This window comes from Xiphias gladius, chromosome 19 (genome assembly GCF_016859285.1).
Source record: "Xiphias gladius isolate SHS-SW01 ecotype Sanya breed wild chromosome 19, ASM1685928v1, whole genome shotgun sequence".
Taxonomy (NCBI): Eukaryota; Metazoa; Chordata; class Actinopteri; order Istiophoriformes; family Xiphiidae; genus Xiphias; species Xiphias gladius.
In genome coordinates this window covers 13,680,195-13,824,373 of record NC_053418.1, presented here as the reverse complement: position 1 = coordinate 13,824,373, position 144,179 = coordinate 13,680,195, and the positions used below count along the sequence as shown (strand labels likewise).

General features: G+C 39.5%; 7 protein-coding genes across 9 annotated transcripts; 1 reads left to right on the top strand and 6 right to left on the bottom strand.

Annotated features, from left to right (window-relative positions):
• Positions 1 to 10,112: 10,112 nt before the first annotated feature.
• On the bottom strand, positions 10,113 to 19,736 carry opn4xb (opsin 4xb). Its single transcript, XM_040155568.1, has 9 exons — positions 19,570 to 19,736; positions 15,895 to 16,028; positions 14,778 to 14,981; positions 14,260 to 14,431; positions 13,489 to 13,650; positions 12,063 to 12,170; positions 11,699 to 11,870; positions 10,743 to 10,889; positions 10,113 to 10,520 (listed from the first exon to the last, which is right to left on the bottom strand). The coding sequence occupies exons 1-9, from the start codon at positions 19,734 to 19,736 to the stop codon at positions 10,113 to 10,115; spliced, it is 1,674 nt and encodes a 557-aa protein (XP_040011502.1).
• A 5,890-nt stretch (positions 19,737 to 25,626) lies between these two features.
• si:dkey-251i10.2 (uncharacterized protein LOC562682 homolog) lies at positions 25,627 to 27,757 on the bottom strand. Its single transcript, XM_040156444.1, has 5 exons — positions 27,565 to 27,757; positions 26,764 to 26,876; positions 26,323 to 26,432; positions 25,822 to 25,886; positions 25,627 to 25,736 (listed from the first exon to the last, which is right to left on the bottom strand). The coding sequence occupies exons 1-5, from the start codon at positions 27,755 to 27,757 to the stop codon at positions 25,627 to 25,629; spliced, it is 591 nt and encodes a 196-aa protein (XP_040012378.1).
• A 6,641-nt stretch (positions 27,758 to 34,398) lies between these two features.
• On the bottom strand, positions 34,399 to 59,590 carry LOC120805512 (pikachurin). The gene is made up of 26 exons (XM_040155803.1): positions 59,485 to 59,590; positions 57,738 to 57,749; positions 53,397 to 53,506; positions 51,642 to 51,728; positions 50,782 to 50,808; positions 50,438 to 50,555; positions 50,195 to 50,330; positions 47,803 to 47,969; positions 44,189 to 44,301; positions 43,749 to 43,990; positions 42,894 to 43,081; positions 42,675 to 42,775; positions 42,488 to 42,588; positions 41,232 to 41,376; positions 40,630 to 40,819; positions 39,731 to 39,856; positions 39,027 to 39,270; positions 38,806 to 38,917; positions 37,911 to 38,027; positions 37,478 to 37,658; positions 36,962 to 36,985; positions 36,665 to 36,743; positions 36,293 to 36,436; positions 35,836 to 35,919; positions 35,076 to 35,179; positions 34,399 to 34,943 (listed from the first exon to the last, which is right to left on the bottom strand). The coding sequence occupies exons 1-26, from the start codon at positions 59,588 to 59,590 to the stop codon at positions 34,792 to 34,794; spliced, it is 3,210 nt and encodes a 1,069-aa protein (XP_040011737.1). The 3' UTR covers positions 34,399 to 34,791.
• An 8,127-nt stretch (positions 59,591 to 67,717) lies between these two features.
• Positions 67,718 to 69,661, top strand: LOC120805607 (glial cell line-derived neurotrophic factor-like). The gene is made up of 2 exons (XM_040155982.1): positions 67,718 to 67,967; positions 69,004 to 69,661. Exons 1-2 carry the CDS (start codon positions 67,733 to 67,735, stop codon positions 69,570 to 69,572), a joined length of 804 nt encoding a protein of 267 aa, XP_040011916.1. The 5' UTR covers positions 67,718 to 67,732; the 3' UTR covers positions 69,573 to 69,661.
• A 14,552-nt stretch (positions 69,662 to 84,213) lies between these two features.
• Positions 84,214 to 93,548, bottom strand: ndc80 (NDC80 kinetochore complex component). Its single transcript, XM_040154333.1, has 17 exons — positions 93,414 to 93,548; positions 92,791 to 92,889; positions 91,907 to 91,990; positions 91,183 to 91,309; positions 90,829 to 91,001; positions 90,301 to 90,403; positions 90,024 to 90,113; positions 89,651 to 89,744; positions 88,695 to 88,795; positions 88,379 to 88,523; positions 87,547 to 87,752; positions 87,035 to 87,184; positions 86,725 to 86,814; positions 86,509 to 86,601; positions 85,703 to 85,833; positions 85,343 to 85,445; positions 84,214 to 84,835 (listed from the first exon to the last, which is right to left on the bottom strand). Exons 1-17 carry the CDS (start codon positions 93,419 to 93,421, stop codon positions 84,707 to 84,709), a joined length of 1,926 nt encoding a protein of 641 aa, XP_040010267.1. The 5' UTR covers positions 93,422 to 93,548; the 3' UTR covers positions 84,214 to 84,706.
• Positions 93,549 to 94,578: 1,030 nt separating this feature from the next.
• Positions 94,579 to 125,901, bottom strand: nipbla (NIPBL cohesin loading factor a). Of its 3 annotated transcripts, none has more exons than XM_040155175.1 (49): positions 125,522 to 125,901; positions 123,877 to 123,948; positions 121,905 to 122,054; positions 121,457 to 121,622; positions 120,468 to 120,568; positions 120,245 to 120,356; positions 119,772 to 119,935; positions 117,723 to 117,871; positions 116,476 to 116,566; positions 115,928 to 116,149; positions 114,504 to 114,761; positions 113,636 to 114,387; positions 111,311 to 111,524; positions 110,975 to 111,151; positions 110,609 to 110,782; positions 110,069 to 110,230; positions 109,841 to 109,947; positions 109,654 to 109,740; positions 109,152 to 109,383; positions 108,446 to 108,597; positions 108,255 to 108,335; positions 107,002 to 107,102; positions 106,681 to 106,810; positions 106,486 to 106,568; positions 105,774 to 105,906; positions 105,134 to 105,277; positions 104,842 to 104,928; positions 104,336 to 104,556; positions 104,025 to 104,127; positions 103,717 to 103,815; positions 103,351 to 103,497; positions 101,905 to 102,039; positions 101,596 to 101,694; positions 101,417 to 101,470; positions 101,214 to 101,322; positions 100,844 to 100,974; positions 100,424 to 100,564; positions 100,200 to 100,293; positions 99,759 to 99,913; positions 99,385 to 99,475; positions 98,924 to 99,097; positions 98,454 to 98,644; positions 98,227 to 98,334; positions 97,830 to 98,030; positions 97,324 to 97,470; positions 96,769 to 97,169; positions 96,456 to 96,630; positions 95,691 to 95,888; positions 94,579 to 95,587 (listed from the first exon to the last, which is right to left on the bottom strand). In XM_040155175.1, the coding sequence occupies exons 3-49, from the start codon at positions 121,966 to 121,968 to the stop codon at positions 95,225 to 95,227; spliced, it is 7,680 nt and encodes a 2,559-aa protein (XP_040011109.1). In that variant the 5' UTR covers positions 121,969 to 122,054; positions 123,877 to 123,948; positions 125,522 to 125,901; the 3' UTR covers positions 94,579 to 95,224. The 3 variants fall into 3 exon arrangements, with proteins under 3 accessions (XP_040011109.1, XP_040011110.1, XP_040011111.1); XM_040155176.1 differs by having other exon boundaries at positions 109,841 to 109,944; XM_040155177.1 differs by having other exon boundaries at positions 114,212 to 114,387.
• A 5,117-nt stretch (positions 125,902 to 131,018) lies between these two features.
• Positions 131,019 to 143,048, bottom strand: slc1a3a (solute carrier family 1 member 3a). The gene is made up of 8 exons (XM_040155709.1): positions 142,844 to 143,048; positions 141,644 to 141,781; positions 134,160 to 134,364; positions 133,821 to 133,863; positions 132,731 to 132,999; positions 132,403 to 132,636; positions 131,690 to 131,884; positions 131,019 to 131,204 (listed from the first exon to the last, which is right to left on the bottom strand). The coding sequence occupies exons 1-8, from the start codon at positions 143,025 to 143,027 to the stop codon at positions 131,066 to 131,068; spliced, it is 1,407 nt and encodes a 468-aa protein (XP_040011643.1). The 5' UTR covers positions 143,028 to 143,048; the 3' UTR covers positions 131,019 to 131,065.
• Between the last annotated feature and the right edge of the window lie 1,131 nt (positions 143,049 to 144,179).

Genomic DNA, 144,179 nt, shown 5'->3' with positions numbered 1-144,179 from the left:
CTCTCTTAAGTATTTTTATAAACAAATCATAAAGGTGGGGGAAAATGAAATTACAGCCCATGGGTATTTTGTCGTATGGTACGGTTGGGTTTATAGTCAGTATTAGGAAATTATTGTGACGGTGGTTAAAGGAACAGTCACTCATAAGTCACTCCATCCTCAATATCCTTACTGCTAGTAGGACATCACACTACTTCCTACTTTGTACACTTATGTCCTGTAGATCATGCTCTCTCAGATTTTCATGTTTACATTTCAAGAATAAACAAAACCAAAAAAAATGCTTGAGAATGACCACTTTGATCTTCCAGGTGTAATTTGGGAGGCGATGAAACACCTCTTTTTACTACATAGAGTGTAGACTTGCCATCTAATAAAGGTAAAAATGTTGTTTTGTAAATCATTCTTGGCTTCAATTATTCCTGTTAAATTTCAAAGACCAAATCACCACAAGATGTGTGACGTTGTACTCAACTAATTAATGACAGCTTCATAAACAAGCCATTTTTCAGAAATAATAAGACAGGGTTTGAATTAGTTGACTAAACAATAAGTGAGGAACAAAAGGTTGATTCAATCAAAGTATGGAATAATAAATGAATAGATAAACTGCACTTAGATTATGTCTCAATGTCCCAATCCCATGTGACAAGAATACTGGTTCTGAGTCCCACGAAGATATCATTCCTAAAATATTGGTCCTTCAATCGGCCCGCCAGTCTATTTCACTGTCTTAAGAGATTTGATCAATTGCTTGTATTGTCAAAAACGGCCTATGGCCAAAAACTGTAACTGAGAGGACAAAGGAGATTTGTAGGCCACAGGAGAATGATATCAAACGCTAACAATAGAGGGTTTGCTGTAGCTCGAAACCTCAAACACCCTGCCAGTCTTTTGTTCTGTCAAATGGTCTATTCCAGTCCCCATATGCTCACCTCTCCACATGCTTAATGACCACAGCTTAGCAGCCCCCAGCTAAAATCACACACTCACACAAACACACACACCCTGAGTCTCCACCCCTTAATGGTATGATAATCTGCCCCTCTAAATGACATTTAATGCATCATCCACGTGAATAAAAGGGGGGTATCCACCCTCTATTATAGCAGCTGCCCACATACACATACACACGCACACACACACACACACACACACACACACACACACACACACACACACACCCTACAGCATTTGATTACGCATAGGCTGAGGTTCTGTTGAATTGTGAGTAATTTTTCCCTTTGTCTTTAGCATCAGTCTTTTTCTCATCATTCTATGATGTTATCTTCCCCACTTCACCTCTTTTTCTTTGAATCCTGTGTTTATTTCTTCCCTCCACACACACACACACACACACACACACACACACACACACACACACACACACACACACACACACACACACACACACACACACACACACACACAATTACAACCTGGAGGGACACAACATATGTACAATCTGTCTCATGTATGAATAATATGTTTCAGGTCGAAACTGAGGACAACAGCTGTGGTCTGAATTGCATTAATTCTAAATTAGTTTAAACAACCTTTCAGTCAAATTTATAATTGTCAAAATATAAATAAAAGTAACAAGCATTAGTTATTTTATGTTACAAGAGGGATGATTCTGCAATGTGAGATTATAACAAATCAAATGTATGCTGATATAAATAACTGATTTCAAAAGACCTTGGCAAGGCAGTTTTTTTTTTGTGGAAAATAGAAGAGTAAAAATTTTAGGTATTTTCATGTCCTTCAGTTAGACTGAAGAACGTGGAGGAAATGGGCAGCATGCCAGCCTAAATAACCAACAAGAAGAGGGTACACACAGATCGCAGAGCAACCAAAAATTCCATAATCCCGCAAACCATTCCGTATACAAACGTTAATTCACTCACAGGTGTATACACACTAATATACAGGTACACAGACAAACATATGTAAGGTTGTTTATATGCGGGAGTGTATATGTCTGCTAGCCATCTAATCGGTCTGACCCCTCTAGACTGATATAAGCCTAGCTAATCCCCCAACCCAGCTCTGTAAATACTGCACTGTTAGGGTTATGGTTAGTGCCTTTTCTTTCCCAGGGAGTTTAAACCTATGGGATGAAAATTGGCGTGTTATCCAGATAAATTGAAATTAATACTTAATAGTAAGTAGTCAAATGCATGCTAATGGGAAACAGACGAAGACAGCAGACACACCAGAAATACAAGTAATACATTTAATGCTTTAAATAGGGGCAAAGATTGCTTTTCCTCTGTTCTGGTCAAGGACAAGAGCCCATTTTTGTTAAAACGTTCTGTGGAAATGTGGAATCAAGTATTTACAAATGTGATTTGGTCTTGCTTTGATGCATACATGATGTAATGCTCTTGTCAGTTGTAAATGTTTAAAAATTCAGTGTTACCACCTCTGGGGACACACACCACAAAGTCACAAGTTATTAGTTAGTTTGAAATTTTGTCCTGAAATACAGAAATACTGAGAGCATGCCTGGAATCCAGAGATGATCTTATTATAAGAAGCCTGTATGTCCTGTCTGAGCTCAGTCACTGTTTATAACTGCTCGCTTTCACAGTGGAAAATATTCCTCCCTGCTTACCAGCCAGCCAACCAGACAGACAGAGACAGGCAAACACACTGGGAGACAGATAGCTCAGCCCGAACGATTGTCCATCCTATGAAAGATAAACTGAGAAAAATCTGGCTTCAGCCTCACAGAGACATGAACACACAGGTGCACATAAGCATACACACACGCACACAGTCTCTCTCTCAGACCACTACACACAGTTGCTTAATCCTTGGGTCAAGTTCAGGTCAATCAAAGAGAGGCATTTTAAAAGCCAAGTGTAATGTTGCCTCAGGGACATACAGGACACAAATTTCACAGAGACCATCCAACTCTTAAGACTTGGGATTAGCTGCTCTTCATCGTTCCTTCGTTCCTTACGCCCTCCTATTTGAAAGCAGAGTGATAAACACTCAAGTCACTGACCTCTCCTTTTTTGTAGCACAACCATCAGGGATACATTTCAAAATAACAAAATAAATCAAGCTCTATCGAACAGATTGTTATGAACTCTAATGAGCACATTTATACTAAACAGAGAATGAACCTTGAGCTTTGCTTCAGCACCAGACTGAGTACATCTTTTACACTGATAGCCCCACTGCTGATAAGACTGTGAGATGAGAAAAATCATCAGTATGTTTTCTGATGAAATTCTGTACCTTTGAACTGTGTATGGTGGTAAACACCGCAGCATCTAGGGACAATAACAGGTCTTTATTAGAAATGATTTGAGTCCTAGTCCCACACTGCAGTACACTATGCCTATCTGTGTTTTGAGGTTGAAGTGTCTTCAAAAATTAAGTTACTTAGAGACTGCAGTATGCAAACACAATTTTCCCACATTGCAATGCTAACAGAAATGGAGCAGCTACTCGCAGCTGGAAAAATTAAAACAAATTTCAGGAAGTCTTGAGACAGCTCCAGGATCATCTTGGAAATGAAAAAAATAATTATTAAGTGTTTGGAAAAACAATTATCTTTTTCTTTTTTTTTAAGTTTCCAAGTTAGACATTGACAGTAGCTAAGCTGTGGTATGATTTATTATCATCTCCTTTATTTCTTTTTTTTTTGTAAACTAACTGTCAAACAACATGGTGATTAGAACATATTTAAACAATAGTGTTAGTGTAGTATATACTATAGTTTATAATTGGGACAAAGCCTTAGTCCTGTTTGGAGTCATAGTAAGAAATATCATTTAAACCGTGGCAACAGGACCAAAATAAATTTTACCGCTGATAAAGCTCTTAATGACCTGTAATATCCTCTGTTACATGTGCTGAATAAGTCATAGACATACTTTTGTGTGATATTGTCATCCTAAAATGCCTACACTCTTCTGACCTGACAGTCCGTCATAACATTTTACCGCAGATATGTCTCGTTCAGATTGCATTCATTGTATCAGCCCCAATGTCATGACAGGCTTTGGTGGACAGTGAATTATGCATGAAATTGTGTGCTTCCTACCACTTTTAGGCAAATATGCAACCATAAACCCAGAAGCACAGACAAAACAGAGAAACACACATACACACATACATATGACATACAGTATTTGGTGCACTGAGAGCAGACTTCTGTGCCTTTCCAATGCTTCACTTCCTTCCTCTCAAGTAGACAGCACCTGTTTTCCGTTGACTGCAGAAAAGGAGGGAAGAAATAAACACAGGATTCAGAGAAAAAGAGGTGAAGTGGGGAAGATAAGATCAAAGAATGATGAGAAGAAGACTGATGCTAAAGACAAAGGAAAAATTACTCACAATTCAACAGAACCTCAGCCTATGCGTAATCAAATGCTGTAGGGTGTGTTTGTGTGTGTGTGTGTGTGTGTGTGTGTGTGTGTGTGTGTGTGTGTGTGTGTGTTTGTGTGCGCACGCGTGTGTGTAAATATACTTGTCATCCCAGCCCATGTATTGGTGACCAGAGGCAGAGCTTTAGTATCCACAGTGTCTCAAGGGAGTTCAAAGCATCCGCTCATTTCAGCACAGACTATAGCATGACCGGACATCAATACTCCCCCACCCCCCACACACTCTTCCTACACCTCCCTCCCTCCCTCCCTCTTTCATATGTGGGTTTATATGAGGTTCTACATATATATATACAGATAGATAGATAGATAGATAGATAAATAGATTAAATAGATTTAAAAAAATGTCCACTTTCTTCTTTTTTTTTTTTTTTTTTTAAACAAATACATCAATTATGTACCATAATCATGTACCCCCCTCAGTTGGCTTTATAGTGAGTACTTTTACTTTTTTACTTAGTAAGGTTTTGGATGCAGGACTTTTACTTGTAACTATGTAGTTTAAAATAGTGTTTTTTCTGCTTTTGTAAAGATTTTTGTAAAGATTTTAGTAAAAATCTAAAAAAAAAAAAAAAAAAAAAAAAAAGGCTGCTTCTTCCAGCACACCACCACAAAACTGTGATATAGCCTAGCTAAACGTTACTCAGCCTAATAACTCGGCCTCGAACCTGACTATTGAATATTATGATTAAAAATGGAGAGAGAAGAAGCGACAGCTCATAACCACAAAATGTAGCCCAACCAAAAAACGAACTACAAAAACGAATACCAGTGCGAAGGCAGGGGAAAAAAAGCGTTCACTGTGGGTTAGGCAGGTGTTTCGCCTACTACTCACCGGGTCCCCTCCGGTAATCCCGGGACGAGTCTCCGTTCGTTTGACATCCGCCGCCGCTCACCGAGCTCTCCGCGGGTGGGGTCCCCTCGGTGATGGAGCCGCGCCAGAGTGGGTTCAACGCGGCGTGAAATCCGTTTCTCTCCCGACCGCAGAGGTCGTTCATTATGTGAACGCACTTGTTGGGGGGGGGGGGGGACCCTGGGGTCTTGTGTTCACCGGACTCAATGCCACGTGTTGTGACCGCGTTAAGGTGGGTTTTTAAAGAAGTCGTCACTTTTATACAAGAATGAAATCACGTATAAAGTGAAATCTGCTCTTGTTAATTTCTTTTCATTCTGTTTACAGGAAGCCACCGCTTCCACATGTTGTGGTAGAAACCTCCGACAGGGGTCGATCAAACACACACAAAATAAAGTGTTTGGCCGCAGCCGTCCACATAAAGGGAGAAGAGTCTCCTGCCAAGTATGACTTACATCAGAAGCCAGTTATGCTTGTTAACTGGTTATTATGTATCGGCAGTTGCAGTTGGGAGCAGCCTTGGTTTCACGGCACACGCTTGTGCTTCCCTGCATGGTGATGTAATCTCTACACACTCACACACGCACACACACGCACACACACACACTCACACGCACACACACCTGCCACTCATAGTTGCTGGGTGCATGGACAGGAAACCACTGAAATGACCACAATGTTTGATTTGGATGGCAGTCTTTTGTTTTTGTTTTTTTCGTCCATCCTCAGTCTCACAAACAGCGGCTGCGATTTACCAGTCAAAGCTTTTACAATAACAGTATCAGTATGATTATACTGTAGAAGTGTCTGATATTGTCTAACTCTAAAATGTCTAAAATGTTGTTTGGGGGAAAGTTGCATCTTAAATGAGGAACATGTCATATTTTCTTACTGCGTGAGTGTGAGTTAATGGAACATTTTATTCTTTTCATTTTACTTCAGCCCCTTTCTAACATAACTCCACTGTTGGAAATGTTACTGAAAGAAAGCGCACCATATTCCACACTGGGTGAATAGCCTTTAGAAATATGATTCCTTACATCCATCTAGTGGCCATTGACTATCATTACATATGAATTAACCATGATTCTTGCTGCTCGGTCATTGTAAGTATGGTATGTTATAGTATGTTTTACCAGGAAGCATCTTGTTTTAAATTGCCTTAAAATAACCCCAGCTTACACTGGGCAAAGATCACAAGTCCAACGGCGCTGTGAAGTGAATGTACGGACCACTGCACAACTATGCCGCACAAAATGTCAGAATAGCTGCTGTGAAAAAGCATGTAAAGGTTGCTATAACATTGGTCTATGTATCTCTGCCTCCAGCAAAATATGAGCATGTTCCTCCTGCTTTGTACAGATCAATTCAAACCTCTGCTGAAACAAGAGGTTGTCTCAGTACCATGAGTTCATACAGGAGCTCTCTTCGGCTGGCCGCAAATGTTCAGTGCTGAAAATGAGTTCATAAACTTTGTCGTGCCTGCAGGAACTCTGACATTATCGCAGTAGTAAAAAGGAAGAGAAAGCAGTTCGTGAAACAACAGCAAACAGCATCCAGAGGTAAATATGTAGAGCATCATACAAACCTCAGTGTTGCATGAAAAACATACGACACAATCAACCCACAATAAATTAAAGAAAAGTTATTGTGGGTAAATAAAAATCATAAGTGAGGGAAAGAAATGGACTGTGCTCTGTAGAGGATGTGGAGAGGATCCAGACGCAGTGAACAAAAGAGGACTGATCTCAACCTGCGCCGTCGTCTACCAGATGTAAGTGAAGTCAGCTGTGATTTTCACTACAGGTCTGCTGGCAGGGAGTTATCATACTTCTCAAATAAAATGGACCCTAGTGAGGCATTGATAATGTTGGCAATGTCAGTATGGAGAGAACTCTAAATTATTTATTTTAGCGTAATTCATTTATTACACATGAGAATTTGTTTCTCCAAATTAGGCTCTGTAGAACAGAAACTGATTTCATTTGTTCAACCCAAAGGCTCGGAGGTGTCAACTATCTGTTTTTGTTTTATATAATGAGTGCTGGAAGGTTATCCCTCCTTGGTGTTAGCTGTCAAACTAATGTGAAAGAAAGTGACAGATGAACATGTTGCCAAGACAAAGTTTTTTTTTTTCTTTTTTTTTGAGTAGTGAGACAGTGAGAAAGCTTTGGGAAGTCAGAGAACCTCAGTATCGTCAGCCTTAGTCTGTCCTGTTGCCATGATGTAATCTAAAAAAAGATATAGTCTGTTAATCTTATCTGTTTAAATGAAATAATTTTAATACATAATAATATAAACAAAAAATAACACATTGCACTTAATATGGCGTAATATAAAAATAAGTATCCAAGTGACCGCCAGTCGGCCGTGTCCTGTCTTCCATTCCATATGGCAGTTACAGCCCAAAATTAACTGCACCAACTGTGAAATACGCAAATATTGGACTTTATGGAGGTTAACAACAAAATAAAGATATAAAACAGAGATACATCAAAATCAAACATTCAGTTTCATCAGTATAAATCATCTTTTTCCTCTGATGACTCATGTGCTGCAGACCCAAAACTATAGCTATACAGTGAGTGCATTGTATGCATGAATCATTTACACAAATTTTCAAGTACCAAAACAAACTTTTAGTGATCAATTAGATATTCCAATATCTTCTTGTATACAAATGGTTATTGTCAATTGTTGAACACTGTTGCTGTCACTGTCACATTGTTTGATTAGGACTAGCCATACCTTAAAGCCACAGTTTATTTGCCATTGCCACAATCTTTCCCTTTAACTGTACGGTAGTTGCTATTCATGTGCGGTTATTTACAAAATAAAGACTTTAATAAATAAGTGCTAAAGAGTTGTCATTGAACGTAATCCAGGGTTTTGAAAAATCGTCCAATATTAGTGGTCATTCTGGTGATAGAGTTGAATTTACAAGCTCACAGTTTAGACAATAGGTTAAAGGTACACATCCCTGCTTTTGGATTAACAACATCAGGATGATCATGCTTGCTATTCTCACATTGAAAGAACTGTGCAAAAAGTTGGATTCAGAAATGTTTAATTAGAACATGAACTAAAATGAAAAAGTGCTACTCCAACATGTCCTCAACTTTTTTACTGCATAATGTTTATAGTTATAAAACCAACAGATGCACAAGTATCAAATGTTAAAACGCAGATGATACAGATATCACACCTGACTTGATTCACATGTTCACATTCAATTTTGTGAATCAAGTCTGGATGCCACATTGGTCCTTGTGCAAAAGAGCTACTTTTGTACTTGCAGTAATTGCTACTGCGTGCTGCAAATTAACCTTACTGGAAGATTTACAATAATCAGGACTTGGAATAATTAGCCAATCAGGAAAAGGAGCAACTGTCATTCATTGACTGGAGTGATTCTGTTTTCTATCTAAAAAGAAAGGGCTTTTTTTTTTTTAGAAAGTGCAATAACTTAACCATTCAAACAAACAAATAAACAAACAAACAAAATTAACAAAGTCTTCAGTGAACATCTTTGGTCATACATGTATGTAAATCTACTTTACTGGTGCTTCCTTCCTGTAATGGGACAACAAAAGCACACACTCACTCACGTCACTGGCAACAACACTGTAGCATTCACAAGCAACAAACATAGTACAATTATGGTTTTTATGAAAAGGAATATCTTAAGCGAGAAGTGAAGCATTTGTTACAAAGCACAGTGTCCACACAATTAGCTGACATATTAAAAGTCACCACAAAGAAAATGTAAAAAGTAAATTATTTTATGAGACACATTTGACCCCACTTCAGTTTACTGCCCAGTATCAACAGCCTCACTTTTTCGTTACACCACTGTCTCGCTGCCAAGGAAAAGTTGGAGAGGTCCACACTGCCTAAGGGAACTACTACCACAAGACAAGAATTGAACATACTGTTTATACGTTGTGTACTTTAAGTTAATGACTTTAAAGGCCCTTCTATGAGCGGGCATTGGACATCAGCAGTAGCTATAAAAGCTGGGATGCATTGCATTGGATAATTATTGTGCAGTTCTCTATGTATGCTGCATCTGTTCCTATCAAATAAAAATTAAATTAAATGAAACATCCTCACCACCCGAAGTTATTGTTTTGCTCTCCTTACTCAGAGGTGTTATTATCAATTTCTTTGTGATAATAATACTCAAAAAGAACAAAAATCTTGCTTCTTTCGGTCATTTCTGTTCCTTTTCCCAACGTTATCAGTGTTCTTGTTTTAAGGAAAAAGCAGAAGAGCTTTTTCCCCAACAAGACTGGTCTAATTTCAGACGCAAATGCCCTCTCTTCAGTTTCCAGCAGAGAACCAGTGATGGGGGCCTAAATAAACTAAAATATAAATATTTTAGCTCAAAACTTTATGTCCTAATTTCACCTTAGTTTTAACAGCTGAACTAAAAACCATTCTGTCAAGCTTTGGCCTCAAGCTCATGAAAATATGTTGTTACACTTGTCATTTTTGAGAGATCTAACAAAACTCTGCTGCAACCCATGCTGCCCCTCAGGGTTTCCCTGTCCATGCCAAGTCTGACAACCACTGCACACTATGTACCAGGAACCAGGTCATATTCCTTCATTTGCTATACCAACTTTTCTTCTGCACTCCAGTTATCTAAGAAACAGAGTGTTATAACATAATGAGTCGATCAGGACAGAAACAGATGGTAAAATATTAAATTCAGTGGATGAAAACTTTGTCCATAGCCATTACAAGTCTGGGCCTGCAGAGAGAAGTATGGTGTGACCTGTGGTCTGAAATTATAATAAATAATATAGCGTTAATGGAAAAGAGTACAGGGGTAAGTATTGAAGTCCAGATTGTCATGATAGTAGCTCCACTGCCTCAAAGACTTCTGATGAGAAGTTCAGACTAACAAAAACATTGTTCTCCATTGCCTCAATACTCTCCTCCAAGCACACGCTGTCATGGTTGATGAGACTGCTTTCAGAAGTGGGACTGATGACGATTATGCGTGGAACACCCTGTGGTGACCTGGAATCGGTAGATGGGATTTTTCTGAAATTGAGGGAATCAAAAGAGTCGCTCTTGTGGCTGTTCAGCCTATCGCTGATGCTGCGTTTCTCTTCCCCAGCATCTGAAATATTATTGGTCAGACTCTTGCTGCGCCTCCTGGTAAGAACTAGTAGGGGCAGAGTGGTGATGGTCAGAGAGCTGGAAACCAGTTCATGCTCACAAGTGCTTGATGATTCATTCATGGAAGATGGACGCTAGTAATTGTAAAAGAAACAAAACAAAACAAAACATTCAAACACCAATACACACACACAAAAAAAATCAAAACATCAATGCATGATGCATGAGTGCATGTAGAACATAAAATTAGCATGATCCAAATACCTCCAAGCACACATGGGGGAAAAAATCATAGCAGTTTCCTCAATAACCCAAGAAATATTTAAGCTGATTCCAACACTGTTGTGTTTTCTCACCTTCTCTGCAGCATGGGTCTTGGTGGTCTTCTGCTCCAATTGTTTCTTATAGGACCTCCCTTTGCAAGACTGTCTGTACAACGACATGCTTCTGAAGGAATCACCTGACCTCCTGCCCAAAGGCTCCATCTCTACATCCCTTAATACCTGCAGGAGAGAACAGAACTGATTAAGCTCAATTGAACCGAGTTAAATGGAAATAATTCAAGATTAACCTACCTCAGATCATCATGTAATCTAAGTTTCCAATGCCAGAACCCTCTGAGAGTAAGACTCTTGTGTCGGGAAACTAAAGCACTGGAGTGATGACCTTTACATTTTCACAGATGCATAAGAGGGTGTTAGTCAAGTTGGGGATGGTAATAATAATGACCTAATACATATCTATCTGTAATATCTTGAAAATTAGTAGATATTAATTGTGATTTTCTTAGCTTTAAGTAGTGGAAAACATGAATTATCTTCTGTCATCAGATTCAGTCACATAAATGAGCTGTCAGAAAACTGCCATTTATCCATTTCTTTGACCTCTACTGTGTTAATGCATTCACTCTTTGTATTATATTAAGCCAATCTCATGGACTTTGCTGGAGGAGCGCTGACTTGCACACATGGACTTTATAGCATCGTACAAATGATAACTCAATTGAATATGTTTTGTCATTTAACTTTCAATTTAACTCATTTACAGCAGATGTAAAATTTGAAAAAAATGAAAATGATTCTAATCAGCAATCAATTTGTTGAAAGAAATTACATTATTAGACATTTTTAATTCAAAGCAAAGTAGTTAATTGGTGGAGAAGATAGCAAGTTATGTATGTTTCTACACATTTGTACGTAAAAGCCACTAAAAAAGACTTAAGACAAGAAATTTCTCCTGTTTTTTTTTTTTTTTTTAAATAGGTGGTATGAAATACAAGACAGCTCAAAGAACTTATCTTATATACAATTACCATGTCTGTGGAGTTTGAGGAAGCCGTAATGAAGTGTTTCCTTGATGCTGTGGACTGTCTACTGATGATGGAGTCCCTGAAAGAGGACTCACTGATGGAGGAGGAGATGCATTCCTTCCGAGGGGTAGGAGACAGAAACCACAAGCAGGGGAACTTCTCTGCTAGAGTCATCCTAATGTGCGCAACAATAAAAAAACATTATTTTAAAAATTGTTTATATATGCAAATAACTGCAATTTGTCAATGCTGTTAACAATTTATCTGAATTATTTTTACTTTAAAAGTTGCACGTTTATGTAACTGCTGTATGTCATCCATATCAAGATGGACAAGATGAATACAATTACTCCGACTCATCCTTTACCTGTATTTGTTGTGTATAATAGCATAGATGAAAGGATTGTAGATTGTGGAGGCTTTTGCTATGATTGCAGGTACAGCCTTGGAATATGGTGACAAGATGTTGGCATGCCTGGATGAGACAGAAGTCAGAGATTAGCCAAACTGTGCCAGCTGCCACAGAGGGGTGGTTAAGTCCATTTGATTGTGCATGCTTTGTGTGTGTGTGTGTGTGTGTGTGTGTGTGTGTGTGTGTGTGTGTGTGTGTGTGTGTGTGTGTGTGTGTGTGTGTGTGTGTGTGTGTGTGTCTGTGTGTGTGTGCGCACGACTGCCTTTCCCCTGTGAATGAGCAGGGAAAAGATGTGATTTCAAAGTTACATAACTACCTCCCATCCTACTGTATGTCCCAGGAGAGATATGTTGTGATAGGTTGGATTAGCAACTTCACCGTCTGTTATATGTCACTCATCCAGGGATACTTGGCCTCTATCTGACACATTATACTGTATTCTACATTCAGTGCCATTTTGGGGAGATTTGTATCCCAACAGCCAGCACGCCATCCTTACACAACGTCAAAGTGTGTAGCATGGAAGTCACCTGGAAATCTAGTTTTACTGCCATGCTGCTGTATATCTGTTGAATGTGGGTTTTCCTCAGTGTTTCCTACATTGAGCCTGATTTTATTCTTGATACACAATTAATGATTTGACGCATGTAGATACATTTTTTGATAAGCAGCCAGATAGATACGATTAGATTTAGCCCTGCTGTAATGCAAGATGCAGTATAACTGAATACTATGTTACAGTCTAGTTTGTGACTGACTGCATGAAAAATATAATAGTGGAAAGATGGAAGAAAAAGATAGTGGTAATTTATTACACGTAACCCCTCAGCCTAATTTTGGGATGACTTGAGGGACTTTTCCTACAGAGATGGCACATCTCATTTGGTGGGACCACTGTCTGTGTGTTGTGTGTCTAAATAGTGTAACTGACATGTTTGTTGTGGGAATTGTAAATTGTTTATTTTGTCATCTTAATCAACTTCTCACTATGTGTCTTACAGTGTTCCCTGTACATATACTTAGTTAACATACCAGTTAAATATATTCTCTGAAGGCTCCAACCATTTACTTTTTAATACATAATAAGTATTTAAAAAAATACATATAATACATTACATATATATATTTAAAAAAGTAACAGGTTGGAATTTTCAGAGAACATTGATTAAAACATAGCAGGGATGCTATTATAGATATAACATTCTTAACATGAAGAAGATGAAGAAGCAATATTGCCTAAAATGTACAAGCATACTCCTAAAACCATCATAAATTATTATTCTCCTGGCTGCACACCAAATTTCGCCCTTGGGGACAATAAAAGGAGATTGATTGATTAAAGCACCAGCATAAAAATGTTCATATGTTAAATAAGTCTTACCCAGCCCAGGAAATCAATGTGACACAGGCATATGGTGACCAGGAAAGGACATAAACCACAATGACGACAAAGGCGATCTTCGCCAACTTCCATTCACTCCTAATGGACTTCTGCTGGATGAGGGTGGATTTCCTCACCTGAGTCCCCAGACGTTCTACTTCCCTGTAGGGGGAGCAGGACGTAGGGGGCAATTAAAGAGAAAAATAGACCCCACAAAAAAATTTAAAAATATTCATGTGATGCGAGTTTCAAGTTATTCATGTGATACGGGACATGAACTGTTCTGTATCACATGAATAACTTGAAACTTGCATCACATGGATATTTTATTATAAATATATATATATATATATATATATATATATATATATATATATATATATATATATATATATGGCAAAGAATATATAGGCATTGACTCTACTAGTCTCTGAACTCTACCGGAGGGATAAACACCCTTCATAAGATATTCCCTTATTTGGTGTTTTGATGATGGTGGTGGAGATATTTTCAAAATCTCCCATAGGTGTTCATTGGGATTGAGATCTGGTGACTGCGAAGGCCATAGCATATGATTCAGTGACCCCTCGTACCCTGTGTCGAGGCATCTGCATTTGCTAGGTTTCTCCACTCATTTATTCAGGTTGATCCTTTAATTTGTCACGCGTCTGTATATTAATTAAATGAATCAATCAATGCCCAAGGAAAAAAAAAGGAAATAGCTAATAGCAAATACTTTACACATCCACTCTTATATTAGAGTTACAGTACCTGCTAGTCTTCCTTATAGCCAGAAACATTAGGAGATAGCAGTAAAAGATGATTCCCAGTGGAATAAAGAAAACAAAACAACACAACATCATTGTGTAGCTCCTGTTGGCCAATGTGTATGTGACATAATCCCATGTACAAGACGTCATCAGGCCCTCAGGGATATAAGAGCCTAGAAAGGTAAAAGGACATCAAATATATATATTTAAGTTACAGGAAGTACTATATCAGGTAAAACATCAATGGTTCTACATGTTTTGCTGAGCCTTTGTTCTTGTTTTAATGCAATTTCTGAGGTGCAGTAGATGAAGATCACAGGTGAACTGTGTTACTGCAGGTGCATGAATAAATGAAGGTTAGTTACATTAATCCCGACATCAGTTTTTCTACAGTAGGGAACCAAGAACAGGTCATTTGCCAGTTTCTGTGAGACTCTCACGTGGCATGAACAGTATTAATTTGAGTTTTGTGGCTAGTGAAGTAGGATTACAAGAAAAGACTTTCAGGTAAAAACTCACTCCAGCCAACTAGAGGAGCCAGACTCCAAGCCAAAGAGTAAAGCCAGACCATGAGGATGGCCAGGGCCGTTCTTCGTTTGGAGCTCCAGTGTATTGCCTGCAGGGGCTTGGTGATAACCACGTAACGGTCGATAGAGATGGCCAGTAGGTTTATCATGGAGGCAATGCCAAACAGGGCGCCACAGAATGCATACATCTTACAGCCTGCAGGGAAGGAGCACATACAAACATATAAATGACTCAGCAGCAGAACACTATTTGGTCAAATGTGTTTTTTTCAAAAACTAGTGCAGTGCCTGCTCAAAACATGCTTGTTATGTCAATAATAGTTAAATATTTTATTCAATCATCATCATCTAATTTCCACGTCACTGCTATGTTATGGTGTCCTACTAATAAATGGAGAAATCTCTGTCTCGGTCTGTCTGTCTATCTGTCCTTCGATTTTCCCTACTACTGCTCATCCAAATGACTGCAATAAATCCTCATTTCATGAGAAGTATGATGTTTAGTTTTCACTTAATCTGTTTGAAAGAGGATGTTGATTTAGTTTAATGGTAATTTCAGGGGCTGTAATTTGTGGTGCTGTTGAACTGTACTGAGTTATACTGAGAGGTGTTCCTAATATTCTGTCAACCTTAATTAATTTGACTGGGTCTTTGTCTAATAGTCCCACACTTTAGATGATTCCGCAGGTTTTGTAGCTGAAGCTTGTTTTCCAGGAAATCCATGCTTTGACCGAGCGCAGCCATCTGTGCGAGGCACCGTTGTGTAATCGATGACGTTGGCTGCATGGACCGACTGCCGTTTAATGTTTCTCTTTTCTATGTTTCTCGACCGCACATCCAAAAACCTTCACAATTGACCCTGCACTTCCATGGGTCTTCAAAAATATACGCATGAAGTTTGAAGTCGATCGGATGAGCGGTTGACGAGAAAATTGAAGGATAGTCAGAAAGACAGATAAACAGACAGCGATTTAACCATTTATTAGTAGGAAGTATGATTAAAAAAATGTAGAGTCTGTCTTTGAGGCTTTAGAAAAGATCTACAAGAAACACTAACAGAGCAGAACTGGATAGAGTGTATTTTATTAGAAAACAAAAAAGAGAATTACCCATCTCTCCAAACACCCATTCTTTGTAGAGACAGTTGATGAAGAAAATGGGCGACTGTGTGAAGGCCATGAGGAAGTCACTGACCGCCAAGTTCATGATGAAGTAGTTAGGGAGGTTGCGAAGCTTCTTGTTACTACACACACACACACACACACACACACACACACACACACACACACAGGGAAAAGGAGGATTGATGATTAGTACGAACCATATACACATTTTTCCCTACTAATTCAAAATATATCAAACGTGATCATGAACTTGTTTAGACAGAAAGAAAAACTTGTCTCTATAGATTAATTGTATTTTATTTGAATGTATAACTCAATACACAGTGGGATGAAAATGTCAGGGCAACCCTGTTCAAAATTTCTGTTACTGTGAATAGTTAAAGGAGTAGAAGATGAACTGATTTCCAAATGTTAAAGATGAAATATTTCTTTAATATTTTAAGCAAGATTACTTTTTTAGTTTCATCTTTTACAATTTAAAAATAAGAAAAAGGAAAAGGGCCTGAAAACAAAAAGTTTGGGCAACCCTGCATGTCAGTACTTAGTAACAGCCACTATGGCAAGTATCACAGCTTGTAAATGCTTTTTGTATCAGCTAAGAGTTTTTCAGTTCTTGTTTAAGGGATTTTTGCCCATTCTTCCTTGCAAAAGGCTTCTAGTTCTGAGAGATTTTTGGGCCGTCTTGCATGCACTAGACTTTTGAGGTCTAGCCACAGATTTTCGATGATGTTTTGGTCGGGGGACTGTGAGGGTAATGGCAAAACCTTCAGCTTGTGGCTCTTGAAGTATTCCATTGTGGATTTTAAGGTGGATCATTATCCTGTTGTAAAAGCCATAATTTTTTCATCTTCAGCTTTTTTACAGACTGTCTGATGTTTGCTCCCAGAATTTGCTGGTATTTAATTGAATCCATTCTTCCCTCTACCAGTGAAATGTTCCCTACTGGTTGTAGCACAAGCCCAAAGCATGATTGATCGAACCCCATGCTTAACAGTTGGAGAGGTGCTCTTTTCATGAAATTCTGCACCATTTTTCTCCAAAAATACCTTTGCACATTGTGGCCAAAAAGTTCGATTTTAAATTGAGAAAGTCCACAGGACTTGCTTCCGAAATGCACCAGGCTTGCTTAAATGTTCCTTTGCAAACCCCTGACACAATCTTGTGGTGAGGATGAGGGAAAGGTTTTCTTCTCATGACTCTTCCATGAAGGTCATATTTGTGCAGGTGTCTCTGCACAGTGGAACAGTGCATCACCACTCCAGACTCTGCGAAATCTTCCTGAGGGCTTTTTGAAGTCAAACGGGGGTTTTGATCTGCCTTTCTGGCAATCCTACGAGCTGTTCTCTCGGAAAGTTTTCTTGGTCTTCCAGACTTCAACTTGACCTCCACCGTTCCTGTTAACGGCCATTTCTTAATTACGTTACAAACAGAGGAAATGGCTACCTGAAAACACTTTGCTATCTTTTTATAGTCTTCTCCTGCTTTGTGGGCATTATTTATTTTAATTTTTGGTGTGCTGGGCAGCTGCTTAGAAGAGCCCATGGCTGCTGATTGTTAGGATAAAGTTCGAGAGGTCAGAGTATTTTAATAAAGCTTTGAAATTTGCATCACTTGGCCTTTCGTAATGATGACTGTGAACAAGCACTAGCCCTGACAGGCTAATGACGGCTTGAGACCTTGGTAAAAGTTGAGAGGTCAAATCTCTTAGAGTGCTTTTGTAATATTGACCATGGGTGCCCAAACTTTTTCATGCCACTGTACACAGTACTGTGTCACTGTCAGAATTAATCAGATATAAGCCCGTTGTTGAACTGATCAACTCTGTGTGAACCTGCATTCATACCAATTTGATTAAGCAGCATATTGACCTGCCGTCTGCCTCTACAGCTCTTTATTGATTACACTCTTTTTCTGTGTTCTCCTGAATTAAAAGTGGCTGCTCCCCAAGCTCCCACCTGAAAACCAAACAATCTTATGCCTATGAATATTTGTGTGTTTCTTGTTATATCGCCGCTGGTGTATCTATGTGTTTGTGTCTGTGCATGTGTGTGCATATTACCACAGCATTTACTTTATTGCTAGAAAATCATCATATCGGGTGACATCTTGCTTGAAAGAAAATTGCCCCCACCACCTCTCTTGCTCTCAGTCTTGCTCTGTGTGTGTATGTGTGTGTGTGTGTGTGTGTGTGTGTGTGTGTGTGTGTGTGTGTGTGTGTGTGTGTGTGTGTGTGTGTGTGTGTGCGTGTATGTGTGAGTGTGTATGTGTGTGTTTGTGTGTGAATGAATTTTCTGGGAACCCATAACATCATGTGCACTTCTGATTCAGTACGCACAAATTATCAGCACAACCCAGTGGAGGACCCATCTAATCTATCTACAGTGATGGACAGATGGAATATAAAAGCTCCTGACAATCCCCAGAATAAACACGAGCGTGCAAGCACACACACACACTTTCTCTCTCTGACCCAGTTTCTGTGAAACAGTTAACGTCAGTGGCACAATAAGAGGTCAATAGATGTCCAAATTACACAACAAATAACATACATACTCCCTCCCTTGACTTATCAAAGAAAGTTGACATTTGAGAGTCACTCATCTTCCAGAATGACATACAATATTAAAAAAGATTGTCCTTTATTTTTAACATCTCTCATTGCATGTCACTCTAAATGGACTGTGTGACTTTCGCCAGTGCTTTGAACTGCATGGAACAGTTGATTTATAGTGAAATGCACAATACTTTTATGAAGTTATCAGTCTAAGTTACAGCTGTTTGTTTCCGTTGTTTATGCTTTTAGACATTTTTTTTAAACCACATATTATGTTGCTGTAATGGCTACTTCAGTGGCACTGACTCAAGTAAGTCTTACTATACCATTTGTCCCGAAGAGCCCAAACCACAGAGTACTAAAATGGTGAAGAAAAAAAAAATGTATACATAAAATTTAATTTGGGTAAAAACACAAACAGATGTTAGGGCCCCAGTTGTGATTTTATATCACTCAAGAACTAGCACCTGCTGTGCAGAAGCATATTTGCAGTATGAGATGCTGGGAAAGCTCATCCTTATTTAAAATGCAGCCAACATTTTTTCTATACAGTAATTCACACGATTTCTCAGGGATACAGGACAGATTTGTTCCTATGAACGCTAAGTTGCCATGCAACTAAGATGATCTTTTAGCTGGGACACTAAGATGCACAGATTATTTTACTGGTAATCGCCATCTTTTTGGAAACCCCTTTGATCCTCTGAGGAGTAAAAGATGTGACAAATAATGACCCCCACTCTGCAGTAAATTGAGGACTGCAAAAACCTTTCAATTCTAATTGCAATTTTCACTCCCAACTCCCACAGTCCTGCACATATAGTATTTTGGCACAGGTATTGTATTATTTGCCACATAAACACAACTCAGTCTTTCTGTCTGTCTCTGTCTCTAGCTCTCTCTGATATCATAACATCTCTGAATGATTATAACATCTCCTTAGGGATCTGATTTAAAAGGGAGACCTACACTAAAAATGGTAAGGGCTAATACAGTCAGATTAGGCTTGGCTTTTGAATGCTCAGAGTAAATCCACTGAAAAGAAAAAAAAAACACTTTAACTCAAAGTTAACTTCAGAAAATTCAAACCACTCACACAAACCCACCTATAGAAGGCGAACATAACCAGAGCATTGCCAGTAATGCCCAGTGTCCCGATGACAAAGACGAATACAGCGACAATGTAGTGAGCATGGTCGGGCACATCCACCTTGCTGAAGAAGCTGCGCTGGGTGTGTGCTTTCCCTGGCTCCATGGTCTCAGTGGACCACATGGTTCAAACACCTCATCAGGACTGCCAACCAGGATGCGATAGGTCTAACAGTTTGTAATCCACTTCATTTTGCTCGTGTCGGGCATCCATAGTTGTATCATTTGAACAAGAGATGCAATGGAGATGTACAGTATCTTCTTTAGATCAAGCTACATTAAGGTCTAGATTGATCAAATTTCACTTTACTGATTGTTTTCAAGATATGCAACCCTCGTCCTTCCCATCATAAATCATCCAACCAGTACTATGTACTGAATATGAAGGACCAGGTCATCTCCACTGCATAAAGGTGTGAAATGTCAAATCCAATCAAGTCCATATGTTTTCTTCTGGAGAAAAAGCTGGAAAAATGAAAAAGGTGATCTGTACAAAATGATATATTTTTTATAATGCCAAATATTATCAAGTTGTCAATATTACATTATTCAGAAAATATCTGTAATAAAATGAAGAACATGACGAAATAACTGTTCCTCTTTTACGTCGTTGTCCAGTAGTGTTAGATGCATGATGACGTCCACAGCCGTTCACAAATGAATTTTCTCCAGATGTACTTTAGAAGCAACATCGTCTCTGTTATTCCCCTCTGCTCTGCAGTTCCAAAACTTGTCTTCCACCTGCAGTGTCCAAATGTATCCTGTTTGATTCTCGGGTTATTGAGTTGATAATATTCTCCAGTACATTAAATCCCACACTCATTACACATTGTCACTGTCCATCTCCTCAGTGTTAGCCTGCAGCCTCTTCACCCGTCACACCAGCTGTGCACCAAGCTCTGAATCAGTGGCCTGTCTCTGATTATCTTGCCAACTAGCGACTTCTAACCTCTCATCTCTCTCGCCATGTGTCTCTCGCTCACTGTCCCATGTTGCTCTGTGTTGCTCTCTCAACCCCGCTCCCTTGTCATACTCTCCCTCACTCTCTCCCTCTCTCAAACTCACTGTCTACCTCGCCTCTCTCTCTCTCCCACCCCCAACCCACCCTTCATATAATATGGCCCAGCCCTGAGCTCTTACCCTTTAACTACCAGATTCTTACATAACAGACATGATGTTCACTAACACTACCAGTATTAAGAGCCATTTTAGCTCGGACGCGCATCAGACTTTGTGAATTACACATGCACACAATGATGCCTGTACATCATCTTTCATGTCTATCGATTCCTGCCAGTGTGCAGCGCATAACAGGAGTCATCTCTAAGATGACTGGTCTTTTCTATGAAAACTTTTTTGCATGCGTGCAAGAACCTGTGAATGCTGCACAGTGACGTGCATGTTCTCTTGCCCAAATGTTGCACGCTCTGCTGTGGCGTCACTGTGTCACTGACAAGCACGGACTCTTTAAGATCACTCATGGAGCCACTGGTGGAGCCAGTCCAACTAATTGGAATTCCCTCTCATAACTTATTCCCAATTCACCACAGCTCTGACTCACAAGGCACACATCATGATCCAAAACACACACACACACACACACACACACACACACACACACACACACACACACACACACACACGTCTCCAACCTTTAATGCCATCCCTTCAGCTGTAGATATAGGTTATTCATGTGCAGAAGGGACGGCTTTAAGAAAGTCTTAATTCCTTTTGAAAGAGAGCACTAAAAAAGTTAACCCAAAAGGCAAAATACTATAGTGCGGTTATTATAAATGAGTAGTCAGTGCATTCAAAGGCTTCATGGAAGTCTGTCAACAGGATAATAGTGTAATCTTGAAATAAATCAAGATAATCAGTTATATCTAAGAGTAGTTTGTTCATTCCATGTGTTGCATTGTTTTGCAGTAATTCTGTAATATCATGACAATGCAGTGTCCCAATTTAAAATATATGCATCGACAATTAAAAATAAGTTATCTGATATATTATTAGATATAATTTACACTGTAACAACTGAGATCTGTGAAATCATCATCCTATAGTAAATAAGGCAAATTTAGATTTCTTGGATAAAGGATGCATCAGGTGTATCTGAGAACGTGTGCACATTGTCTACAATAAGAAGACTTGTTATTACAAAATATTAATAGTGGTGTTAAATTAATCAGGATCAGTTTCAGGGGGCATACGGGGGCATGATAAAGCCCTGTTCTGGATGATATTATCACTGCCTGTAGGACATGGGTCGGAAGCATGCCACATCTACTGGTCATTGCTTTTTATGGTGCTGGACGTGTTGATAAAAGAAGATGAAGGGAAGAGAGGGAGCTGAAGAATGCAGAGCTTAGACAGAGATGCCAACTAAGCCCCCACAGCAAGGGATAGCCTTAATCTGTACACTGTGCACGCATGTGGATCACTGTTTGATCTGCTTGGAATAAGAACTTGTATGATACTCTACATGAATCCGTGTGTCATATGTATGTGTGTGTGTGTGTGTGTGTGTGTGTGTGTGTGTGTGTGTGTGTGTGTGTTTGTGTGTGTGTAAGTGTGTGTGCGTGTCTGGCCGTGTATGCATGTATGCGCACTTGTGCATATGTATTTGTGCACTATATCACAGAGATATCACACAGGATTACAGCTGTAGGCTTCGGCCGGCCTCGAAAACCTAATCACAGTTTAGTGTTTATGTTTACATGTCAGCACAGCAGGGAAATATACAGTAGGACATCTAATGCCACATGAAAAGCAAGATTTATTTTGTATATTAATATATTTCCCAATTTCTGACCCTAGAAATCTGCAAACAATTCCAATTAAAAAAAAGAGATAAAATATGTTGATTATGTAAACTACTAAACCTGAAGTATATATACTGTATACAGTGAACTGCCAAAAGTTTATAAACAGATACATTTAAGTTAAAACAAAACCCTATACATAACATACAAAAATGGAAAAGTACATTTCAACAAGAGAAGTAGGCTTTTTATTGCATAAATTGGGCCAAATTTTATGTTGATTTGATTGACATTGACTGTGACTATACGGCCACTTGTCATATTAATACAGTCTGTACAGCAAGCTTGAGTTAGAGAGGGATTAGACAAAGATGAGAGAGGAAAGTCATGCTCCTCTTCCAACTCTTCTGCACTGTACAAGATGACAGCTCTCTCAGATGTGAGCAGCCAGCGGTTAAAAAAAAAAACGCTTTGATTCTGGTATTGTAGCACACTATGCAATGAATCAAAAGCAGACGTATGCTACAGTACGTTGAATACGATGTCTTTGCCTTCCAGCACAAGTTACAAAGCATATTCGTACACACAAGAATTTGAGTTACTTTATATAAACTAATTAAAACATGCGACTGAGTACATACTGCATGTCAAAAAAATAATAAAAATAATAAAAAACATATTTAGAAAGAATGAATTCATAATGGAGAAATGTTATTAGGCCTTAATCTGAATTAATTTATATTTCAGGAGCATTTTAGGCTCTCTAGCAAACTATCTAAAGAAAAAAAAGACAAAGAGGTAAACGTAGCTTTGTTTTTTTTTTTTTTCCCCCTGTGGAGGCCTGTTCCAGAAGACCTAATAGACCCGATGGTTGACAACGCATAAGCAACACAGAAACATCTTCTATCAGCATCTAGCTATAGTTTCCCATGTGTTTCACTCCATGTGATCTGGATAAATGACCTTGTCTTGATGGAAAAACACGTCAGTGCTGTGGAATTCATAGAGCTTGACCTGGAGAATGGAGTTCAGTATTCCACATATCAATGAGTCAATTACTATTGAACCACTTGTTAGAGCTGGCGCTTAAGTCCTGGGCACAAATCCCCTGTTTAAAGATATAGCTGGCTTTTTGTTCCATCGTGGAAAGAGACTAATTATTATTGAGTGGTGCAAGCCAGTGTCCTCTGGCACATGAGTCAGTTGGAGATCAATGCATCACATCACAGTTACAGATACTGTGTAGAGCACCATCAGCGTCAAAAAATATGCCCCAAGAGGATGACTGTCAGGTGTCTATTGCCCTGAAGTGGCTTCTTTAGCTCTGGGGACTGGCTAACTTTTTAATCCTGATTAAATGGCCACTTAGAAAAACTTAATCATTTGACAGCTTTTGAAATTAAAGACCACTGGATGTCTTTTTTTTTTTTTTTTTTTTTTTTACTAAAGTGTAGGAGGGAAAACAGCACAATCGTCTTATCTCACAATTCTGATGAAATACTTTTCTGCATCAGCATCAAACACTGATCACATGCTCCTTGGCCCATCCCCTAACTTCCCACCTAATTTTAATTGTATCAAGTTACCAGTGCATCATAACTTGATTTAACTTGTTGTATTTACTATAAATACCCGTAAATGCTCTCAAGAAAAACTCATGAATAACACATGGGAGAAACTTTCTGTTCACACCATGGTAAGTTTATCTCCTGCAGAGAAAATTAACTGGTTTGGCTTTGGAATACTTTGTTGCAAAATCTGCCATTTAATGACAAAAACAGATCTTCTTTGTACAGAGTTGTGCAAACATGATTCATTTTAATACCACTCATGTTGTGATCATTTGTCAGCTGTTACAGATGTTGCGTTGGAGGGTTTGAAAGAACTGAAGGTTCTCAAGGCAAACTGAAGTTTTGCATTTAAACTCCATCACTTATTTATTCCTGCCATGGTAAGGCTGTGCCATGTTTATTGTCTATGCTCAAGATTCTGCAATTAATTTCTAGACAGAGCAATCAATCTTCGATACCACTTATGGTAATGATGTGCAGTTTGTCACCCTGAACTGGTTGTAAATAAGAACACTAACAGCTAACTGCGCTTTAGTAAAAGGAGACAGACATCTTCCTGCTCCTCTGGTTTCAGGCGGAAATGTGAGTCCAACAGGAAATGATGGCTACAGTATAGATCTTTAAATCTCACATGTAATGCATGTCTTAAGCCTCTCTACTGCCTGCCCGGCTTTCTGTTAACCATCATACTGGGAATCTAGGTTATAGATCAAATGAAGTGGAAAAAGCAGGTCATGACTTGCTCTTCGATAAGTGGAATGAATTTCAGTCAATAACAAACCACCACAGTGGGACACTGGATCTCCCGTCCTTGTCTTTCTGTCAATCTATCTCGTTCTCTCTTTGTCTCGCCTTCTCTTTCCCTAAAATTTAAGGTGTATAATTAATTTGATGTGTTTTTTTTATTATGAGAAGTGCTGGATTAACTTGATCATCAGAGATACACACGTGCATACAATACAGATACATAGAATATTTGAGGAGCATACATGTCCATTACCCAAAAACAACATGAATAGCAAGTGTTTTCGCAGCAACACACATTTTGTCGTAGTTAAGATTGTAGGGATTCAGTGGGTGTTACGTACAATAGGCAAATAGGAGTGTATCCTGCCTGTTGTTATGCAATATCATTATGCTGAAGTAAAGTGTTAAATATAATAGAAGCGGGAGTGACTCACCAGGTTGACTGTGTCTTCTTATAGTCATATCTTACTCTTAGAAACTTTTCATGTACTTTATTGAAAGCGCCGAAATGATTTAAAATGGCAGTTCAGCTCAGTAAAATGTCCCAGTTCCTCTCTTTGCAGACAGCCACTTTCACCATAAAAGCTATAGACGAGTCCTCGTGACGCATTTTCAACTCAGGTACATTTAAAATTTATGTCTATTGTGGGTGAATGGATATAAGTCTTTTGTTAAGAGGGACAGGGCAAATTATATTTACGATATGAAGCGCAGGGGCCACATTAATATATATGTGCTCACAAGTTTCAGGGCTCCATGTTTAGAGCAAAATCTGAAAATATAATTGAAATTCAGAGGGAGATGACATGAGGGCATAGGTCTGAAAAATGTATAATTTGAAAGCATTTAGTCAGAAGGGTTTCTGTGGTTAGTAATACGCAGCCACAGCCAGAGTCAAATACATTGCCCAAAATATTTTCTTTTCACACTGTGTTCACCCCAGCACCTGTAACATCAGAAAACAAATCATGAGGAGAAGCAGATGTTTTTCTTCAGCCACTCCAGCACTTGCCGCAGTTGCCAAACCGAGTCCTCCTGGTTTCCCTGAGAAGCAGAAGATAAGGTAAAAATAATCTGAAACGTTTATTTCTTTACATTTATTTTGGATTCGTCCCTCTGCTGTACGTACCTCTGGTCAGAGAGGCGGACCTTACATTAACCCAGAAGACAGCGCGCTGCTGAGCTACCGTGGCCCTGAAAAACGACAGTGTTACACTGCAGAGATGTTTCATGCTTAGATAGCTGTGCTTCATACAAATAACGGAACATCCAGTCTGTAAAGAAATTCATATTCTCTCCTCTTTCAAAGTGGATTGAGCACTCGCTATCTGCAACATGGTGCCCTGTCTACTCACACTGACTAAGGTTTACAGGGATCTGAAAATTAAAAAGCCAAATTTGGACCTTTGGAAGATTTTGAAATGTTTTTATTGTTACCATAAACATTTTATGGGAAATGCTATTGAGCAAATTTCACCTTTTCATAAAATCTTGCTATTACAGAAATGAAAATTAGACCTGTGTCTCCCATGGGACCATGGTAAATATTGGTTTCAAGTAGGTTTCTGTTTGTGATTTCACTCAATAAAAAACCACCAATGAAAAACAGATGAAAAGTATTTTGCTTTACATGAAGTATACAGGGTGTGTAGAGTTGGGTGGTATCCATCTGTATGCAGTGGCGTTGCCCTTCAGGTTGGTGTTGGAATGAGTAATAGCACCTTGTGGATTCCCAGTGCACTGTGAACACAAAACATTTACACTTATCAGCCACTCTCACTAATTCCACTTGTAATGCTTTATCTTGCTGGCAATTTCTCATGAAAATTGGTGTAGAGTTTTCTGAGACAATTAGGGCATGGACAAAACAACATATTTTGTCATTTAATTAATTAGAGGAATTGCTGGGTTTTCTTTTCTTGGTTGTATTTTTCTGGTTGGACAATTAATATCTGCAATGTTTTGTTAGTTGAACGTTTGCAGCTGTTCAGGTCCTCAACATTCACGTCATATCCCTTCCTAGCACTTTAACAGTTGTTAATAGCTCAAGTGCAAAGTGCCTCAGAGTCACCTCAAGAAACCTGGTGTCTGGAGGAGGAAGTTGCCAGCTCCCCAGAGCGTTAGTGCTGCCGAGTGTTCGAGCTTCCAGAAGCACACCTCTGTATTCTGGTCCAGTGATAGTCACTGCAGGGAAACATTATTGTATACTGATCTCATTTGACACAACACAAAATTTATTTTACAATCTTAGACAAGCCTGTTTGTGCTGGACACAAGTAAAGTGATCTCAGAACAGACGACAGAAGCATACACATACATAGATAAGGTCAAAGGTGGACAGAAAACCTTTGTCACTTGGCCTCGTTTCAACATGTAAAAACATTGTTCTCATGTCAACATTAACACTAATATAATGGCTTCACAAGAAAGTTCCGTGACTTCTGCAGACAGTACACGGAAAAACCCAAGTAAACACAGAGTTGAGTAGAAGATCTCAGTGTTTTAGAGATCCAGTGACTTCGGTGTTCATCAAAGCATAGAATCCTCCAGAATAAGATTAAGAAACTAAAGATAACTGTTAATAGCACTATTACTCGAACAAGCAATGGTGTAACAAAGTTCAAATGGAAGAAAATAAGATTTTTCAATTGTATCAACCATAAAAAATGATCCCACAAATTAGGTTTCCCTTTATCTGTAATGTCTAAAAAAATGTTTTCACTCTCTTCATGAATTTCCTTACTTATGAATTAATCCTTAAATACCACTATGGTATATAGCGACTGCTTGTTGCTTGGTGTTTTATTATTCAATTTGTAATGTTTAATGTGATGTTTGTATCATCTCTGAAAAACAGTCATGGACATCTTACCTGTAATGGGATCGCCTGGCTGAAACGTCCTGGTGTCGGCGAGAAGAGCATAGGGTGCTGGTGAAGGCTGAGGCTGCACCCCAGTGTGGCGAGGCAACATGTCCTCACAGGCGCCGGTGGGAGCACCACTGGGATAGCCGCTAACAAAACAGAGCACTTGAAGCACAAATAACCCCGGCAACAACAGCTCCATCAGGCTGAATGAAAGGCTACTGCGCTGCAAGCAAAAGAGTGAAAAAAGTGATATATGAGGCTGCAAAGAACTGAGCCAAGAGATGGAAACTGTTGCTGAGTCACACAACCCAAAAAAATCAATTTTCTCTAGTTATCACTTCTTTAACCATGAAATGTGCTTTCACATGCATGCTCTCATGATTTGTTGAATAGAACACGTCAGTGGTATTCATGCATTTCGCAAAGAAACAAAGGTCAATTTTCCAAATTATATTAATTTGTCTAGCTCGTAGCAATCCAGTACTACATTTAAAACATTTTTTAAAATATAAAATACCTTTGAGCTATTAAAACATAGTTCCAAAAAAAAAAAAAAAAGTCGCTCAAACAATTACTAATGCCTGTTTTGCCAGGGTTTATATATGACATAAATTCGACCATATGTCATGTGAGAACATTTCTGGCTTGGCAGTATATATCCACCCTCAGGGATGCTGCTGGCTGCGGCAGCATGAAACACACATTATGTTAAACAACATGCAAGTGAAGGCAAGTGCTACAGTTAATCCCCCCAAACCCCTGCACAGAGCCAAACCTTATGCCAACTTAGTATGGGCTCGATGCTCTTTATCTCTTCTCATCTTTATTAAATGTGAAATCTGAGTTTGCTGCCCATCTAGCAGAGCACCTGCCAATAGTCGAAAAACCAGTTCTTCTAGAAAAAACTGATACAGTAGACTATAGAGTAAGTGAGAGGTAGACAGTAATAGCACCATCTCAGAACTTGACTGTTTGGAAGCAATAACATCAAACAATATATTTGGTGTGTGTAGAACGGGAAAAACTTGGCATGGCAGTTTTCAAGTAACAGGCCTAACAGGCGGTGCTGCGCATTCATTCTGTAGATGCAGTTCCGCAGTTTACATTCAGTTTGTGATAGTGCCAACACTGGTAACAAAGACCGGAAGTCTTGTTGCTTTATGAGGACACCTGAGCTACGGCATAGCTTCCGTTTTTACAAAGAAATCACCACGCGATCGTGGGCTGTCAGAGGACAACGCGGTATGAGTCTGTCCCCTGCTAAGTCTCATTCATTCGCGTACCAAGCATGAATAATGCCACTCAAAATCTTATTTCAGTATGTAATGTTAAACATCTCCTGAGTCTCTGACTTAGTACTTATCAGAAAAGGTTGTCAGAGGAAAAAAAAATCCCCTTTTCTTAGTTCATTCACATGTGTAATCTTTGTGCTTAAAGGATTAGTCTCTCATTTGTAGTATTTGAGTATTTCTGAGAGGGTCATGGCAAGAGCTGATTATGTCTTTGTGTGTCCTGAAAACTTGTTTAATCTTTTGTTTCTAAAAAAAAAAAAAAAAGAAAAAAAAAAAGGATTTGTCTTTAAAAAAACAAGAATAAAGACATGATTAAAAATTTGGAAAAATAATCAAGTATTACGGGTCTTATGATGACAGAAGAGACATAAGAGAAGTCCAACATTTCACACTTCCTCTCTGATGTCTGCAGAATATATGTATTATTTATTTTACATATAAAAGAGCAGCTGGTGTTAACTTGACACTAAGAGGAAGAAGTAGACTGTGCTTTTAATCTAAAGACAGCCAGGCACCACATTCCATGACATGTTCTCTCTGACTCTCATCTGTTTAAATTTACATTTCTCTGCCAAGTTGGACTTTCATCCTTTATCGAGGGATACGTGATTTTAAAAATGACTTTAATACGCATTGTGGCTCATGCGTCAGACGGTTGTAGCAGAGTCTGCTTCTGCATGCTTACTAATTCATTTCCCATGCATTCTTAGAGTGCACTGGTTTTGTAACAGATTGTTTTGTTCTCCATATTATAGCTTTACAGCAACATTTTCAAAATAGTTGCCTTGTTTTGTTCGTACCGTTTAGGAAAAGTTTGCTTAAATTAGTATCATGCTGGAAACAAAGTAGGTAACTAATTAATTTGAGATTAACTTAAGGAAAAAAAATGGTCTTGAATGATAGTCCGCTCTCTATCAGCTTATCAGCACATCCTTCACCTCTTCCATTTGTATACATACATTTTTAAAATTCTGATTCAACAATGTAAGGTAGGCCAAATCACCGGAAACAATTAAACTAGCACAAATCCCTTTTTGGCAGGACTAAACATTGTGCTCCCCTTCTCCCATAAATACAGTAGGCTAAGTTCTGTTAGGGTGGTAAACATGGGGACCACAAATCCAACAGAACGTTTCCTTGTTTGGTAACACAGTTCCTAAAAGCTGATGTGAGCAAAGACGGAAAAAACAGAATTGTGCAAAAAGACAAAGGTCAAGTGACTCTTACTGTTATTTTTCCATCTGTCTCTTCAATTTAAAGCCCGAGGTACTCCGAGTCAGCTGAACAGAGACACGAGTACCAGTAGAAGGTGCGAGTCCATTTCCATACTGGTTTAATATGTCTATTGAATGTGAAATGTCTATCAATTTTTGATTTCAGTCCAGTTCTCCCAAATATGACTTCTTATGACTTCTTTTACAGCAGTAGCAAAGCCATGTGTGCATACAGAAAACAATGAATCATCAATTTGATCACATCTCTAATGTTAATCCTTGCATTGTGCATTTTGCATTTCACCAACATATTGATTGTTTAATCTTATCTCACATAGAAAGTTTGTTTTTTAATTGGGCTGCTTGCTATGATGAGGCTCACAAACTCTCATTGACACTGCTTCTTGATTTATTTTAAGTTCGCTCTACTTAAACGGGGCTGGTATTGGGGTTTGTGACAGAAATCACAAATATTGATAGCCGAAACGAGCTGCATGGCCGGATACACAAGACGTTAGTCAAAAAATATGTTTTTTTCAGTAATTTGGGTGAGTCAGCATTTGAATGTGCTATCAGTTGTAACTAGAGCCGGATGAGGTTACACTGTTCCTGGTGTATGTAATATGATTTGTTGTTGTATTGAAGTCGAGAGTGAGACTGGGAGAGTGAGAAAATGGATTAGGGTTAGGGTACAGGTTAGGTAACTGTTCTGATAACACCATTAATAAAAAAGGGAACGTACAGTGTGACCAGATAAAACCAAATTATAACCCATTAGTTTCTGTATGACACTGGATCGTTATATGAATGAATAAACTATGTGAATTGAACAGGGCAGGTTTGGAGCAAATCTTTCAGAGGTTACCTCTAACCTTAAACTGTGATAATATGTGGATGTCCTCAATACAGCTAAATGGTTTCATCTAAATGAAACAGCTGGATTCTCTAGTTGATCAGCTACCCACTGCTCTCTGCATTGAACGCTCTGGACTTTGACGTAACTCTAGTGTCAGGCGTGTCATGCCGGTAATATTGGGCTCACAGCGGAGGGAAATGGGGGCACAACTGCGTGTGTGTTTATGAGTATGTGTTCACGTGTTCTTGCGTGTGTTTAGGTAATATGCAACAGGGGAGAATAACAGCTGCAGAACAATCGAATAAAATTCAATATAAAATTCCACTGAGCGACACAGTCAGCGACATGGTTACATTAATATGATGGAGCTGTGTGCTGAATTTAAGCAAGACAATGTCCTTCTTTGTGTCAAACCATGACTGAACTGACCAGGAGAGAGACATTGTAAAATCTGGATTTGATGGAGTCTAGTTAGATCACTAAAATACGTCTAGTGTACAGTAACTACAATGTAGCAACTCTTTTTAGATATAATTAAGACACAACACAGATGTTCTTGTGCATTCATTTCTGCATATGGTGTGTGTTCTAACCCTCATATCAAGCAAACCAGAACAGATTCGAGAAGGAACACAGATGCAGCTCACAAAAATGCCCCCAAAACTGCCCCGTTTACAAAGTAAAATAGAAAAAACATTATAGCCACATGGATGCAACAAAAAACCAGAACATTCTGAAATGTAATGTCAAACCTTGTAGCTTTGCTTGGGATTGAAAAGACCTCCAGAAAGGGCAATAATGCAATAGAAAAACTGTGAGAGTCAAATAGATAAATAAATAAAACAAGAATTCAGTGTGTCTCTTTGTGTGCAAACCATTCTTCTGCTGCAGGTTGTTGTGTGTCTCCAACATTTCATCATACCATAATGACAAAATAGGCAGGTTGCCTCCAAAATGACCCATGCGGCCGTTCTAAAAATGACATCGGCTTGCCACCTGCATGGTTAAGGTATGGTTAAGTATAGGCAACTACAAGTACTTGATCGAGGTTAGGAGAACATTACATCTGTCAATCACAGAAGTCATTTTTCCCCCGCCTTTTTCATGTACTTCATACTGAACCAATTCTTGATTCATGCCTTTCATTTCCCTCAATATGTCTGAAAGTTGTGAAACCCACATTCTTTGGTTCCTCGCTGCTGCGACTGGGGATTTGTCAGCTGTGCGACAGACAGCTTTCAGTTTTACTATATATTAGATATATATTTATAGACGGATTTATTTTTTCAAATAATCATTGTTTGATTGCAGGAGAATCATTCCCTCGTTTACTCCTATGAGTGTTGCTGTTCACTTTAGCCCGATTTTGTGTTAAAATCTGAAGACCTTGCAAAGAACGCTGGTGTTAGGACAGCCGTTAACGATACCGTACGACTGTTTTGTAATCTACATCTTTGTGGATTAAACAACCCTCAGTTAGCACAGCAGTCGAGAGCGTGTGAGAGCAGGTGAGAGTACAGTATGAAGCAGGAACAGCTTGTGTTGTTGCAATTCTGGTTTCAATGAAATTTGCTTCTTTGAATAAATGTGACTATAATAAATACAAATATTGGCCGTGATTTTTTTTTTTTTTTATACATGCAATGAAACTGCTTAGAGACACAGAAAGTGTAATTGCGATCAAATAACAAGCAGAGTGGCTACAGTAAGCAGTGGTTTATTAGCTGTGCCATTTGGGTGTTTGAACTGAGCCTATTCTCCAAAAATGAAAATGTCAAGAGAACTACTATTCAGGACAAGCCATCACAAAATATGGTTAGCAAGTTTCTTAATTAGCAGTCCATTTGGTTGGTTTGGTTTCTATGCAGAGTCTAGCTTTTGACAGGCATCTATCACAGTGTACAAATTACAAATACAGTGAACCTTTCCTTCATTGATTTTAAAAAATGGCGGTTGGTTTTTGCAAAACAAGTACAACATTATTTAACTCACTTCATGTATTTCATCGTCTTGCAATGGGAAGTGACTGCAAGCCTGGAAAAGTATCTTTCAAACCTACTGTAATCAGTCTTTCTTCATATAACAAATGGTGGCACCTGGATACACTTCCTCAGGGCCGTAAAAATCTCTCATTTTGATTTTCAGAGGATTTTTTTTTTTTGGGGGGGGAATTAAGGCTTAAGTAGTTGTACGTTTTTTGACGTGTGCACGCTCCTGTTTGCTCATCCCAATTCAGCCACACCCTTGTCAGTCCTTTGCAAAAATCTGTATTATCTTGCTTCACTAACTGACAAAATTGGCAACGAGCAGAAACCAAATCTTAAAGCTTTATATGGTTCTTCAGACACGTATGCTGACAACACAGATGCTAACATCAACATCTTCCTACAGTCTATGGATACTTGCTATGTTTCACCAAATACATACAGTCAAATTGTGGCTACATTTTGTACAGTGGACGACCCAGCTAATCACCCTGTGCTGGATCACTCGGTGGATACCATGTTCATTCACACTCCACAGTCACATGGTGTATTTCATTGGAAACACCTCTTTTGCAATTCTTTTCAGACTCCCCACATTTGTTGAAAATGCTGCAGGCTATATAAGTATCACTGACTTTCACTGTCCACAAATAACCTTAAGTTGTAAATTAACGTGCTACTTGTTCATTTATTACAGGATCTGTGGTGAGTTTAAACCAGCTTTAAGTGAAACCAGGGAATATCTCTCATGTTGCTTGGACATTGGTGTCATTTTCCGGGGGGGCATCAACAATTAAGATAATTCAAAAAATATAAAGTAGATGGAAAATTTGTAGCGGGAATGGTAAAGCTTAGGCAAGGGAAAGCAATGAACTGACAGTCTTGTACTGAAGCATGCGAATGCTCAGTTTAGAGAAATGATCTGTTTTATCCGGTGGGAAAATTGAGATACAAATTAACTCAACTTAAAGGCTGGCGTCCACAATACTGTAGTTTGTGTCAAATGATAGTCACAGACTGTCACGCACAACTTTTCCAGGATTTTGGCTGCTTCACCGTGTCAACATCAGACTTTCATGTGACTAGTATCTGAGACTTCCAAATAAAGGAGCATGTCAACTAAAAGAACCTAACAACCTTTAAAAAACTGACATCAGTCAGACTTTAGAAAATGTAGTCTACAGACTGATAAAACACCACGAACAAGAATACAAATGCCACAACAACATAATAAACAGAAATCCTCTAGGGCCACAACCAAAATCCTCTACAAAGACGTTTATCTCTGCTAGCTGTTCTAGGTCAGGTTCATGACAAACTTGTGATGACTCTTGATCCCTTGGATCACTTGGTTCTTCCAGCAATCAAATAAGGATTTACAATAAAAAAAAAAAAAAAGAAGATACAATTGGAATCATCCCATGAAAAAAATGTCCTTCAAAAGGCTTTTCAAAGACCCTCATTACCCATAACGCTAAGCTTTTTCTCTCCTTTCACAGAGTACTTTTGCTTTGTAATATCCTCTGGTCGTTTTTTGCTGTTGCCGTGTGTCGAAACTGTTTTTCAGAGCAATTCATCAAGTTGTTAATGTTAAAACAAACCTCACAACCTGGCAGGTTAGAGCTGGTTTGAAAACTTTCCACACAAGAGCCACAAGAGCCACTTATACGGCTCTTGTGACTCAAGTAACATTGTTGTTAGTCTTTTTCCAGTTCGAGTTTATACCATGTCAGCCCTGAATCGGTAAACCAAAATTAGGTTGTGTTAGTTTTTCGCTCATTTGTTGCTGTCAAGTCAGTTTCAAGACGACAAATCAGCTGGTCGAGGTGTTCACTCCAGTTTACAATGGTGCAGAAAAGGGACTTTTTGTGTGTCGAAGCCATTTTCTAGTTGGAGCAGGTATTGATGTTCTTGCCATCAGCTGCATCCTCCACCAGTGCTAAGTGATAATCAGTGGAGAGTGTGAAGTGGGACACGCAGCCCAACAGGCCTCCAACGTACTGTCTGTTTGTGTGAAGCGCTATCTCTTTCATGCCACCTTCAGGGGGAGAACACAGAGAAAACAGTCATTAAAGGAAGAGAATAGAGAAATGCAGATATCAAAATTATTGTTTGATATACAGTACATATATAGTAATTTATGGGCTTGTGAGTTACGAGCTCCACCTACCAACATATAAAGGGCCGTTGATATTGAGTTGTCTCATTTTGCCTGGCGACCTGCCCGTCTTTGCTCCGTAGTCATCCACTGTCAGCTTCCCTGACTGCCCATCCCTGAAGAGATAAGTGATAATGGTAAACTTATTAGTAAACCTGACAAACAGTGCAAAGATTCTACAAAGTAATTCTTGGCATTACATATTTTTTAGTGATTACACTTTTTTTTAAATTAATTAAGGAAACCAAATTCATCCTTGGATTTTCCAAATTCCCCATGGATTCGAACTTAACACATTTCTGGATGTTCTGTGCAGGAAAGGAGGATGCCAAATGACCACTCCTTAAAGCTGCACTAATCAATAATTTTATATTAACTGATCAAATGACTATGTGCAACGTGCAAGGGGTTCGTCACAGGGAAGAAACCATAGGCAACCACAGACAAAACCAGAGGAATTTTGGCATCTTTAAGCTCGGCGTTTTGGTTTTAATGTTGATGTTTTTGGTTTTTCTGACTGCTAGCACAACTCTAAATAAATGTTAATATTGCTTCACGTCCGCTGGATGTGTGAGTATTTAACAATTTTATTACATGATTATATGTCAATGTCGTGTTTACAGCTTGTTCTGCTGCCCCCAAGTGGACAAGGAAATTAACTGATGCAGCTTTAATGTCTGAGTTGTAAAGACAAGTGTAAGCAAAAGATAGCCACAGATGTGCTGTGATCACCACAGTGGACATTGATGTGACAGGATTTTTCAGAGCTTACCTCACTGCTTTCACTCTGTGCCATTTTCCATCGTTAAATGTCCCGTTGACAACAATGCTAGCTGCACCACTGCCCAGGTTGTAACTAGGACAACATGGAAACATACAAGGGGTTTAGCTAGTTACAAAGGGTTCAGTGGGTTCACATTTGTAAGATACTGCCCAGATAAATCCTGGTTCTTTTCCAGGTTGTGGTCCTGCCTCAGACTTTGGGTCTTTTTCTTAGCACAGCCTTTACTGGCTGCTGAGCTCTCCCTTCACCAGCGTTTCACTCGAGCCTCTTGCACTAAACTCTCTCCGCTTGCTTAAATTTGTCCTTTTTTCCCTTGCATCATCAAACAATACGACACAGATAACTTGCACTTTGACTTCAAAAAGGTTCATTATAACCTACTTATATTTTGATAAGAATGAGTAAATATTAGTATTATATTTTAGACACACAGACAAACAAATACCTGAAGATTAGTGCACCATCCTGAAGCCCCATAGACAGGAAGTCACTGTTGGGTCTCATTGGACTCTCCCCCCGCCACAGCAGCAAGCCATCCTTGGCTGTGCTCTTAAAACGCATGAAAAGGTTGGTCCTGGACCCAGTAACCCTGAAAAAAATGATAGGCTTACATGTGAATAAGTACAAGCGAGTAAAGTTACAGCACTTTTGCTGTGACGGTAAGAAAACATCACTCATCATTCTTCCACCTAATATTTAGTATCTACCACCTTTGAAAAGTCAGGGCGCCTTAAAGATTTCAAATGAGGAACAGTGACCGAAAATATCCACTTTAAAAGACACCAAAAACCCTTTGCGGTCCTTTTTCACTACCAACCTTTTAAGGATATCTCTGTTGTCATAGGTCAGGTAACTTCGCCCAGTGAACTGTGGGATCTCAATGGCTTCAGTCACAGCTGTGCGGGGAAAACGCTGTATTTACTTCATATCATCACAAGGTGGCAGCATCACCATGTATCTACTGGCTAAAGCTAAGCGTGAACACTAATACTGATACTTTGAGAATACATGAATGTTGGGAGGAAGTATGTGTATTTTCAAAGTTAATGTTAAAGGTTAAGATGTTGTTCAGGTTGTTAGTATTTCCTTTCTGAATTCATACATGAAAACTTACTGTTCAAACAGTAATTCCCACACTCTGTTCAGTGAAAGCATTAAAAAACAGAGAAGGCATAGGTGGCTTAAGGGATTAAGACATCCAATACATTATTCTACATGAGGTTAAATGATAGAAAACATTTAATCCATTAGGAGAAAGATCACGTCACATGTTTAAAGACATATACTATACAAAAACACTGCTATCCTTAATTTCTTGAAAATTGTATTTAAAAACTGAAAGTTAACGGCAGCATCTGTTGTTTTTCTTTACTAAATCAACAAAACGTTGAGGGTGCCATGTAAGTTAATATACTGTATGTGTAAATTACACACTGCTTTCAGCGATATGTATAATCTGATTTGATGATGTTCAGTAATCACAATGTAACAAACGTGAAAAGTGAAATGTTCTGCTACTACATAGTCCCATCAACTTTTCGGATTTTATAACTTTTATAAATGTGTTTACTGACTAAATAACATGCATAAAATTCATAAAGAAAAGATAGTAGCACGTAGCACAACTGACCTTTCTGGCAGTGCCTGCCATCATACCCTAGGGGGCAGTCACACTCATATCCATCCCACTTTGGCCTGCAGGTCCCTCCATTGGCGCAGGGACTTTCCACACATGGGTGTGCTGAATTTGCTATGTTAACACCACCAGCAGAGCCATTTGTTATTGGGATGGTGCGGTCATTGAGTATCAGCTGGGGAGATGAAAAGAAAACAGACAGAGAGGAGCAAAATGAAGATGAAGCGAGAAAAGATGTAAAAATTCAAGGAGACTCTTTAGTATTGTGACTTAAATATGGACTTCTCGTGTGATGGATTTGAAATGAGTTAATGGGTAATGATCCTCATGAAATACTGTTAAAATAATTGTACTGCCAAAGCAAACACTGTCTTTATATTTATGTTTAAATACCAGTGATGTCAACCCTATAGAAGCATAGCCGTACCTTCTGAATAATTCCAGTGAAGGGCTTTATTACACCAGCCGTCCTCTTGGTTTTATCATATTCTGGCACTCCTCCAATATAGAGAGGTGAACTGCAGTTGATCTGAGTGAAAGCTCCCTGAAGAGGAAGTTTAATCATGTCAGCCATTCACAAATAAATCTAGTTATTTCATATAAATCAATATTTTCATGAATATTAATGTCATTCTTACTATGCTTTGCTTATTTAATACTTCTTGCGTAAAAATTCATACTGTATTTTTGAACAGGGACAGTATAATTTCCACTCCTCATGCCCTCACACTTCAAGTATATTCATGGAAGATGCTGGAATAGCAGATCACATACAGAAGTTGGCATTTTACCTGTATTTGTCATTGGAACTCTCTGTAACAATTGCTTTTTGTTCTGTGTTGTAAGTACATTATGTTTAATCAGCAAGGCAATGTTAAACAGCCAAATTTGGCATCGAGTTTAAAGCGACATCCCTGTAAAACAAATAACAAAATTATTAACAAAACATACCACAGGAAACATTCTCCTTTCTTTCACTTTAGAGAGTTTAGCATGGGGCAAATCAAAGACAGCCTGATATTTTTCTCCATAGTTCGAGGGCCAACCCAGGGCTAAATGATGATTAAATGCCACTCATTCAAAAGGTGACTTCAGTGGGACACTCATGTTTCTTTATCTTCTGCCGAGAGAGTAAGTAAACAGCACACACACACACGCACACACACAAAGTGTTCGCTGTTTACTTACACTCAGCAACAGAACATTTGCAAACACATGAAGTGTGTGCAAATGCTCTGTTGCTGGGTTTATTGAAAGGCTTTTCTGCCCTCTTGTGGTCAAAAAGAACACAAACCAGCTTTATACAACAGGTGATAAAATACCTCAGCAATTCCTTCCATTGGCCTCTGGCTGTCCACCTGCAGGATACCACTCTTTGCTGTGCGAGACACCCTCAGCTCATGCCATGTGTCCAGACTGACCTGCTCCTCACTCCTGTGGCACAGATCATCACATTTGGTATGGGACATCTAGTTAGATAATATCAAAGGAATAGGAAACTAAACGTGACACAGAATAGAATAAGTGGGGATCTATCCAGTACCTTATGACTGCTCCTCCAGAGCCGCAGTCAAATCTGAACTCTACGTATCTGTCCACCAGGTTTATAGCCAGGAAGTCTCCGCTGCCCGCGTCATCACTGTACAGCAGCATCCCATCGGGCATCAATGGCCGAAATGTCAGCTCAAACTCCATGAAGGACAGATAACTCTGAGAGGACTGAGGCCAGGGGATGACGGCGTACGAAAACACTGTCTCATTGAAGAGTGGTGAGGACAGTGAGAAACCTGAGGAGTTTGAGAGAGAACAAGAGAAAAGAGCAGGCAAGAGGAAAGAAGAGGGATTTTGGCCATTGGGGAAGAAGAGGCATTGAGCATTAAAATGATTAAGAGTGAAGAGGAGGAAAAGGAAGAAGTTGATGAGAACAGAAGAAAATGGAAAGAAAGGACATGGGGAGGTGGAAAAGATAGTGGAAGGTTATATTGTATGAAAGCTGGTCTGACATACAATCAATCCCTCTGCCTCTATGTAAGAAATAATAATCCTCAACTCAACCATTTTTTTTCATATTGCACTCAACTGTTCAGTAATTACCTTAAAAGGTCTGTGTGACAGTCTATGAAAGCCATCGAATAAGAACAAACCACAAAGAGATTTCCCTCTCTGCTTCTGCAGAGCTACAACACTACAAGACAAGTGTCTGTGCTTTGTGTAAGTTTGTTGAAAGGGGAAAGAGAGTTGACTCACTCTCTTCACAAAGCGCTCCCCTGAAGCCGAGTGGGCACAGGCAGATGTAGCCGTCAGCACGGTTTGCAAAGCAGACGCCGCCGTTGGCACAGCTGACCAGATCACACACGCTGTCGCTGCACTCACCTGGTATTATTAGATTAGATATGAGGTGATAAGGCCAGACTCAGCCAATGTATCTACAAGGATAACTGGAAAAACATGCATACATTTAGAAAACAAATACAGTTTCAGTGGTTGCATTATTTCCAAAAGGATGTATAAAAAAAAGTAATGTCGTAGCAAAAACAAACAAAAGAAATAATAATGTATGTGAAACTGTTATTTCACACACCAGGTAAAAGGGGAATTTTAAGAAGGATAATATTTTATATTCTTACTGCATTTATAAAAACGTTTTGCAAAATCCCCCGCGAGCCATAATTTGCCAAACATTTCTGCTTCCCGCTTCATTGACAAATGGGCCAAAAATGGTGAACATTTTAGATATAATAACAAGATTTTTTTTCTGTTCGTATCTGAAAGTGTATGTTTGTCTGTTTGTTTATGGTTTGTAACTTCTCTAACCAAAGGAAGAATGCTGAATCAGAATATGCTCTCACATTTTAAATGAATGACTATAGCACAGGTCTGTGCAATGAATAAACAATGTCATCCAAATTCAAATAAAGCCCTCTGACTGTATTACAATTATTTATGTTTGATGGCCGAAACAAGTAGTTTAGACTTTAAAACTGCTACTTAACTATCCGCAAATACTCTGAGCACCAAAACCTGAAAGGAGAACCAGTGCGTTATGAATAACATGGATAAGAACTGTACACCACTTGTATCAGCCAAAGAAAAATAACGCAAACACATTTCGCAAACTCAAACTCGCATACTGTATGCTCCCTCACCTATATCAGCCCCACTCAGAGCTCTGCCCAGAGGCCAGGGTCTGATATCTGTGGCCTTGTTGTTGATGGTCAGACTCTGAATGCAGCCCACAAAGCCATGATTTGTCCCTGTCGCCCTGACCAGCCAATAAGCACTCGGGGATCCCCCCACATACAGCGGGGAGCGGAAAGTGATCTTCGTGTACTGGCCCTGAAACAGCAGTGGTGAAGAGAACATCCTTTATTACTGTAAACGCACTTCAGTGCTAAGGCAGTCTGATCCCTATATTGTTAGTAATTGATGTATAACAGGAGAGTTGAAGCTCATCAATATGCTTCCTTAGTGATCAGAATGTAATGATCTCTAAAGCACTATTTCAAATAAACATCTGCAATATTAATAAAAACCCCAGTATTGTTTGGCTACCTTAAAAGACTATTCTACTTTATTGGTGTACTTATCACTACAGTACATACAATGCATGTCGTATGCAGTGTACTTTGACAGGGTAATTTTATGCACAAAGTGCCTCATCTGTATGTCCTAACACTAACTGAATGTTGTGTCAAAGTAACATGTGCATGCAGCCTTGCATTTTGTTTTCTGTGGGTGTTATTGTCACCTGTGAGCGTCCAGATATAGGGGTGTCGTTGTCCATACGGAGCCAGCCGCTCATGCCGTCTCTGAAGATGGTTACTGTGTGCCACTGACCAACAACAATACGACTCTCACTGACTATCTGAGCTGCTCCTGTACCACAGTTAAACCTGTAGAGAGACAAATTGAACAGGTAATTGCTTTGTATATATTCATGAAAAATGTGCTGTAAAAAGCTCAAATGATATGTATCCTTAGCCTGTTTAACTCAAATTTACCCCTTAAACTTTTCCTGTAAGAAAGAGTTTGACATTTTGGGAAATGTCCGTTTTCTACATACGAGAGTTAGATGAGAGGAGCGATACCGCTCTCATGTCTGACACTAGAGCCGGCGGCCAGTTAGCTTGGCTTAGCATAAAGACTGGAAACAGATGGAAACGGTTAGCCTGGCTCAGCTAACAAAATCCACCTGCTAGCATCTCTACAGCTCAATAATTAACACGTTCTTATCTCGTTCCACCCCCTATTAAACTACATATTGTCTTATTTACATTTCACTTCTTGTACAGATTAAATAAACATGATACAATGTGTTAATTGTTAGTTTTAGTGATACTGCTAGGCAGATTTGGTTATGTTTTAACAGAGCCAGGCTGGCTGTTTATCCCCCTACTTCCGGTCTTTGTGCTAAACTAAGCTAAGCTAAGCTAACCCCTCTCCTGGCTCTAGCTTCGTATTGGAGGGACAGATATGAGATTGATATCAATCTTGTCATCTAACTCTCAGCAAGAGTGTATGTATTAAGTCTCTTTAAATCTGGAGTGAAACTTTTTCCACACCACTGTATCATATGTATATTCCGTATTTGTTTTTTTGCCTCACCGCCCTGAAGATGTATAGTGTTTAATTTTTTTTTATATATTCAAGGTCAAGTGTTTATATGATTACATCACATAGGAATGTGTCACTAAATCTTATGTCAGCCAACATTTTATATTTATATTTAGTTTTTTGCTTCCCTTGATGCTTTTGAAGAATTTCTAGCAGTTTTCCTGAAACTCTTTTCTTAAAAAACAATATTTTGCATCAGGTTTCTTTTGACCAACACTATGTAACAGCTAACATTTATTTATTTATTATTATTATTATTATTTATTATTATTATTATTATTCATTATTATTTCTATTTCTTATTTGGCGTTTGATTGTGGTTAATTTCTTTGACAATCTAAACTCACAAGTGATAAACACATACAGAATGCAAGTCACTGTCTTCCTCACCTGTAGTGCAGCTTGCCTCGAACCAGAGCCAAAGAGGTAAAGTCTCCACGGCCGTGTTCGTTCTCTCCACAGTATAGAAGCAAGCCGTCCTCAGAGTCTGCCTGCACCAGAGGGAAACTGTTTCAAATACGTTTTCATCTTTGTCAGTATGAAAAAAAAGAAGTGTAAAAAAAGTACAATGTCTTACCTTGAAGTCCAGAGTGATCTGAAAGGTCTGATAAGAGTTTTTCAAGGGTTCAAAGGTCATGTGAGAGTAACCATAGAACTTAGGAAAGTTCAACGATAGCACTGAGGAAGAACATATGATAAAATCATGATGCAGTAATTTTAAGGTAATAGAGCCTGTGGGAATACCCGCAAAAATTAGAACTAAAGTGAGGCAGAAATTCAACTACGCTTCTCTCACCCTCAGAGCAAGTGTCCCCTCTTCGTCCGAGGTTACAGTGGCAGCGCGAACCTCCACTGTCATAATCACTGAGACAGAAGCTGTCAGGGGGGCACACAGTATCATCGCAGGTCAGGTCGTACACACGAGGCACTTCACCTTTCCAGGGGGACATGGTTGGGGTGGTAGTCGTGGTGGGCAAAGTGATGCTAAAGTGGATCCGGACAAGAAGAAAGATACATTTAGTGTTCAGTCCTCTGTGAAAACAAGGTTTTTACAGTGTCAGTGGTTTAGCAAATAACTATGTTCCACTTTCAATGTATTTATTGCAATATTAGCTTTATCTAAAGGTGAAATTTGCTTTCTCAAATTTTCCTCGTAGATAGCCTTTTTCCATCTGTGCTTTAAGAAACAGAAAAAGGCTAATATTCACCCAAATGCAACTGAATGGTAGTTATGCCGGCCTATTTTGCTCCGGTTGATGACATGCTGTTCATCACAACCAGACTAACAGCTTAAATTGATGTGATATTGTACTGCTTTAATCATCATCTTTATCAAATATTTAAGTGCAAGGGCACTAAATAAGCAAATTGTAGGTGGCTTTTAGGAGAAAGCAGAGAGCCAGGAGAGACAGCAATCTAGCAATGAACGAGCCAAAGAAACACCAATAAAAATCATGATTGTGTTTGGAAGAAAAAAAACCCCCTTCCTGATAACCTTGTTTTTTTTCTCTGCATAGAGAAACACTGTTCAATTTTTCCTTTAAAAGCGAGGGCATTACCTTCTCCAGTTACTGCAAAAGAGCACTGACATCTAACCAATCTAACGGTACATCAGTAAAACAGTTACCAGGGTTAGCCAAGGCTTTCTTACCTGGTAGTGGCAAGTGGTGTTGTAGCTGGGGTGTCAAGTCTGGCCTCTGAAGTGGTTGAGAAGACCAGATCTGTGAAGTCTTGGAAGATGGACAAGGTGGTGGTGGAAACTGGGGGGGCAGTAACATTGGGAGGAGCAACGGTGTTCATACGGTAAACAACGTTCCGACCAGGTGGCGGACCAGAGCGTGAACGGAGCTGGGATTTCCTGTTGTCTTGACTGATACCTGGGAATGGCTTCAACTGGGAAGAAGAGGAGTAAAGAAATTACAGAAAAAGATGAATAGAGAAATATTTTAGACATGAAAGAGTGCCGCAGTTTGACTCACATTTGCCATCACTAATATGACCTCTATCTCTCATTAACTATTAGTTAATAGTCTGAATAAACTTGAAATTTCAGTTACTATCACTATCCAGCTCTGTCATGTAAAAACCCACCTCTTCAATAAAGATATCATAATCCGAGTCATCAATGTCTAAGCCATCTTCATCTTTGATCCTGGAATCTGTTATGTAACGGCCAAAATCACCACTGCCAACATCTGAAGCGCCTGTTAAGAATGTCAGTGAGGATTATTACATGGCTATTGTTACATGCTGTGAAGGGACATAAATGATAACAGCAGTAAAATGACGGGAGAATGTGTGTCCACAATTGGTTGGATGGCAAAATACAAGTCATGAGATAGATACAGTAAATGCAGGTCAGAGCATCACAACGTTAGAAAACAAGAAGCCAAGGGAGCGACACTGCAAACATCGAGTATAGTAAAGGTTTTTCTTCATATTGTTTTTGTAGCATGAAAATTCCAGTGAGTTTATTTTCATGAACTACACCAGGAAAGTGGCTGCTCTCGAATGCTGAGCTCAAGACCGTGATAACAGCTGTCATGGAAGATGTTCTGTTTGCTCTGCCAAAAACTGAGTGCTTGTATCCACTAAAATGAGTATCAATTATTAATAATCAAATATGTCCTAATGTTCCTTTTCTTCACCCCCTTACTGTGTTATTCTTTTTTAAGTGGCAGTTGGCAGGTTGGTGGTCATTAACATCAAGCACTGTTCCTTGATGAAAAATGCATCAGAGATTTTACACGAATACTAGAGGACCACCAGGGGCGCAGTTTTGGACTCATCCTCCATATTAGATTTGCGGTATCATCATCATGTATGATAATGATGTTTCCGCCACAGCAAAACAATGTTGACAGCGAACATGCCCTAAACAACAAACAGTAATGACTGCTTTACTGAAGGAGAGGTTGATAATGATGGCTGACTCTTCCGTGACTGTTTCCCTTTAACGAATGATCATGGATTGGCAAATGTCACCATATTTCACTGACTATGACGATGATGAGGATGACGATGATGACGACGATGATAGACAGACAACAGTAATACAGCTGCTGATGGCCCAGGGGGCCTACCTGTTAGCCTGTACCCTGGCTGCTGCACCGCGTACTGAAAGGTGTCTTCTCGATACAGAACAGTGCCATGGGAAGCTCATAACGCACAAAGACAAAGCCAGACAGTGAATACAGTGAGCATGGCTTAAACCAACTAACACTTTAACTAATTATTTAGTAATTAGTCACTTTAATTAAGCAGGCTTTCAACAAGACCAAAGACCAAAGAATTTTCCTTTCCTCAGACTTTACCTAGATGTGTCGTTATACATTTAGTGCATATTTGTTGGACAATATCACATAATATGTTAAATTTACTTTTGAAAGTACATAATACATTTTTGTATATTTTGCATATTGTACTTTGTATGGATATAATGCATGTATCATTATTAGTCGTAGATGTTCAAAATGTAATTTCTGCACACTGCAGTACAAAAGTTTGGAAAAACAATTATGTGCATGTTCAATATAATATGTTTGCTCCCATCCACCCTACCCTGAGGAAGCTTAATCTTAGCTTACATAACAGCATCCCCTCCCTCTTGTCTCCCTGCTATTCCACCTCCTCTTGTATCTTAATATTACAGTATCATTCCTCATGTATTGTTGTGGAGTGATATTAGCGAACCTATACAAATTTAAAAAACTGAATTTCATCTATCAAATATGTCTTGGAAACTCGACCTTTATGCCTGAATGGATGCAAAGATTTAAAGTGCTAATTTGCACAGCCTAATAACATTAAATCCTGAATACTGAGTGCTGGCATACAGGGAGGGGGGATGCCCAAAAAAGCCCTCAGCAAACTAATCTGTTGTTGTGTAACAATCCCCATCAATCCATACCACCCTTTTTCTAACCACTATGAACACGCGCGCACACACACACACACACACACACACACACACACACACACACACACACACACACACACACACACACACACACACACACACACACACACACACACACACACACACACACACACGAGCTATTACAGAGAGAGCGAGAAGAAAAGTATGTCAGGAAGTCAGTCAAGCCCATCCCCGCTGTTCACTCAAGCAGCGGTGCATTGTGTGCCTGCCTGTGTGTGTGTGTGTGTGTATCCATCAGGGGTGTGGATGGGCTGAGAAGGGGTCTGGCATCCTGTCCTTAATCCTGTCTGATGAGACTCGGACGTAACCCGCTTTTATCCCCTGCTGAGAAACCACGCTTCTCTATCTCTTCGTTTCTGTCCTTCTGTCTCTCTGTGTCTCTCTGATGGGCTTGATTTATCTTGTTTGATGTAACTTTCATTGACATTGTTCCTAACAGCTTCTTTTTAATATCATCCCTCCCTCCTTGTCTGTCTTTCTAGCTCTGTCTCACTCTCTGAGCAGTCTCGCAGGGAACTTAATTCAATCAGAGCAGTTTACAACAGTTTGACAGCTAACATAGTGTGTGAATCAGCGTGGCCTGTATGTGTGTGTCTACGTGGCTGTTTAATTTTGATAATCATATATAGTCATACTCTAAAGCCTGATATGAACAATCATCCACACACACACACACACACACACACACACACACACACACACACACACACACACACACACACACACACACACACACACACACACACACACACACACACACTCACATACATTATGCCCACAAATCTGTAGGAACACTGCTTGAATGTCATGGTCCTTAATCCATTAAGACATTGCTATTCCTGCCTGTTTTTGTATCTGTGAATGGCTCCCACACACCTGGTTGAATGTGTGTGTGTTTGTGTGTTTTAATATCAATCAGTCCTTGCCGTCCCCATCCCCCACATACCACCAGCAGCCGACTACATCAAAAATAATAAAGTAAATGACTCTGCCGCTCTATATCTCAATCATCCAGGGCTATAGTCAGAAAAACCCACTGACACATTGCCAGTTGTTGTCCTACATTCAAGCAGATGCTGAAAGAGGCAAACTGTCAGTCTGTGAACTGTTTTCACTGTTTTTGTGTGTTAAAGCCTTATTGTATCAGTTATTTTATTAATTTTTCACTTGGAAGTTAATGTGATCTTCGCGTGATGATTTGAGGAGGTTTTGTGAGCCTTCCAAAGACCAAAAAAAAAAAAAAAGCAAAATTGCAAGAAAAATTGGAAATACTACATTCAAAATTGCAAGATTTCTGAATATTATCGATCTATGATGACACCTTATTAACAGCAAAAATGTGCTTCAACGCAAAACCAAAAATGATCAGCTTTTTGTTCATTTAGACTGGCAGGTGGGAAAGGTAAAATATGCTGATAGAATAAAGAGAGAATGTGCAAGAAACTTTGAAACACAGTTTCTAAAACTTATCATTGCTTAACATTGCGTGGAGAAGAATCTGACTGTCGCCACAGTAACACTGGGATTTATACATTGTGGTCTAACATGGTAAATGTTTCACTGTGAGCATAACTTTGGTGATGCAAAAATAAGCATAGCGTGTATAGTTCTGTGTGCATGTACTGTTGAAACTAAACTGAAACTGACTTTGTTTTTGAAATGCGGTTGAAACCAGAGTAAGGGGTGTGCTTGAACTAACCTTTGTGGATGTCGCATCACAGCACGTTTTATTTTCACGTTTTACGAGATCAACATTTGACCTTACCGAGAGTGCGCACAGGGCTGTTGATGTGGCTGGGTGGGCTAACTCCGTGCACGTTGACCGCCCTGACAACAAACTGGTACTCTGTTTCCGGTATCAACCCCTTCAAAACCATGGAGTTAGTCTCAATGGGCTCACGAATATACGTCCACTCCGTGTCCATTTCTGGCCTGAGAAAAAAATAAAATATATAATACAAAATACTGAATAACTTTTCAAACAAAACAAAACGAGCAATTGACTATTAGAGCTCTATCCATTTTTTTTTTCATTAAGTTACTATTTCTGAGGCCCTTCAAGCCAAAATAAAGTATTATGTTATGTTAATCGGACGTTGTGTTCAAAAAAAGCAAAACAAAAAATAAATGATGAACTCCTGAACTTTATTTTTTTGGCTATCATCTCCAGCTTCCATCTGAAGCTGCCATGTTTGTGTGCTGATTTTGGGCGCCCGGAGCACCAGCTATCTGCTGAATAGAGTCATCTTCATAACCACTCAATAACTCTCTTCAGCGAGACCTCCTTTGATGTAAGAGGAGAAAGATTTGCCTCTGAGATGGCCCTTTTGTGTAGAAAATGCCCCCACACTTAAAAACAGACACTGATTTGTGTCCGCTCTCTCACAGTAAGTGACGGTTTCTCTGCCTCTATCTCTCTCTCTTTGCTGAGTTGCAGGGCAACAGTACTGTGTTTTTAAAGCTTGATTCAGTTTATATTTTTACAGCTTGTTTTTCTTTTCTTATTTTCTTTTAAACAACTCCAGTGGGGGCATTTTAAAATTCTATCTGCCTTTTTTTTTAAATTTGTGTCTGGCAAATCATCAGAGAACTCTGGGCAAATTATTCCTGATAAACTTGCTTGACGTAGCCAGAGGGCTGGTTGAGACACTGGAAGTTCCTTCGTGTGTATGTGTGCGCGCCCGCATATACTGTTGATGTGTGTATGATGCTGGACGCTGGTAGACAGAGCATGAAGTTCATTTATTCTCATGTTCCCACTGACCCTCATGTCAAAACACAAATGGTTATACTGAGCGGAGCAGCAAAGACTTCATGAGGTCAAGTCACTGTAAAACAGAGTTATGTATTCTGCATTATAGTAATTTAATAATGAGAGGACGCAGAGAGTCTGATGAAGGAGGCTAAATATGCAGCTATCTACACCCATTAATTCACATTGATCCAGATAAAAGTTTGGAAAGAACTGCAGTTCAAAGCTGATTATCTCTTAGTGTGATGCTTCATCAGTGTTTTGTTTTATAGTATTATGCCATAAAGCACTCCTACGTATTTTGCTCAAAAAAGTCAAATTCATTAGCCATCATGTTTTTACAGCATAAATGCTTCTCCTGTTGAATTAAAGAGTTTCCCTTAAACTTCCATTATAATGGCGTTAATGGTTAAAAAGCCTCATTTATATTCTGTGTCTGCTTGTCCCAGTTCTGTTCTATGCTAATACATAAAAAAAAGTGGAATTGAAAACTTCATTTCACTCCAAAGTGTCAAGAATAGGCCTATTAGCACCTCTAACGCTCACAAATTTAACATTTTGTATCTAGTTTGTTCAAACCATACCCAGACCGAAATATAAGCAACAAGCTTTGGTTTTAAAGGGCGTCTCCACTAGTTGCCTGGCAGCCTCACAGTGACAACAAAGCCCATGAAAGTCAATCCACCCGGCCAAGATACAGTTCAAGCATATAACTCCTCATAAAACCACAACTTGTTGTTTTTACATTTTAGTTTGTGTACAGATTCAACAAATAAGATATGAAGTGTTAATTACTGAACTTTAGAGGTGCTGGTAGGTGAATTTTGTGGAAACTCTACGAAACCTTTCTCTACAAATTTTCTCATTTGGTATGTTTAGAAACCCTGGAACCTTGACTAGCATTTGGGCTTGATCACTGATTGGCCCCACAACAAACATTTGTGATAATGGACCAATCAAGCGGTCCGTGCAGTTATTGACGATACATGTGAGCAGTGTTTTTGTGAAAAAGCTCTCTGAATTGTCCTCTGAACCCCGGTTCTGTCCAAAGAAAGACGGGTTATCAATTAAGAGAATGAACAGGAAGCCGATAAGGCTAGTCAGCCTTTTCCCTTTCCTCACACAGCCATTGATGGAACAAGGCTTTTTACTCCGGTCCTTCCCTCCATGATGTGACCACTTCAGGTTGCCCTTTGCCTGATAAGTGTCTACGAGCCGGTTTGATCGTTTGTACGCAGTTGACTTGTGTGTTTTTGAGTGTGTGTGCTCAAATGTATGTCCCTGTGGATGTGTGCCTGTGTACTGACAGCAACACGGTGCCGGTGAGGTCTCGAGATGTGGGTTTAATTAACGTAAAGCCTCATCGATTACTTTTCTTAAGACTGATCAGTCGTTTTTGGCTGACCTGATGTAAGCCACCAGGAAGTGAAGAACAGGTGCACTTCCCTCGCTCTCTCCGTGCTGCCATGACAACGCCAGCTCTGTGTCAGATACAGCCATGACAACGGGCTGAGTGGGGGGCGACGGGGGCATGCACATTTCTAACAGCAGAGAAAGAAATTGAATTCAGTGACAGATATTAACAGTACTGCGGTACAAATAATAGCATCAGCTGTATAATGGATTCCTACTACTCACATATTCTTACCATGGGAAGCAGTGCTGATGTCTCTGGGCATGCTGGGTCTACCCTCCCCTGCCCAGCCATACGCTCCAACACTGACTCTGTACTTAGAGTTCACCTTTAGTCTACCAATGTTCACATCCTACGAGACCATTCATACGGAAGAAAGGGGGTAGAGATACAGATGGATGATGATTTGAGGGAGGGACGAGAAAGAAAAAAAAAGACAGGAGGCAGTAAGAAAAAGAAAGATGGTGAAATAAAATTACTGAAGTGGAAAGTATGTCAAATCTAGCTATAAATGTCAACTAAGATAAGAAAGCAGTGACAGGGTCTAAATCATTAAAAAAAGGTTGAATGATACTTACAAAGCTTGCCTGTCCATCAAATTGCCCCTTCGAGAAAATAAGAGCAGAGCTGTCAATAAATGTTTGAGTGTATCCCAGCAAGGATGTTGTCTTAGCTTTAATTGCAGGTCCAAAAATTACTAACATTCAACATACTGTCAGCAATGTAGTTTTACGTTTTTATAGAAAGTGAGAAAGGAAGGTCATTGTCACCCAACAAAACATAAACATTCACCAATAATTAAAAATACAGATCCAGTTATTATGCTTCTCATTGTCAACAAATCCCATGAAAAGATCAAAAGCAACAGCCTCCCCAGGCCCATTTACTCATTTCCCATTTTCATCCGCGGATTAATACATATTTGGCAATTCAGTATTATGGTGGCGTGACAATGCGCTTGGTATAAACTTTAAATAAACTACAATGATCATGTTCACTTTAATGAAGCAACATGGCCCCCTGGGCAACACCAATTTGTTTTTAATAGTTCTTGGACAACAGTGGAGCTCTATGGCACAGAGGAATAAAGCTTTGAATACACAGACAACACTTGGAACTTTGTGAGATCAATTCACTGTTGGTTTTTTTCTTTACATGGGATTTGTTGCCAATAAGAAAAATGGAGAATATTGCCAGCATCATCTTCTAAATGCTTTGTTTTTATTTATTTTTTCTATTTATTTTTTTTTCCAGTATAATGCTGCTTTTGAAAGAGCACTGCAAAGAATTTCTTTGCTATCACAGCTGAGATTTCTCACATTGTCAAAATTGGAAGTTAGAGGCAGATAAAAGTTTTCCTAGATTCTTAAGTATGTTCTTTACGTAACTGAAAGCGACATAGAGGAAAAATCACATTTAAAAGTCTCCGTATACTCACAGTGGTAAGCATGTCCAAGCTGAGAGGCACCTCCATCAAAGATGCTGTGCCCACTGGATTGCCATTCCTCATCTCTGTATAGAAGACCTGAAAAACATCAACACGTAGTCAAAGAGAAAGATATATACAAACACTTATGTATATGAAAAAAGTGTCAGATTCTTACTGTTCCAGTGAAATCAAACCTATTTTGGCATTGTTTGGTTCAGCTGACATTCATAAATGCCATGTCTGTTATGTTGGATCAAAGTGCCATTTTCTTTAACCTTTCGGCTTCTGCATTATCAAGACATGGTAGTGACAATGTATGCACAGCATCATTGGGAGGAAATACTATGAGGAAACAGGATTATTTATGAACTTCATAAGTGACTAACTGAATGGTTGCTTATCTGTGAGTCGTGGGGAAGCTAGGTAGCGGACTAATCCTCTTAGCGCAGACATATGGTCAAAAGCAGAGCACGCACAGTCATACTGATCCACACTTTGTTAATGGTTAAATCAAAACAAACACTAGGAAGGAAGGTAGGAAAGCGGGAAGTAAAGAAAGACAGAAAGAGAGAAACTGGGCTCCGATAAGGAACAAACAAAAAGTATGGATGCTTAAAAGTTATGTCAGAAAAAAAATAGTAAGACTCCTTTTTCAATCCAGCATTCAGTCCACTTTATGCCACATTACAAAAAAACTAGTTTAAAAACCTACCATTACATATTACTAAATTTATGTCCATTATGTCTCCACCCAGTAAAACAAATGCCATCAGTACTTTAGTACAGCTTGCCTAGAGTGAAGCACAAAATATTTTGACAAGGTGCTAAATAAAGATTTGAGAGCTATATTACCTCCTAAAAAGCATAAATTTGCCGGTGAAGGGGTTCCATCAAAACACCAGGAATTTCAAAATATCAATCTATCCCTCAAGGCCACCCTGCTGGACATTGAGTTTTACAGGCACTTTAAAAGCAGAAAAAATATGGGGGCCACCCATGTCAGCGGCTTGCAGAGGGAAATGTGCATCCATTCAGAAAAAATAGAGAAATTTGATTTGTGACATATCTGCAAAGTTGTTTTTTATGTTTGCCAAGCCGAAAACCTTTCTATGCATTTTTTAAAGGGAACATGTAGGGGTATGGTTTTCAGCCCGCTGTTTGTTAAAGCTAAATATTGTCTTTTTCTCATGGTTTTGAACTGCCTTTTTTTTTTCTTGGTCTTTTAGAAGGGTGTCGCCTCAGACTCTCTTTCAATTTGTATGTAATACCTAACAAGAAAGCCTTCACACTGAAATGACTGAAATGCTCAACAGGGTTGTGCTGGCAAAGGCTCCAGCAAAGAGTTACTGGATTGTAAACATCAATTATATTACCTGTATAGAGCATCTTACCTAAAGACTCATATTTAAAATATGTTAAATACTGGAAGAAATTGAAAATAAATATATTTGCTTATATGATACATTATAACCCATACAGTTTGTCAGTAAAATATCCCGTTTTTTATACAGTTATTGTGTTGTTCTTGTTGGCCCATTTTTTTTTCATTGGAAAACATCAATGAAAAGTGGATAGTTTTTCAAAGAAACATTGAAATAAAATCGTGAGTTACACCTCTAAGATCGCCTGTCATAAACCTTTTTTGTTCACTGATATGAATATAATATTGAAGGTCATAGAAGCTGACTGATAACAGTTTGTAGCTTTTTAATGTTCAACACTGTATTATTTTATCTAATGTAAAATAACAGTTTGTGACCATACCTTGTATCCAGTGATGGTGCTAACATGTCGCCTTGGCATCTTCCATCGTACACTGAAGGCCGTGCAGTTGATTGTCTCCAGTTGGATGTCTAATGGAGGACTGAGACGATCTGGTTTATACAAACACACAGAGAGACATTAACAGTGAAGAAAACAGAGAATATACAAGGGGAAAAGCACAAGTGTCACAGTGATTAGGCAGCTATTATGAACTTTTTATTTGATTTATTAGCTTTAGTTGATAATGAAACAGAGACAATAAATGTTAAATTTACTTGGCAGCCTGTGACTAATATGTACAACAATATTACGTGATTCTTTAGCATCTCAGTATTTTACAATCTTGATATCAGCACAAAATATTACATCAAATCAAATGACTTCTTCCTTTATGTTAAAGGTGTTGCTTGCAGTGAAAAACCCACAATGTGCATTTCCTCTCATCTCTAGCATTTAGTGTCTTTCAGCTTACTGTTCTGGTTCACCCTCACTGATCAGCATTGTTTATGGCCACAGCAGGCAGCTGTTTTCACCAAAATAAGTTCTGAGGCAAAGGATTTAGCAGCTAAGCAAGCCAGATATTCCCTCAGGAGCAGGTGGAGACCAAAACTGAACCAAAACTGAAGTGAATATTGCACCACGTGCTCAATTGAATGCTAATGTTGTTCCGTGTCTGCTTAATGTGTAAATAGCTGTTTAGCTGACACGCTCACCATTGATAATATGACAATGTTGTGGTTACAGCTTTTATGCAGTGCCCCCAAGTGGGCAAAAGATGTGTTAATTTAGGTGTAACAAAACAAAATACAGCCTCTTTTGAACAAAAGCAAGTCTGTTGCAGCATCTTTCCAAAAAGGCAATGATAGTCTGAATAAAACCTACTCTGTATTTCAACTGAGTCTTTTTGCCGGGTGCAAAAAAGGACCACTAGAGATGACATAACCTGTAGCTTGACATGCTGGCTTATAATATCATCTGACTCTGACTTCAGATGTCATTATTTTCATGGCCTGAGTTATTAAATCCTGGGTGCTTCTGTGGCACTTCAGGAGATTGTAATTTCACTTGCAGTGTTCAATTGTGGCCTGAAAATACTTCAAGAGGCTCTTATGGGAGCAAGAGAGAGAAACAGCTATAGAGCTGTAGATCATCAGCACTCCTGATGACCTACTGTATATGCATTACCAAGCTTTAATGGAGAAACATGAGCAGACATGGGCCCCCAGAGCCCCACAGTCATACACTTTATGTCATAATATTTACACATAGTGGATGATTGCTACATTCAGACCATCAAAAAGCTCCTTAAAATGCTTGATAACAATATAAAGTAGATGAACATTATGTATATTCAATTACATTTATTCATGAATGTACTTATATGGGATTTAAGATCAGACTCTGATATGACCTGAAAAAAGATGTCTGCAGAGTCAATTATAGGTTAAGGTTAATGTTAGTAGTTTTATCTTACTGAGATTTTCACTAAGTTGGGATTTAGTTCGAAAGCCAAATATTAGCCATAAGTGTCCTTTCTCTGTCTAGGTGACAAAAGGACAGACACCGCTGGTATAGACTGACATGGAGATCATACTAAACTAAACATAGCAAAGCAGAACTTGGTAAATTGAAATCTCATGTAGCTACAACTCTGCTCTCTTCCACTACCCTTTTTCTCTCCTCTTTATTTCTTGACTCTCTGCTTCCTAGGCCAACCTTACTCCTGTCCTGTCCTCCTGACTCCTCTCCTGTTGGCATCTCCCTTCCTTTTTCGTACCCTTCTCCCTGCTCTTCCATCCATGCAGATAATGCAATATGTCAGCTGAATTCCCTGATCATCCATATCTCCCCAGGGGTGCGGCCCGGCCAAGGTACGGGTGAGTTGAACTCACAGAATTAGAGCAGATAGAGAGTGGACCCTCTCTAATCATCATCTTTATGGCCATCAACACATGGCAGTGTGGACAGTTGGTGCTTCGTGTGCAAGAAAGGTCTCGGTACAAATTTTTATACTCAGATGGACTGGAGTTAAACTGTTATCTCTAATCAACATGAATTCTGAAAATCTTGACATAAACCCTCAAAACTGGTGGATTATGTTTGGTCGCTCGATTCAGTATTGATCCTGGTCCTGTAGGTGCCTCCGCAGGCGGCCTCTTTTAGTAGCTACCGAAGCTGTTCTTGTGCTGACCGCATCTTTTGAGCAACACTAGCTCGAAGTTGCTATTTGGACACATTTTGGAAATTAAAAAAGAAAAAAAATGAAAGAACTGGACAAAATATGAATTTTCTGCAAACTTGATGTTAAAATATTGTGTTGACACAACCTTCCAAGGCAGTTGGTAAGATACCGTTCAGAAATACTCTGTGAGCAGTGTAACATTACCCACATCTTTGTGCGCATCCAAAGCAACTCAAAGTTCCCTACTTTAAGGAAAGGAGCATTGTCTCTATTTAAATGCGCTCAGCCGTGACTCGCTGGTGCTGGGAAGTTTGAGGATTATTTTCCCCTCGGTATAAACCAGGTGTGGACCTCTAAATGTATCGAATATTTCGAGTATTTGGAGTTTTCCAGTATTGAGTGTTGTGCACCTTTCAGGCCACAGAGTGCAGGGCACACTAACATGATATGCTGGTATCAAGTGTAAGTAAAATAATATGCCTCAATATCCTCCCAAAATATGAAGCTGTAGGCAACATAAAACTGATAGTTTATGAAATCAATGTTTATACTTAACTTACTGTGATAACTGTGTTGATGCTGCATGTGCATTTTTACAGTAAATAAACAAAACTGTACCAACTCATATCTATGTTGAATCATGACAGTGGCAGAACTAAGAAATAACCTGGAGATGCTAAAAGTATATAAATTAAATCGAAAAACAATTATGAACACTAAAGGTTATGTAACTTTACCGAACTTCAGCAGCGAGTCACTCCAACGTCCGAAGGCCGCAGGAATAAGGAGTAATATAAGTCTAGTGGCTCTGTTACCCAAACTCCAAAGCTCCCAAATCGTCTCTTCAGCGCTCTTGTACTGGAAGTGTCAAGGGACAGCGAGTCTGTTCAAGAGCTGGTATCAGCAGCCGCCAAGTCAAGTCGAGTATATGGGTTTGAACGGGTTTGCAGTACTGAACGGACTCAACAGCAAGCGCACACAGCTACGGAAAACCCTGAGGGGAAAACTTGATCCAGTCGATCGCCACCTGCAACGTGCTCAAAGCTAAACTTTGTCACACCGTACTGAGTGAGTTTGTAACACTATTTAAGTTTGTACTGTTTTATTTATACGGCTGGCAGTTACTTTGGTAACATATATAAACAGAGTAGGCAGGAGAAGGTAAAAGCTTTTGTCATCTCCGACTTAGAGCCTGGGCAAATAGCTATTTCCCGTAGGCAGTACGTACCAGTGTAAACTCAATTCATATCGAAGTCACAAATATATCAATAGGAAAGATTAGTTCGTCCAATTTTGACCAGCACTACGACTCACACAGACCTGGAGAGTGAATCTAGCGACACTCACAACCCTGAGCTTGTGACCATAAGTGAGGGTCAAAAAAAACACTGATCAATTCATCAGCAACTTGCATTTTTTTTTTTTTTTTTTTTTTTTTTCCAATTTACTGAATGCAGTGGCCACATCAGCTGCCATTGTGACTGTGGCTTTCACTTGTGAAACTACAAAGAACTGGAATCTCCATACAGGAATGGGACACATGAAGCCAGATCTCCCCGGACTCCCCAGGTCTGGAGGTCCTGACTCTTATCTTGTCAAGCTTAGGTGTAAATTGCCTCAGTGTACACTGGCGATCACTGTTCGGTGAGTTCCCTTTGATCAAGCATCAAGCATCAGTTGCAGCATCTCATATAGTACATCTTTCACATAGGCCTTTTCCAAAAGCACCAAACACATGTACACCAGATTGGCAAATTGCCACACCCGCTCACTTACTGTGTCTGGTTGGCAAAAATCCAGAGATCTGTTTTCTATATTTCCTTTGAAATGACCCATTACTTTTGAAATCTAAGGTTGAAGTATTGTCCAAATAATAATATTGGATTTTTTAGGCCAGTACGCAACATAGTACAACAGTTCTGGTAGAGATCCCATATTTTTTTCTTCTTCTGTTTTTTTTTTAAAGAATTTCAACCCAGATTTATACTGAGAGGGACATTTTGTATTAGATGGACAAACTATGTAATGGAGACACTTTTTCTATATTACGTCAAACATATCTTTGTCACTTACATACTGTGATTCCTCATTACTTATTGGATGTCAGTTTCAAACCTGTAAATATAAAGCATTTTTTCATGCAGGTTTAGACACAGAACTTTTCATTTTTGCTGAGATTTCAGTGCCTCTGAAAAAAGGTTCTTTTTTCATAATACTTGCTTTCACTTGATCAATAATTATCCACTTTTAAATTCACCTTTTCTATCTGAAAGGGTGAATTTCCATCTATCTATCTCTGATTCAAAATGTCCATTTTTAAAGTAGGTAATGTAGACCTGCTGCTCTTTCAAAGTCTGATTTATCAAAAAAAATGAATGAGCACGTGTGGTGCTTTCCTCCTCTTTTGCATGGCTTAGGGAATAATACGTAAACATTGAATCTGAAGGGATAATCTGTTTCCACATGTTGGTAACATTTTCATTGTCTTCCGCCAAATAAAGTTTCATGAGGTGATGGAGGAGAGGATTTAAAATGCACGCATTTCACGATAGGTTAATATCTTCAGATATATATTATAATAAGTGTAAAAAATAAAACTACTGAATGGTTCTATACATAAGTCAATAAGTTATTCTAACCAGGGATAAAGCTGTCAAAATCCTGAAAAAGTGAGACCACCTTGGGGTGAAATGTCATTCGATTTTAACCCTCTCCTAATACAACCAGTTCTGTTATTTAAAGGCTGATGTGATCTATCTGGACATCGAGCCCTGTTGACATTCTCCCCTCCCTTGGAATGAGGCCTGAAAGACCTCAAAACAAAAAACAAGTACAAATGTCACTGGCAGTCATGAAGACCGAACTACAGCCGTCCTCCGTATGGCAGGCTCGACTGTGGTGAGTTTTCTGCGCTGACAGACATATATAATAGTCAGCTTGCAATGGCCTGTGGGTCCGAAAGAGTGAGGGAGGGAGAAAATACAACAGGCAGTCAGAAAGAGTGACAGTGAGAGAAAAATGAATTGGTGGAAAGAGAGAAGGAGGAGGAAAAGGAAAGAAACTGGGATGGAAAAAGTGTTCAGGGTGACAGAATAACAAAGAAAGAAACAGAGACAAGGAGAGAGAGAGAGAGAGAGAGAGAGATGGAGAGAGCAGACACTGTGGAAATGACAAAATCAACAAGGATTTTCTGCCCAAAGGAGCACATTGGCAAGTTTGATGATGGGTGTGCTGCTGGTCTACAGCTAAATATTATCCTTTCTTTCTCTCTTTCTTTAAAAAGGCTTTACATTTTTTTTTTAACCACGCTCAGAAAAATAAGAAAATATAGTTTTTTATGATTCAAGAAAACACAATTTTCCTACCTGAAACGTATCTTTAAAATGTTTACATCATAGTTGAGATGGATAAATGCAGTTGACTGATTATAATAAATGGTTAAAATGTAGTGTAATGCTGCTGATCAGCGGGTTGGGGGCCTTTTTTATATGGTCCATGCAACATGTTGCACGGTGCAGCCCTTTTACAGAGTAATCACCTTCATACTGCACGAACAGGGATGTGGTGGAGATTGCATGATGACTTCCAGCCTTTATAGCCAAATACTCAAGTTTCAGGACTTTACAAGCTGAAAAGTGTCACCCAGATCGTTGTTATCTGCTTTTCGTGTGAATCATTGCTGCAATATCATGATTCATCCAGTCATTCAGATGTGACGTGACAAAGTTTTAAAGCAGGCTTAATAATACATGTGTAATCAAACGAATGGAAAGATGAGCTGCCCTCATCCGCAAAGTTTCAATATATATTTCAAATCCATTATTATTATTATTAATATTATTATCATCATCATCATCATCATTATTATTGTACCTTGTTTCATCTGGTTTTAGTTGATGAACTTACCAGATCTCCGAACATTTGATCTTCTTGCACAGAAGCAAACGCTGGCCGTGAACACTGCAAAGAGAAGTAAGTACAGAAGACTCCTTTCTTTACGTGCAGACTCCATGTCTTCCTCTGGTCGAAAGTTTAAAGCGGTCAAATGTTCATCCTATCGCGCATTCAAACGCGCCCGCAACTGTAAGCGTAACCGGATCCCTCCACTGGTCAAAGTTTTCTCGGTCGAAACCCCTTTTCATCCGAATTGCGGCGCAAACGCCATCCGAAGGCAGGCGGAAACGGCCCGAGAGGAAAGGGCAGCTACGGGTTTGACACTGATAAGATTACAGTCTGCAAAAGATCAGTGGGTTGGACACGGGATCGGACGGAGTGCCACAGTGCCCGCGACAGGCGCGCCGACGGACGACGCAGAGGGTTGTCCCGACGATTCCCGTATGCGCGGCGACTAACGCAGCTGACTGGTGGGCACGGTCATTTTTTTTTTTTTTTCACGCATGAATCTCGCCTTCTTGTCACGCTCCGGTCCCGCGTCTTGGACTGCAGACGAGATGGAGCGCGGAGTGCGGGAACGTGGGGGCCATTTAGAGCTAAGAGGATAACGCGCGTCTAATCCGCACACTGGACACAGATGGACGCACATGTCTTGACGCAGAAGCACGGGAGCTGCTCAAGCAACAGACACTCCACATTAACACTGTGCGCGCGTGTGTTTGTGTGAGTGCGACTGGCGTTTTGCGTGTGCAACGATGACTACAAGGGCAAAAAAATAATGGATCCATTCATCCATGGTGGCCAAAGCAGCTGTTGTGTACACATTAATATGTAACTAACCGTCCAGCTGAGTCCGTGTCATTCATTGTGTGTGTGTGTGGGGGGGGGGCAAGCTAAAAAAAAACACAGGTGAAGTTTGAACAAGAGGAGTGTGGAGTGTGTTTCAACTCGCAACGTGCACGTGCGTGTGTACTTGAGAGAGAGTGAGTGAGAGGATGGTGTTTGCAGAGGGATCCCAGCTTCCTGGGATCAGAGAGGCGTTTTTCTTCCCGAGACTTTTTCTCGGCCATCAGTGTGAGCGCAACCGCACCAGGGTCTATTAACACTGATAAAGTGCATTTCGATAAGTCAAGGTTGTCCCGAGCCTCCGCTATGGTTTTACTCATTACACGTCAATCACAAATCACTGCTAAACAACGCCGTAGCCTTTGAATTACACCAACTCTTTCCTCCCCGGGATCACACTTTGAACCATTTCCCGTCGGTTTTCTTATCGTAGTATTATATTGTATGACAGGTACCATGGCAGCAAATCTAACCGGCTGATCTGCTAAATCATTATCATTTTTGGACACCTACTTAGACTTTGTTTTTTGGAGTCAGGCATATTCCACCTTCATACAAACTGAGTGTGTAAAACCCAGCAACTACTCGAGCCATCAACTTCTAGAAAATCATCTGAAAATCCTCCTATCTACTTCTGATCCCACATTTTTGCCCCGACCCATGCCTTCAGCTACGGAGAGTCTTTCCGAGCAGAAATTTCAAATAAACCTTTGGGGCCTGCCAAACACAGTGATAACTACTGCGGACACATCAAGTGGTTTTACATTTTCATTGCAGTCATTTCTCTAAGGACTCCCTCTGTTTGGGCACAGCAGCTCAGATCGGCCCATCAATCCATCAATATCCATCTGACAGCTGGTACTGTAAAGGTAGAATGGTGCTATTAACCTGAGGCCAAGACTCAGGATGCAGCTGTCATGTCACACTCATGTCATCTGTATGAGTTCGGTTATGACATGAAAACTCTCATTTTGCCTTATGGCCACCGGTAAAACACTGAATATTAGGTCCAGTCCAAAATCCACAATGTCTTAATTGCAAATGGCTCGCTCTCAGTATCTGAAAGGGACACATAAGAAACAGTAGCAAGCACGCGAGAGAAAGGAAACATTGGGAAAGGATAGTAGAGAAAAATCAAATCAACATGTCTGTTCTCAGAAACCTCAGCCACCGCCCGTCTCACCGAAGATTGTGGTTGATTGAAGTGTCGACTGCATTTAACAAAACGTCGTCGTCCATTTCCTTTGCAGTAATGGCATTCCTGTTTGCAGTCAGAAAACCATCTCATAACAGCCTTAGTAATAGGAGCGCTCCAAATAACAGTGCTTAGAATGAGATGAAATTTTGACACGGCAATTCCTTAAACCCAGTCAGACAAAGGTAATCAGGCGTAGTCTGTATTTTCAAATCAGAAACACCAACACGCCCCAGTCTTTTTTTTAATGTATGTATGTGTGTTTGGGTGTTGTCCTCCTTTATGATATGCAGCTATCAGTTTACCAATGATCACCAAAAGAAAATCATGCCATCAAACATAATCAAAGACCTCAAGAACAAATACGGCAGAATATTGGTCTTGCCACACAACACAGAGTTGTGTTAATTTCAGTTCTTCTTGCTTCCGTCCTTCTCCACATTCACATGTGCCAATTATCTTAATTATGTACTCTCTGGGTCACAGAGGCAAAATGTGATCTGATTATTCCTGGCTATTCACCTGCTACTATCAACCAATAACCAAAACATAACACAGGAACAGCCAGAGGACTACACCTCTACAGAGTTAAGAGTGACTTACGGTGAGCGAAATATCATTTTATTTTTATTTTTCCTTTATTTTACCAGGAAATCCCATTGAGATTTAAAAAAAAAAAATCTCTTTTACAAGAGAGAAGTGGCCAAGATAGCTGCCATTTAAAATCCCAACATATTAAAATAAAACATGTAAAATATAAAACATTAAATACCAAATATACGGCATGATATACAAAAATAAAAAACAAACAAACAAACAAAAAACACCAATTCTAACTTAATGGTCTCTCAAGAAAAACATCCAGATAAGATGTTTTTCATTGCTGTTTTAGAGAAACTCTACACTGTGTGGACAAAAGGAAGATGATTTTCTGCACTTGTGATCTCACATTTAGACACATGCTTGATTTCACTGATAATGAAATATTGACAGCAGGGTGGAGACAATGTCAGCACTCAGTTACTTCAGAATAACAGAAATCAGATGTTATCTGGACCTTGTGTTCTCACCTGTTCTCACCCAATCCGCACCTGTTTTTGAGTTTTATAACATCCCTTTTAATGCCTTGACCAAAGGTTTGAACACTGATATACAAGATATAATTTCATAAGATCTGACACAGCACCTTATTTTACATTTCAATCCAGTCCAGGCTCTGCATTTGGAGCTTGTGACACACCTGAGAGAAATTACAGTAACAGTTACGCCGTAAATGGAGTGTAGTCCGATCGGCGACGTAGACCGCAACTAAACTACAAACATAACAAAGGCTTTCAAAGGATCTCCACAGTCTGACAACAGAGGATGGTTATCATCACCAAGAGTAACTACACAAGGGTGGTGAGGCGATGTGCAGCGGCTGAGGTGGACACTGGATTGAATGTGAGGGGTTCACTGGTTCCATCTCCTGGACAAATACAAACACAGGAGAAGATGGAGAGACTGACTATTTTATATGGTACCCTAATAAAAATAATAACCTTTTCCTCCTGGCAAGCAAGTTTGTTCGAACCACGAGCGAAATACAAAGTGGCTTTCATAATAGCCTTGTCCAATTAAATAAATTATTTGTCAATTTTTAAAAATGTTTTCAATCTAAAATAAGCAAATAAACCAGACTGGTGGTTTAGAAAATTGTTTAACTTAATGAGAAGAACAGCAGCCTGTAGTCAAAAGGGTGTGACATGTTTTGTCAGATTTGAGGGGAACTAATTGGTTCTTTCTTACCACACCACGGAGATCACTAAAATATCAAGATAAATTGATTTTAGTCTTTATCTGCATACAGGACCTCCACCTCTGTTGTGTAATCATCCGTTAACCTTCAACATGTGTAGAAGACATGTTGTGTGTTATTTCCACCTTGCATATAAAAAAATAATCATAAGAATTCCTTTTAATTCTTTTCAGTGTACTACATGTATTTCTGTGCCTTCAAAAACGGGGAACAGACAGTCACTTTGCAGAAAAGAAAGTTATTGATAGGTAAGCAAGTTATTGTAGTTAAACGTGAAATAAAGAAAAGAAAGGTGTTAAAGCCACTGATGTGCTGTGTAACACAATGATGATAACAGTGGTAAACAGTGTCCACTAGTGGCAGCATTTAAGTCCTACCTGCACATGTGTGAGGGATCAGCAAATCTGGGCTCAGGGTTCTCAACCACTTTTCTAATCTGCATTTAATAAATTACTGGATGTAAAGTTCATTCAAATGAACAAACATTTTGGTGTGATGCAGCCACCTAGCGGCCGATAATGTCGCACTTACTTACAATTACACAATTGGAGGCAAATGTAGACTAAACGGTCTACTTGTTTTAACATCATAAATGCTACTGACCCCACTTTAACATTTCTGAGCCAACTCCCAGCGGTTCAGCTCAGCAGATGGCATCCACTCTCACAGCCTGATCGCTCTCACCCTGAGGCTCCAGCAGCACCAGTGTACATATGGTGTGGATTACTCTCTAAGCACCACTACGGCTTGCCAAGGAGGTGATTTTTATCATGTATTCTATCATCCATCCACCGCCACCCGAATCCATGAGTCGCTATAAGATCACCACGCGGGGAACTTCTTACTTTTGCAGTCAAACTAAATTAAGCTAATATCAGGGCAAGAAACAGCTGATTTGATAACAACTGGTTATTTTTCTTATTTTTGGTAAATTCTCACACTAAATATTAATATCCACATACTAAATTAAGCGAATCCAAAGCTCTCCAGTGGTTAAAGCTTACCTTTGGAGCCTAAAATTGATCAGCTCCCTCTGCTCCTGAGCCCTAACCTTGGCAATTGTTAGAGAAATACACAAGCTGACCAGTTATTTGAAATCCATCTGGCATAAATAAAACAGCCATGCTAGCTTCTCTGTGAGTCTGAACTTAGACATAGCCGTATTTTGAGCTTAATGCTAAAGTCAGCATGCTAACATGCTCACAGTGACAAATACTAACATGCTGATGTTTCGAAGGTAGAACATTTACCATGTTCACCGTCTTAGTTTAGTGATAATTGGCACGAACGTTTGCTATTGAGCACCAAAAAGAAAAAGCTGAGGCTGATGGCAATGCCATGACTAATTCAAATTTCGACTTGACAATGGCCCCAGAAAAAAAAAATGAAGGGATCACCACAGCCATTGGGAATTATCCTCATGTCACCATGGATAGTGTACCAAATTTCATGGCAATCCATCACACCGTTTTTTAGATATCTCATTCTGGACCAATCGACTGACTGACATTGCCATCCCTCGAACCGTGTGCCTCTAACATGGCAAACAACAATTCTGTAACTATGGCATTAAATCACTCGCAAATGCAGAAAACATGATGACAGGAAACATTATCGCATATCTCGCCACTCTTCCTGACAGTGTGTAGAGTCGGGATATTCCTTTTTCTGCTAATTAGTACACCGGCAGCCGTGTCCCGAACCAGAAGTCCACTCCTGCTGTCAGCTCCTCCCTCCCATAAGCCATTCCGGGGCTGCAGTTTTGATGTTGGCCGATAATGACGGTTGAAATGACCTGTGCCATTGGCCACATGTAAGTCAAACTGAGCCCCCAAAATGTCTGACAGATTCAATTGCAGATCAGCCCCTGATTAGCCCCGGTGCCTTGCGTGAAAGGAAATGGACATCTGTTTGGTATATTTGCTGCTTGGCAAGGGTGTAATTGCTTGAGGATGAGGTATTTCCATACAGTTAAGTGAGCAAGTCAGTGGAAAGGGTAGCCTCTTCTGATTCATAAGTACACTAACTTCTAAAAACACAAGTGGAAGACAACTCTAATTCTGTGTGACTTTATAGTTACAGCATATTGGGATACTCAAATGGTTTTTGCATGTTCAATGTACTCAAGTGATTACAATACCATGTGGCTTAACATGTTTGCACACACTGACACAAACATGATTCATCATGAAACACTACACTTCGAGGGTGCATGGACGTGCGTGTGTGCTTACACACCTGTATATGCTGCACAAATGCCTGTGGATGTACAGTATGTATTTTACATCAACCTTGTTTATGAGCTGCTGTAAAGTCTAAGGCCTGCCTTGAACTGCAGTGGAGGAAATGGAAAGATTTTAATGGTTAAAAAAAAAAAAGTTTGTCTGCACCAGAGCAGATTTACATTTTATCCACAATAATCACTCTCAAAGCACAGAGATAATGAAGGCTATGGCTGCCCTGAATGGCACAAAGCAGAAAAAGGTCTGCACATTTCATGGATTGCAAGGATTCATTTGGTAACTGTAGTCTTTGGTGGACAAAATCAGAAGACACTTGAACCTATTGGCACCTATTTACTTATTCTTTGTCCTGGTGTCAAGACCAAATGTGAGAAGTTAAATTTGCTTTCTGAAACACACTAAAACAGAAACCTGCATTATTGGTCTAGTCTTTGCTCTGGACATCTCCATATACACGAACTGGACCTTGATCCAACTGGACTTTGAATTAAATATGCTCGTGTGGTATATATTATCATCTATATTCACCATTTGCTCTGCCTATCCTTAACAAAAAAATCTTAAAACTTTGCAGCTGTGTGTGTGATTAGTTTTACTTAGGTAATAAACACCTTTTAACTACTCTTGGAAGGAGAGCACTTGACATGTAGGCACATAAACTCAGATCGCTTTCACTCATCTTTCCTCTGGTTTCGATCATTAAACATAGTTTCATCCATGCACATCCCTGCCTTCTCTAAAACAATTATTAGAGAGAGAATAACAACATAATTTGACACAGTGAAAAGATAAAAAGATGGAATTTGTCTTGTTCACATTCTTTCATTGAACTATGGAGGAGATAGATGTGAGGTGAGGCCACAATGTGACAGCAGAGGGATTTAATCTGCAGCTTTGCTGCAAGGTCTGTGTTTCTTATTGATGCTCACTATGGCTGGTTTACAGCTTCCGAAGGCAGTTTACAATTGCTTAATTTGTTTAACAGCAAAACACATGTGCGGTAAGTTGATCCATTCACTTGTAGTTTGTTGTGTGTCTCAGCATCATTATATCATAGTAAGAATTTGAATAGAAACAAATTTTTCCCCAAATTCTCAAACAGGCAATTGTTATTCAACAAAAATGAGAAAATCTTTTCAACACAATTTAACAGGCCTTTAAAATGTTGTTCTGCGCCTTTAAAGCCAGTGGTTCCTGGCATGTCTCTTACAGAAACTGAGGAAGGCAATACGCCAAAAGAAATCTAATGGAAAATACATTTATCCTCACTTAGTCATAAACTGATCTAAATAAGATTCCCTGTTGCAAAATGTTGGAGGGAAAAGATTTTCGCAAGAAATTGCTGCCGGAATTGTACAAGTCAAGCTGTAATGGAGCTCAGCTCAAAGCCCTTGATGTTAAATAGCCTCTGTTCATCAACGGTAAAACACTGTGGTTTTAAGTAGCAACACAATCTGCCCAGTCTGTTTTGACTGGCTGATTAGAAACACGTTCCCCATCCAATATCAACCAAACACCAAAAGCAGGTTGGGGGAATCTGGTGTAGTGTTAGTGGAAAGTGTGAAACTCAGCCATCTGAGTACACAGACTGAGCCTCCCTTCATAACACAACTCCTCCACTCTCGCCACCTCTGGACCTCAAGTTCAATCACGAATCTGGACTCCATCCCCTCTGCGTAGTCTGCATGGGTGGAGACTGGGGGAAGCAGAGGATGGGCCGTCAGACGTCACCACCACTCCCCATCCCTCCTGTTAGACCTCTCTCGCTTCTCCTCAGTCAGGATTGATGGTAAGTGGGGATGAACAGGAGTGTGTGCGTCACTGAATGAAAACCCGAGTGAAGGAACTGTAAACTGGGAATGTTTTTTCTTCTTCTTCTTCTTCTTCAAACCGTCGGTTTGCAAACAAGCGCAGAGGGATGTCAGTTTGCGCTTCTGCCTTTGGTTTCTTGCGCCTTGGATGTTGCGCCTGTGAGTGATAGCGTGTGGTTTACAGTACGCGGGCAGTAACATATTGATCTTCACCATTTTCCAGTGGCAAGAACCCGAACTAATGAGTGCGCCCCACAGTTTCCTCTCCAACTACTAGACGTCTTCAACATGCCGTTCGCCGTCGCCGCCACATGATACCTGTTGATTTTGCATCGCGCCATGTCCTTCTGCCGGACTGAAGTGGACAATGAAGTTATGGGATGGACTGACCACTTGTCTGGTACTGCTGAGCGCCGTGCACGCCAGCCCGCTGCTCCGGAGCCGACGGCAGTCCGCGTCCGCCAAGAGGGGAGGGCGCGCCGCCGAGAGTCCCCTGGAGCTCCCGCCGGTTCAGGTCCGCCTGGCCGTCACCTCCCCGGGCGTCAGCCGCGCTGAGGCGGATACGGCGGACTGGGGAGAGGCGCTGGCAGGAGGAGGAACATGTAAGAGCCCCTGGTTTTGTACGGAGTGTCAAAAGTGCCAAAAGCATCCCAAGACGTCATTTGTATCCAGCAGGCTTGCGTAGCCTTAAACTGTCTTTATTTCTTTCACGAATGATATTGTTATCTGTGTCCAATAGATAAAATGACAATGTAAAAGAAAACTGGAAACATATGGACCCGGCCTCTCTTTAGGCTTATTTTCACCCGAGAACAAAACTCAATGTTTAGACTGAATTTGATACTAAACAACTTATTGAAACGGACATATTTTAGAGTGCATGGTCCAGTTACTGAAAACATTAGCAGTGATATCTCATTCTGCCCTCTAACCTCCATACCGATAAGGCCTACCTCATTCAGAGCTAGTGGGCTTTGATGTCAGTACTTTCTTCATACTTTTCCCACAGCGTAAGACACCCGCAGAAAACATGCTTATCAGTTTTTTGACAGAAATGAATGATGGTATGTAGGTTCGCAGCTAACTGTTATTTTTGTGATTGATTAATTGAATCTAATCTAGTTTATAACATTGTGTAATGTAAATGTAAAAATGCCCGTCCCAGTTTCCTAAAGCTCAAGGGGATGTCTTCAGTGGCTTGTTTTGCCTGGCCAACTGTCCAAAACCTAATCCTACATGTTTGAATGTTTAGAGTTTTTGCTATTAAAAAAAACAACTTAACAATTGATTGATTGTTAAAATAGATGTCGATTGATATTCTGTGAATCCACTAATTGATTAATTATTTTAGCTCTTGTGGTATGTGCCACAAGGCCACATATTGGCTGCTGTAGCTTTAACGAAGTCCAAGCAAACATACAACTGTCTAGATAAGAATGGGATCCATTTGTAACTTGGATGAAGCAGTTCAAATGGAATTCCTCTGCAGAAAAAAAACAACAATGTGTGTACAATTTGTACGTGTAGTTTCTTACACTACACTTCAACTCCTCAGTAGCCGGTATGATGTGGTAAACATACGTTCTGTCCAATATGATATATCCTTGTAAGAGTGCCAGTCCTCTTATTGTGTTTCAGACACCATGGAGGAGCCCCTCCTGAGTGAGTTTCAAGATGTGGTGGACTTCATCAAAGTGACCATCAGCAGAATACGTCGCTCCTCCTCATCCCCCGTGTCCTCATCTACCTCTTCCTCCACCACCTCTTCCCCCTCCAACGAAAACTTGAGCAGTAGCAATCGACACAGAAGGGAGAGGAAGAAGGGGGCGAGCGGCAAAGGAGGAAGAGGAGGAGCTAGAGGTGCGGAGTCAGGAAGGAAGGTTAGAGGAGGAGGAGGCGGCAGTGGACGAGCACAGGGCTGCGTGCTCAAACAGATCCATCTCAACGTGTCGGACCTCGGTCTGGGCTACCGCTCCAGCGAGGAAATGTTATTCAGGTACTGCTCGGGACCATGCAGGAAGTCCGAGACCAACTACGACAAAATCCTCTACAATCTCGCTCACAACAGGAGGCTTCCTCCCAAAGACACGCCCCCTCAGGCTTGCTGCCGGCCAACAGCGTTTGACGATGATCTCTCGTTTCTGGATGACAACCTCGTTTACCACACCGTGAAGAAGCACTCTGCCAGGAAATGTGGTTGTGTGTAGGGAGTGTGAGCTCAACCTAAAAGACTAAAATCAATCAAACTCAATGAATGAGACTCACTCTGTCTACTGTATAGGACATATGTTATGGTATGGACAAAGTTAGACACATATGAAATGTATTTATGAAATCTTGAATATATTAACTTATTGATATTTATTTTGGTTTTTTTTATAAGGAATAAATGTTATTTATTACTGTAATGTGGTATTTTAGAGTTTGCCAAAGGTTTAAATCAAACAAGTTTTATTTCCATATAAAAGCAGTGAAAGACTTGGTGGTTTACATTGCAAAATGATCTTTTATGCATCAGGATCTTATGTTAAAGGTGCCCTGTGGAGTTTCCTTGCAAACAAACACCCGTGTGCCTGCGCGTTGTCAGTGTCATTTGACTGCATTGTTTTCCTCCTTATTTTTTTTTTTTTTTAATGAGGTGAAAGAAGCTATAGCATGATTAGATTAATTACTTTAATACTTGATGATATATGGTTCTCCTCTAAGATGAATTGCTGTGGTACTGAAACAAGATTTCCTCACTTTAAAAAACATAACTACAACTTTATTTTTTATACAGTATTCACTTTTAGATTGTCTCATTTAATTTTTAATAAATGCATTCTTACACGGTGTTGTGTATTCTGTGATGTCCTCAGGAATCAATGTTTCTGTCCTTTGTAGATGAGTTTAGAAGAGAACACGTCACGTTGTTGCAAGTCTGTCTACCTTGTAACTATTACCCCACAAAAACTTTGGTTTCCAAGTTTACTCCGTAATGCTACTACATAAACATGATGCCGATCAAAAATTAGTCGGGGGGGAAGACCGCTGAACGTGAACGGTAGCAGAAATTGATAATTGTATTTCTGTCACTTTTTGGGTAAAAGAGGGAGAGGAACATTAGAGCAATACAGCATTAGGGCTGAAATCTGTTGAGTCCTTTAAGAAACGAGAGAAAACTTAAAAGGATGAGTAGAATCTGAAGTTATCAAATGACAGGCAAACGCATTAAACACAGGAGAGAATGGAGTATCCATACCCAAAGTACAGTACAGTATCTATAGTATAAAAGTAGAAGGAAGGTGAGACCAACAGTGAGGGATGAAAGATGGATGGATGAAAGGTGAGAGTTAAAAGATATTACAACATAAAGAAAACAACATGGAAGGATGAGCAATGAAGTTAAGAGCTACAGTATACTGTATGTTGGAAGAGAGAGGGAGGGCAAAGAAAAGACAGAATGATTAAAAGGCAGCAAATATCCTGAGAAGACAATGATGTAGGAGAACATGAAAGGAAAAGTCTTGCTTAACTAATGTGTTTGGTCGGTATCTGATCAGTCCCCTGCTCTCTTACATTTTAAAGCCTTTCCTCTGCCTGTCTCCCGAACTTTGAGTCAGTACAGCCTGGTTCCCAAGCCCTTATCACTTTTATTTATCTGAGTCATTATCTTCATAAACAGCATTCTGTGTTTGTCTGTTATACAGAGATCATACACCAGTCAGGCTCAGAGCTGGAGATTAATACAGTTTGACCGCTGGGGTTTCACTGGAAGGCATGTTTAGCTCCGGGGGCATATCTTAGAAACTTGAACTCACGAAGAAGTTACTATTCCCGCGCTTGAAATTTTGATCTCTAATCTGCAGCCAGAAACTTTGGTACTAAACCAGTTTCTCACAATATCATTTAAAAGAAAAGGATCTACAAACTAGTGCCAAGTTTAATTTTATTTTGAGTTTCCTTGATTTTTGGACAGCTTAGAAATGCAGCACATAGAGTGGGTCAAAATTTTCCACAGCCATCTATTCTACTCATTTTTTTTAGTTTCCAGGCCACAGTTTGGCCTGGTCAAATGCTTAAGTAAAATGTATGTAATGTGCTACTATGGGCCCAGTTAAACATATGCCTAAATGAACTATGACAGTTCCAGACTGTCAGAGTGGAAAATATACATTAAAAGTTTGTCAGCTTTAGCTGTTGACATCAGAGGAAATAATTAGCACTAACTGACAGTCAGAGGATAGTGTCATTAGTCAGATGAGTCATCTGCTCTCTTGTTCACGGTGTCAGAGGAGCTTGTAATGAAGGATAATGTTCCACTGGAGTGTAATACAACACAAGTGGTAGTGGTTAAGGGGATGGCTTTCCAAACAGGTGCTAAATACTGGCCGAACAGTACACGCTAACACACTGATGTTGCGGGAAGAACTTTAGAAGATCAGCTCACCAAAAGTACTAAATAACACATTTTCTGTCCTGCCTGTGTTTGGTGTCTAGCCATGCAGATAAACTTAGATTTATTGGCAAGTGCGAAGTTTTTTATTGGGACTACCTCTGTTGTAAAAAAAAAAAAAAAGAAAAAGAAAAAGTAGTTTGAATGAAAACTGCTTTTACCAAGGTCTGTGGGTTATCCAGAGTACCCAGGGCGCTGTTTGTGGAAAGACGAGATCCTGTTGAATTTCCTAAACACATCTTTTGTTCTGCGAGTTACCCAAACACATTTCATTCACGTCCACTGTGTCAGCATTGAGAAAAAAAAAAGAAGAAAAAAATCTCAAGCCGTGTCAACACAGAAAGCGTTTCAGATTCAGGTTTCAGTCATCCGACTAACACGCATCTCATGGAACAGATGCACTTCTACTTCGTCAGTCCAACTGTCTACACATCGCACTTATTTTAAATATTTTCATGCTTCAAGTCTACATTCATCCATTTTACACACGTAACTACAGTGATTGTGTACTGGGCTGTGAGAGCTTCCAAAATGCAGGTGACCTGGAACCCAGTGGTGTGCATGAACACATTGTCTGGATGCAGACGGAGGACTGAGGCTGCTGCTCTTCTGCTAACGTACTGCTCACACTATGCCTCCTGTGTAGACACAGTGTCAGAGGCAAATATTTCAAAACCTGGGCAAATCCAACCATTTTGTAATTTATAAAATCTGTAAAATCTATTTTGTACTTTGTGCAACTGACCCTTCAAAAACGAAGCTTGAAACTAAAATGCACATCTTATAGCAAGATGAAAGCTTTATATTTATATTTATTAGAGGAAATGTTTAAATTTATACTTTTTCCATATGGATATTTTATTGAGTAACTGACTCAAAGACCTTTTGTAGAAATTACCGGGGGTAAAGACAGCACGTGAAGTTCATTTTTCCCATGATTTCCAAACCGATCTGGTGACACTGCAGTTAAAAGTTGACCCCTCAGGCCAGCTGCATCTCAGCGCCTGGGTTCATGATGGTTTACATCGTAAGAGGTTCAGCATGGTAGCTCAAATTCTCATCATTCAATTCAAATCCGTGACCAGTTTGTTTACAAGAGGAAGCAATTGTGGGCAGAGCCTTGTCTGCCACTATTGTGCCAGATGGCGTGAGAAAAGATACAAAGGATGACCTAAAAGTAATCACGGTTATACCAAGCATGTCGTGAGATTTGACAAACCACAAGAAGCTCTTTGTGCCACTGCTCTGGAATCTGTCAGTGTGACTCAAGCTATATGATGAGTCAATTGTAAAGACAACCACAGAAGGATGAAGGAGAGGCATAGAAGATGAAAACAATACAGCTACCGAATCAAGACGTATGATAACAACACAATGCTGATGTTGTCTTAAGATCGAGAGAAGCGCAGAGATCTGCTATCTTCTCATCTTTACAACTGATAAAAGTAGTGTGTTTTCATGAATCTTTCACCAGGAATTCCCAAAAACTTTAAAAGCCTGAAGGCTGCGAACAAAGGGGAAAAAAAAGGAAGGGAGAAGTTTGGTGTTTTGGCACCGAAGCTCTGCTATATCTAAAATAGATAGTAAGAAGTCCAAAGAAAACACTAGTATTTTTGTGATTTATACAAGAAACAGGCCCTTCAACCCTCTTATTGCTGAGTGCCATTGTTTAAGAAACACTGCTGTGCTGTCGTCGGCTGCAACACAAAGCAGAGGCAGAGGAGATTAACATGGAGCTGTAACCGCACAGCACTCTCATCTTCAACTGGCCTATCGCCAAACCTCCAGTCTGGACCACCAGCCACAGGCTCCCCACTCATCACTATTACCACACATACACACACACACACACACACACACACAGACACGTGTTATCAGTCATCGCAGTTGTGAACTGTAGATGGAATATACACCGATTCGGCCAATGGCCAGTGAGAGGCAGAGAGGGGACAGTCAACACCGTCTTACAACACAATAACATCAGTGGTGCAATGTGAGAAAATAAGTCTGTTTTGAAAAAGTCTGCTTCCTGAGAAAATGAAGTTAAATTTTTTGTGTTAAATTTTTTTGGGGAGACAGTGATAGTGCTGAAATATAACCCAGGAAGATCAAAAGAAACAGAGCATCTGAGATATTTCCGCAGCTCACCATACATACGATGTAATCCCTTGATATTTAAAAAAAAAAATATATATATATATATATATATATATTTGACATATCTAAACCACTTGACCCAGCCCAGACACAAACAGGCGCATAACACATGACTGATTAGCTATTGCAGGAGCTGAAGTGGCGAGGGGTGTGAATGCAGCACAATCACCGTGCATGTTGGTGTGTGAGAGAGATGGTTAAATATTCAGTTGAAACCTGAGAATGTGCGATACAGTGCTCTGTTTCTGCCTCCCACCGGGGATACGTCGCATACGTCGTGTGTGTGTGTGTGTGTGTGTGTGTGTGTGTGTGTGTGTGTGTGTGTGTGTGTGTGTGTGTGTGTGTGTGTGTGTGTGTGTGTGTGTGTGTGTGTGTGGATGCTTTCGAACAAGCAATATCAGTGTTTAGCAGTTGTGTGACAGATGAGAGGGCCATTTACTTTAGCTTTACTTTAGTTTTATTGTAAAAATGTTCCGTTTCAACCCTCAAAAAAAAAAAAAAAATCATAAAGATTAAAACTCTTAAGACCAGTTTTAATTTTCTGATTCATATTAGCTCAAAGTTGGATCAAATATTGTATAAGAGACACAAGCACAAAGATGTTACGTCTGATCCCCTTTTTACCAGCAAGAATTTACGTCAGACGAATGATGAACTGTATTTTTGATGTAAATAATATACTTTCTTGTGACTACATGATGACAGATTACATGTAATATTTGTGGCATTTTCACCTGTCACATCTATTAACAAAGTTTTGCCAGAGAATTTCTACCTCTAACTTGTTTCAGGGATAATGAATAAAAAAATAATTTTCTTGCACACAGTCAGACTGTCAAAAAAGACAGATATGAGTGGGTCTTCTGTGTTTGTTTTTTGCATCCATGTCTACATACCTGCTAATGAGCCAGTTTGTGAGCACAAATATTTGTACGGTTAAGGACGAAAAAACAATCTCACCAGAAAGGTCCTGTCAGTAGATGTTCTGGACCTTTGGACCAGATCACGCGATCTCCCTCAGCAGATGGAGTTTGCTCAATTGCAGATGTTCACATTTCCATTTTTGTCTGAGCACTTTAAGGACCTCTTGTCCATGCTATCTTAAAAACTGAGATTACAATTTCAGTCTCGACCTTGAAAACAACAGTTGAAAAAACAATCTTACCACATAGTTTACTCAGTAGCTGTTGTGGAGCTTTCAGTCATACAACTCGAAATTCCTCTACAGCAGCAGCTTGGCTCAAGTTTTGGCTCAGTTTCTGTGGGGTAAAGTTAAAAAAAAAATTGTGTTAAATTTACTTTAGTGTTAAGTCATTTTGGCCAAGGTGTGGGTCAGGTTTTCATTTTCTTTAAGGTGGAGAGTTTTTTTAAACCCGTAATAACTGGGGGGGACAGCGGAAACTAGTTGTGAATACAATATTGACATATCATCAACTTTTAAGTTGATATGACAAACTTGTTAACAAACCGTTGCTTATTTAGACATCCAGCAGTTACGAGTTTCATTATTGTTCAGTTTGTGGCCACCTGATGAATGTAAGTCCAATGTTAATTTCCTTTGAGGTCTGTTTGCGTTTTCTACCATCTCCCGAGGGAAAGATCTGGCTCTTTAGCTAAATGTTCAGTGTTCACCAGCTTGCTGCAACACAGCCGCCTGCTGCGGCTGGAAACAGCGCCATGAGAGCGGTGAGAGCGAACCAAAACAGTAAAGTTGTGGGCCGGACAGCTAAAAAACAAGCTAAAACTCAATGTAAATCTTTGAAGCTGAGGGGAGCTGCAGATTCAAGTGATAATTTTCTGTCGGGTAATCGCTATGAGCGGTCCCTTTTACATTGTCACGGTGTTCTCTGACTCTCACTTGATACTTTGTCATTATAAAAAAATACCAATTATAGCCGCCTCAGTGTTGAGTCCACAGAGTCGAAAGTGAACAAGCTAACTCATACTACACTGTTTCAACTGTTCAATTGAAGCATCAGCTAACGAAAGCCAAGAGCTGTAGCTGCTAAACTAAACTGTTTGCTAACCTCAACCAATCAACTCTGTTCAAATGAACTGTTGCCCGACTAACTAACCAAACACTTTGTTGAGGAAGATTATGTGATATTTTTCTCAACTGTTGTTTCCGAGGTAAAGAATGAATACTCAACCTCAGTGTGTGTACCTGCATTTTAGATGAATTCTTCACAAACAGAAACAAGATCGGGGGCAGACGGACAAATAATACGGACACAAATCGAGCCTGCTCTCTGGCTAAGTTTATTCGTATTGCGGTCAGGTCAGAACCTGTTAATAATAATTCGAGATGGCAATTAAGATAAATAACATGTAACACAAACTTTAAACAGCTGTAACGACGAGTCTATTTTTTGCAAAATAATAATTTCAGGCCTTTAATCATGTTGCTCCATCCGTGAGGGACCTGTGTCACTTTACATGAAAAATGTGAATTTGGGAGTTACATGACAACATACTACAGCGGTTCCCTCTGGGGTTATAAAGGTTATAAATGTCACAAAATGTACATAGCATACATTGTCAATACATCAGTTTACATTCCTCTCATCGTTTACACATGTGGCTCTGAAGCACCTCTGCTTCACTGAGGTACAGAGTGGAACTGCTGTAATCTCCATTGTAAACACAGTAGTGGTGTGTGTCTGTGTATGTGTGTGTGTGTGTGTGTGTGTGTGTGTCTAAGACCCTAGGAGGCAAACCAGACCCCAACTCACCATCCATCCTCCCCTCGCGAGGAAAAGGCAGACCTCCCTTTATCCCTTTCTCACTCCTCACTATCCCTCCATCCTCCTTGTGTCTTTACCACCTCCCACATCTCTACTTACTCTCCCCTCTCCCTTGTGTCCCCATGCGTTTTGATGTCCCTTGGCTTAATCCATTATCGTCTCAAGCTCTCCATCCTTGCGTTTTCTTGTTCTCCTTCACCCCCGTGAATAAACGCAGGACTTGGCTTGCTGACTGCTGCCTACTGTGTTTGTGTGTGTAAATCCATGTGCACTTCTGTGTGTCTGCATATTCCCTGGTGATAAAGGAAGGAACCTCTCACTTCCTCCATAAACACCTCAGTGGTATGCAAAGGTTCTGTAGTGAGAGCTTTTGACTCCTTCACCCTCTGTAACTGCAGTTATGTCTTGTAAATACGAAACATCAATATTTATTGAAATGTCTTACGTGGGTACTCTGAGAAAATTAGAAAGGTTCTTGGCCCAGCATTAAAAGAAAAGAAAAGAAACTTTTAAACACAAAGTAAACCTGACTTTAGTAATCCGTTTTCATGTGTTTCAGGTTTGTTTATTTAGACATTTCTCATTACTTTAACCATCTCTGTTTCTGTAGCATGAGCATTTCGGCTACGTGAGCTAACATTTCAGTGACATGTCAGTCACAGCTGACTGTTAGCTAGCACATTAATCCTCTAACTGTCAGCTACAAATTTCAAGCTATAACATTAACATAATGTAAATAATCTAGGTGGGTGACTAAGCAGCATGTATAGCAATGTAAAAAAAAGCTCCATACTTTTATGAAAGATATTTTAATATTCAAGAATGTAGCTTGGCCAGCCGTATTGCTAGCTAATACCGACAAGTCAGTGGCTAATCCTAAAACATAATAAACCTGAATAATTAAATGATGAAATTTATGAAATTATAGCTTATTAATATTGTTAATTATTAATAGCTTATTGTTATTATTATATGTATTTATGTGATAGAATCATGCATAAGAAGAACCCAAAGAGTTCTTTCCAATGAACCCTGTAAAATAATTCCCTATTTAGAGGTGCCACATGTACCGAGACATAGAACCCAAAAAGGGTCAGTATAGGACCCCCTTTTTTTACAAGTGTATTGCTGCACTGATTTCTGCAATTTGATCTCTGTTATGTTATCCATTTATGTAGAGTACTTGTGCCTCAAAAGATCATAAATCTGTCGAACATAACTTGGGCATTAAGGGGGAAAGTACCATATTACATAGGTTGGTTTTGGCTTCTAACTGACAATGTGACACACTTGCACACAAACAGTAACGCAAGTGGGCTGCTGTGTTCTTACCTTCTAACACCAACCATATCCATGCTCTAAACTCGAGCCAGACGGAAAGAACAACACTGCAGCTTTCCAACAATTGACATACCACTGAGCCATGAGTGTATAGCTACATAAATCTACGGCTCATCAGGATGCTAAAACAATATGGGCTTCGCAGCCATGTAAGCAAGCATTCCTGTGTGATAGCTGCAGCCTTGCACAAGTCTTTCCTCTTCTTTGTCCTTTATGGAAAATTCACAGCATGAAAACAAAAAGGTAAGGCTTGTTTTAAGTAAGAAAAAAGATTCACACCTCAATGAAATCTAAATATTTAAGCTACGTTTCAGTGTTTATGATCATGTTCAGATGAAAGAAACAAGAGAGATGTTGCAGAGGAGGATGTTTTCAAGGTGACGTGCAGACAGAGTATGAGCCAAATCCATACTCACAACACTGAGATTAGACGTCCAGATCGGCCCACTGATACACAGGGGCGCTAGAAACTGAAAAAGAAACTGAATTTATGCATACATTCTATGTAAAAACACATCAGGTACACATGCAAAGCAACAAATCACACCTCAGCAGTCAGTTGGAGAATAAATGCATTGAAAAAAAAAAAAAAAACAAGATTACCACTATCCTACAAATACCTATACAAATATTTACATGCCTCTGATCCTCTAACAGATATCTGTTTCCCCCCTGAGGTGAATGGAGCCTGAAATGACTCCTACTAAGCCAGAAAATGACTCACAGAGCAAAAGCACGCAGCAAACAGTTCGAACCTCTGACTCACAGCCCCTTTATAACCCCTCTATAACCTTTCATAGTCTAGAATGACCTTCTTCTGGCCCCTCGTAGTGCCTTAATAACCCCCATCCAGGCCTGAGTGAGCAGACACAGAGCTGATGGAAATTTGATATCTCGTGCTCAGTTGCCCTGTAATTCACTCACACACATCATCTAGCCCTGACAAAAACACACACGCAAGTATGATCCGCTCGCAGGGATGCAGGCATGCTTAACACAGACACATCATGTACATATGAACACACGCAGACACACAGTGGCCGATGTCTAACTGCTGAAGATTTGAGGGGTTACCTTTGACTGTGATCCAACAAAAAGTTAGAAGGAAGAGGAGGATAGTAACATGGCATGTTTATTTGCCCTTTGATTTTATTTAAGTTATGCCATGTGGTGGAAAGCGCCCTTGTACCACTGTGAGGTGGACACATTTTTAACAGAGATTACCAGAACAGGAAATAAAACATTGACCTCTGTAATGTTTCTGCCATGCTTTAACCTTTGAGGTACACACAGAACAACATTAACGGTTTAAAAAAAACAACTCCTCTCCCCCCTGGATGGAAAAACAGAATCCCTACCACAGGCTACTTTGGGCCAAATACAGAGCTAATAACTTTAATTCTTACAGCATTTTTTCATCCAATTTTCCTGCAATCTCCAAAAGACATTTAACCTAACAGCACTTAATTTCTAAGGTGTGCAAAACTACAGCAGATACATGTAAGTTTAAAATCTGCAAACAAGAGCAACAATATTATAATGTATTTTAAGCAATAGATTGACATTTTGGGAAATGCACATATTTACTCTCTTACTGAGAGTTGGATGAGAAGATTGATACCGCTTTCATGTCTGTATGATAAATATGAAGCTACAGCCAGCAGCCAGTTAGCTTAGCATAGAATACAATGGAAACTTGGGGAACAGCTAGCTTAGCTCTGTCCAAAAGTACAAAAATCCACCTACTTAAGACGTTATAACTCAGTTGTTTGATCTGTACAAAAACATGTAAAGAAAAAAAAAGTGTTAAAAAAAAACATGTTGTGTTGTGGGAGGCTTATGTGTCAGTGTTTTTGGATACAAACGGGCGAAAAGTCAGGATCTATTGGACTCAGCTGCAATTATTTTGACCATTAAAAAAAAAAAAAAAAAAAGTTGTCTCTTACATGTCCACCAACATCATAGAAGTGTAATGTTAAATTGCTGGAGTAAGCCTTTAAAGAATAACTGAGGCTGTTTTGTGTCTTGACTTGTGTTTTGTGTTTGCTTTTTTTTCAGTACAAGTAGAGCAAATAAAAAGTCACCTGTTTTGTGTCTATCTCTTTAAGAATGTACAGAGTAAAAATGAATATAAGGGTTGAACATTTTAGCATGTTTTAGATATAAATACACAACTTTTTATTATTTTTTTATATTTTATGTCTCTCATGTTCAACCCTGAGGTGTGCTATGTCTCGCCTGGGTGCAATATAAGTTTTCTTTTGGGGACAATAAAATTAATGTTGAGGCTGAGGAAATATAGAGCGATATGGCCTTATATTAAAATGAGCTAAATAAAGAGGTTAAACCAAAAAACGTGCGCCAATCCCCAAAAAACGATATGTAAAATCAAAGAAGGTTTCCAGCTGCTTTTCTTCATTTTTTGTGGAGCTCTACGTGACTCTGGCATCACTGTGGGACACACTTTTTGTCTTGTTTTCTGCCCAAATCTGTGGTGGATCTTCCATACTGTGGATTCTGTGGATAAATTGTCCTGACACAAAAGAATAACAATTGAGAAACTGTTATGTTTCATGCCTTAGCTGAATTATGAGCAGGCAGAAATGGAAAAACCTGCTGTGTGTAAGCCGGTCACTCATTGAATCTATTATTCAACAAAAGATACCCTGATTACAGCACTTCACACTGAGGCTGAACACACAGGAAACTGTCAACATGTGCTGAAGTCACACAGGAAGCTGCCATAATGTCAACAAAGCACACTGACATCAAAGGATCCATAACAAGATGGAGGCACTGGCCTCACATGTAGCAGGAGCAGTGGGGGAGCCCGAGGAAAAAGCAGCCACACCCACACTAGACAGAAATGAGCTTGCATAAATCTGTATCTTGCATTATGTCTGCACATTAATAAGTACTAATCTTCAAAGATAAGTACTTATAAATTTCAGGGTAGACGAGCAGACGCTGACCATTCTCCAGCACACACAGAATAAACTGACCTCAACAGTGACTGCCGCTGTGGACCCAGCACAAAACACATTACAGATCAGCTAAAACAAGCACTTAGCAAAGAGCAAATGTTGCACACAGTTAACCATTTATCTGACAGCCAGGGGAGGATGCATTGTTATTTCTGTAATTTTTTGTGCTATTGTTGTTAATGACTGTGCTGAAGTCGAAATGCCAACAACTGTCCGTCCTGTGCGACGAGGCAGACAGTGAAGTTTTTCAAATCTGAGTCGTGTTACAACAGTTGCGTCATTTCTGTGCACGTGTGCCACACAGCTATAGCAGAAGTTGACTTGCCTTGTAAATCTGGGCGCAATTAGCTGCTGGGACAGAAATCAAAATGCCAAGGCAAGACATCACGTGGGCCTAAGGAAGATGGATTTCAGCTACACAATGGTGTTATGACAGGTAGCTGGGAGAAAGAAAATAGTAAAGAGCATGGAATTATGAGACAGAGCTCGTTTTCCCTCTTGATCTTCCCCCTTTCTCTCTACCCCCATTTCCCACATCTGTAGAACAGATTATTCTTGTGGCAGATGGGTGAGATTAACCCCTAACAAGACTCCACATTAACACCTCGCCTCTCTACTGTGTCTGTCTGTCTGGAATATGACGGATTAGCTGCTGAAAGCCTCGTGGTACACGGCAAAGCAAGAACACACACCTTCTCCGGGTCAAGGAGCAGGGCAGAAGATAACCTTTGAATTTTAGCTCTGGGCACCCGAGTCTCTGTCTCATGTGCACACCGCACATCCACACCGATCACAAACCCTCCTCCTCACATCTCCCTTCTATTAGCCCCATGAGAATTACACACACTCGCAATCCTTAGAAGAGTTAAGCCTTTGCCCTTGGCCAGGTCATATTGACTTCCCCTGTGTGAGAGCAGGAACATACAGTGTATTACGAATTATTGGTGCATGTCTTCGAATGTAGTGATCCATGATGAAATAGGTGCACACAGGCCGAGGGCTAGAGGGAACACGGGAGAGCACACACATATACACACACACACACACACACACACACACACACACACACACACACACACACAAGTAACAACCACAAAACATGTTACAAAGCATGGAAACAGGCAAAATCTCAAATACAGTTTATGCAGAGATAAGCATGCAAATTCCTGCACGAGGAGTCACACACATACACATTTAGGCCACCACCTACATGCCTCTGGGGGTACAAAGATACACAAATCATGACATTCATTTTCTCACACCTGCAAAGACACATACACACAGTCTTAAGTCTTGTAAAATGGCTTTTATGGGTGCCACCTGTCCATATGGGATCTGACAAACACACCAAGGTCTCTCTTGTTTAGTTGAATTAAGTCTCTGTAGCTGTTAACACATGGCACCAGCCTTTCTCCTCTCTTTCACTTCCTGCACAGCCCGTCCTCTCTTTGCCGCAACCGCACCCAACACACACACTCACACTCACGCACAGGGCCCAGGGTTGGCTCTGCTAGTGGTGGAAGTTATCCATCACATTTTCATCCCCTCTCTCCATGGAGCCCGTCACAGTCACCTCATCTCTCCTCATCACATCTGCCAAAAAACCTCTCTCTCACCCTTGCAGCACTGACGGTTTAACAAATGTTCCCAGTGTGAAAATTTCTCAGACTTTACTGTATTGACATGATGGGGAGTTTTCAGTTTTGGCCATCGCCCCAAATCCTAGGATGATACTTCAGCCTTGCTTGAAACTCTGTGGAAAAAGGAATGCTTCGCTGGTAGACACAATGACAGCAGATCTATGGTTTCCAGTACCAAAAGTTATTATGCGCATTGCAGCAGACGGCTTTTCAATACTTATCTGCAGATTCTTTTCCTGATCAGTTGATTAACGGTTATTCTATGAAATGTCAATTTCAGTTTCCAAGGTTACAATAGTCCAAACCCCAGAGATATTCAGTTAACAATGATATAAAACAGAACAAAAAGCAAATCCTCCCATTTTAGAGGGCTACAACAAGTAACTGATTGACATTTTTGATTTTGAATCATTTTGGAAAATGATTCAAAAAATTGAATGATTATGCTATTATCAACAGTTAACGATTCATTGCTGCAAATTGCTTAGAGAATTAATTGACTGATCATTTAAGCTCTAAAGAGGTAGCCATCATTTTACTTCATTTGTTTCTAATCTGGTTGGTAATTTCCTACTATATTTCCCAGAATACTTTCCAATAGGTTAAAAGAGCAATAAATCCTTGGCCATATAATAAATACACCCACTTTTCTCAGCGGCTGCAGGAATACTAGATCCATTAGGTGAAGAATCAAAGATTTAAAGCTAATCAAAAGATTTTCTTTTCTTTTTGAGAACCAAAATCGCAGTTTGAGTTGTATATGGATTTCCACGGGCTCTCCGTATTGAATGTCTGGACTGGATATAGATGTAAAAAATAATACTAATACTGAAGGCTAAGCACGCAGAGCTCATTGGAAACAGGTACAATGAGCGGAGAAAACATTGTGGAGAGATATGGTCCACTTCCTGTTTGTGGACCCACTGCCAACTTTGCCCCTGCCAAATGATTTGCAATAAATGCTCCTGCCAGACAACATTCACTCCTAAAATAAATGCTTCATTTAGTAATGAGCCAGGCAGTTTTATGGGTTTTGGTTGATATGTGGAACTTAAATGCTCTAATGTGTTCGGTAAAAATAGGCGCAAATGGAAACTATGCTTGTTGTTTCTTTGTTAACCAGAGTTTGTCTGAAACAATATCTAACTGCATTTTTCAAGTCTAAAATATTATTTAATCAAATTTTTAAGAAGACTAGATCAACAGTATATAAGAAGCAAAACGTGTTTCTGGCAAAATGTAAAATAAATGTCTCAAACTTATTAATTTGTAGTCACGTAAATATAAACTTGAAGAGCTGACAAGACTATTGGGTTGTTAAAGCTGTTATCCTGTCACTAAACAGCCTAAATTAACATATAAAATAGAACATAACAGAAAAATCCTATTTTATCCGTTTTGTTTTTTCAATCAGCCTACAGGCAACATGAACAGTGAGTTTTAGTAGCCAGTGGTGTGTGCTGCCTTCTAGTGGCTTCAATACAACTATCTAATGAGGCAGAGTATGACCAGTGAGGAAGGACTGATGAAAAACACAAACCAAGAAAGGCTTTACAAACAATTTACTGACCAAATACTATTTTTTCTGGTATTTAATCAGAAATTGAAGGCTTTTAAAGTAGTTTGTATTTTGCATATAGGTGTTTATTAATAACTACAACAACAAAAAAAAGCAAGCGTTGATTGAGAATGACACAAAACACACAAGAACACATGAAAATCTGAAGTCTGTAAATACCAGATAAGTAAACGGAAGTCCATTCAGACTTAAAAGCCTCCATCTTGATAGACCCACTTTGTATTTACAATGTATCTGTGACAGTAAAAAAAAACACTGATGTTCTTATTTTGTTTATGTACGGTTATAAGTCCTACAATAAATTTCCAAAACTTGAACACATGGATGAAAATCAGATTAATGAAGTAATTAGTTTCTTCTTTCTAAGATGAAAGCAAACTGAAAACACAAATGATGGGAAAATCCCACACACTTCCATAGTCCCTGAAATGACCCAGAGGCTTCAATCCCGCTGTCTCTCTTTACAAACTGTTTGCCTTGGACTTGAAGCTCTTCAAAGTTTCCCGCATCTTCTGTATAGCAGCCGCGTCCTCTTCAACGGCCTTAGAGCACACACGTTGCACTCTGCTGTGCAGGTCCTCCAGGCATTTCTGTAGTACACCAACCACATGCGCCAACAGTGAGCAAAAATCAAGTTGCAGTGCTATGAGGTGAGAAAAGCCTCACCACATTTACGTTAGAATACACATACAGGTATATACATTCAGATAGTTATTATGCTTTAGGGTTTTCATAATTGATTTTTCCTCCTATCTGTAGCAATATTTTGGTATAATGTATTTCCTCTATATCATACAATCAAGTCTTTTCTGCATGAAAAGCTTTAAGATATTTAGTCATTGATGGCTGCAGTCACATCTAAATCACAGTGAAATACTTAAAATGTTCTTTTATCAGCTTGTGTTAATTACGCTAGTAGAAAAGCTTGATCCACTTAACTTGATAGCACATTAGTCTATTTGCTTTCCTGTCCTATTAAGACTTTGTGTTTAGAGAAGTGTGTGGATGCCTACACCCTGTAAATTTAAGAACATTTTCCGAGATACAGATAGATTCTTGCAGTACGACAGACAGGCGCAGTTTTGCGGGAAAGTTACCTCTGTAATCGACAAGTGGTTAGCCGCTGTGGTAAACACAGACGCCAGGTTGTTGGCTACTGTTCGCCTCTCCTCATTGGTCTCCTGCAGCACCAGGTGGTACCTGGTGAAAAGAAGACCACAAATCTTTTATTTTAAAACAAAGAACTAAGACTGACAGAAATACAGACCCCAGGGATGTCAAAGCTCACACACCAAGCCCCATTGTATGAATATGTGAATAAATGAGGCAGATTGATTTGATTTTGCCATTTTTCAATTCTTTGCTTTTCTAGTGGCCATAGACAATCGGCAGTATGAAGAAGTAATCCTTATGACATAAATATTGTTCATAAATATATACCAGTGGTGGTCACTTACTGTTGTTGTGCTGCCTTCAGCTGTTGCACTGCTTCATCATAACCATAATTTACTTTCTTCTCCAGAAGTTTACGATGGTTTTCCACTGAGTCCATCTCTGCTGCCCATTCCTGTTCCTCTCGGGCCAGCTCCTATACAGACACAAACATACAGGAAAATATAGTTAGTACACATGTGTAGCAATTGTGCATTTTGTGTCACAAACATTTTAAAACATGATTTCATTCCTGTCTGTGTTTCAGCTTAGTAGGCGAACAGTTCAGTACTTTGCTGACATTGCCAATAGAAATTGTATGGCATTCTTTATGGAGCAGATATAAAGATTTCTTGTCATCATATTTTAGGAGACTTTTCCATTTTCAAAGGTCAAAGGACTTTAAAATTGTCTAATGGTTGAAAATGGTTGAGTTTGTGTCAGTTGTCTTGCTTATGCCATTTTAGATAGTCCGCTATCTTATAACCAATGCCTTCATGGGAATTTAAAATATCTTCTAAAAATATGTTAAGAATTAGATAGTAGTTTCATTTTAGAAAAAATATATTTGTAGTAAAAAATTCTGCTTAGACCATCAAAGCTACACCACAAAGTAAAGCACCGTATCTCATTATACTGGATATTGTCACGCAAATCATTTATCTCCTAATAGACTTCTATGCATTATACCTTATCTTTATTTGGTTTAATTGATAAAAGACTGTCTGTTCCATGTGTGTAAATCAATGCCAGCGGCGTCACTATTTGAACGGTTGGCAGATGGACACTAGTATGGCATTTTTACCATCATGAAGCAGAAGATGGACTATACCTGCATGTCAGAATCCAACCGCTCATCCAGCTTGCGAATCTGCTCTCTCAGCTGCTTCAGATCGTTGGACTTGTCCAAGATATTAGAATTCAACTAGAGGACACAAAGACACACAACCAGTATAAATTCCACAATCCCATCAGACTAAGATGTGGCAGGTTGCTGCCTACTGCAATATTTCTGGACACAAATACAACACTTTAACAGTTTTGTTACCTGTTCACAGGACTCCTCCAGACTGAGGTTCATGTTGGTTAATCGACTGTTCTCCTCCTCCACATCACTGATCAGCTTTCTAAGGAGCATCTACAAGTACACAGAATACCACAATCTATAATCACGCACAATAAAATAACCTTTTCAGGGATCTACCATGGAGTTAACTTTTAAATATAATATTATAAAGATGTATGCCCAAACCCACAAATAAATACTAGTAAGCTAGTCTTGTTCATACTGATCTGAATTAAAATATGAAAACCTGCTCTTATACAGATTTAAATAGTCGTTTAGTAGCTTAAAGTACCTGTATCTGTGTTTTATGCTGAACCATGCTGCTGGTACCACATTCAAAAGGCCTGATCTCAAAATCGTGACCACAGGCGTTCTCTGCAGACAGTGGTATCAGCTTCACTTTACGTGCCAGCTTGTGGTACTCTGTTAGCTTCAACTCCACCTAGAAGTGAGGGAAATAAAAGGACAGAACAGATACAGGAGGGGCAAACAAGTAAAATCACAGGTCAAAATACATTTTTACTGGATGAAAAACATCTGATGTTTTACATCTGCACTGACTGTAAATCCGGTAAGCACAAAAGCACAGATACACCTATCACGTATCATAATTTCCCGAAATTACAAAATTAGGTGTTTTTCATTTAAACCTTCATCCATGGGTATTCCGAAAGAGAATAATATTAAGAAAGAGACTGCTAGATAATTTCAGAAAATCGATTCATGTGTAATCTACCCCATCACCAAATGCGTGTAGGCCTGCTCCTCTTTGCTGACATACTGTGTGCACTGTACAGACAGTACCTTCTCTTTCACTTTGGCCAGAGCAATCTCTTCATTCCACTTGTGCTGTTCAGCATCTTCATGAGACTTGCTGAGACTGGAGATGGTCTGTTGGAGTTCTCTTTTCTCTCTGTTGATCCTCTCTACATCAGCTGGAGTAAACTTCTGGTTCTGCAGGAGCTGTTGCAGTTCATCCCGCTCATGTTTAAGAGAGTCCAGATGACTGACTGCAAAATGACAGAGAGGGAGAAACATGACGTATAGGACATCACATCCAATCCTCAGTTCTGATTGGAAAGAGACGTTCAAAGCTATTGTAGTAGACTCAATTAAACCACTTGTGACCACATAACAGTTTATTTAAACACCTGGGTAACTATGTGATACTTTGAACCTGAATGCTGTTTAGTTACTACTAAAGAACTACTTTGCTTAGTGGGAGATTTTATTTGCACTGAATGATTGCTGGTTGACAATAAGAGACTAAATATTTTAACTCCGCACTGTTAGCAGTTTTAAAAACACTGTAAGGTACGGTCTCAGGTGGCTTATTAAAATGAATAACGTTAAATGTATTTAAACAGGGGCTCAAACTGAGAAAGGATCTCAGCCAAGACAAGTCCGATTAACCCACAACTAGAAGCCTTATTATGTTGGTGCTGAGTGTGCACAGGCCCATAAAGAACTTGGAAATGTGTAATTTCATTTCCTTAGAGCATATTAATTAGCACAGATGTCTTTATGGAGACTGAATATTCAGATCCGGACATCTGATGCCCAAAGCGTCCAGTGCATCCTGCCAAACTACTGGCTGACCTACATGGTCAGATGGAACTTTATTCCCTGTGTTTACCCGTCGTCTCCAACTCATCATTCATTTCTGAGGCTTTGTTCTCCAGGTTGGCTTTAAACGACTCCAGGCTGCTTCGATAACTCTGGAGTTTCTTGAGGTCTGCCTGCAGCTTCACCTTTTCCATCCTCTTGCTCATTAGACGGTCCTATCCGGGAGATGGAGACAGAAGATTATCTGTCTGATCTAATGCTGCTCACCCCACAGATGTTTCATGTTACTGACAGAACTCAGCACAATACCAAGAAGAAATACCAAGATTGAGAGTCATAATCTAATACGTAAACATGGAATGATGTCAATATATAAGGCTTCTGACCGCCTGGCTCTCCTTCTCCAGTCGTTCAACCTCATCACTGAGTATTCTGTGCTTCTCCTCCATCGAGGCCAGCAGGGCTTCGTCAACGTTGTAAAGCTTCTCTGTGAAGACACACACGACACACACACACTTCGCACTGATTTTTCACCATCAATTTTTTTTTGATGCAGCTCTAATTTTTCATTAAATATCACAATATAAATTGAAACTAACAATTTAAGAGTATGCTCAAATATACAAAGAAACAAATTCATGACTAAAAACTAATTCCATAGAGAGTTGCTATGCTTACTTAGTTTAGTGAGGAAGGCTTCATCCTCATCCTCAAATGTGTCATCACCCTGCATGAACTTGGAGTATGTCTCTGCTGTGTAATCCAGGAAGAGCTACACAGATTTAGACAAAATAAGAGTAAACGTAAAATTTTTCATTCTGTTGAGGACGTTGACTCTGGTCAACAACACAGAGATAGAACACCTGAAAAGCTTTGTAATATACTTTATCAGTAAGAAAGCAAAAAAACGTTTAGTAACCATGTAACACGAAGATCTTGTGTTTGATTCCAACAACACATGTATAGTACATCCTCTTGACATGTCTCTGCATATGCTTTTTTAGTAGTGGAGTGTTTTAGCCTCTTGGTGCTGTTTAAAGAAGTCTGGGTACCTTGTTATACTCAGCACCTTCCTCGTTATTGTCACTGTCTTCACAGAAGTCTCTAAACTGCAGATCCTGCTTTCTCAAACTCCTGTTGATCTGTCACAGACACAAAGAATAAGCACACACACACACACTTCGCACTGATTTTTCACCATCAATTTTTTTTTGATGCAGCTCTAATTTTTCATTAAATATCACAATATAAATTGAAACTAACAATTTAAGAGTATGCTCAAATATACAAAGAAACAAATTCATGACTAAAAACTAATTCCATAGAGAGTTGCTATGCTTACTTAGTTTAGTGAGGAAGGCTTCATCCTCATCCTCAAATGTGTCATCACCCTGCATGAACTTGGAGTATGTCTCTGCTGTGTAATCCAGGAAGAGCTACACAGATTTAGACAAAATAAGAGTAAACGTAAAATTTTTCATTCTGTTGAGGACGTTGACTTTGGTCAACAACACAGAGATAGAACACCTGAAAAGCTTTGTAATATACTTTATCAGTAAGAAAGCAAAAAACGTTTAGTAACCATGTAACACGAAGATCTTGTGTTTGATTCCAACAACACATGTATAGTACATCCTCTTGACATGTCTCTGCATATGCTTTTTTAGTAGTGGAGTGTTTAAGCCTCTTGGTGCTGTTTAAAGAAGTCAGGGTACCTTGTTATACTCAGCACCTTCCTCGATATTGTCACTGTCTTCACAGAAGTCACTAAACAGCAGCTCCTGCTTACTCAAACTCCAGTTGATCTGTCACAGACACAAAGAATAAGCACACACACACACACGAGTTCTAACTAATTTCTTTAAACAAAAATTACATTAATTGAGTCTTTTTGTTCTTTTTGTTCCATTCTACATCCTACGCTAACTAACCTGGTTTTAGATAATAATTGTCCACTGCAATTCCTATTAAAAAGTGTTTTTTGCTTCTCACCTTGACATTATCAATTAGCCACATGAGAGCACCCAGGGCCTGAGGCCAGGTATGTGGAGCTCCAACAGAATACATTGAACACTTGGAGAGGACAAATGGATACCTTAAACAATAAACAAGGAGAGAAATAAACATAGAGACAGTCAGCAATGTTTCTGAAACTACAGAAGAGGAGTCAACATGAAGCCTCACATTAAATGTAAGGTACTTACATTAACAGACTTCTTGTACTATCATTTCTTTAAATGCTGCTGTCTTAAAAAGAAAGAAAAGATTTTCTCTCCATCATTCTTTGTATTTCCGTGATATCTATGTTTTAGATACTTTTCTTTTTATGAATGTTTCTTGCATCATTTTATTTAGCCCCATATTTTAATTTCAGTGGTACTAAACTGCCTTTTGAATACACATAACCCAGCCACCAAGTGCCTTCTATGATTCAAATATGCACGTAAGACTAGGGATGCTAAACGAAACAAAGAAATATGGTAATAATGTATACAATACTTAATACTAAATGCATTCTACCTCAAGGCTTTTAAGATAGCTGGAACCTCCTCCTCAACTTTTGAGTTTGGCATCTCAAAGGTTGGGTCTAGCTGGCGGTAGATAAACTCAAACATCTTCACAAACTCCTTGGTCGAGGGAGACTGGAGAGTCTTGGCTGACAAAGTGCCTGGGTAACCTTGCTCTGTCAAGAACTAGAAAGATAAAAGAAAGAATATTAGGCTGGACAGAACTTTGGATCCCCACTCATATTGACCAACACCTGTACTACTTCACATAGTGGGTTTTATGTATCAAGGGTGTAGCCACGTTAAAACAGACACACGTTTTTATGTGTATAAACATTACACAGACTGTGAAGTAAAGTGTTTTTACCTCATGCAGCTGTCTGATACACTGCTGAACATAGGATTTATCATGCAGAGGTCTGGCATCTTTGATCTTCTCAGTTCCTCCAAACCCTGACATGGTGCTGTTGCGAGGCATGCTGGCACCACTAGTCCTGCAGTCAAAATATTAACATACCACCAAAATAACAAACAACAATTTTGGCAATTGGAATTGGAAAAAATAACAGCTTCATTTTATTTGCATCTAAATGAAATGCAGAAATGTAATAACCGGAAAGCAAAAGACACATTCATAAAATATTTTACAATTTTTCAGACTGATCAATTTTACCTTGAGTAGGACAATCAACTCTCTTCTAATTTACCCATTTCTGTACCTTTTACCACATTTATTCTGTTAATTTTCTAATTTGTAACTATGACTGTGACATTGGTTTAAATCAAGTAGGTAACTAAAGGTTCAGTCGGCAGACATTTTTTAGAGGTACAGTTTTAGTCTCGTTGGGGTCATATTCAAGGGATATTTACGTACAGAAATTTCCTTCTTCACCATCTAAGGTAAAGACTACATTTGCATTACTTACTTTATTTAATCTTACTGCTACAGTAATTGTAGTAGTACAATCTGTGTAAGACTCATTTTATTGTTGGTACATATATTGTATGTTGTATGTCCTCAGTCTTTAATTTGCTCTCAGGCATTACATTGTAATGCAAGTTTGTAAGTTTCTTAAATATTATTCACATACCGGGCACCAAAGAAGCTGGTCCGCCTTTCAGAGGTCACAGACTGTGGTTTGGGTATGCTGAGCTTCCCAAACGAAGGCTGTTTACTGTAAAGAAACAAAACTGTGACCAAATGGATGTGTTCCAGTTGCCGACTCACATTTGAACGAGCTGCCATTAATCCATCCTTCACCTTTCTTCATCGAGTCAACACATGCTCACATATAATGTTGCTGCATATCACTCCATGCCATAAATAAGTAAAAGTCTAAACTATGAAGCCTTTAATTAACTAATGCCCTTTGTGTCCCAGTTTGTCATTACACAAAACAGGAAAATTAAGAGCTGCAACGATTAGTCTATTGAAATTTTCTTTATCGTCAACAATATTGACAATTAATTTGTTCAAGTCATCTTTCAAGATAAAATGCCATGCATTAATGTTTCCAGGTTCTTATATGTGAGAATCTGCTGCTCTTCTTAGTCTCATAATTCTTAGTAATCTTATAAATTGAGGTTTTGGGTGTTGGTCGGATAAAACGAGACATTTAGTGAGATCACCTTGTACTCTAGGATAGAGTGATGGGCATTTTCAGTGTTTTCTCATGTTGTACTGACCAAACAATTAATCGGGAAAACAATGCAGCCCAACGGGAAATAGAGTGAATCTATACGCAACAAGTGCATTCCCAACTAACCTATTTAATTTAATATAATATTCTGGATACATTCCTTCATCAGAAGTAGTCGAGTAGTTAAGTGTAGAATTCTTATGCGAGTGTGGTTCACATTAGGTTATACCGACCACAAATTTGCCGGTGGACTCAGCGCACGGTTTAGAAAAGCAGTATCTTTGCTGACTGACTGAATGTTTAAAAAAAAAAAAAAAAAGTTACTTTAAACCAACCTCTGTGGCGTTGTATACACCATGCTCATCCTGTTGCTGTCTTGCACTCGCATTGGCAGATCCGACGGTCTGCTGCCTGTCGCTCGACTCATCCTTCCACTGGACAAGAAGTTATTACAGAAAACAAACAGAAGCCGTTTATTTACGTTCTTCTTATGTTTCGCTAAGACCCCCCCCCCCCAAAAAAAAAAAAAAAACCCACACACACACACAAAACATAAAACTGCAAATAACGCGATGATGTAGGCTAAATTTTGAAATTAATGTCAGTATATACGGCCAAAGCCAGTTAGCGTAAAGTCTGTCAGAATCTCAGTGTATGTTATGCAGTAGCTTAACTAGCTAACTAGCGTTGAGCTGTTGTAGTCGTTTGTTTGACCAGAGTAGACAGAACTGAACATGCTGAATTAGTCGTTTTATAGCTAAATCTAGGGGAAAAAAAGTAAACGTAAATGAATTATTAAGGTTGCTAACCGTAGCTAGCGTTAGCGTTAGGGCGACTGACTGGCAATATCTTAGCTAAGTTACCAAATCCATTACACTTTGTCAGAATTTTATGTACCGCTTATTTCCAGTAATACGCCGCATATTTACAGTAGTTTAATATCGGATTTGAGACGTACCGTTCCATATTTCGTGGGTAGAAAGCTACTGTTTACAAAATGAATCGAACGGGCGAAGAACGAACGAAGCTGCGAAACCGCCAAAACAAAACCAAATACCGAGCGGCGGTGACATCACCAGAGTACGGAGAGCCGTTTGATCCAAAAACGCTTAACACTGTAGAAGCGATCTGACTTGTCCAGATTGCTTTACAAGCACACACAGACACACACACACAGTCATTATAAAAAACAAGCTGGAGGAAGATAAGTCTCGGATTACACTTGTTTATCTTCTAAAGTCTCTTAAGTCATATTTGTAATTTTTTTTGTGATCTCAAAAGCTATGAAGGGAAAAACAACTTCATTACTTTACCAACTGAATTGCACCAGTAGATTTGAAATGTCCTCTGGCAAAATACAGTGTTTTCCGTTGTTTTAGCTATGGCTCTAATAAACCTGAATGTGTCTGACAGATTTGTCAAAAGTGATCATACTGTTTTTATGTACTAAATACAGGCTGTATAAAAATATCAAATTTAACAACATAGCAAAATATGCAGTTACTGATAATTGTTGTGTAGGCCTTATTCTCCGAAGGGTACAAAACAGAATTACATGATGGTATTTTCGAATCCTATAGAAACAATTAAAAACCAGAAATTGACCATACTTGTGGTTTTGTTCCTTTTGACATCTATGTACATTAAATACGAACAGAAGGGTTGCCTGGCATCATTTTGTAGGCTCTCTAGCTCACCTGATCAACCCTCTTAATTCATTTGAGGCCTGTCTGTGTTTTTAGCAAAATCCAGGTCCTATACTTTTCTTCATTTGCAAAATGAAAAGATCAGATTAACACTTTGAGCAGACAAGTGACAAAGAGAAGTAGAAAATTTATTGCAGTATTTGCTCCACCAAAAGGGTATGAATCCCCTTTCCTCTTATTACTAGGGTGACCTAATACAACAAAATCTACATTTACAAAATATCCTCCTGCAATAGGCCACATATACTGCATGCGTAGTTCGAAATAGAATAAATTATATTCAGAGGACTCTGCCATTGTACAGCATGGACAAATAAAAGTGAACAAAAATAAAAATTCTTATTTTTTTTTCTTTTTTTCTTCTTTTTCTTTCAAATATCTAAAAGCTAAAAGGAAAAACCATCAGGGTGCTAGTAGTATAATAAACTCCAAAAACACTTTAATAAGAACATCAAAAAGACTAATTTCCAACATTCACTTAAGGTTTTATTCTTTTTTTACAGCTTTTTTGTCTTCAGAGATATAAACATTTTAGTTTTTTGTCGTGTTAAACTATGATACAGTGGGAGTAGAAATGAGCGACTAGAATCTGCTGCACAACAGCGAAGGAGCTCCCACAACAATGTTGACAAAACATTTCCCTCCAGGACTCTTTTCTGATAGCCTTTTTAAGGGATAATTTGGGTGAATTATTCCTTTAATGCCTTCTGGATTCTATCCTCTGAACTTGTACACAAACAAAACATGAGCAGTCCCTCTAATATAATAAGTCTTATGTTTTGTGTCATTTTTGCAAGAATAACTCATGTAAAAGTATGTAGTGTCAAATATTCTTGCCCTCTTGTGTTTTCTTACAAAAATGAGGAAGGAAAGGAGGAGGGTAGGAATCCAGTGAAGTTTGGCTGTGTTGTTGGAGGTGGCAGGTTGAGGAGGAGGAGCAGGAGCAGGGAAAAGGATGATTCTGATAAAGTAGAAATGGAGCTGGAGGACCGAAAAACAAAACAAAACAGGGAAAAAAAAAAAAAAAGAAAAAAAAAAAAAAAAACCCAACACACGGGAGCCATTAGCTAGCCCCTCCTTCCCGCGCTGCATACAGTGAGCGTAAAGTCTGTACTACTTTGTTGCTCAGTTTGTGGTTGCTGGTCAAGGCAATCTTCTTGTAAATGATGTCCGACTCCTTAATAGTGTCCACCCAAGGCACCAGTTTGCGGCCATCGCGTTTCTTGGCCTCCGCCCAGGGCCCCGAGTATGAGCCGGCCATCCAGTGGATGCTGTATCCACTGGAGGTCTTGTTGATGACTCGAGCTATTTGCGGCCGGTCCTTGTATTTGGGGCAACAAAGGGCAATCACATCCATAGCCTCCACTGTCTCACTCATACGGCCGGGATCCGAGGAGTCACCCGCTCGCCTTGACCTTCGTGAGGACTGCCAGGAAGAGAGAAGAAAAAAAAAGGTTGCACTACTTTATATTTTGTTTTATATTTTAAAATTTGATTATATAAATCGTGTGTATATCCATTTATCTCACCCCTGGGGTCCTTTCGTCGCCATCACTATCGTCGTCATCTGTCTCTGGTCCTGCCTGATTGCGCGGACTGGGTCCTGACATGGGGCCAGAACCTCCCAGTAGGGCGTTTATGGCTTTGTTTCTGATGTTAGCGCTGGCAGATGCTTCTCCCTCCTCATCCTCTTCGTCTGGGTCCAGATGTTCCATCAGAACCTTGAACTGTGTGGTATGAAAAGGCAAGAAACTAACTTTGAGACACAAGTTTCACACTCCTCAGCAGTTACACGTTGATATCTAAGAATCAAATGTGACAGTATGGAGTTGGGTCAACCACTGCAAACTAAGTATCAAATGATTTGAAGGGCCGCATTCTTCATGAGCATCAAAGGAATACATAATAAAAAGATGCCGGAAGAATAAAGGTCATTTACAGTATAATAAACAGGTGAAGTCTGGCACTAGATTTGTATCAAGCTGCCATACTCTTCAGAAAAATGAAACGGAAATAAAAACTTTTAGAAGCTAAGCTGCTGCTATAACCAGACAGTTAACATAAAATTTATTGTAGTCAAGCAGGCTAGGCCTCATATTTTATTAATTTCAAAATCCAAGTTCACATTTAAACTAAGCTTTTAAGAAATCACTTTGTATTAAAATGCTAATGTAACTGGTAAGAAGACAGAAAATAATTCATCCCAAAAATCCCTGAAAGATTAACTCGCAATCTGTGATGTACAGAAAACATTGGCAATGAAATCTGATATGCAGTAGCATATCATTACTTACATCTAGGTATTGTTTGACTATCCGCCTCTTGACATCGTCTGTCAGCGTGGCTCGAGCCATGTTGTTGGAGATGAAGTCAATGGTTTGTCGTGGGTGGAAGTGAATGTTGCTTTTTCTGTTCACTGCCTTATCGTACACCTTGGCTGACTCCGTTGGAGAGTACTTCTGAATTTTACTGTTGGAAGATTAAACAAATGTTTCAGTTGGAGTGGACATGGACCCACCAACATGGCTGAATGTCTGAAGTGGTACAAGTAACACTGAAAAATTTTAGATAAAGGCTGTACAGAAACAAAGGTTATGTAGATGTTACCTGTCAGAGAATCCATACTGGTTCTTCAGATGCTGTTTGAGCACCAGCAGCAACAGGATGCCCTGAACAGCGTTAGCAAAGTCCAAGAGACCTGTGGGATTGTCTGGGAGGAGCCTCATTACTTTGTCCACATCCTCCACATCCAAATCCTCCAGATCAGATTCTGACTCTGAGCTCTCTGAGTCTGCAAGAGGTTTTCTGGCCTTTTTAGGCCGCCGTACCACGTCGTCATCTTCATTATCATCATCGTTGTCATCACTGTTGCTGTTTTCTTCGTCATTGCTCCTAGGAGAATCGCAGTTCATCTTTTCTTCTCCATCCTCCCCATCGTATGTGTTCTTCCATTCCTTCTTTACCTTCTTTTCCTTCTTTTCCTTGCGCCTCGGCTCCTTTAACAGAAGCTGTGCAGACACAAAAAATTCAAATGAAATCTATAATATCAATAACTTTTGTGGTGTAATTTTCAGTTTTTTTAAAAAGACCCCATTTCTTGAGGCAACACACAACCTAAATAAGCATTTTCGATGCAAGCTACTTTCAAAAATGATAACCTACCTCTTTAAAGGTTTGCAACAAGTTGCTGCCAGAAACAGACAAGGTGATGTCTATGTGGTGCATGATGAAGAGAGGCTCCTCCTGGCTCTGGTATGGGAAACAGGCAAGGTTGTCTGCTATAAAAAGCAACATGTTCACTTCTGTCTTCTGCAGAAAGAAAGAAAACGGGACTGTTGAGAGTAAATGCCTGGTATAAACTCACATTGCAGTGTTTGCTTATTAGAATTTCAACTATTCATACAATAACCTAGCCTTGATATTTATACTCCATAGTGTTTGTCATATCCATGTAAGAGATAAAAGGTACTGCTTTAAAATTTATGATGTTGCCTGTGTCCTGTATGTTGTCATATAAAACACTTTCTATATTTCTTGCAAAGACACACAGCCGGCAAATGTGTAACAAACTTGAAGTAGATTTTGAATTTGGCATGTAGTTAATGATGAAACACTACTTTACAATGAGCAGTGCAGATACGTGTTAAGATGAGTGCAGGTTCACTCACAGCACTGTCATCAAAGAGGTTCAGCAATGAGATGAGGAAAGCCCTGCGGTGCTGGCGGTTCCCCCGGATCATAGTGAAGAGGTGGGAGCAGAGTGCTGAATGGGTCTCGTCCTGTCTGAAACCTCTTATGATGCTCCTAGAAGACAAATCAATGGCCTGCTGCAAATTGTACGACATCTTCATCCCAGCAACTGCCTTCATCTGTGAAAGAATATGTTGAAAGAGGTACGTTACAAACCTAGCATTTCAGACAACTGTTGAGATAGCTGTTGCAATGGGAATATGCCAATAAAATAATGAAACTCCAATTCATGTTACTGTATTTCTCCAGCACTACAAAAGTTCCATCTACATTGTGAAAAAGATTAACACTTGATAACACTGAACACCAACTCACATGGATGAATCCTGTGTATTTCTTGTCAATCTCCACCAGCTGCTGGTCAGCTTTGTTCCTCATGCTCGGCTCTGGGTCTGTTCCCATTGCAATGAGGTAGGGTACACACTGCACAGACGGAATGAAAACTATGTTATGTTCACATGTATATGTTTATATAATTCTCTTTACCATACAACGAGAAGTTTAAATGGAAGTGGATAAATGGATTCTGGTGCTCACTTTACCTGTACAGGATGAATGAGACCCTGGTTGAGTGTCAGAGCTATGACGTTGAGAGCAAAGTGCCGTACGCTGGACTGGGTGTGGAAGAACGCCTCCAACACCTGTTTTAGATAAAGCTGCATAATGGAGCTGCTCATCCCTGAAGAGATGTCTCCCATCTCCTTCAAATCCTCCTGTTTGGACAGTTTCTTCCCTGCAAGGGCGTAAAATATGGTGTGATGATTTTCCACTCTTACAATATATATATTTATTGAGCTGAGGTAACACAATGTATTTCTGAGACACCCACTTTACAAGAAAAAAAATAAAAATAAAAATAAATAATAATGATAATAATAAAGAAATAATTCATTAATCACTGTGCATTTTTGATGGTCCTACCAACAAAATCTGTATGCCATCAGAGAGCGTAACACTGGCTTGCTGAATCGAAAAGCTGTTAAATTACAGCAACAACCACAGTTTTACTTACATTCTCTGTCCGCTTCCTGCATCCGCGTGTCCTCCTCCTGAAGGTATGTCTGGAGGTTTTTGAGGATCTGGATTTTGAGGTTGATTGAGGAGGAGCTGTCAGCCAGGATGCCATTGTACAAAGTCTTCACTTCAGGCACGAACATCTGGCTGGGATGCATGATCACAAGGAATCCTGAAGGAAGACAACAACATTCAGCGAAAGCAGGTAAGAACAAGTAAACAACACAGTCTACATTTACATCATCTCCACCTGCTGGGGCAGCTTCTAGCACATTTCTGGCCTTAACACTGCGGTGCTGTGAATTGCTAAGATGACACGGTAGGTCAGTGACTCAGCAAAACAACATCCCATACCTTCAATCTTTCTAAACACTCAGTGGCTAATATTTTTGGCACACACTAAATATGGGGACCTTTCCATTTATCAAACCTAATCATAAGTATAAATGGTGTTCTTGCCTAAGCCGATGATGGCTTTCGTCTTGACCTCCTCGTCTTCATGTTTGGTGAAGTATAGCAGCAGCTCGAGAACTTTCTCCTTGATAACCACCTGTACACAACATACACAGACACTGTTGTGAGACACTGAACATTTTATCATTCCTTACAGCAGCAGAAAAGCTGGTAGAGCAGCAGCTTAGGTTTCACATCCAAGGTAATTTTGGCTGTGGCTCTAACCTAGGCTACAGGGACATTATCTCTAACGGTGGAGGGAGACAATGTTAGAGCTATAGCCCAAAATCTGGTAACTGGACTTAAAAGTTGCAATCCATAGCTTTCCCCAGGATTAATTTCAAATGTTAAATATCATGAAACATCAACCGTTATCCTACCTTGTTGGTGCCCTTGAACTCCTCCAGATCAAAATCAAAGTGTCGGGCTAGGGCACCCACAGTAAAGAGTGATCGCAGTAGGAAAGGCTTGTTTGCTACCAACGTTGCGCTGTTAGGATCCTCCTGATGCTGAATCTTGAGCTTGTTAAGTGCACCTGGAAAAAAAAGAAAAATAATTTAAAGTTATTTTTAAGAAGACCTAGATTATGGGTGTGACCTTTTTTTTGTGTGCCATTTACAGTTTTAAAATTTTTTCTCTAGCGCTGGTGGCAAGGTCAAACTCTACAACCATTCTTCTAAAGGGATATGGGGACACACTAACTTTATGGACCTGCTTGGAAAGTTGAAACACAAGTTATATGTCCTTCAAAGCTCAACACTGCAGACTGCTGTTATCTTTACAAAAGTGTTATACAAGATCAAAGTAACTGCACGTCTTACCATAGAATCTGTTGAAGCAAGCCCAGACAAACTTGTAGTTGTGCGTCACTTTGTTGACAACAGCTCCAAGACAGCTCACACAATGCTGGACCACCTAGACAAAGGAAGGAGAACATCATCTCATCTCTATAACAACACTTATTCCACTTTACATTTCACAGAGAAAACCTGGTTCTACCGTGGTGCACCCTATATAAAATTACTAAAAAGCCAATGCCACGCACAGTCATGCCGTATTTGATGATAAGCTTCATGAGGTCTTCTTCGATGGTGGCAAGGAAAGTTTCACTGGGGTGCTCCATCAGCGGTACCACAAGTTCCAAGATCTTTGCCACATTACAGATGACCATGAAGTCATTGGCAGTCTGCAGGAAAAACAAAATAACAGTTATTATTGGAGAAGCTCTAATAGATGAGGCACCAAAAATGAATCAATTGATGGTCCTCACATTTTCCAATCCAAAAAAATCATTGTATTTAACAAATAAGATCTGGGTTTTCACTGTTGAATCAAATCCGGATTAGGCAGTGAATTCTTTATGTTAATTTATCCACCCTGATGTAAAGGATCATTAATTATGCAAGACAATTTTTTTTGTTAAAAATTATGCAATAACAAAATGGATTTACTAAACGCAACTCACGTTACACTTTGTGGTCAGGTAGGGTTGCATGGTCATGGCATGTTTGACCATGAGCTGGGCCCTGATTTTGCTGAACAAGTACAAAGTGGTGATACACGCCACTAGCCGTGTTGAGTTTACACCCTTGTTCTCTATGGAGGAAGGAAAAAATTAAAAAAATATATATAAAAATCTTACTTATGACATTCACATATGATTTCTGCACCAAGTCCTATTTAAGTATAAATGCACATTTAGATGTTTTAATTCTAACAAGCTTACTACAGAAGACTGATTAGCTCAACCAGAAGTATAGACAGTGGTTTATCATAAAATCAACTGCTGCATAATAATACAGATTAAGTTGGTCTCAGATGATAAAATTGCATACCTGCAAGAGACTCTTCATATTTGAGGATGTGTTCTACCAGATTGTCAACTAGCTGAACACAGGCCTTTTTGGCTGGTTTATATGATGCCTCCTCTTCAGACTTGAGAAGCTAGAGTAAGGGAGACAATGTTCATTTGCAAAAGATTTTGAACAGTGATATATTCGCCATCAGGTGAAGCCCCATCACAAAATCAAATACTTACATTCTGAAGAAGTTGCTCAAACCAGTCATAGCCGGTGTCTCGACACGCTGCAACCTGAAGAAATCAGACGTGAGAATTAAACTTAACCATAATACTGGGTAAGGGTTGATGAGAGATTTTGCCTTAGGTTATTACTTTTATTACTGGATACAACAAACTGGTAAGTCAGTTAAAATTACCACATCAGTGATGTTCAGGATCTTTCTGGTCATGGTCTCTTTGTCATGGGCTGGAGTTGGAGTAAACCACAACTTCTGGAATGTCTCATTCACCAGTTTCTATAAAGAAAGTTTGTGTGTCATTAGTTTGGATCTATACTTTTTTCAAATCTTTAAAATTCCAAGTTTTGTGATGAATATATTACCATACATAGAGTTTTATCTTAAAAGAGGAATGAGAAATAAATAGAATAATAATGATAAAAGAATGGAAATCATATCTCAAAACAACTAAAAGTGTCAAGAAACAAAGGTGCAGTTGATCCATACCTTGATACCTTCTTCGTCATTGACTCTGCGGATCATCCTCACACACATCTCAGTAATCTTACTGAAGGTTGGCTGCTCCAGACAGATGTCTCTGAGGATCTTGATCACCCGTTTTCTTACGCTGATACCAGTGTCCTTTGCACCAAAAGCAATTCAATTCATTAAGGCTTTGCAATGTTCTAAAAGCACTACTTCAAAAACAAAACTCTTGTTTTCATTTATAAAAGAAACATCTTCATTGGGTGCTATAACATTTTTCTGCCAATAGGTGGCAGTATAAGACCGTAATAAAGAGTGAACTTCTCATGAACCCTCCTGAACATTTCCATGACAACAGGCACAACAATTTCAATGCTGTTACTTCTCAGCTGAGTAGAAAGAATAAGTTCAAGGCTTTTGTGTTTGACTGCATTTCAGTGATGATGGCTTATATTACAACAGTACATCCCAATGATATGAATTAACCTCGACTGCACGCTGCTTTAAAACTGGCTCCTTATTTAATTAATTATTTAATTAATTAATTATTCCTATCATGTAAAAGCAAACTTGAAACATCCAAAACGAAAAATTTTAAGCAACTTTTCTATAAGCCTAACCCCTGCAGATGCTTTTCCATGTAAACTCAGTGACTGGAAAACATTGCTTTCCTGTCCATGTCAAAGTGGCCCCAATCCTACCATTTGCATATGTATTAAACAGGTGCGTGAAACAGCAGCTCCATTTCCACACTAGCTTTTCATGTTAACAGTTTACCAAGAATTGGATTTAAAGGGATCTTAAGTGTAAAACTCTGAAAGCATATTCTGGTCGTCAGAAAGATCAACTGTTTTTATAGAGGGGATAATCATGAACATTACTGGACTACAACTCAACCTCATCAAAAGCCTTGGTTTGGGGGGTTCTTAATAAATTAACATACGAGATGTCAGGTGGCTTGAGCCATAATGGTCAATTACCAGTCCACAGTACGATAATTAAATTAACAATACACTTGTGAAGTGCTAAGACAATTTCCGGACAATATGTCACACTATAGCTGGTATGGAGGAACAGCAGGGTATGTCCTTATCAATACACTGGCAATGACTTGAAAAATGTCGTCTGTCGAAATCATCGCTCCCAATGCAGCAACACAATGGCAAACCCGGGGTGTGCCATAAACAGCATGAGAAACTGGACCCAACAGGCACACAACTGTGCAGGATAGTGGGGGGCATGTAGTTGTTTGAAGAGCACTGAATTGACGCACTGATATCTATATATCATCATTTTGATGACACAGCATACCATAATATCACTGCAAACAAGGCTTATCCATTGATGACCAATACTCAATAATTTTTCAGATAACTGAATACATAATTATATGCACAGTTCATATGGGGATTGTGAGACCTCACAATACAATAATGTGTCTAGAATGAGTCTGATTGGGCAACTTACTAGTATCCTCTCTATGAGCATGTCATAGTACTGTTCAGTGAGTTGGGGTCTGCTTAGGACGAATCTGCCTAGCAGCTCAACAGCTGCCTCTCTCACACTGGTGGAGTTGTCCATCAAACGACCATGGACGCCACGCTGCATGTCGGACTGCAGAAGTGGACAAGAGAGTTTCAGTACATAGCATGGAGAAAAAAAGACTACAAGATCATTTGCATACACAAGAGATTAGCATAGAACAGAATAAACAAGTACATTGTAATAGAGCAAGAACATGACAACAACAGAATTTAGGACAGCCCAATTTGTGAAATTAATGTAAAAACCAGGCATGACAAACTGTCTTTACAAACACAGATCCTCACACACCCTTGCCAGTATGCTGGGGTCCACAGCCACAACCTCAGACAGACATTTCATGGCTTTAGTCCTTACAGCGATGGCACTTTCCCCAAGGACTCGCAAGATCTATTTAAAAAAAACAACAACAAAAAAACAGCCTATGATTACACAAACTGATCTTCTTTCAGTTCAACAGTTTACAAAACAAAGACAAACCAGTGAGACTTAATATCACCTTTATTATATTGTCTGAACGATTTACACATTATTTTATGTAGCTGTTGTGCTTTATTAAAAAGATAAAGATAGTTGTGGTAAGAATATCCAAATATTACCTGTGTTAAATAAATATCAAAGCTCTGGGCGAACGGCCTCATGGAGGCCAAATAACGCACGATCAGACAGGAGTCATCATAGTCCACAGTGTCAGAGTTCATTCTAAGAGAAGGGTAAAGAGGAAGAATGTTATAGAATGATACAGTCATACAACTGGCAGTGAGACTGTAACTGACAGGCAACTTAGACACCAAAAAAGAAACAGAAAAAGAGACAGGACATTGCCATCATAAAAGATAGGAATAATCAAATAAGTTTCTGTTGTATGAGTGATGTGAAATTCTTTGCCAAGACATTCACACATCCTTACTTGAGAGTAGTGAAATGACTTGGGGTGGTCTTGATGATGTTTCGCAGGAACCTCTTGCGCTTCTCAGCACGCTGCATAATTTCACCTGTGCTCTCCAGCTCCTTGGCATGTTGTGGTCCGTCCGACGAGTCCTCATCCTTTGGATTCTGGTTCCGCATGGACTTCTCAGCCTCTGTGGTGGCGTCCCGGAACCACTGGGCGATGTAGAACTTTCTAGCGAACTAGAGGACATTATGTAATTTAATGTAGCCTTTTAATTCTCAAGAAAAAGGTGGACTTGAGTAATTTGAGCACGTACCAGCATGAACTTATGGCTAACAATTTTAATGGATGCTTTTCAGAGTTGCGCAGTGGCAGTTCCCTATAGAAAGGTGCTTCCATATGACCTTAAATAACTAATTTAAAGTAATAAATGAAAAGCCAATGTGATACTCAGAACATGCCCATTGATTTCTGATATTTAAAGATTCAAAAGTGTTTGCGCAGTCATTCTTATGTAAACCCACCACCAGTGAGGCATCTGTCTCAGCATTCTCTTCCAAGTAGTCCAGTAGTGCTTTCTGCAGCTGCTGGGTCTCATCGTTACCTGGAGACTATATCAACAGAAAGAAATGCCATTCACACCAATCCATATTCAGTAAAATTGTTGGGATGCAAATCATCAAACAAAAGAGAAACTAAATTGTAAAATACATTTTCTGCTTGTTCCATTTAACTTTTTTTTTTTTTTTTTTAATAAATATTAACTTATACATTCAAAAGAAAGTACCATCATCAAATATGAAGTTGTTCTCCTACCTCTTGTAGAATACGATCAATTGATCTCTGGTCCATCTTGCTGGTGACGGCGTCCTTCCTCAGACGGGCAGCCACTGTGCCCAGGTAGTCTAGAGATGCTACTCTCAGAGCCATCTCTGTCTGCTTATTACTGAACTGGTGCACCTGATGGGAGCAGAGACAGAAAAACATAAGAAGAGATGTCATCAAGAAATGCACTGTTGTGACAGTTATCATATTACACTTTAGACCAGGACTAACTGTCATTTGCACACTAAAAGAAAAAAAAGAACCCACCCTATCACTGCATTAAAGCATTTAAGATTAATTAATTTCTACTTTACTATATCTTAAAGTGTTTAAACACTTCACTGCCACAAACCAAAAAGTAATTCTGTTGATAGCAGACATCTGAGCAAGTTAGAGTCCAAAACTAGCATTATAAAAATGTCTTAAGGAACTACAACATCAGTTCTTAAAATGCAGAGAATACACACAAACAGAGGACAACCTCCTAAGTCCGTCTCAGCAGTAAAATGGTTCCCTTTTGTCAAAGGATCGTAAAGCTGTCCACTGCTATTAAAATGGACCATCTATTCTTGGAAACACTTAAGCACAAATTGGTGCATTTCCAGCTTAAAGAAAGAACTGTCATACTAACCAGTAGTCTACCAAGCAGACTGAGCAGCAGCTCTGCAGCAGGCCACTCTGGTTTGTTTACTGTCGAGAGCAGGTCCTGGACAAAGTTCTCAAACAATGGCCGGTAATCTTCTTCTCCCTGCTTGCTGCCACACCTAAGGGGAGGGGAAAGAGGGAAAAAAAGTGGCAGAGGAGGAGAGGGGGTTAATCACAGGCAAATAACAAGAACAAAGGTAAAGCATAATGGGTAAGAATTAATGGTAGCAATTATAATCAGGGGCCAAGGGACATGAAGCATACAGAAAATTAAGAGAGAAAATTAAAATTTGCAAGGCTTAACAAGCCGGCAGTCATATCCACCAAACTCTGTAAAGTGCTTTACTACTTGACATGCAGAGCAATGTTTTGACAAGTAGGTCCCTGTATTGTTTCTATCTCATGCAGTACTGGCATGCACATAGGGATGCCTGCGCACCATTGGGGTTGGTGGTAGTTTGATACTTATTTCTGCTCACTACATAGGGCATAACAAATGGTGGCACATGCACATGACACGTAGCATTAGTACAAAAGAGAATAAGTATAAATTCTTCAGCTTTTTTCTTCAGATCAGTCTGCACTGAATGCCTGTTAATAAATCCTTAAGGTGACAAAGTACAGCTTTAGTACAATGTAACTTAGCAAGCAAAAATTAAAAAGCATATTTCAACGCAGTACAGAACAGTGGTAATTACTTTTTGAGGAAGACTGAGAGGAAGTTTTGTGCTGTTCTCATTGCCGTCTCATACGAGTTGGTAATCAACACATCTTGATCCACCTAAAATTTAAAAAAAAAGGGACAAATGGTATGTTTGAATGTGTTTGGATTTAGATAAATTGTATATTTACTTGTTTGTGCATCAGGTTCTTGTGTCGGCTTGCTCTCCTACCTTGCTATCGTACTCTTCATATGTTTCCTTGTCACTGGGGAGGTGGACCACACACTGGATCAGCTGCAGCACCAGGGCTGTCACCATTTGGATGTACATCGGCTCTCCATCCTGGTCTGAGCTGTTCAGCCTAAGAACACAAGAGGTCATGATACAGGATAAGTTGCTATACAAGGTGTTATTCAGGGAAAAAAATTACTTGGTAGGTAGGGGACGCACTTCCTAATTGGGAAATCCTCACTTCTGCCTCAACTATCATTTTGCTAAACTGATAACACATAATTGCCATAAATCAATGTGAATTCATAGAAAACAAATTACCTGAAATTCCTGAGGGAGCGTTTGCTGGTGGGCAGTCTGGCCAAAGAGGTAAAGATCTCCTCCAGGATCAGCTGCCGATGCTTCTCATAACGAGAGAACACCTGGAGACAGGAATTAATAAGGCAGTCAGTCTCTACCTTCATAGTTTTGTAGAACAGTAAAAACACCTGCAAGGATTATATACCAAGGGATGTATACAGACAAGACTAGTTCAACACCTAGTATATAGCTGGACCGTGTATGGTCAATGTGCGAAATTGAGGATGCAGTTGAAAACCGTTGTGGAACCGCTGTAAACAATGAATTTTAATGAAAAGTTGCAAACCTGCTCCAAAAGTCACTAAATGTCGCTAGATGATGTAATACGCTAATCAAAATATTCATGTAGTCAGCATCTAATATTTGAATTCTGCCTGGTGTCACGGTTTCAGCCCTTTATCTGTTTGCTTCTCTTCTACTCTCTTTGCTCACATATACAGCATTTTAATACAGCCGAATTCCCAATAAAGCTGATATCATTTACATATTTTTTTGTTTCTGTTGTCAGACAATGTAACAAGTATGAAATAGGGACTAAATCATAGCACATTAAGGCCACATGTTAACCAGCAGTCACTTCCAAGCCATTTCCAAGCTGCTACTCTAAGCTGCTAAAATCCTTATTTTATAACCCCAACGTCATCTAACAAAATCACCACATACATAAGTTCAAGACAATGGCTGTGCTGTGGCTTTTGGCTACATTTACTTGTAAAATGATCCCTCAGAGAAAAAGTAAGAATCTCATTCACGTTTATGTCACCTGCTGTGCGGGCAGTTGAACGCAGTGAGGTATGTCTGCGGAAGGAAGCTGAACAATACTGGTGAATCTCTTCTACAAAAAGTTGCTAAGGTTTGTCATAAAGGTTGCTAAATTTGTCGCTCTGTGCTTTTTTGGTAAGAAAAAAGAAAATCACTAAAGGGGTGTGAAAAGTCAATAAATCTAGCAACAAATGTGCTACGTTTGCAAAACTGCCTACGAAACACCAATGGTCGGCCAGCTGACTAATGGTTTAACTTCATCACTCACTCAGTCAGTCAGTCAGTCAGGAACAGACATTTACGCTTATAAGGCTGGCTCCGCTGTTACGCTCCAGCCAAAAACTGCATCAAGTACTCAGGATAAAGTGACCCCAAAAGATGTTCACAAGCAGTGTCTTTAGATAAACACTGAATTTCTGTACATTTCTGATTGAAAAAAAATGAAGACTTACTGCTGTAACTAGTTTAATGGCACACAGCTGCAGCTCACTGACATTCTCCACAAAGAATGGGGTGATTCCCATAGAAGAAACCTGGAAAAAAGAGAATAGCATGACTCATCATCCAGTTTGCAATGGAGTTTTTTACTTGATAAAATGATAACTGGAATCTAACATTGTTATTAAGTACTTTTAGTTTTTACCTGGAGGATGGTGGTATCTGTAAGTAGTTGAATCTCTAGGAGCTCAGAGATATTGCTGACAATGTCGCACACTTTGTTGTACAACATGACAATCACACGTTGCTTATGTGTGGAGCATTTTGCACGCTTTGCCTTTGAGCTCAACATGCCACCTAGATGGACAAGAGTAAGCCTGTTAAATACTATTTTCAAAGTGTTCTTAAAAAAAATATTGCATCCTAAAAAACATTTTTTATTTCTATTTATGAAAGAAAAATGTCATGTAATATTTCGCAGGCACTCTGTTGAATTAAACTCCCCTTGAATTGTAGGGACATCATGACAGAGATAACAGGTATATTACACATTTCGTAAATGTAATTCAGTTAGTCATTTAGGTTGTTCTACAATTTAATCTCCACCCAAAGTGTGAAGAATTCTGCTCATCTGACGCTGAGATTAGTTCATAGCAGCTTTTATTTCTGCTACAGCTAATACCATTTGTGCTACCATAAATGAAGTCAACAAAGACAGTTAAATAGAAAACTGCACTTTTATGTGATAACCCTGTAATTTCCAGACGTCAGAGATTAATTGTTTTATAAACACTCATACTCACCACAAACTCATTAATTTAGTGTCACTCAGATTCCAACAGTGAAACGCCCATGCTCATATAAAAGTTAAATAATCAAATGAAATAAAGCTCTTTTTTCTTTATCCTCACCTCCATGTGGGTCCACCCTGTAGACTGGGTCATACTGTGGGTACAGTGTGTTCTGAAGATGGAACTTGGTGTATTGTAGCACCCGCTCTATGACGTCCTCTATGTAGACAGCCTTTGGCATGTGCGCTGAGGTCATGATGTTAAGAGCTGTCAGACAGGCGTCTGCTGACTTTGTGACTCTCTCCATTATCAGGTCTCGCCAAAGTCTCTCCTCATCTTCAGCATCGTGGTCCTGAGGTTAGAAAGGAAAAGAATGAGAATGCATTTTACAGAAATAAACCACTATCTGGAGACCAAAGATTTTTATTCATTCATGCAATGAAACCTTTTGTAGAATTTTAACAATTAATTTTTTACTTTTGCTGCCAGTGACAGTATGTTTTATTTATTTTTTTAATGGATACTGTATGAATTCCTGCACTATATCACTAAAAATGTTTATGTTAATTAAGTTCCACTACAAAGAATATTAAACACAGAAAGAGGGAGGAAGGGAGCTCACGTGGTTCATCATGGTGGAGAGCTTGGCCCCATCCTGGATATTCTTTTCCAGTATGTTCAGAAGCTTGACCAGCTTGTCTGATGGGATCTACAACAACAGAGACCATTATTTAGACCTACATCTGAAGCAGTATCAGGCATCCACAATAGTCCATCCAAAGTATTTATATTAATATACTATACAGTACCCTGCTGGAGATGCCCATGGCCTTAATCTTGGCGGACTCGCTGCCTAGCTCATTCAACTGGTGTTTACCAAGCAGCAGTTCCTGAGGTATCTCATCATCATCGGCTGCTGGAAAACAGAAAGCAAAACATTGCACAAAATCACAATAAAATATAGTGAGATTGATGTATTTGGATTTTCAAAATGGACCACAGTGGCAGTTTGAAAGCCAGTCAGCACTGATATTTACCCATGGCAGTGAAATCCACATCCTCCAGATTCTCCAGTATGTTGTCAATGCTTGCTAAGAACCTCTTGAACGTGGACGAGTCCATCAACTCTTCTTGGGTCAGCTTGGGTTCATATGCTTTCCGTTTCTTCTGCTTCTCCTTCATCTTCATTTTTCTGGCAACTGAGTGAGAGATTTTCATCTTACTTTTATTGATATTTGTTTTGTTTTAATTGTGTGTGCCAGTTACCCAACTGGCCTCTTTAAAGTTAATTATTTTAAGAAACTATCTATGTTTTCTAGGGTTCAATTTGTCACATTTGCCTGGCACTAACCAGTAAAATATGAACGCATTTCTTTTAATGCTTTCTAATCTGCAATAGCATATATTTATTTATTGCCTGTATATGGACATAACATTACTCTCCAGTGTAATGTAGCATTAGATTTAACTGTAAAGACCCAACAAAGGCAAAAATGCAGTTCTATCACTGTCACAAACATTTCAAAAGAAAGAGAGACATAATTTGAAATGCTGTGGCACACAACTTGAATACAGACTTTCACTCATGCTTGGTGGTGGTGAATCTTCTTCAGAAGAGTCTCGGTAGCGACTGCCTGAGCCTCGTCGGCTGTCCCGGTGCCCGCTTTTCCGATGATCCCCTGAACCCCGGCGCTCTCTTTCTTCAAACTCCCAGGACCTGTCTTTATCTCGGCGCTGCCGCTTCCTTGCAGCTGTATAGAATAAACATAAACGCCAACCCTTTACAACAGTAAATTGGTATCCACAATTAAAATCTGAATCTAAAAATATAAATAGTGTCTTTAGGTTCATTATATTTTAAGAATATCTCTAAACTTAAATGACCAAACCTTGTGTAAAACAGTAGCAGCGAGAACTGAAATGAATTGAATGATTTGACTCACACTCTCCGTTCGCGTCAAAGTCTTCATCCGAGCTGACCTCAGCATATTTGGGCCTCTCATTTACAGTGCTTCGTTTCCTCTTGTTCACCTTTACTCTTTCACACAGGGGCATGGTTGACTCAATCTCTGCCAGAAGCTCGGGGGGCAGCTCCTTCAGAACTGCCGGGTCCATACCACCTAAAATTTGACAGTAACATTTTCAAGTTATTAAAAAATCTTCACTTTTTTCTTGAAGATCACGGAAAAACAGTGCAGATAGAGTGAAAAAAAATGCTGTAAAGCTAGCTGAATCAAATGAGCAAAGCTGCTTGCCGTTCCACAGCTTCTTGGTCTTACTTTTGCCAGACTTTCCTGATGAGATCCTGTTCTTTCCAGACTTGCTGTGCCGAATGATCCTCTGGATCTGATCGATGGAGAGCTTTTTCAGAACCACTACAGGCTTGGGCCTCTTCTCAAAGTCCTGCACCAAACCCAGCCTCTCCAATTTAACCTTGGGCTGGCCCCACGTTTGACCTTCGGTTGACCCACTGCTATCCTTATCACGTTTGATCTGGAAAAAAAAGAAAAGAAGTCAGGAAAGCCCTCTGAGGTTGTTTGAAGTTTGAACTTCAATAAAACTCACTCTTTCAAACAGCTGTGGACAGAAAATGTGAAAATGTTTACAGAAAAGAAAATCAAGCAAGATAACAAAATGTCAACAATGGTTCAAACTGACTGACATGAGATTAGTGATTTTGATGTTAGTTTCCAATATATTTCTGATAAAGTCTTTAAGGAATACTCCACCGTTTTTCCAAAATTATCTCCATGTGTTAAACTGTAGGTGTAATATTCAATAGGTTGTCATTGTACACTGTCAACACTGCATTGCCAAGGTAGCAACTACCCCTTGACACTAGGGGTGATGGGCAAAAACTGGAGATGGTGATTTTGTATGTTTCCTCTCATCAACAAAGTAGTAACACCTCAGTTGTTGCCAAAATATTATCTTGCCCAAGTTTGTGTCTGAGTCGTGCAGACTAAACACATACACAATACATGCTGCACACATAGAAACAAGTTACAGTAACCCTATCTTTTGCCCTGTTATTGGCATGGCTTTCTGTTGGTTTACCACTGAGTTAGAAACATTGGCTAAGGTAGGTGGCTAGACTTCAGTACCTAGTAAAAAATGATAAAGGCTGCTCAGCAGTGCAACATAGACTGGTAGCTTGCTGCACAAGTAGAGAGCAATGTTAATTTTTTTTTTTTTTTGGGCAAATAAACTATATGTAATTTATGGAAATATTTCTAACGGGCTGAAAGAAATGAAATAGTAAAACGCATTTTACTAACCTGCTAGCACACGATAGCAAAGGTATTTTTACTTCTAAGAAAGCAAAATTACAGTAATTCTGTTGACTGACAATTCCTTCAGTTCAAGTCATTTCAACACTAATCATAAGCAAACTTGATTTAGTGTCTTTTTCCATGATATGTTAAGAATTTGTGGATAAAATTTCACGGAATATAATTAAGTCCAATCAATTTCCGCACAGGGAAGTCATAACTCCTTCGAAAATGCCACTTTTTCCCATTTTGATGTCCTACATACAACTGATGACTGACATACATTGTCAATTCAGAATTTAATCACAACATTGCTTAGTCCTACTGAGAAGAGTAGAGTGCAGTTCTCCTAACGAAAGACAGAAAAAGACTGTTACTGTGGTTCTAGTTCATTCTTTCTGACATACGCCAGCAGCCTTGTAAACAATCAATTAGAGCTATATCTCTATGCTTCAGAGACTGCATAGCTGGTTTAGTACTGCCAGGACACTCTTTAGCCTTTCTACTGCAACTTCAACTACAAAGCACCTGCAGGACTTTTCAGGTAAATAGCCATGTTTTCAGTAGACAAGCCACTCTGCACAGGTATGCCGTGTGAGTGATTAGACTGACTGGAACATAAACGACTGGCAGTGTAATCTCATTTGCTTGGTGCTAAATATGACTTCCATATAGTAGCTGCTTGCGCCACTACAGTCGTTTGTCCCTTGCTTCAAGGGATTCTTTCTACTAGTGCAATAGAAGCTACTGTACGCAATACATACAAAATTGTGTTTGTTTTTTGTAGGCACACACAAAAGCTACCATGTTAAAATATTGGCTCAGCAAACTTTACTGAGGTGGGGGCATGTTACTGTGCGCCATGACATGTGGCTGGGGTTGCACCTCTGAACATGTTGTTCACAATAGATATGGTAAGAAAGGATTAAATAAAGTGAAGCTTAATTGTATTGAAAAAATTTAGCTTATTTCAGTTTTTGGGCTGTAGGTATACCAACAGTGAGTGCTTTCAGTAGACATTTACCCATATGCAACGTCTGAAAAACAGCAGTGGAGCATTTCTTTGTGGTACTTACTTTTGTTTACACACAGGTCTTATAACTTAATAAATAAAACAAAACAATTTTTACTGTTAACAGATTGTTAGGTGTGGGTTAATGTGTTAACAGAATTTTAAGACCAATCCCAGGAATAAAGAAAAGGCTTATGGATGGAAAAACAAAAATGAAAAAGAGTGAGCAGTGGTGTGATTCAGTTTTGTGAGATTGCAGGCAGTGACAGCTGAATGATTGGTAGATGAGTGGATATGTTTTTTAGGTCAGCCCAGATCACCTTGGGGATCTGGAAGTTCTTCAGTGCGCCACTATGCCCTCCCAGGAGCTGAGCAGGGAAAGAATCTGGAAGTTTAGCACCAGAAGCAGATGATGCTGGTTTGGAACCATCTTGCCTACTGCTGCTCCGACCAGGCTCTCCAGTGGAAGAAGCCCGGAAGCCAGACCTATCTCGGTCACTTCGGCAGCGAGAGTCAGGCGAGCGTCTGTCACGACCACCAGTCTCGCTCCGATGCCTCCTATCTCTGTCAGATTCTCTGTCCCTGTCTCGTCCATGTTCCCCACGGTTTGAAGACTTTGGCATTTCTCCCCGTCTGTCCGAGGATTTCTCATCATGTCGGTGCTTTGATGACTCCCGACCTTCTCTCCTGCTGTCATGTTTATCGACCCTGTTCTTGATGACTTCTGGTCGTCCATCTGGTTTCAACCGCAAAGCTGTGTCAGAACCCTCCACTGCAGCTGGCCCACTAGCTGGTTCTTCAGGCCAGCGTTGGGCCTCAAGGGCTGGAATAGGAGCAGCCAGACATGGGTCGAGCTGGCCATCAGCTCGGCCTGCCTGCTGGAGGTCGATGCTCACCATGAGGGGAGGGCGGCTGGCACCGTTCCCAGCTGCGGTGGCCTCTTGCGGCGTCAGTTTGCCAGCATTGCCCCCTCCTGTTGATCCACTCCCTGGGGCACCTGTGGGGCCACCTGGTCCCCCCGCACCTGGCTCCAGGGGAAAAGAGTCCTGTTTTCTCTTTTTCAGTGGCTTGTCTGTAAAGATAAAGATATGAAAATAGAACTACAAAGTCAGAAAAACCTTTAAAGTTATAAATGCATAGCAATTGAGTTTGTATCCATATAGTCATATTTAGAGATATCCTACACACCTTTATCTTGCACTTCCTTGGAGCACTTCTCACTAGCCGCTTCTCGTTCTATCCTTTCAATTTCAGCGAGGGCATCCAGCTCTGCCTCATCATAAGGGGAACTGGGAGGCTGGAGACCACTGGCACCACCTGCTTGCTGGGGGACCTGCTGCTGTTGCAGCCGGGCTCCTAGATTTTGCTGGAGAACAGGCACCTGTTGAAAGCCCAGTTCTGCTTCCATATTGTCCGAGTTCTGGTCCATGCCCGGCACAACATCACCTGAGATATTAACAAGAACACTTTTACGGGGTTGTATTTCAAAGGGCTGACGGTTTCCAGTAATCCAAGGGTTCTTACTGACAAGATTTATTTTTTGTTCTTAAAAGATGTGAGCACGGAATTACTCTTCTTAGTTCTAATAACTGATTTAATAACTGTGAAAATTATTAGTTTTGAAACTGGAGGAGTGGGAAACTGCATAACAAACAAAACTAGGTCAAAACCTAGTATATGGCTAGACCATCTATGGTCAATCTGGGAAATTGAGGATGTAGTTGAAAACCATTGTGGAACCACTGTAAACAATTGGAAAGTAGCTAAGGCATTCTGCCTGGTGTCAGTCGGTTTCAGCCCTTTATCTGTTTGCTTCTCTCCTACTCTTTGTGCTCACATTTACAGTAATTTAATACAACCAAATTCCCAATAAAGCTGTTCTCATTTACAATTTTTTCTGTTTCTAGTGTCAGACAACGGAACAAGTATGAAATAGTGACTGAAACGCGGCCCATTAAGACTACATGTTAACCGGCAGTCACTTCCAAGCCATTTCCAAGCTGCTTCTCTGCATTGCTAAAATCCTGATTTTATAACGATGACGTCATCTGACAGAATCACCATACACATATGTTGACGACAACAGATGTGCTGTTTCAGCTACATTTACTTGTAAAATGATCACTCAGAGAGAAAGTTACAAGCTCATTCATGTCTATGTCAGCTGCCATGCGGTCAATAGAATGAGACGCATAGAGACGTGTGCCTGCGAGGGGGAAACCCCGACCTTCGCTAGCGGGTTAATACTGGTGACTCTCTTCTACAGAAAGGTGCTAAGGTTTGTCCAAAAAGTTGCAAGATTTGTCACCAGTTACTTTCTTGAAAAGAAGTCACTGAGGGGGTGTGAAAAGTTGTTAAATCTAGCAACAAAGGCCCTGTTGACAACACTGCCTGTAAAAGCCCACCTGAGGACACAATAGAAACTGTTTCTACCATTCATTTTGACAGAGAAAGAGCCAATGGGGAAACTGCAACACATGGCCAGTTGATCAATGGTGTAACTTCATCACTCACTCACTCAATCCCTCAGTCAATGACAGACATTTGCGTTTATAGGGCTGGCCCTGCTGGGGATCCAGCTAAGACTGAGCTTATACAAAATCTTCTCTTACCTGGGGGATCGGACTCATTTGACTTGACCCTGGACAGTTTGAGGGTGAGTTTTGTAGAGTCCTTGTTTGGCGAGCTAACAATGTCGTACATGTCCTTCTCCTCTTTCACCGCTGGAGCTTTCTTCCTTTGCTGGAGCTGCTGTTTCTGGTCAGGTCCTCCCTCCCTTGGTGAGGGCGCATAGGGAGGTGGTGACTGCAGAATCAGTGGGGGACGAGAACCCGCTGTGAGGGAGCAACACCAAATAGAGAAGAAAGTTATCCTTCAAATGCATGTTAAAAAAAAAAAAAAAAAAAAAGGGCACATACCTGGCTATGAGCGGTATTCCACTCTAATAACGTGTATCCAATATATCAAGATGGCCACTAAGACTGCAATGAAAATCACTGTGGCTTTGTATCACTTTTGATGGATAATGGCCTCAAAAAATTCTGCTGCTGTTAAATACAAATTATGAGTATTACAGAACCAGAGGCTTTTCCCTAAATACAAAAAAAGCAGGCAGGATGTATGCAGTGTAGTGTCTCCTTTCCACTTCCAGTGGCCTTACGTTTGGGCGTTCCTTCACTCCCTGCTGGGGAGCAGCCGGACTGTGGAGACCTCAGAGGGAAAGATGGATTCCTCATGGCGGAGTCACCCTCCTGGAAAACACAAAGACAAGACAGATGTAAGCTACCAGGTACAAGCTTTACAGTGGACTTTCCAACACCAATTTGTTCTAAAAATTCTCAACACAGTTAACAGAAAGTCAAATTTATGCCAAACTGTCAATAATAAAGCTTCTCATATGAGGGAGCACTGACCCTAGTGTATAGGTACGTCTCAATTATAGTTACATAACTAATGGGGAGACTGAAATAAATGGAATTTGACATAGATTCTCTCCCACAACTCAGAATCATGTTGATTTAATATCAAACACTGAAGCAGAACCTCCCTGCTGTGTGCACATTGTTTAGCATGTGTTATGTGTTTATACCAATGTTTGCCCTAAATTTCTTTAGGACATCCCCCCTTAATTTAAAAACAAAAACAAAAAAAACCCACACTGGAGAGATTACACCTTGACACCAGTGTCAATTAAAAAAATTATTAATTGAGAATACCAATAGAAAAAAAATTCTCTGAAGCCATCTAAGATCAAGTTATAAAAACCTAAACAGAACTAAAAACACACATAAGTTACCTAAACATGGCTCGACAGGTTTTATTTAGAAATCTCAGTGCCTTTTTGGTTAAGATTACATAACATCCCCTTTGAAATTTTGTGTTCTCTTTAGCCTTGAGCGGTTTGTAAAATCTTGAACCTGAATTCCTTCTAAATCTGTTTGTGTGGTCTATTGAGAATACCAAGAGAAATTAAATCCCTGAACCCGTCTAAGATCAAGTTATAAGAAACTAAACAGAACTAAAAACAAACACAAATATACCTACACACAATAGTGATTCGACAGGTTTTAGAAACCAACAGATATTTATCATTTCAGGAGTATTTTCCACGTTTTTCCCTCCTATGAAAGTTCATTGGCAGAAGCTGACTGTTGCCTGTTTGCCATCTGAGAAATGCTAGTGGGGACTTTCATGTAAAGTGACATCACATGCATGCTCTATAAATGCTGTGAATAGAAAATGTCTTTATGGCTCACATTACAAATCTTCCAAACCTTAAGCAAATAAATTTCACGTTTTTAAAAACAGCATTATTCATCACTGTGACTTTGTTGTTCATTCATACATTTTTGCCTCAGATGGGGAGTAAACTTATAATGTATTCATTAAAGACTTTGTCAGTCGTACCTCATTGCCCAGTCGGTGTACAATGTTAAGGTAGTCTTCAGTGCCATGTCTGTCTGAGTGGTGGTTGGCAGCATTCGCCATCTGCCCTGATACTTTGCCCTCATGGATATTTCGTATGCCACCTGGAACCATGGGACTGGCCACAGATACTGCCAGATAAAAGAAGAAAGAGTAATTCTTTAAAATGATCTATTAGTGTAGTAATAACAACATTGCTGATCATGACAGAAAAAATAACATCTTTTCTTATAGTGGAGATGAATCAAATCAATTAAGATAAATAAAAGCAAATAAGTATTTACTGGACAAAAGATCTTATTAGAAATGTTTTGGGTCAACTGCTTAAATGGGGCATTAGTTTTTCCAGGAGTCCAAGAGAGATTTTTTGAGACCAAGCAAACTGGTAAGTGAATGACAAAAATTTCAACCACTCTACACAGAAAATGTAATTACACTGAACTTATAGGCTTCATACACGGGGAAAATTATTTTGGCTTCCGTAAATAACTACATGGTTGAAACAAACCTGTTTATCCTGTTGTTGGGCAGATATTTCACCACTGAAATGGGCGTGTATGATTTAATGCACCAGAGCAGGTACTCTAAATGCAAAGCATCAACATTTCAACCAATTGCATTTAATGGTAGGAGCCACAATTGTCACAGTTGTTATAAAATTGTGCAATCTATTGATGTCCAGAGGGCATGGATTTTCTAGCCAAAACACTGCCCATTGTGTAAACCCATAACATAGGATCTTATGAAATGTTGAGTATTAAAGATAACAGTAACAGTAAACAGTACATTTTGAACAATGGAATTCACTGGATAACAAAAACTGTTGTACATAAAAATCTGAATTATAAAACTACAAACTACAATTACAACTAATATAAAATTATGAAAAACGAAATTCAAACATACATCAGCACAGTTTTTCAGACATCTGCTGCAATTTGCTACACTGCACCATTTTTTTTTTTCATATCTGCCAACATATACGACAATGACAATGACAATAAGCGATAAGCTTAGTACTGGCTGGCTGAATATCGGCCCTACCTAACACTAGGGCTTAAATCATGAAACTATCATACTGGTATATTAAAATCTGATTATTTACTATTAAATTATTCTATTTCATTTTCACTATTTTAACCAATTTTTACTTTAAGTGCTTTTATATTGTTCATGTCTTGCCTGTTTTGATGTATAGAAAATTGTTCTGTTTTATATTTGAATTCAGAATTAGGCTTTTCACAAAAAATTGTTATTCTGGCTATTTTCAATTGTTTTACTTTCATAAAACATTCAGGAAAACTCTGGTTAAACATCTGAAACAAATGGGACCAAAATATTGTTGGTACACTAAAAAATTAAAAAAAAAATTAAAAAAAAAACGAAGCAACACTGGAGAGATACTGTAAAGCAAATGAGGGAAGTGTTATGTTTGCATTCACATTGGCCTAACAAGGAACATAATTTTGTCCATAGAACTGTCCACAAAACCCCAGCAACTGATCACATGCAACAAACAGCACAACATCAGCAAGAAGAGTGCAGTTGGAAGACAAAGTTAGGAATTTAGTTTTCTTAATTGGCCAACTGACAGATTCAAATTCACTTTCCATTATAATTCATGTATAGCTGATCAAATCTACCAGATGTAATCATGTCAGAAAGCAAAAACTGTAGTTCAAAAGTTTAAAATAAGAACCCATGAAATCCTATCAAAAGGACAGATCTACTCAGATGGGGTCTTTACATAAAACCTTACTCAACTGAACTCTATGGACTCAGATGTACACCTTTTAGATGACTTTGAAATAAGACACCAACAAACTTCAAAATGTTAAAGTCTGCTTCATTCTAATTGTCTCAGCATGTCAACCTCACATGCAAGTCTCAAAATGTGTTCATGTCTTTAAACAACTTTTACAGATCATGTACATCAACCAGTTGCACACCCAAACACACACAGGCAAGGAAGTATGGATCCATATTTCACGCATGCACACGAACATGAAACACACACATATAAGATCTCACCTTGTTGTATCTGTTGGTGTTGGTTATAGCTGGGAGGTTGTTGGTGGGGATACTGCTGTATGTAACCAGTGGCAGGGCTCTGGGGAGTGTAGGGGCTGGGTACTGGACTGTTCTGCTGGCCCATATACCGGCTACTGGACCCAGTCTGGGGCGCCACAAACCGGCTGGACAAAATGGAGGACAGAACAGGGAGGGAGAAGGTAAGCAAGCAAGCAGAAGGAAGTTAAATTATTAACAGTGAAATAAATAAGAATTTTCTTTCTCAAAGACAATATTTTTGTATTATCTTTCATATAAATACAGTATAAATCCACCAAATCATCCATATAACTAGAAAATAATACCACATATTCTGATGTAACTGGGATATACTAATTAAAAAACAGGTGAAAACATGTAAATAACAACTAAGAGGTTACTATTTTTAATGTTATGATATATAAGAGTCTTCTCAATCTTGCAGCTTGACCGACCTTGATGGACTGGGAGAAATTGCAGCCGGCTGGAAGTTTGCAGACTGGGCAGGGCTATGCATCGAATTCTGGGTAATCTTGAACGGTGGTACCATTGGTTGCTGCATAACATCTGTTTAGAAATGAAAATACAGCACATTTATTTATAAATATCAACATGAAGCTAGTCTAAAAGATTGTATGCTTTCCTGATGTAATGTGCAACAGGTACGTGTCTCCATACTTTTCTCCCTGAAGATGCCAGGGTTCCTGGCCAGCATGGTCTGCAGCAACAGTGGTGCATCTCCCTCTGGCTCATCGCTACCCAGGTTGTCCTTCAGCTCTCTGAAAACATGCACAAAGAACAGGTTAAGGCACATTATAAATTAGTTGGAGCAAGATAAGTAACTGGCACAATTGGTAGTAAGTAGAAATAGGCAGTAGTGGATAATGTTTAAACACTGCATTGAATGAATGTATTTAAACATACATATGACTGATTTTATAGATATGTAGCCTACAATTATAGGTGGGCCATTTAACATTTAACGGTACTCCATGAGAAGATGGGCCTTTGTAAACTTGTAGATGTTTTGCTAATGTATGAATGTATTTCTTTAATATCTGGTTCTCTTAGGCCATTATGGGCAATGTTGCAAGTCAATCAGCAGAACTGCTGTGGCAAAACTGGATTTACAGGACTTTTGCATCAATGCAATGTTTGATACTGGTTAAATCAGGTACGTATTTCAGTGGATTTATGTCAATATATATCAACACCACAATAAAAATATGAATTACACATTTTATTACTCCTTACACACCCCTACCACAAATACACTAAATTGGATTTAATTTTGTACCTTCAAACAAAAATAACACCTTTAAAGTTAATTAGCTTCTAAAAACTTCTTTATGAACTATGATTTTAAAACCAGTAGAGTTCTTGACTTTTTAATATGTAGTATTTGTATCTAGCAAATCTGCCTGCAGGTAAAGCATTAACATGTATTTTGGCATCACTGTTAATTCTTTCATGCCTCCATCTCATTAAATATTCATCTTTTGGAACTCATTTTTAAAGCCAAGTTATATTGGACCCCAAGCTGTAACACTGACAGCCCAACCATTTTCAGGCAAATGTGTTACCTCAGATCTTGAGGTAGGGTCTGTTTCTCTGTTAAGGATCAAGACACAATTTTGCCATACAGACAGTTTCATTTATATACTCACATGTGCTCTGTGGAGACCTGGTTGAGGCCATGGGCTAGCTGGGAGGCCAGATTCTCATCCCGACAGCCCAGTAGGCAGGTGACTTCCTCTGCGATCCTCCCATTGTATAGGAGACTCTTAGTGGTGGTGGCCGGGAGAGGGGAAGGGAGGGGTAGCTGGTTCAACACTGAGATGAGAAGAGAAAGATGATGGAAAGAACAGAGGCGGGGAGGAAAGTAAATACAAATGAGAAAAAGAGAGTGTGAGAAACCAGTAATGCAACGCAATGCAGGACAGATGGCCGTAGAAAAGTAGAGAGAAGGTAGACAAGGCAAGAGATAGGATATGCAATCACAATTGCAAATTTACATCTGTTCAGACAGAATATTTCAGCTTCACATTTTACACTGGAAGAGGAGACAGAAGAAAAACTGTGACAATGTGTTTGGAAAACAGCTGTGTTACTCACAGTCTGTTAAGCTAGCGATCCCAGCAAGAGTGGTGATGGGAACATGAGGCATATCCCCATTCATGCTGAAGGTGAGGGTGGGGGAGTGTGTTGATACACAGGTAGATCAGGGGGTCGATGAACGACACCCGTCCTCACATCTCCTGATACCTGGGACAGAAGGGGGGTTAGTGGTGGGGGGGCGCGGAAAAAAAATGAGTGATGGACAGGAGAAAGGTGAAAAAAAGAGGGCATGAGATAAAGGTGGAGAAATAGCAGAAATGTATAAAGAATTAAGAAAGGCAGAGAAAAGAGGGGATAAAAAAGACAGGAGGAGGAGTAAAAATTATAAAATAATCAAAATTATTCAGGGACATCAAATACATAGCCAATGACAAGATATCTGCGACAGTATATATACACTGCTATATCTGCTCTAAAGCTGAACTCTTGTTTTGTAAAGGAGAAAGGGTGCTGGTTGCATCATCTGTAAGCCACAAATTCTTATTAGAGATTGTCAATCAAGATAAATTGCTATGGTCTCTACTTTACATTTAAGAATGACCTCATCCTTTTCACATGTATATCTGGTATATTATCATTTTTTACTACTGTCATTATCATTTATGTATGCTGCTGATCCATAAAGGGAGAATCCTCAGTGCTCTCTGCATGGGATACAGGGACACAAGTTCAGGAATATCATTCCACTAGCAAGGGTGCAGTCTTATGAAATGTTCAACAGAAACAAATGCACAGATGATTGAATCTATGCTTTATGGTTAAAGAACAAGGTCAATAACCATTAGACTGTCCTTCTGTTAAAATATAATATATTATTATAAAGGTACAAACCATAAGCAGCAACAAATCAATCAAGAATCAATTATCTGAGACCAATGTATTAATAATTTAAAAAATCTTTTAATGCTTGTGATGCTTTTGTTACACCTCGAAGAGTAAGTCATAATTCAGCCACATTATACAAACTGATGTGTATTATTATTATGAGACATTTAAATGTCAAGTCAGATTAGTCTCATTTCCCCTAATGTCAGATATACATTACCTATACAGCTTGGTGTCTACCATTAAAATGGAAAACCTATGCATTGTCTGAATCGAAAATATACTGTGAAAAAGTTGTAAACACAGCAACACAATGTTGACATTACTGCATATTTTAAGTTTGGTTTATTAGGTTAAAAGAAAGACAGGGCTCTGAGGAAAAAAAAGCATGTTTATACTCATGTATCACACGGTCACCAGTATATAAATTTTTTTAATAATACACAGCCCCAACAATAATATACACCAGTGAATAAGCCTTGATCTGCTGATTGCCCTGGTATCACAACAGTAGCTATACAAAGTGTGGGTACATATAGCAACATTGTTCTATTTTCTCTCCAATTGTTGTCTGACTTGATTTTACAAGTCATACATACTTAATATCACCAATATTGTCAAACTGAATAAGTAGTCAACTAAGGTAAATCTTTGTGTTACAACCACAGAAGTGTATTCCCCTTCATTAATTTAAAACCAGAAGGCTTTTCAGTTTCAGCTTTTTATGATAGACCTGCACAAATTAGGGCCCTGTGCTGCACTTAAACTGTCTTAAACCCCTTTGCTTGTTAGATGTCCTTGACCTCTCAAGGAAGACTGTACAGGACGTCAAAGATAAAGAGAGGGAAAAGCCAGCTGCAATTTTCAGAATATCATAACGCAGCCCACCCTTCATTGATAAACCCGTCTACTACAAGAAGCCAAAAGCAGGCCAGTACAGGGTCTGCTTGTTATCTACATTATTCTCCATGACACAAAATTAAAATGAAAGTGTTAACATGTTGTAAGCATCAAAGTTAGATACTGATTACACGCACTAGCCTGATGTAAACATGTTATCAACATTCTAATTTGTCTCATTTTTTATTATTACTAATGATAAAATCAGTGAAATGAAAAATGACCCAAACCATAATGATAATACCTTTTTGAAGAATTATGTGCAGTCTCGGGTGGACTCACTGACATTTCAGATAAACAGTCCTACTCCTTCAATCTGTTGAAAGAAAACATGGCTCTGCATCAGACTTTATGACAAAAAAAAAAAAAAACTACATTTTATTCTTCTTTGGGACAATTTCAGAAGAAACTCTCTCTACAGGAGTTGGACTAAGACCTTAACCAAAAACAGCAAAAATAATGCCAAGTGGAGCATCACAATATTCACTACCACACATGCATTTCATATTTGCAATGAATTTCATTAATGCTACACAATCTTCAAACCAAGAATGCAACAGTATGCAGCACTGTTGACCTTTTTAATGACTTCCAAGAAAATGCAACAACTTTTTCATCAACTTCTGCTTATTACTGGTGCCACTTACATCTGTAAACACAATGTTTGCAACCAGACCTGCGTCCGAGCGGATCATTGAGGTCAAATAGTAACGTGAAACAGATGCTGCATGTAATAACTGTAACAGGGGATCAACAGATGGATATTGTAAACATTACATTAGCTAGCTGTACAGTTAGCATGCTCAGTCTATGTGGTCTCTCTCAGTACGCAGAGGCTTGGCTGACAGCTGTGAGACTGACAAGCAGGAGGCAGCACAAAGGAACAGATGCACTGTGATGGTGGCAGCAGTAGTGGGGGGCTGCATCCTCCAGTAGCCAAGAGCCATCGTACGTATTCTGCAAACTGTTAACTACAACCACCAAACTGAATTTGTTGTGGTAAAAAAAAAAAAATCTACGATTCTCACTAATAACATTTACATGTAAACAAAACTTGGATTGAAGAGTAACTATAGCTAAGGCAAAGTGGTATGTGCTCAGTCAAAACATTTCAAAACAGGATAGCAACCAAAACCAACATTGGCCCTGCCAAAGGCTCCAGCAAAACAAAACAACATTGGGACGTAAATAACACAACTGCTTAGCCAACACTTACTTAACGTGTAGGTGCCGTAGGCATCCATTTATGTGTTTATCTTAGTTAGCTGAATTGCCAGCTACAGCCCGCTACTTGCGAACAAAATCACCAACGGCAGACTGCCAAGAAGTTGACTGCCTGAATCTTTCGAGCTAACCGCGAAGCTAGTGTTACCACTTACGATAGCAGCTAAGATCACTAACGCTAACTGCCTAACATTCGCTAACAACAATAGTCGTGTTTTAACAGCTAGCTAGTTATGCTAACTAGCTGTAACTGTTGTTGGTTAGCTTCTAACGCTGCCCCCCGTTCAAATAAAAGGAAGGCAATTCAAATAATACAAGGAAGCGCTAGTCGGGGTCAATACAATGCTAGCCGATTTCCCTTGAGCTCGGAAAAAGGCGACGAGTTTGAGTGAGTAGATGTAAAGGCAACGGCACGAATTCTAATTCCGTGGCAACGGCCCAATCCTCGGGCTCGACAAATGACATCCAGTTGAGGCCGTGCGCCTCGGCAGAGCAAAAACACACCTAGCTAGCTTGGCTGGCTAGTTCGCTAGCTTCCGTTACCTCCCGGTCAACGATTAACGACGCCGTAGGTGGTCTTGCAGAAGAGCATTTACTAATGTAATAGATAATAACCGCAATTTAAAAAGTTTGGTTCATAAAGAGGGATAGGTGATTATATTTACCTTCGGATGTTGCGTTCAAAGGGAGGGGAATGTTTTAGCTTGGTTTGTGTCCGTGTCCGTATCTCTAGCTCCCCCTTTCTTCTCTCTCGCAGCTCCTCCAGAAGGAACTCGACTGGCTTGCCAGCTAGCTTGTGAGCTAGCTTGCTAGCTATCAACAATAATCCGGGTCGCACTGATTCGTTCTTCTTCCGTCACTCAAGGGTGAATGTTTCAACGTACTTTCATGGGGAAACATTCGTTCTTCGGAGTTTCAGTCGGTCTGCGCCGACATAAACAATGAGTGCAGCCAATTTCGACAATAAATGAGAAATATGACGATTGTTGCGATCATCAAGAGGCTCTCCTCTCGTAGAACAAAATGCCGACCGGAAGTTCTGCCGTCTGACTGACCAAAGATCTCAAGAGTGACTCCCTCCATCGGCGCCAAACAAAATGCCATGCAACATTTCGTGTTTGGGCCGCTGGAGAGCACTGCAAGACAAGTTTGTCTCCTCTAGCCCATTTACTTTACCGTCTACTCTAAATTCGGGTTTAGCTAAAGACACAAATTATACAGACATATAAACAAATCATCATCAGATTTTCTGACGCTGAAACTTGCCATTGAGCTACCACATATAGAAATTACGATAAGCTAATTCTCTTGCTGTTTCTCCTTGTCTACACTAAAAACACGCAAATACTGTATGGTATGCGTTAATGATTCCATGGGACATTTCAAATTAAAAGATATTATAAACATGTATTTTTTAAAAAGTATGGATTACACACTTCTATTACATCTGTTCTGTTGTGTGTGCTGTGGTGGATGAAGTACAAAAATCCTTTACTTAAGTCATGTAAAAATACTTCTATTTAAAAATACTCAGTTGCAAGTGAAGGTCCTGTATTATTAGCAACACATATTTAAAGCACCGAAGTAAAATGACTCATTATGCAGAATGACCTCCTTCAGAGAACTACTGTATTATTGGTTTGCTATTAACATTAATATAAAAAGCAGCAATTTGATGTGACAGGTTAAGTTGGAACTACTTGGAACTACCTACTGGCATTGCAGTTTAATCTCTGATAATGCACAGTATTTTAAAGGCTCATCATATATTTTGTTCATAAACTTTTCATTTAGCTGACTAGCTGTCATCTAAATGCAGAGGAGTTAAAAGTGCAGTCTGAAATGTAGTTGAACAGAAATATAAAGTATAATTTAAACCAAAATAAGTAAAGTGCAAGTACCTCAAATTTTACTTAAGGACAATTCTTGAGTATATGTGCCTAGTTACTTTCCCACCACTGTGTGTATGTATGTGTATTTTGTCTGGACAGGTTCATATGACATCAGTATGTGTATCTTTACTCTTATGTCAAGGCCATTTTCAGACCTCATCCGGAGGGGTTATCTTTTTTTTTTTTTTTTTTTTTTTTTTACATGTAGAGTTTAAAATTAAATCAAAACATTAGATGAGACAAGTAGTTTTGAGGATATAGGATAACCCTGTAAATTTATAAATGACTCAACATGTGCCAACAACAACATAAATTGTTTTAATGTGTAAAATATGGCATACGTGCTTAATCTGCTCTATGCAAAAGCAACATCCTAACTGTACAAGAATGCAAAAGTTAGGGGCATTTACCAAATTTATAGACTATTGCTTTCAGGCAAAAAATTCAGCATCAGCATTTGTTAAATATGATGGACCTTCCGAGTGGAAGTTCTGTGTTTGCTAGAGAGGCAATCACCTGTAGGAAGCTGGACTGTAGATAAGGGTTCCTGGTTTGAAGCATCAACTCCAGTGCACATAATCAGGGTTTGGTGGAGAAAAGTGAGAACTACTTTCCCCTCCAGTACAACCACTAGTTCTCACCAACTCAGGCAAGATACTGCCTCCACCTACAATTACTAAGGTGTTCAGTATCGGTACATTATATCCCTCTGGGAAGCTCTTAGGTATTAATATGTGTATTTCCCAAGCAGCTACTCCCTAATGCTCTTCAATTTAAAACATATAAAGGCATGTACTCATTAGCATTATCTTTCCAAGAGGCTTAGCTTTGAATTCACAGATTACATATTTTGCCTTTCAGATGTTCATGATAAAATCATAAACACACAACCACTAATTTTGCTTTTTTATTCAAAAAATCCATGCAAAATAAAATTACAACTATTATTCAGTCGTGTGTGTGTGTGAGTTGTGTGTGTGCACTCCAATGTGAATTCATGAGAGAAACAGTCAAATTAAGGGAGACACCAGCAACTGTAAACAAAGGAACTGTTCCATTTCCTCAAGCGTGTAGAAGAAAATATTTGGTCCTTTACATCATCCAGTTTTGCATTCATAAAAGGAACTAAAGGGATTATTAGTTTGGTCATTAGGTTTGATAAAAGAATGATTACAGCATCTTTACATACGCAGTCCTCAAGTAACCTTTACAATTTGAATCTACAATGAATGTACACTTTTATCTACATTTCTCTATACAAGTACAGTATATTCAGAAGAATCTCCTATACAAAACAGTTTCTATGTAAATGTTACATTTGTTATACATACTGAATTACTTCAAATACAAATCCGCACTTACGAATTCAAGCTAGCTAAAATAAAAGATGGCGAATTCAGTGAAAACCATTACTTTACAGCATGCACCCATGGTAAATTAAATGAAATAAGCGTTAGATTATTATCTATGGGAAGCTGAACTGAACATATTCCGGCAATATTTGAAAATTATATATCCAACCTACTGACTACCATTTTAAGAATTTAATATAAAACAAATATTTCATACTGCGAGTTAATGTTTCAACCAAATAATTTTTAGTTCCATGCCCTTGTTAGAGGGCCTAGGTAAGGAACTGACTCACAATCATCCTTAGAATTGATTGGAAAGACAATGGTTACTATCTTCCTATTGAAACAGAACTGCATTCTTGTGCAGGTTAGTCATTTATTAAGGAATGGATGGGTGTGATTTAATTAAATTGTACAGAAATTTGGATAATATTTTTGTTGCTTTTTTTTGGTTGTAATGTGATGGCTTCAAATTCTGATTTGATAACAGTTCAAATTTTCGTCTGAGCAAATTTACAGGTAAAAACTTGGCTGTTTGATTTTGGTATGTCAGTCTCAATGATTGTGGTTTACGGAATATTTCTAACAAAAAACAATGTTGGATAGTTGCTCTCTAACACTCTAACAACTTTGTTTGCCTAATAATAGCACTTAATGTTCTTGGCTAGATAGGGGTTCTTTAAGGTAAAAGGCATCATTCATCAAGTTGAAATCTATACACCAAATTATAGAAAATAAAGCCACTAATGTCTGTACAGAAGTTTGTAAATAGACAGCCCTTTTCTGCCAAAGACGTTGGCCTGGTTACCCCAGTGTGCATGCAAGTTACGCAACACTTTCATAGTAGTCAGATAGATTTTTACTACCATTTCACTTAGATTTTTGAAACCACTCAGACAAAAGAAGAGCAGCAACTATAAAGCCACAAAAAGTTTGCGCAAGTTTGGACTGTAATCTGCTCACACCAATACTGGCCTCTAGTGGGTGAGATTAGACATCACAGGTCTGAGAGAGGTCGGATATGTCTTGCAGGCCACAGGCCACCAGGCTCTAGATTAATTCATGTTTAACAGTAAACAGCTGCCACCCTATGGCAGATACATGTAGTACTCTTAGGAAGCATCATAGCACAAATCCTTAGAAAAACAATGCAAAAGTGAACCATTTCAAATCTACACAGTGTCAGGAAAGCCCACAACAGACCTTCCTCATTAGTGGAACTCACTTGGGTGAAATATATCCTAGCTGTAAATTAACTGAATTTGAACCCTCCAGTCATGTGAGAGGTAGGTTTGCAAATTAAGAAGAGGTTAGTTGAGAATGTGGTTCAATGCAGTGCAGTGGTTTTCCTAAGAAAGTATGCAACCTTGGATAAAAAGCTCGCCCCTACATCTTGGTCTCACTGTCTCACAGTCCTCTCATCTCATCTCTCTCTCTCCCAGGCAGATGAGCTGGACTTCTCTTCTTCTGCCCCTCCCACCACCACTGAGACACACCAGGGTCCTCTTGTTCTGCAATTCGTGGCGAGACAAGTGTTCCACTATACCTGCACCAATAGAGTCTCCAAGGACATTGGTGGTGGTGGTGGTGCGGGTGTCTGCTGGAAGGAGGAAGGACAGAAGAAGGGGGAGAGAGAGAGGGAAAGAGAAGAAGAGAAGACAAAGGAAGAAGAAAAAAAAAAAGAAAAAAAAAAAGAGACGAGAGAAGAGAAAAAAAAACAAGAGAAGACAAAAGAAACAAGAGAAGACAAGACAAAACAAGAGAAGACAATAAAAGAAAAGAGAAGACAAGAGGGGACAATACAAGAGAAGACAAAATAGGACCAGATAAAAAAAGACAACACAAGAAAAAAGAAGACAAGACAAGATAAAAGAAGACAACACAAGAAAAGGGAAGACAAGATGGGACAAAACAGGAGAAGACAAAAAAACAAGACAAAACAAGGGGACAAGAAGATGACAAGAGGGGACAATACAAGAGAAGACAAAATAGGACCAGATAAAAAAAGACAACACAAGAAAAAAGAAGACAAGACAAGATAAAAGAAGACAACACAAGAAAAGGGAAGACAAGATGGGACAAAACAGGAGAAGACAAAACAAAACAAGACAAAACAAGAGAAGACAAAACAGGACAAGATAAGAGAAGACAACGCAATAGAAGACAAGCGAGGACAAAGCAAGAGAAGAGAAAACAAGACATAAGAGGACAAGACGAGATGAAACAGGAGGAGAGACAAGAAGACAAGACAAAATAAGACAAGACAAGAGAAAACAAAACAATACAAGACAAAATAAGAAAATATTAAAAAAACAATAGAAGAGAAGACAAGAAAAAAAGAGAAGAGAAGAGGAGATAAAAAACAAGACAAGACAAAAGACAAAAAAGAAAGGACAAGAGAAGACAAAATAAAAAGAGACAAGAGAAGACAAAATAAAATAAGATGGGAAAAATCAAATAAAGAAGACAAGAGTATGAAATATTAAACAATTCCAGCGACGATATTGCAGATTAAATCCACGTGGCACGTTTGTATATGTCTTTACATAAGAAATATCATCAGAAAACTGGAGGCATAGTCTTTTATCGCTCCAGTGAATCCTTAAACCACATGACACACAGCTAGTAGATAGGAGGAAGTAGGGCTTTGCACTGGGATAGGATGCTGACTGAATAAAAACCAGATGGATTGAGGGACATGGAATGTGAAGGGAGTGTCTCTGGAAGCTGTCCCATAATCCACTCAAGAGCATGTAGTACACCAATTTGATCCATCGAAATCCCCTTGAGTGAAATAGAATAAATACCACACTGTATTTGTTTTCCTCATGATTAAAACCTCTTCATTACTGTCTATAAACTGACATTTTCCAGTTTATTCAGTGCTATGACTAAAAACTGGTGCTATTTTTTTTCGACTTTCCCATTTAAAGTGAAGTTTTCTAAGATGTCATATAGTCGATACTTACAGGAACCAATCAACGGCAATGATGAGCGTGATGTCATCAGTGGGCAAGCCTACCGAGGTTAAAACTATCACCATGGTAACCAGTCCTGCCTGTGGGATCCCAGCTGCTCCAATACTGGCTGCTGTGGCAGTGATACTGATGGGAAAAAAAGGTAGAAAAAAAAACGGATGGAGAGAAATTTGACCGTATTTGAATTGTGTAAAAAAAAAAAAAAAATTTACAGTGCAACTGGAAAAAAGTACAGACATGTCCTAGGTTTGACCTTTCAACCATCCATTGGTTACAGCACTGAAAGGGGTCACTTAAATTAATTCCCTCGGCTAGTTAAACAGCCAGACTGGTGGTTAGAAAGTCATTCATAAAGCTGAAACCTGTGGTTTTGAGGCTTGGAGATGCTTCACTTTGGTTAAGTAGTATTTCTTGCCATAATGAAAGACAAATGTAATAGAAATCTTCTCCTGTATATACAAAAAAATTTCATAGTAGGTAAGGTTTATTGAATCAAATCCTTCTGGGAAACATGTTGAATTAGATGTGATTCAGATGGTTGACTGTTTGGCATTATTAATGAATGTTTAAAGAGCAAAACTTGGATTTTGAGTGTTTTGTCTATCACATACCTGATGGTGAGAATCTGTCCAAAGTTAAGGTCATAGTTATTGACCTGTGCGATGAAGATGGCTGCCAGGGCTTCATATAGAGCTGTGCCATCCATGTTAATTGTGGCGCCGACGGGGAGCACGAAACGGGTCACACGCTTGTCCACTTTGTTGTTTTCCTCCAGGCATTTAAAAGTGATGGGCAAAGTGGCAGAACTGCCAGAGGAAGAGAGAAGGAAGGAAGATGGCAGACAGAGAAAGTGTGAGAGTGAGAAAAAAAAATCCCAAATTTGATGAAAATATGCCATTACTTGAACATGATTACAACATTTTTGTTAGTGCAGTTTGTTAGTTACTATTATTTGTTGTGTTTATATTTATATATTTAGTCAATTTTATTGTATATAATGAAAATGATACTCTTCCTTATATGTGAAACTGCACTTTATTATCACTCACTGTGGTTTGTTTAATAAACACAATTAGAATCTTACCTTCAGGTTCCAGTGTTTTAGTCCTTAATCCTACTTCATTGTATTTTCATTTCATTTTGTGCCTGTTTCTTTGCCTAACTGTTCCTCAAGCATTGGCGCAATGAAATTTCGTTCCCCTGTATACTAAGTACTATATATGAGAGAATGGCAATAGATTCTACCTTGACCTTGACCTTTCTTGCCAGTCTGTAAGATTTTGAGTTGGACTTAAATTGTGTAACATTTAAGCCAATCACATACCTGGAGGAAGTTCCCAGGGCAGTGATGAGTGCCTGCAACAGCCCCGCGATGAAAACAAAGGGGTTCTTCCTGGTGATGACGAAGTAGAGCGTTGGCAGGACAATGATGGCGTGGATGAGCAGCCCACAAATGACTGTCACCGTGTACATTCCCAGCTGCCCACCCATGGCTGTAATATCCTCCATCTCCACGATCTTACCGGCAATCAGGAACAAGATACCGATAGGGGCATACCTGAGGATTGATGGAATTCGTGCAGTTTATCCAAAAATTAATTATCTCAACATTATCTCTGTTCACCAACCCATCCATCCCTCCTTGCACTTACCACATGATTATGGCAACCAGCCTCATGATGGCTTCATTGAGACAGTCGAAGAAGTCCTTGAGGGGCTGTCCCTGTTCCCTCATGCTCCCGATGATCAGACCAAAGAACATGGAGAACACCACCAGGCCAAGAGCATTGATTCCGTTAACCGTCCCTGGCACTGGGATCATCTCCTCCCGGGCTATGTCCTGGCTACCATTGAGTGTGAATATTGTGTCATTCACTGTTATCTTCACATGGACTACTCTCTTGGCATACTGCGTCTTGAACTGGATTTTAAAAAAGACAGAGGACGGGTTAAATATTGATCAACCCCTGGGGCAATAGCATTTTATGAATAGTTTTATTCAAGGATAACAATTGAGATTCATGGATATTGGAAATCCTAGCAAATATATGTTGCTTGTTGAATATGATATATTGTAATAATATAATATATATTGTTCATATAGATCTAGGTTATTGTGAAAGGGATATATATTTGACATCAAAGCTCAATAAAAGCATTTCAGAATGCAGTTATTTGTTTGGGCTTTTCCTATATTAGCATCTTTTAAACAAAATTTCACAGTCCTCCTCTCCGTGCTTAAATGTGTGAAAGTTGTACTGAGACAAGGGCCTCGGTTAACAACACAGATGTGTCAGGTGTAAGCATGGGCAGATAGATTAGATCATTAGGTGCCCATGAAAAAAGACCCATCCCTGTCTGAAATTATTGCTGTAAACCCCCTTTTTGCAATCTTTATGTTGGACCTATGAGCAGAGACTGAGGCTACTAGTTAAAGAAATTAAATCTGATGATTTTGTGTATGATTGCAAATTTAGATTCATTTTCTAATAGTATAAATTAATTTCCAGTGTAACAGAGTTCTCTAGTAAGTAGCTCAAAGTCCAAAAGAATTACAATGGCAGAATGAATATACAATATACAATACAAAAGAAAAAAACATTAAATAGAAAGCCGGTACTGGAGAGGCTTTAAACAGAGCTAAATGAGCACTTGAGCAAAGAGGGGGACATACTGAGGTGGGACAGTTAAGGAATAAAGCATTTTATGTAACTGCAGGACAAGGAAAGGAGAGAGAGTTACCTGTTTGGTGCAAGCTTCCACAAGGTTAGGAGGAAACATGTTTCTGGAAAACCAAACAAAACAGGTACACTTTCTGTTTTAAAAACAGATAAATTATGTGCAGTGTATAAACTAAAAGGGGCATAGAATGATATTAATTTTCATTCTGTAGCCTTTTTTTTTGGCATCATTTACATCGTCAAATGTCACAGAAGTTAAAAATCCTTTCTCCCACTTTGAAAACCTCCAATCAAAGAGGGATTATGAGTTTTCATTTTTGTTGACAGTATCAGTGCACTGGAGTGCTTATGGGAGTGTGTTTGGTCGTTCGAGGTGCATAAATTGTGTGTGTGGGAGCACCTGATAAGGTCCAGGAAGGCATCAGCAGGGCTGACCTGCTCTATCTGCTGCTGCTTGGTGAACTCATCCTTCGATCCTTTCCCAGGGTGAATAATGAGCACCATGACGATACCGATGAACACAGCAAGGATGGTGGTGGTGGTGTAGTAGACCACTGCCCTCATACCCATTTTACCAGAAGCACGGCTGTCCAGAGCAGCCATGCCTGAAAAGCACATATCATAGAAATGAATGTATATCACACTGTATGCCTTCCAAACAGTTCCTGTAGAGGGAAAAGCAAAGCAGCGACAGTGTTATAAGCCTGTGGCATCATGTAAATTAGCCACAGTACCAGTCACTGAGCATTCAGTAATTATTTCACCGATTGCCTTGTTTCAGTCATTCATTTAATGATAATATATTAGTTATTTACTGTACATATGCTTTACAGTTACAAGTGGCTTTCAGTGCAAAGCATTAGAAAATGTCGATAGACAAAATAACAGAAAAAAAGATCAGTTTGCCTTAGCAGCATCAAGAGAGTGAGGGCATATTTCAAATAGAGTGCAATAATCTAAGAATAATGCTAACAAAAAATACTGTGTTTCTATCTTTGCCTTTGCAGAGATGTGTCACTGACTTCTGTCCCTGTGAGCATACAGTTAGCCTGGGAAAAGGTGCTGTAATTACAGCTGGAATACACCCATCTGGATTATCTGCCTAACTATCGGGGCCAACAAAGAGCGGCAAGAAAAATAATCTTACTCTGACCTTTACTGGCGGAAAACCAACACCTAAGGTACAGCACCCAGGGGCAGATCAAATAGACAAAAATTGTTTACATACTGTATAGTAATATATAGATAATACATTCTAATTTATAGCTGCAGGGAGAAACTCTTTGAGAGCTGATGGTGATTTTGTGCTTTTGCACCCTTCAAATCAACTGCCTTTTTTTTATTTGATCATACAGCAGAATCATATGCTCCCAAGTGTGACAGTAGTTTGTTGTGGACACAGAAAGCAGGCTTAGACCACAATTACAGAATAACAGTCTGACCTCAACGGAGTATCTGTGTCACAAAGAAAAAGATACAACTAAGATGTATCTGCAGTCTGATATGAAAACTGTATGTACTGCAAGGCATATCAAGCCAAGGCATGAAATATAACACAGAGCTATGTTTTATACAGAAAAAAATGTGATGCAGCTCATGATCAATTTACAAATAAAAACTTTGGTTCCTGCTATGTCTGGTAATGTATGCATTCCTGCAAGGAAGATTGGATGATATCAAATTATACATAACCTAAAATATGTGGTGAGTTTAATTTCACAGGGCTGCTGTGTTGCTAAAGAAATAGTTTTGACAAAGCTTGTTCTCAGTTAAAGACTGATAAACCACTGATGAAGTAATACTAAAGATTCATGCGAACCAGAAAGAATGTGAGGGAGTCACAGAACCTGGGGCCTAAGCCGTTCAGGGACATGGATTTGGAAACAGACAAGCAGCCTCAATAGGCATTGCAGTGGTGCTGTATTTTCAAATTGTCAGGTCCTATTATGGCCATTTTCTTCATTCAGAGCTGTACAAGGCAAAGCAGGCTTTGTGTGATGGGAGATGTATGTGTTCCTTTCACATGTGACACTGTGTATATTAAAGTGTGTGTGTGTGTGTGTGTGTGTGTGTGTGTGTGTGTGTGTGTGTGTGTGTGTGTGTGTGTGTGTGTGTGTGTGTGTGTGTGTGCGCATCAATGTGCGTGTGTGCGTGGGTGTACCTACTGGCCCTGCTTTGGCCCGCTCGCTGTTCCTCTTGTCTCAACATGCCCAGGACTTAGGCTTTTATCCCGTTCTTTTTGATCCTCTTCTTCCCCTCCTCATCCTTCCCTCCCTCATTCTTCTCCCCAAAATTCTTCAGCTCCTCTCTCTACCACCTCTTGTTTCAGAGTGCCCCCTAGTACCCTTCCCCTGCTCCTCCTCCCCTCCCAACCCCACATCTTGCCTCCCCATACTCTTTTTCTTGGACGCTGATCTTATTGCTGCAATCCTCTTTCATTGCCACCCTTCTCCCCCCCAACCATCCCTCCCCCCTTCTCCTGCTCTCCTCTTATTCCTTTTCTGACAGCCCTGGGAAAACTTGTTGACTTAGTCAGCCCCGCACACACACAATGATCACTGGCCTGTTGTCCAGACAACAACGGACGCAGCCTTACCAATTCCATCGGTTCAAAAGAGCAAAAGAACAAAGACTGAAGGAGAGCAGGGAGAATGACTTTCTTTCTCATATGTTCATCAAACACAAAAGCAGGCCTACTTTAGGGGGGAGTTGAAGCGCAGGACATAGTAGCAAGTGCAAGAGGTCTGTCCGGAGGGGAAATAAAATCCACTGACGCTTGGCAAAGATCGACTCCACACTTCTAGGAAGACTTTACCTGAAGCCCTACGGCCAGAAAATATCTCCACACAGTCTACGGAGATTAAAGGATTTTACAGGAAATTAATCTATTTTGATAACCAATTTTCATCAGTTACAGCCTCTCAAATGTGCTGCTTTTCTTTGTCTTATATGATCCCTAATTGATATCATTTGATTTTCGAGTGCTGGTTGAACCAAACAAGCAATTTGAACATCTCACTTCAGGGTCTAGGATGCCGCTATCTGCATTTTTAAAATTAATTAATTAATTTTTTTTTTAACTGAATTCTGACATTTAATAGACAAAACAATTAACTGATTCATCAAGAAAGGACAGTATTGAAAATTATTGTTAGTTGCTGCCCCACAAGGGTCACAGCATGCCTCCGATACTGAGTAAGCTATAAAGCCCTATTTTAACTGCGCAAGTGCAAGGAAAAGTGCACAGAGGGAGGCCTTGGGCGTAGGGACTGTGTGAGCAGGCGTCTCCAAGCGCACCTGCCGTTTTGGCTCATGTAAGTGCAGCAGCGCAAAGTGCAAAACGGCTGACTGGGGTGTATTACAACACGGAGGGTGTTGCCATTAATAACTCACTCTGAGTCAGTCACATCACTGGCCTGGTGGCTCTGAAACAGCTCTGTTAAACAAAGTGGGGCATGACGAATGAATGGAAATGCTCAATAAACAGAGAGAGCCTTCTCCAGGAAGTCGTGTTGTTGTCTGGATGGCGCAGAGCAGCACGATCTGAACACACAGCACCTGGTTTATATGACCCCATCCATCCAATCGTATTTCTACTGTATCTCACAGATCACAAATGGTCACATCATGTAAAAGGTGTCACAACAGCATCAGCACCGCAATGAATTTCAAGAATAAAACATGAAATGCTACTTTTGCTAGAAAAAAAAAGAAAGTTGGAAAGGAAGCAATGACATACAGGAATGGTAATCCGACATCTCCAAATTAAACAACAGAATACAGTGGAGTGATTATTTTAAATCGTTTATTTACATTTTAATCATTTACTCCGTCACAGCTGCGCCCTTGCTCTGTATATTTAGTTTCCTCTTTTTGATAAAATCACCAAACTGGTGCAGATCGATGTTGAGCCAGAAACAGATGTGGTTCTGAAAAGTGTAAGACACATTTTCCACCAAAATACCAACAGCTCCCTCTGCTCTGTTCCATTTAAATGAATCTGTTTGAGCCGCTCCTGTCACCTCTGCACCAAGCTCAAAGCTCGGCTTTTTTTATTTTTTTACTCCTCCCCTTAACTCCACACCCCTACTATGTTCGAGTCCCCCTTCCAATGACCTCCTCTGCATTCATCCTCTTTTTCCTCTTTTTACTCCCCTCATCCCCTCTCCCTGCCAAGCCCCTTCTTGGCTCTATAAATACTCTGTGGTGGACTCTCAGCTCTCATAATGAAATGCCTGAGGACAATACGGATTTTTCAGAAAACAGATGTTCAATAGTTAGCTTGAAGTGGGTGAGTGAGTGAGCACATGTGAAATAGATGTTATGGATGAAGATCAACAAGGACCCTTCAGTTATCTGCTCTCTCTCATTGAAACCCATAAGCCCATTTCTCATAATCCTTGATCCTCTGTTCTCCTTCCTGTCTGTCCACTAGTCGGGCTTTCCTTCATTTCCTACCTTTCAGGGCCCCTCTGGACTCTGCTCTAAGTTTTTGATTCCCAACTCAGCCTCACTTTTAGAAAGGATCAAAATTTAGAGACAAGTTCCTTTCAGCTGGGACAAGCCATTTCACTCAGTGGCACAATTCAGTTGAGGTGACAGTCAGTTTGCACAGGGACCATGTGCCAAAAAGAAGTCATAGGAGCCTAGCTCTGCTTCTCATATCCTCTAAAATATGTTTTTCTCAAAGTCATACACCAAGTCGTGTACGTGTGTAAAGCAATCACTGCTCTAGAAATAAATCTAACTGCAATTATATTTAGGCCGGTTCTTAAAGGAAAGATGGTGAATCCAGCCTACGCTATGGGGATAGAAACACAGACAAACATACCGCTAAGTGTGTTAAAACACTCAAGAGCAGGAGATGAGGCCAATGGTATTATTTTTCAACTGAGTTCATAGTTTCAGCAGAAATCTGGAAAATCTGTGAGAGAAAAAAAAGGGATTTTGGATAACGTAAGTTGAGCCAAACCTTTCATAAACTAGAGGTCTACAGCTGTGTTGCAGGAGTTCAAAAATATTGTGTTATGTCATGTCATGTTACATATTGGCCCAAAAACTGTACGTATGAACTAACGCCATGTTAGTCAAAAAGAGGACTCTAACAATCTATTTAATGATCTATTGATTCTCCTGCTTTATTGTTTTTAAAAGTCAAAATTCCTTTAAGACATTGAGTTGTAGCATGTGAGCATGTGCACGTGTGTGTGTGTGTGTGTGTGTGTGTGTGTGTGTGTGTGTGTGTGTGTGTGTGTGTGTGTGTGTGTGTGTTTTGGTGAGACAGTTACTTTTCACAGCTGCAGTTATAAAAAGCTTTTTTGTTGCTGTTGTTATTGTGACCTCTGACCTCAATCTGCTCCACTAAATTTTTAACAAACTGCTATCATGAATGAGTTCATTTGCATCCAGTGTGTTTAAGTTCTTGCAGGGTGTAACCAGATCATGTCAACCCAACAGCAAATATCTTTTGGCTCTACTTTTGACCTGCATAGTGTTTTTGATTGGTTTGGTCTGCGGAATCAGCAAAATGCAGATAATGTATTGCAACATGTTTTATTTTATTTTATAACAAGATAGTCTCATTATCAGCTACAGCGCTGAAGTTTTATAGATGAATATCATGAAATGTAAAGCACAACCTGACAATAAGTCGACCCAATTTTGTGATGAAGACAATAATGACGGGGATGATATTTGTCATTACTGACAGACTGTGATAGAGGGGGCTTTGAGCAGGTTTAACAGTTACGAGGAAGTGGCAGTGGATGTTAGTTTTAGTTAGTTTTATGGCTTTTCGAAGGATAAACAAGTTTCAATTCTATAGGGAAAACCTGATGTAATTTTAAAATTTTGAATTAAATTCTTAATATGGATCTGGGATGACAGTTCAACCTACAATTAAGCAAAGTCAAACTATTTGTAAGAATCGTTGGTGCCATTTAAAGTCTGAATGAAGGGCTAGCCAGTGACTTTGGGAGATTACAGTGATCAAACTTTGTCTAATCCACATTTTAGAAAAAAAAAAAAGTAATTTATTTATTATGATATTTTATTAATCTGCATTTTAGAGTCTTGTTTGTTACAAAGATTAGTACATTTACTGTGGGTGAATTTGCCTTCTATGTGCTGTTATCGGTTTTATTCTTGGTAGTGTTATACTGCCTTTTTGGTTGCTGCAGATAAAATCTGTTCAAACCAGTGCTGTCGCACATAAATTAGGTATCTTATTTTTGCAAGGTAATGCAGGGTAGAATTTCCAAATCAAACTGCACAGTCAAATTACTATTCAATGATTACAGAAAATAAACAATTAAAAACATGATATCCACTGCAACAGATGGTGTTAAGTCTCTTTTTCTGGAAGATGAGGAATCCAAAATTTTAAGGCGGCTGCAGTAATGTAAAGTGTGTTATCTGTAGTAATACTGTAGTCGACTTTTTTTTGGATGGGGCACATACACTCACACATGAGAGAGGAGCTGTGTGTTGGATGACTGAGCTACAGAACCTCTTTGTTGATTTCCACATGTTGTAGCTGCAGTCATGTGACATGATGTCACAGGATGCTGATGTTACACCCCACTGCAGCACAAAGCAGGTTATTATCGGACAATGATTCTCTATTATCCCCTCAGGACACTGGCTTCTTGCCCTGTCAATCACTGCTCAGCGAATGGATGTTTGGTCTCAGCGTGCCCCGTTTACATTTGTTAGTCACTGCTGCTGACTAGTGTTATTGGAAACTCACATGTTTCATAACTCTAAAAATCTATAGTTTTACTTCCATAACAAGTAGAGACTCCGTAACAAACCCACAGCCTCTGGAAGAAAACATCCATGCATGTCTGACTGGTTTATGAACCACATCAACGGTGACGGATGAACTCACTGCATCCCTGGATTAGAACTGAAAACCTCAGTGTCATATGTTTGTGTTGTTCTGAAGCTCAGGAATGCTCACAAATACATGTGAGCTGCAGAGGGTACAAGATGTACGGGGACAGCAAAGTAATCCAGGACACAAATTCTGAATTCAATTAAAACACAGTAAAGTTAGGACTGCTTTGGTCATGTGGTATCAGGATCAAGACCATTACAACATGGCCCAAATACGTGACTGAGACCAGTACTGTAAGTTTAAAACATATCTCTCTCGTTCTCTCTTTGTCTTTCTCTTGCTCATGAGGTCATTCCAACCCTGATCAAAACTGGGGCCAAAACCAACAAACAGCATCGGCTGAACAAACCACTGGCTCACTCTGCCACTCATGAGGTACATGTTGGTCAGTGGAGCCACAAAACAACAAACAGCACTGTCACTTGCATGAACCTTTTACACAGAAAACACACGCTACCGACAAAACATGTAACTTAAATCATATACAAACAGAGTCAGACAGAGGTCCGATTTCTTCCACATGCGAAAACTGATACACCTTCACTTTGGGCTGGTAGAGATACAGTATGAGGGAGTAAAGGATGAATGGGTTTTTGTCTGGTTGGGGGCTATTTCTACAGAGGCAACCAAATGTAAAGACGTCTGTGGAGCCATGCTGAGCACACAGGCAAACAAGAGAAAGTGGTAGGGGTATACAGAAGAGCGCTGTGTGTGGTGTCTAAGTCGTTTGATATGAATTTAGAACAAAACAGTGTCACACAGGCTGGAACAGGCTGGAAGTCTCTAAGCTGTGTGTACTTATTTTAGTTATCTGAGGTACATTTCCCTCCCCAAAAAAACATTGACAACTGAGAAATTTATATACCGTAATGATGTTACACCCATGTGGGAGTGCTGTGTGTAAGCCTTGGGTGTCTACAACAGTGTCACTCTTTTTGGTTAATCTTACAAAACAAAAAATACCATACGCATTATGGTGTCCTTACCTGTAATGAGACTGGAAACCAGCAGGGGCAGCACCAGCATCTGAAGCATTCTCATCAGCAGTTCTCCAGGAAAAGAGAAGAACTTCACTTCCCGGTAAGACATTTTATAAGGCCGCAGAGAAAATCCCAGGATTATACCTGCAGTGACAATCAGATTTGGAAGAAAAGTCAAAATGTTATTTGGACATTCCAAGTTTTTTTTAAATCTAATTTTGACTAGAACCTTAAAAGAGTCCCCGATTTGAGTTGGTTGAATCCAAATATAATTGTTGCAAAATGTAGCATGTTTATGAGTGAATATCAATACCATAGTAATAGTGATTAGTCTTGAAATAACACCGGAAAGATGAAACATCATCTTTGTATCACATGACTACCTTGCAGCCTGCTAAGTAAGAAAATTATTAGTGTTTACTCAAATTTTCACAAATAAAATACAGTGAGCTCATGATCATTGCTCAGGACACTTGTAGACTTGTATACATTAGCATTTGATGACATTTTAACTGAAGAAATTCATAGATTTTCACTTCTGCTATGGCCGTTTTTTAAACTTGAATAGGCTGTGAAAAGGTGTGCAGAAGTTCTTTCTTTCAGTGTCAGCGACATCTATTCTCTCAACAAGCAGTTTGTCCACTTCAGGACTATACCACCCATAGGCCTAGGTGGCTGACTCAGCAGACTAAAGTGTAGAAGATCCTGAATTTAACAATCAGTCATTTGAGTTTGCCATGGCACAGTGTAATCCTAGCTGGGCTGCAGATGTGCAGGCAGTGTGTGGGCCCGGGTCACTTCCTACTGAGTAAGATTCAGAGGTTAATGGCAACAGGGCAAAGGTCAGCTACGGGGTCAGATAAAGGCCAGTCTGCTAAGTTCCTCTGAGTTCCCTCTATTCTGTCATCTGGTGAGTTTGTTTCCGTTCTTTCCCTTCTTCCGTCCTGTTACAGGGGTGTTGGTCACTCCAGATTGATGGATTATTGGGGGGAAGCAGAAAATCTGTTGCCTTCTTCTTTACAAGTTTGAATAGAGGAGGGGTAATGTGGTGATAGATAGAGAGGAGCAGTACAATATCTCTTTCAGTAATCTCCAGTTTTAAATCAACTAAACTAACTAAACTATAAACTAAATTTCCATTAGAGTGCAGTGTCTAAACAATGTCTACAGTGAAAAGAATCCCCCCTAGAAAATGTTCCCACTTACCAATAATGACAGCTGCAATGGTTAAGATGACAAAGGCATTTCTAATGAAGAATCCCTTCACATCATTCTTTGTGATGTTCTCCACTCTCTTTTTAGCCAGCAGTGATCGGGACTGGATCCCAGCCCGGATCTGGTGGAGCCCCCTCCGGGTCCTCTGTGGGTTCTCCCCGTTGCTCTGAGTCATAGCTGCTGCTGGAATCTTCCGATCCGTTGTAATCGTGCACGGCCCTGTACTCTACTAAAGTGTGATGGAAACACTTCTGCCAATTCAATCCCCACCTATTTTTCTTCTTCCTCTCTGTCACACCTCTCCGTTGGTTTGGGGCTTACAAGTTGCCTGATTGAGAGGGAAGGACATACAGTAAGAGTTAGCATTAGATATCTGAGCACTAAAAACAAATCATGAAAGGTGGATAACCGCTCTATCACACTCTTAGTTCAATCACATAATAGAGGTTTTTAACTGCTGTGTATCATTGCTCTGCCACACTGAACTCTCAGTTAAAGCCTCTATGCGGCACATAAAAAGCGAATTCAATAATAAATGTCTGATTGTAACCTCTTTGACAGATACTGTCCCTCATATGTAGAAAATGCACAGTAACAATCATGTAAATTCCTCAAAAATTGTTTTTAAAAACTAAAATACTTAAACTTTTCTTTCAAAGACATGCTGTATACACTGAGTGAGGCACAAATGTCTTGCACCCACAACTGTGAAGGCATGCAGACTTCCTCAAACATACACCCGAGTAACTACAACACATGTGTACAGTTTGGGTCTACTGATACTGATTCCCTCTACTACACATGCAGACACACACAGATACACTTACTGCTCCAATGGTAAAATGCATTTGTAGACATATTAAATGATAGAAGTTGTTTCTGTACCTTTAGACTTGAGCAATAACTTCCTTTGGAGTAATGTTTTTTTTCAGGGGAAAGTTCTGGTTTAAAGTGCGACCAGTGTGAGAGGAACAGAGGCGCTCTTTGGCTGCGAGCTGGTTAGTGTGAGCAACCAGCAATGAAAAGAAAGAGGATAAAAAGAGGAGAGGGGAGGAGAAAGGAAAGGAAAGGAGGGAGCAGCGACAGGGATGAGGGAATAAAAGAGCCAGTGAGAGAATGGAGGCGGCGCTATAGTAGAAGAAAAACTAGTGTTAGTCACTCATGCAATGTGGGCTTGTGGGGAGGTGAGGCGGAGACTAAAAAAGTGAAGTAAGGTAGAGGGGGGGGGGTGCTTTTCAGACAGAGGGGAGCTTGAAGAGTAATGAGCTTTCCAAGCAGGAAAAAGAGAAAGGACCTTCTTGTTTTCTTCTGTCCGTCTCCGCCTTTC

Coding starts and splice junctions, on each gene's coding strand:
- opn4xb (XM_040155568.1), bottom strand. CDS start 19,736: ATGTGGTCCACTGAGACCATGGAGCCAGGGAAAGCACACACCCAGCGC. Junction 13,651..14,259: donor GCTATAAGGAAGACTAGCAG/GTACTGTAACTC, acceptor CTCCCCCTACAG/GGAAGTAGAACGTCTGGGGA. Junction 10,521..10,742: donor AGACCCATGCTGCAGAGAAG/GTGAGAAAACAC, acceptor TACAATTACTAG/CGTCCATCTTCCATGAATGA.
- slc1a3a (XM_040155709.1), bottom strand. CDS start 143,027: ATGACTCAGAGCAACGGGGAGAACCCACAGAGGACCCGGAGGGGGCTC. Junction 134,365..141,643: donor GGTTTCCAGTCTCATTACAG/GTAAGGACACCA, acceptor TGTGCTTTTCAG/GCATGGCTGCTCTGGACAGC. Junction 132,637..132,730: donor CTGGTTGCCATAATCATGTG/GTAAGTGCAAGG, acceptor ATCAATCCTCAG/GTATGCCCCTATCGGTATCT.
- nipbla (XM_040155175.1), bottom strand. CDS start 121,968: ATGAATGGGGATATGCCTCATGTTCCCATCACCACTCTTGCTGGGATC. Junction 104,128..104,335: donor AGTCATTTCACTACTCTCAA/GTAAGGATGTGT, acceptor CCCTTCTCTTAG/AATGAACTCTGACACTGTGG. Junction 101,471..101,595: donor TCCTGAACATCACTGATGTG/GTAATTTTAACT, acceptor TGATTTCTTCAG/GTTGCAGCGTGTCGAGACAC.
- ndc80 (XM_040154333.1), bottom strand. Junction 89,745..90,023: donor AAGGTGCTGAGTATAACAAG/GTACCCTGACTT, acceptor AAATCTGTGTAG/CTCTTCCTGGATTACACAGC. Junction 87,185..87,546: donor TGGCCAAAGTGAAAGAGAAG/GTACTGTCTGTA, acceptor CCTCACTTCTAG/GTGGAGTTGAAGCTAACAGA.
- LOC120805607 (XM_040155982.1), top strand. CDS start 67,733: ATGAAGTTATGGGATGGACTGACCACTTGTCTGGTACTGCTGAGCGCC. Junction 67,968..69,003: donor GCTGGCAGGAGGAGGAACAT/GTAAGAGCCCCT, acceptor ATTGTGTTTCAG/ACACCATGGAGGAGCCCCTC.
- si:dkey-251i10.2 (XM_040156444.1), bottom strand. CDS start 27,757: ATGGAGCTGTTGTTGCCGGGGTTATTTGTGCTTCAAGTGCTCTGTTTT. Junction 26,877..27,564: donor GCCAGGCGATCCCATTACAG/GTAAGATGTCCA, acceptor GTTTCCCTGCAG/TGACTATCACTGGACCAGAA. Junction 26,433..26,763: donor CAGACACCAGGTTTCTTGAG/GTGACTCTGAGG, acceptor TTGTGTTCACAG/TGCACTGGGAATCCACAAGG.
- LOC120805512 (XM_040155803.1), bottom strand. CDS start 59,590: ATGGAGTCTGCACGTAAAGAAAGGAGTCTTCTGTACTTACTTCTCTTT. Junction 39,857..40,629: donor TCTGAGTGGGGCTGATATAG/GTGAGGGAGCAT, acceptor TAATAATACCAG/GTGAGTGCAGCGACAGCGTG. Junction 39,271..39,730: donor GGGAGCGCTTTGTGAAGAGA/GTGAGTCAACTC, acceptor CAAACTCCTCAG/GTTTCTCACTGTCCTCACCA.